At 33.2% G+C, this 144,179-nt stretch overlaps 6 protein-coding genes and 1 non-coding gene across 11 annotated transcripts; 3 read left to right on the forward strand and 4 right to left on the reverse strand.

Annotated features, from left to right (window-relative positions):
• Positions 1 to 3,476: 3,476 nt before the first annotated feature.
• On the reverse strand, positions 3,477 to 3,583 carry LOC114917079 (small nucleolar RNA R71). The gene has a single exon (XR_003805805.1). It is a non-coding gene; the product is annotated as a small nucleolar RNA R71 (small nucleolar RNA).
• A 27,768-nt stretch (positions 3,584 to 31,351) lies between these two features.
• On the forward strand, positions 31,352 to 43,807 carry LOC109816612 (uncharacterized). 2 transcript variants are annotated; one of them, XM_020381682.3, is made up of 7 exons: positions 31,353 to 31,578; positions 31,721 to 32,302; positions 33,703 to 33,909; positions 34,620 to 34,745; positions 41,318 to 41,371; positions 41,503 to 42,095; positions 42,921 to 43,807. In XM_020381682.3, exons 2-7 carry the CDS (start codon positions 31,744 to 31,746, stop codon positions 43,527 to 43,529), a joined length of 2,148 nt encoding a protein of 715 aa, XP_020237271.2. In that variant the 5' UTR covers positions 31,353 to 31,578; positions 31,721 to 31,743; the 3' UTR covers positions 43,530 to 43,807. The 2 variants fall into 2 exon arrangements, with proteins under 2 accessions (XP_029130896.1, XP_020237271.2); XM_029275063.2 differs by lacking the exon at positions 41,318 to 41,371 and having other exon boundaries at positions 31,352 to 31,578.
• An 8,705-nt stretch (positions 43,808 to 52,512) lies between these two features.
• On the forward strand, positions 52,513 to 59,331 carry LOC114917078 (uncharacterized). 2 transcript variants are annotated; one of them, XM_083072713.1, is made up of 7 exons: positions 52,513 to 52,670; positions 52,945 to 53,529; positions 54,145 to 54,370; positions 55,068 to 55,193; positions 56,496 to 56,549; positions 56,683 to 57,272; positions 58,646 to 59,331. In XM_083072713.1, the coding sequence occupies exons 6-7, from the start codon at positions 56,820 to 56,822 to the stop codon at positions 59,252 to 59,254; spliced, it is 1,062 nt and encodes a 353-aa protein (XP_082928839.1). In that variant the 5' UTR covers positions 52,513 to 52,670; positions 52,945 to 53,529; positions 54,145 to 54,370; positions 55,068 to 55,193; positions 56,496 to 56,549; positions 56,683 to 56,819; the 3' UTR covers positions 59,255 to 59,331. The 2 variants fall into 2 exon arrangements, with proteins under 2 accessions (XP_082928839.1, XP_082928840.1); XM_083072714.1 differs by lacking the exon at positions 55,068 to 55,193.
• A 5,193-nt stretch (positions 59,332 to 64,524) lies between these two features.
• LOC109816618 (suppressor of disruption of TFIIS) lies at positions 64,525 to 67,750 on the reverse strand. Of its 2 annotated transcripts, none has more exons than XM_020381691.3 (9): positions 67,593 to 67,750; positions 66,659 to 66,733; positions 66,498 to 66,563; positions 66,313 to 66,410; positions 66,166 to 66,203; positions 65,982 to 66,069; positions 65,555 to 65,881; positions 65,075 to 65,140; positions 64,525 to 64,817 (listed from the first exon to the last, which is right to left on the reverse strand). In XM_020381691.3, exons 2-9 carry the CDS (start codon positions 66,717 to 66,719, stop codon positions 64,665 to 64,667), a joined length of 897 nt encoding a protein of 298 aa, XP_020237280.1. In that variant the 5' UTR covers positions 66,720 to 66,733; positions 67,593 to 67,750; the 3' UTR covers positions 64,525 to 64,664. The 2 variants fall into 2 exon arrangements, with proteins under 2 accessions (XP_020237280.1, XP_020237281.1); XM_020381692.3 differs by lacking the exon at positions 67,593 to 67,750 and adding an exon at positions 66,828 to 67,528.
• Positions 67,751 to 80,321: 12,571 nt separating this feature from the next.
• Positions 80,322 to 82,926, reverse strand: LOC145957087 (isoleucine--tRNA ligase, cytoplasmic-like). The gene is made up of 4 exons (XM_083073306.1): positions 82,820 to 82,926; positions 82,606 to 82,673; positions 82,256 to 82,378; positions 80,322 to 80,477 (listed from the first exon to the last, which is right to left on the reverse strand). Exons 1-4 carry the CDS (start codon positions 82,902 to 82,904, stop codon positions 80,421 to 80,423), a joined length of 333 nt encoding a protein of 110 aa, XP_082929432.1. The 5' UTR covers positions 82,905 to 82,926; the 3' UTR covers positions 80,322 to 80,420.
• A 22,847-nt stretch (positions 82,927 to 105,773) lies between these two features.
• Positions 105,774 to 109,606, reverse strand: WRKY49 (WRKY DNA-binding protein 49). 2 transcript variants are annotated; one of them, XM_029275065.2, is made up of 3 exons: positions 109,065 to 109,606; positions 108,791 to 108,934; positions 105,774 to 106,456 (listed from the first exon to the last, which is right to left on the reverse strand). In XM_029275065.2, exons 1-3 carry the CDS (start codon positions 109,358 to 109,360, stop codon positions 105,931 to 105,933), a joined length of 966 nt encoding a protein of 321 aa, XP_029130898.1. In that variant the 5' UTR covers positions 109,361 to 109,606; the 3' UTR covers positions 105,774 to 105,930. The 2 variants fall into 2 exon arrangements, with proteins under 2 accessions (XP_029130898.1, XP_020237284.1); XM_020381695.3 differs by having other exon boundaries at positions 105,774 to 106,453; positions 109,065 to 109,587.
• A 15,945-nt stretch (positions 109,607 to 125,551) lies between these two features.
• On the forward strand, positions 125,552 to 128,386 carry LOC109813935 (uncharacterized). The gene has a single exon (XM_020378231.2). The coding sequence runs from the start codon at positions 125,552 to 125,554 to the stop codon at positions 128,384 to 128,386; it is 2,835 nt and encodes a 944-aa protein (XP_020233820.2).
• The last annotated feature ends 15,793 nt before the right edge of the window (positions 128,387 to 144,179 follow it).

Consider the following 144,179-nt stretch of genomic DNA (forward strand, 5'->3'; position numbering starts at 1 on the left):
ATAAAAAGATTTTCACAAAAAAAAAGTTTTCAAGGTGCAAGATAGGTAGGAAAAGGCCTAAGTGTACAAAGTGAACTATCAAAGGGAGGTGGACTACTAGGAATCACTTAATAACCAAGCCTTATCAAGTAATAATCACTAAGCCTTTTCCACTTTTCTCACAAAATAATTTGGCACAACAATAAAGTGTGTGTGTGTGCACGTTCACCCTAGTAGGCAATAGCAAGCCTTCTAAATGGAATTGGAGACAAAGATAAAACCCTAAACAATTATACTACCAAAAGCTTTAAAACATGCAAAAGGAAAGCACTTAAAACATATACTAGTCGAAGTCCTAGGTGAAGGTTTTCAAATCACCTTCAATTACATGAAACTAAACCAAAATGAAGAGGTTTAAAAATGGCCAATTACAAACCAAAATAAAGAAAGAAGGGCCAAATACAAGTGGCCCAAAAGAAATCAAGCAAAAATTGAAAAGACAAAATTTTTAGGTCTTCAACTCCTCCACTTGGGTTCCTTCACAATGAGCAAACTTTGTTAGTCCTCTCCAAGTGTTTAACACTCCTTTTGTGTGGTGTAAATCCCTCCAAAGACTAGGTTTGGATTTGGTTCACTCCTCCACTCAAATCCACCAAGGTTTGCTAGTTTGCTAGATAGGTTCTTCACCTACATTCAAAATGAAACCAACCCAAAGAGCAAGAGTCCAAGAAATAAAAACTGAAAATGCACAATTAGGAAAGGCTAAACTCAGAAAGAGTAGATTGAGACAAAACAAAAGAGGCCAAATAAAAGACAAACTAAAAATTAAGACACAATTAAAAAAGGAAGCACACAAAAGAGTATTCCTAGAATGACACTAGAATGGATTAGTGTTTAGTCCACTTGCTTAAGTCTTTTATATGATTCGGTCCAGCCACTCTTAAGGTCTCAAAATAGGTTCAAAAAGGTCTTAAGTCCAACTCCCAAAAGCATAGGCAAAGGTCCAAGTCCACAAGTCTAGCAATAAGTCCTTTTTTTTTTTGGTCAAAATTTTTTTTGTTCTTTCTTTTCTTCCTTTTCTTTTTACGTCAATTTGTTTTTTGATATTCCTTGGGTCCAATTTCGTTTCTTTAATGTTCAGCCCATTTGTTGCTTAGGTTTTGCACTTGTGGGTGGGATAAAAATTAGGTCAAATTTAGGAGTAAGAGAAAGAGACAAGTGGCGTGTTCTTAGAGGTTTTTAGGGAATCTTTTTAGTGGAATTGGTCTTGTACTATTTAGGACAAGTTGTTTTGTACTAAATTTCCAGCACACCCCTTAGATTCTTTTAGGGTTATTAATCATCAAATATAGACCATCACTAGTGGAAATGCAAGGGAAAAGTGGGCAGCAAGTTAGATGCATGTGCAAGGAAGCATTTTTACACATGGAAACTCAAAAAAAATACAAGGAACATGCTAGGACTAAATAACATGCATGAATGACTCCTAGAAAGGTTCTATATGTCACGCCCACTTATGTTATGCATCATGGTATTTTTTTGATTCATGCATTCATGCAAAGTGTTTGGCATACATACATGGAATTTTTTTTTTGACAAAATATAGGAAACAAGACTTGACAACACTTAAAAGATTCAAAAATCAAAAAGCATGTTTATCATGTTAATATGAGATTCAACCTAAAAATGGAAAACATGGATATCACCTAATCAAGGAAACCTAAAGATGTTCAAGGAAGGTTCACAAGATACAAAATATGAACCACAAAGCATTCAGCCACACACAAAGAAAGACAAAAACCGAATGGAAGACACAAAGCTAGAGGTTACCCTTGATGAACCTTGGCTCTAGATACCACTTGATGGAGACCTCCCTTCCATGGTTGATGATGGTGTGATGAAGAAAGTCACCTTGCCCATGATCTAGGTTCACCAAAGGGAAAAGATTGAGGGTGTTTAAGGTGGGGTTGTTTTGGACATGAAAATAGATGTGAGATGGTGAGGGTTGGCGGAAGTGTATGGTGCTCAAAGGTTGGCTCACTCCAAGTGAAGGTGGAGGCCACTCTAGGGTTTCACTCTCCAAGGGTGGAGAATGAAGGTGGTTAGCCGAAGTTAACTTAGGGACTAAGGATAGGATTTGAGGAAAAGAAATGCTCTCTCAAATTCATATAATCCAAAGTATTTACAAGGTGTGGTGCATTGGGTATTTATAGGAGTGGGAGGCATCTAGGGTTGCATTTGGAGCATGCATGGTTGAAATTCACAAGGCAAATGCACTCCAAATGAAATGCAAATTAACCCTAGATGCAACTTGGTGGCCAAGGATGGAATCTTTGGGTTTAGATTGGCTATATCTAGGTGCATGATAAGACCATGCAACCTTTGCCCTCCAATTGGGCCTAAGCCTTTCTAACACCAAAAATAGGTCCAAGAACACCAAAAAATGCGTCACCTCCTAATGTTAAACCCTAGCCCAAAATTAAAACCCTAATAATCTAGAGCACCCCATAATACAAGGGCAAAATGGGAAATACAAAAGAAAATAAATCCTATGACTAAGATACCCTAAAATCAAGGGTAAAATTGGAAATATAAGTAAAATAAATTCTATGACTAAAATACCCCAAAGTACAAGGGTAAAATTGGAATAAAGCAATAAAATTCTATACTACTCAAATTGGGCCTAGGAGATGGATCCATACATGGTATCTCTCCATTCTCCTAGCCATGAACCATGTGATGGGTCTCACATGAAGTACCAAGGATGGTCCTCCATCACTAGCATCCCAGATTGATTGTTTCTTTAATTTCTTTAGTTAAGTCAATTTGTATATATTTTATTTAGTATAGTAGTTTTTATATCCTTTGCTAACTCTTTGTTCTAGTCCTGTTCTTTGTTTATGCGAGGTAAAACTCCAGCTGAACAGTTACTCTTTGATCCTGAAGTAGAGAAAACAACTAGGAGAAACAATAGCAATACAAGAAGAAAGAAAGAACTAGAAAAGCAAAGAACGCAACAGGAAGATTGTATTGACTCAACTTCTTCCGTAGTTCAATCAAACTCTGATCTAAACATGGCCAATACAGGAGGAAATAATGGGAATCCAGGAAATCATGCCAATAATGGAAACCCAAGAAGAAATTTAGGGGACTATGCTCAACAACAAGGTCCTAAACATTTCTCTAGCATAGTAGCTCCAACTACTTCGAGAGCAATGGAAATGAAGCCTGCCTTCCTTAGCTTAGTTAGTGCACATCAATTTGCAGGGATGGACCATGAGGATCCATATGCACATCTATCAAACTTTTATAATCTGTGGGGTACCATGGGAATTCCTAAAGGTGATGAAGAAGCAGTTTATCTACATTTGTTTCCTTTCTCTTTGACAGGTAAGGCCAAGACTTGGATGCAGTCTCATCCTAATCAAAGTCTTATCAGTTGGAGTGATGTGGAGAACAAGTTTGTGAATAGATTTTATCCATCCTCAAAATATATTAGTGCTAAATCAGAAATTGCTACCTTTCGCCAAGGGTTGGATGAACCTTTCTATGAAGCTTGGGAGCATTTCAAATCTCTTCTAAGGAAATGTCCTAACCATGGTTTTGAGGATATTGCTCAACTAAACTTCTTTTGCAATGGAATCAAGCCAGAGGTTAAAATGCTCTTAGATGCAGCTGCAGGAGGTACAATGATGTCAGCTGACCCTGATGAAGCAACAAAAATCATAGAATCTTTGGCTTCTTCTGATCATAAAGCACAACATAGCAGGCATAGTCATCCCAAGAGAGGTGTTCTTGATCTTAATACAAATGATGCAATTTTAGCACAAAACAAATTGCTTTCTCAACAGATTGAAGCTCTCACTAAACAAATGGAAAAACTTCCTCAGCAGCTCCAATCTATTAGTTCAACTCCTCCACCTCATCAAGTTTTGAGTTGTGATTTCTGTGGTGGAGATCATGCTAATGGTTTTTGTGCAGGACCTAGTACTAGTCAAGAAGAGGAAGTAAATTACATGGGTCAACAACAACCAAGAGGAGGTAATTTCAATAATTTTTCTAACAATTATATGTAGGGATGGAGGAACAACAACAACAACAATCAGAAATATGGTTGGAAACAAGATGTAGGACCCTCCAATAGACAACCATCTCAAGAACAACACCAAGGTTACTTTTCTTCAATGCAGGAAAAGACAACCAAGTTGGAAGATACCTTGAACCAATTCATGCAAGCTTCTCTTGCTAATCAAAAGAATACAAATGCTTCCATCAAGAATTTGGAGATTCAGGTTGGTCAGATAGCAAACCAACTTGCCGATCAGCAAGGAGGATCATTTTCAGCCAACACCAAACCTAACCCAAAAGAGCATTGTAAGTCTATCACAACAAGGAGTGGAAAGGAGATTGGGAAGGGGATTGGAGATAATTTGAATGATATTGAGGGTATTGAGGAGAAAAAATTAAGTGAAAGAGAAAGTGATGAAGAGATCAAGGAGGAAGTTGAGAAAAATAAAGGTGAGGATGTAAATAGAGAAAATGTGAGAAATAAAGAAAAAGTTGAAAAAAAAGAAAAAAATGAAAGAAGTGATCAATCAAGAAAGAAAGAGAAAGGTGTAGCTATAATCCCACCAGTCAAGGATTTTCCATACCCACATGCACCTTCTAAGAAAGATAGGACGAGACAATTTGCCCGCTTTCTAGACATTTTTAAAGGCTGCAGATCAACATTCCATTTTCTGAAGCACTGGAACAGATGCCCACTTATGAAAAATTCATGAAGGAGCTTCTGACTAAGAAGAGAAGATTAACTGATGATGGAATAGTGGAGTTAGAGGTAAGATGCAGTGCAATCATTCAGAAATCCATACCTCAAAAATCCAGAGATCTTGGTAGCTTTACCATTCCAGACACCATTAGAAGATTACCTGTGGGAAAAGCATTGTTCGATTTAGGGGCAAGCATTAACTTAATGCCCTTATCTATGATGAGAAGGATTGGTGATCTAGAAGCTAGGCCTACTAGGATGACTCTTCAATTGGCAGACAGGTCAGTGAAATATCCTCATGGGATAGTGGAAGATGTGCTGGTGAAAGTAGATAAATTTTTCTTTCCAGTGGATTTTGTGGTGATGGATATGGAAGAAGATAGAGAAGTGCCATTGATTTTGGGTAGACCGTTCATGAAGACTGCAAAAGTAATAATTGATGTAGATGATGGTAATTTGAAGGTGCGAGTGCAGGATGATGAAGTCAATTTTAATGTTTTTGAGGCTATGAAGTATCCATCTGAGCAAGATGAGTGTGTGAGAGTGGATGTGATTGATGATTTAATTCATTCCACTAGGAAGCAGTTGCATATTTCTAGTCCTTTGGAGAAAGCACTCATGGATGCCTTGGAAGATTTGAATGAGAAGGAGGAAAAAGAAATTGAAGAGTGTTTGAGGGATCTTGATTCTGCAAAAGATATTCTTCCAGAAAAAGTGAAGATTGAAGAATTAGAGAAAAGTGCAAACATGGAAGTGCTAAAACTAGAATTGAAGATGTTGCCACCACAACTTAAATATGTATTTTTGGAAGATGGTGGAAATAAACCAGTTATCATTAGCAATTCTTTGACTCCCTCTAAAGAGGAACAATTAGTTAATGTGTTGAAGAAAAATCAAGAAGCTATAGGTTGGACTTTAGCAGACTTAAAGGGTATTAGTCCTTCCTACTGCATGCACAAAATTCATATGGAGCAGAACTATAAACCTGTGGCTCAACCTCAAAGGCGTTTAAATCCAACAATGATGGAAGTGGTGAAAAAAGAGGTTTTAAAGCTTTTAGAAGCATGAATAATCTATCTTATTTCAGATAGTACTTGGGTAAGTCATGTTCAGGTTGTACCAAAGAAAGGAGGGATGATAGTGATTCAGAATGAGAAGAATGAACTGATTCCGACAAGAACTGTCACTGGTTGGAGAATGTGTATAGATTATAGAAAACTCAATCAAGCAACCAGAAAATATCACTTTCCACTACCGTTCATGGATCAGATGCTGGAGAGGTTAGCTGGACAAGCATACTATTGTTTCTTGGATGGATACTCTGGTTACAATCAAATTGCAGTGGACCCAGAAGATCAAGAGAAGACAGCTTTCACATGTTCATTTGGTGTCTTTGCTTATAGAAAAATGCCTTTTGGTCTATGCAATGCACCAACTATATTCTAGAGATGCATGCTTGCCATCTTTTCTGACTTAGTTGAGAAATGTATAGAAGTTTTCATGGATGACTTTTCTGTGTTTGTTTCTTCTTTTTCTAATTGTTTGGAGAATCTTGACACTGTACTGAAGCGGTGTATTCAGACTAATCTTGTGCTTAATTGGGAGAAATGTCACTTTATGGTAACAGAGGGAATTGTGTTGGGCCATAAAATTTCTTCCAGAGGTATTGAAGTTGATAAGGCTAAAGTAGAGATCATTGAAAAGCTTCCTCCACCAACAAATGTCAAAGGAATCTGAAGTTTCCTTGGTCATGATGGATTTTATAGACTGTTCATCCAGGACTTTTCAAAGATTGCAAAGCCATTAAGAAACTTGCTCAATAAGGACACTCAATTTAATTTTGATGCATCTTGTTTGAATGCTTTTGAATTATTAAAAAAATTGATTTCAGCTCCTATCATTGTTGCCCCTGATTGGAATTTAAATTTTGAGTTGATGTGTGATGCTAGTGACTATGCAATTGGGGCAGTCCTAGGTCAAAGAAAATCAAAGATTTTCCATGCTATACATTATGCTAGTAAAGTTTTAAATGAAACTCAAGTTAATTATGCAACTACTGAAAAAGAATTACTAGCTATTGTATATGAATTGGAAAAGTTTAGATCATACTTGATTGGTTCAAAAGTGATAGTTTTTACAGATCATGCTGCAATAAAATATCTTCTGACAAAGTCTGATTCTAAACCTAGATTGATTAGATGGATTTTGTTATTGCAGGAGTTTGACTTAGAGATTAGAGATAAAAAAGGAAGTGAAAATCATGTAGCTAATCATTTGTCTAGATTGGTTAATAGTGAGGTGACTGCACTGGAACTAGAAGTGGTAGAGGAATTTCCTGATGAGAAGCTTCTAGCAATTCAAGCAAGGCCATGGTTTGCTGACATGGCTAACTTCAAGGCTGCTGGAGTTATTCCTAAGGATTTAAATTGGCATCAAAGAAAGAAGTTTTTCAGGGATGCTAAGTACTATGTGTGGGATGATCCTCATCTGTTTAAGATTGGAGCTGATAATCTTTTAAGGAGATGTGTGACCAAGGAAGAAGCTGGTAGCATTCTTTAGCACTGCCATAACTCACCATATGGAGGTCATTTCAATGGAGAGAGAACTGCTATAAAGGTTCTCCAATCTGGATTCTTTTGGCCAACTCTATTTAGAGATGGTCATGAACATGTACAAAGATGTGATAATTGTCAAAGGACAAGAAGTATCTCTAAAAGACATGAAATTCCCCTACAAAACATTCAAGAAGTTGAGGTGTTTGACTGTTGGGGGATTGACTTCATTAGCCCATTTCCTTTATCATTTTCCAATGAGTATATTTTGCTGGTTGTTGAGTATGTGTCTAGATGGGTGGAAGCAATCCCGACTCAAAAGGTAGATGCTAAAACTGTAGTGAAATTTCTCAAGAAGAACATTTTTACCCGGTTTGGCACTCCTAGAGTGTTGATAAGTGATGGAGGTTCTCATTTTTGTAATGTCCAACTTCAAAAAGTTTTGGAACACTATGGTGTAAGGCACAAGGTAGCAACAACTTACCACCCTCAAACAAATGGTCAGGCAGAGGTATCTAATAGAGAGATTAAGAAAATTCTTGAGAAGACTATTACTTCTTCAAGAAAGGATTGGTCAATCAAATTGGAAGATGCCTTGTGAGCTTATAGAACAACTTTTAAAACTCCTATAGGTCTATCACCATTTCAATTGATATATGGGAAAGCTTGTCACCTTCCTGTTGAGCTTGAACATAAGGCATTTTGGGCCTTAAAATTTTTGAATTTGGATGCTAAAACAGCTGGAGAACATAGGAAGTTACAACTTCTTAAACTTGAGGAAATGAGGTTGAATGCTTATGAGTCTTCTAAGCAATACAAGGAGAGAATCAAAGCATATCATGATAAGAATATTTTAAAAAGGAACTTCAAACCTAACCAATCAGTTTTATTGTTCAATTCTAGGATGAGATTATTTCTGGGAAAGCTTAAGTCTAAGTGGTCAGGGCCATTTTGCATCAAGGAAGTCAAGTCTTATGGTGCAATTGAAATAGAAGATCCTTCATAGAAACGAAGTTGGGTAGTGAATGGGCAAAGATTAAAAACTTACATAGGTGGTGATTTTGAAAGAGTCATTGCTGTGTTTACATTGGAAGATCATTGAAGATATTGGCTTTGTCAAGCTAGTGACGTTAAAAGAGCGCTTACTGGGAGGCAACCCAACAATTTCTCACTCTTTTCCTTTGATTTAAGTTTTATATATTGGTGTGTTTAATTCATGCTTTTATGTTTTGTTATCAGTGTGTGAAGTTGAGTTTAATACATTTTGATCTTGTTGTGTGTGGTTTTTAGCATGTGTTGTTGTGTTTTTTTATTTATTTAAGTTTTAGGATGTTTTCAAATATGAAAGTAAGGTGTTTTAGGCAGAGAGTAGAATTTGGTTGTTTGAGGATTAGAGTAGATATGTGAAATAAGAATCAATGCTTAAGTTTGTAATTGTCACTTTTGTTAAGTTGTTTGAAGATCATGTGATTTGATTCTTAGTGACAATCAATCAAGAGAGGATTAAGGACTTGAAGCTTAAGTGATGTGAAGAGTTTAGTTTTTGGCTGGAGAGTGATTGTTTCAATTGAGTTCAAAAGGGTAATAGAAACAGAGTAATTAATTGCAGTGTTAGAAACCAATTTTCTAAAATAATTGGCTTGAGCCATTTTTGCAGAATTTCCAAATCTGATAAATTCGCTCAAGCTAAATTAAATTTGCTTGAGCCTTTCCTTTCCAATGAAAATCATGATCTCTCTACCATTTTTTCGCTTAAGCCAATTTAAAATAGCTCAAGCCCTTTTTCCAGAATTTTCAAGAACTCTGCCAAAATTTCGCTTAAGCCAATTTCAAATAGCTCAAGCGCTTTTTCCCTGAATTTTCAAGAACTCTCTGCCAAAATTTCACTTAAGCCAATTTGAAATAGCTCAAGCGAATTTTTCCCTGGAACATCCATGCAGTATTTGGCTTAAGCTCTTTAAAAATTGCTTACGTGATTTGGTCCCAGTGCCTACACCCATCTTTGTGCATATTTCACTTAAGCTCTTTGGTTAAAAAAAAAAAAGAAAAAAAAAGAAAAAAAATATTTATACTAATTTCTCTCTTCCACTACTATTCCTCAATGCTTTTCATTACCCATCAGTCACCCCCAGAAACACTCAACCCTCCATATTTATTCTCCATTTTCCCCCAATTCAAAGTGAACCCTAAGTCTTGAAAGCAATCACGAGCGGTTCATCAACAAGTTCAACTCACGTTTTGTTTCCTGAAAAATGCTCGTTCTCCATTTCTTTTTACTCATTTCTTTCTAAAAGAAAAAAACTTGTTTCACTTTAACTACAAACCCAAGTAAGCACCTTCTTTCCTTTCTTCATCTTAAACTGGGTTTAACTCTTGTAAATGTTTGTTGTTTTTGTTCTTATCATGTTAATCGTATCTTTAGAATTTTACTCTCATATGTTTTAAATTTTTAGCTGAACTTCGAAGGATTCATATTTTACTTTAATTTCTTGGTTGCATGCGTGTTTTGGTTTCACTGTAGCTTGTTTTGGATAATGCCTCAAAAGTGTGATTTTGGGTAAAGAGGCTAAAACCGAGCCTTAAAAATCACGTGGTTTTGTTGAGAATATGGAGGAATAGATGAAAGGTGTTGCTGGATCTGAGAGTGGGGACCAACATTTTGAGGTTTAGTGGATTTGGTGATTTAGGTGGGCCACAGGTTATTTTGTTATATTAGTTGTATATTGGCACGCCCACTAGAATGCAATTTGAGAAAATTAGATATTTCTAGGAAATATTGTGGTGAAATTGATGTGAATGAATAGGAATTCATATTAGTATGAATTGCTAGTGTTTACTTATTAATTCAAATTTCTAGGAATATGAATTGGCATGTGGAAATTGTGGGCTAGGGGTTTATTGTGGATACTAACAAATTATTATTATTATTATTTTTATTATTATCTTTTTCTTATGTTTCGATAAATTGATGTCATTAATTGCTTTTCTTCATGCTTCCTTATCTATATATTGGTTTTGTGTTTTAGAATGCCACCAAGAAAGCCCACTCATCAAATTCCTACCAACCAAAAATGCAAAGGCATAGTTTAAGGAGAGGCCTCTCAACAACCCCAGCATAGAGGCCACGAGGAGGAGGTAGAGACCAATATTCCTCAAGAGATTTTGGAACCGTTGAACATAAATATATTTCTAAACCAAGCAAAGCAACAACGGTATGTGGAGTTGGAGAATAGAAAAGTCATAGCAGAAAGGCGAGTGGTCTTACAAGCAGGTGAATGTGATGAATTTTTAAGGGAACTTCAATAGAGGAATTGGATGAGATTGACTGATCTCCCAGAGAAATACAATGAAAAAATTGTAAAAGAATTTTATGCAAATGCATGGCCAATTAGAAGAGATTCTGAAGTTATAAAGAAGTCTTGGGTTCGAGGTCGTTGGGTACCATATGATCGGGATGCAATCAACAAATTGTTGGGTGAACCCATGGTGCTCCGTGAAGGTCAAAGCTGTTCTTATCAATTCATAAAAAGTAGCAGGCATGGGTTTAACAACCCTGAGGTGGCTAAATTATTGTCTTTACCAGGCCAATCTTATGAGTCAAATAAGGGTTTTGCACGCCGTATTATGAGGGGAAAGATGACAAAGATTGCTAGAGTTTGGATGACCTTTTTATTTGCTAATGTCACCCCTACTACCCATGTCCTAGACATCCGAATGTCACGGGCTCATCTTCTTTATTCTATCTTGCACTCACATGCATACAGAGTTGACATTGCTGCTATAATTTCAGATGAAATGTACCAGTTTGTTACCTCTTCCCCCTCCAAGAAAACTATTTCAGCAAAGTCTTTGGGTTTTCCTGCACTGATAACTGCATTGTGTAAGGCTCATGGAGTGGTAATTCCAGCCAAACCTCTTACTAAGATCCGAGGGCCTATTAATGCAACATTTATTGACAAATTTTGCAATAATCAGACAACAAAGGCTCCGACAGCTCTTGTTCCTCCACGTCATCCTCCTATGCGGCCAGTTATTAGTCCCATGGAGCAACGTTTATCTAAACAAATAAGGGAACATTTTGGTGCTATTCGTAGAGGTCTTGATAGACTCAATGAATCTTGATACAGGTTTACGTTACACCAATATCAACAGGATTCCAATCCTTTTTCCTGGCCTACTCCAGAGCAATTCATTTCCATTTGTTCTTGGCCTGAGGACAGACCAATTTATCAGGAGGAGTGTAGACCCCTAAAATTGTCCGGGTCGGAAATAAAGCTTGAAGACTCTCGAAGACTGAAGGATAATCAGCCAGAAGGACTCCTCGAAGGCCCTAGGAGGGTTCTCTGTAGGTCCAGAGGTCTTAGAATAGCTCAAAATAAAGAAGTGGAGGGAAAAAGCCCAATACGGCCGTACTGAACTCAATACGGCCGTATTGAAGCTTCAATACGGCCATACTGAAGTCAGTACGACCGTATTGACACTTCAATACGACCGCTGCGAACTCAATACGGGCGTATTGAAATTTCTGACTTTCAATACGACCGTATTGAACTCCAATACGACCGTATTGAAGTTCAAAAATTTCAATACGGCCGTATTGGCCCTGTAGGCCGTACTGCGCCTATTCCCTATAAATATGACGTCAATTGGACGTCATTCCACACTTTTGAAGATAGTTTCAACCCTCTCCTTGAGTATTCTGGGGTTTTTGAGCAGTGTTCTGCCCTAGAAATCACTCGGAGAGTTGATCCGACGAAGTTCTTGAGCCCCGAGCCATTTTGCTTGAGGATCGAACCTAGTCGAGGGGAAATCTTTTTGATTCCCTTAGTCAAAATTTTGTTCTAGGAGAGCGAGGAGTGGGCTTGTAGAGCGAGGGAACGCCAAAACGCTTCCCAGTTCTTTGCGATATATAAAAGCACGCTTCAAGAGGTTTCCCTTCAATCCTTCCTTTTACTGCTTTCTGTGTGCATACTTAAACTGTCATCATGTAGATAGTCAATTCATAATTGTTTAGAATAAATAGGGGTAATTTAGTAATTTTATACTGTTCTGTTAAAAATAATCTGTCATAGGGAACCCGAAAGGGGCGCTGTGGGGTGCTAACACCTTCCCCACGCGTAACCGACTCCCTTACCCAACTCTGGTTGTAGTGGCCAAAGTTGATTTTTAAATCAATTGCCTTATCCCTTTTTCCAATGTTTTGAGAAAAACATTGGTGGCGACTCCACGAACCCTCAATTTTATGAAAACCACTAATCCATGGAGGGTCCCGCTTGGGATTAATATGGATTAGTGAGCCTTTTAATAAAATTGCTCGTTTGACGAGGTCTCAGTTTGAGAATAAGTCATTCTAGCAATCCACTATTTTTAAACAAATAAACGAGTCCAACCATCCCTCGCGAATGCCGAAAGCCCGTTTCGGGCCGGTGGCGACAGATGGCGACTCCACTGGGGAAGCCTCGAGAGTCAGTCCCATTTAGTGACAGATTATTTTTAACAAATAATAGTTAAAATTACTTTATTACCCCTCACTTGTATGATAACATGTTTATCTATTTGGCTTTAATAACTGTTGTATTTTTAAATTTACGCAATTGTTTGAAATAAAAACTGCACACGAACCTTTGCACACAACAGTTCCCTCTATACCCGGGGGCATGAGTGATTAACCATAGGGAGTGGATGTTAGTACGGCCGGTTGTCGAATGGGTCTATAGGTGCCCGTAGACCGTTGTCGGAAAACATCACTCAGGGTGATAACCATGAACTTGAGTCCGACGGTGCGTTGGAACTTTCCATCGACCTACGACGAGAGGAATTGGGTCCCTATAATGGGGGCACCTTGGGGGCCTTGGACTGGTGAGAACAGTTAGAACCTACCTTGAATATGCACCATTTCTGCAGGAGACCCCTACCTCGTGATTCGCTCGTGACTGTTCGTGGATGAGTGAATTGTCTGTGCATTGACTATGTGACATTGTATGAGCATACATTTGCATTCTTTAAACATACAACATTCCTAGTAAAATAAAAATAAATAGAAATAAGGATCTTCTAGTGCATGGTGTTGACATCTACCCTCATCACATTCATGTAGGCAGTTTCCCTTTTCACCCAAAAAAAAAAAAAAAAAAAAAATACAAAATACAAAAAATAATATTTACCCAAACCAAGCAATATCATGCATCATGTTAGGAAAATCCCAAGAAACATGATAATGCCTAGTTAAATAAACACTATGCATGCATATTCATCTCCATCATCTCATATCATGCATTTTACTGTAGATCATGGAGGGATCTAGGGGAGTGCAAGGGCAATTGAAGAAAGTGGACTTCTTATTATACCGTGCCGAGAGGTTGGATCACCTCTGTACCTTGATGCCACGAGAGGCTCGTTTGGAGTTTGAAAAATCCTATGGACGAGTTCTCGACTTGATGAAGATTTGTGTAGATCCATCCTTTCTGAGAGCATTGGTCCACTTTTGGAGTCTCGATCTACATTGTTTCGAGTTCCCCCAGTTTGACTTAGTTCCTACTCTCGAGGAGTACGAACTCATGCTTCGATGGCCCAAATCAACAGGGGTCTATATTTTCCATGGAAATCATGTGGCCGTAGAGAGAGTTGCCACTCAAGTCAAACTACCGCCACGATTATCTGCTTTAGTGGGGAACGGCAGTATCAAGGGTTGGAAGCTTGCTATGATTGAAAACCACCTTTCTTCTTTGGCTGATGAGGGAGATTGGTTAGCTTTCAACAAGACTCTAGCGTTAGCCGTGTTTGGGATGATCCTATTCCCCTTTCACGCTAACACAGTAGACCATGCTGCTATGGACGCCTTCTTTGCTTGGGACGTACATATGAAGAGTCCCGTGCCTGCCATTCTTGCCGACACTTTGCTTTCTGTCAACTTATCTCAACAGAAGCAAGGGAAAACTATCCGATGCTGTACTTCCTTGTTGTACGTGTGGGGCATCACACACTTTTATGCCTCTAGTCATATGGGGACTTTGCCCGACCCTTTGAGAAGTTTTTCGAAGATCCCCGTACGCCGCCGGTATGCTTCCGAGTGGAAGGAAGAGATGGAACAGTGGAGTATTGAGCACTTCACGTGGGTTTGTCCTTGGTTCCGTCCAAGCAATGTATTAACAAGATGCGGCAATTATCCAAGCGTACCATTAATGGGCCTCAGAGGTTGCATAGCTTACTCACCTAGATTGGCTATGAGGCAACTCATGAGGACTCAAATTGTTCTTACCAAAGAGGAGCTTGGAGGGTTGTGTTTCTCCTTTGATTCCGAACATCAGAGGGACATGCATGCTGTCATTAGAGCATGGGAGAAACCAATCTATGAGGGAGATCGCGAGCTTGGAAAGCCTCGGGTATCCGCCTCCACCGACTACGAGATATGGAGGAACGAGAGAGGGGTGCCTCAACCATCCACCTCTTGCGCAACCACAACCACAAGGAGGTTAATGCAAGAACAAGTCGACGCCTTGACCAAAAAGCTGGAAAGTATGGAAGCTCAAATGAGGTTTCTTGAAGAAAAAAATGAAGAATCCAGTTTTACTATTGATGGTCTTCAAAGGCAATGCAAGAAGAAAGACCACGAGATAGAGCGGCTCAAGGACGAGTGTGCTAACCTCAACGAGGAGACTACTCGGGCATCCAAAATGCCAAAGGTTGAACCGAGTAGTCAACTCCAAGAAGTCAATGCAAAGATAGCACACCTGGAAGCCGAACATGCAAGGCAGGCTCAGTTGATCAAGAACATGCAAGAAGATCTGCTCTTGACTCGATCCGATGCACAACAATGGCGGGAAGTTGCTCAACGACAAGCCGCAAACCTTTCCGATTTCCGCAAAAAGGAGAGGGAGGGACTAGCACAAATGGCTAGACTCCGAGAGGAGAAGGATCGAGCCGAAGACGAGCTTAATGAGCTACAGGCCATGATCAACTACTATACTCAGAAAGCGAAGGAGGCTCAGAAAATCAGTGACGATATGAGCCAAGCGGTCCATACACAGATTAAAGCAATGGGTCGTCACATCGAGGAAGCCGAAGATGAGTGGCAAAGAAACATGAACCCGCCTGTGGGTTTTTATCGGCTTTTCTCTTATTGTAAAAAATTACTTCAAAGCATTGTATGAAAAGTTGTACACTTTCTTCAATGAATAAAATCGAATTCTTGAGATTTATCGCCTTTGCATCTCATAGTCATTCATTTGCATTTATCTCTCCCGGTAATTTAATAATAAATGTTAATAAAAAGAAAGAAATAATCAATGCGTATGTTCAGAATGGATCGCACGCCGTTGGTCATTAAATGCAAGCCAACAACTGCGCAAAGCGAACACACGACGACGCCGTTGTTGGTAATCAAGACAGACGAAAGGGAAGGTCCCACGCCGTTAAGGATTGTCGCTCCAAGACCTTTCCCCTACGAATCAAATAAGGCTGTGCCATGGATATACGACATCCATACTTCTGCCGACAGTGATATCTCTAACATCGCTGGACTTGGGGGCATGACTAGGAGTGGCAGGATCTACACTCCCGAAGATCTGCACGATAAAGCCCCCAAGAATAAAGAAAAAGAAGAAAAGAAAACCGAGGAAAAAGAATCTGAGGAGGAGACAGACGAGCTGTTAAAGTATATCCGACAAAGCGAGTACTCCATTGTGGATCAACTTCACAAGACACCAGCAAAGATCACTTTGTTGTCATTGATCCTAAGCTCCGAACCGCATCGGCAAGCTCTGTTGAAGGTCTTGAACGAGGCATATGTGTCGCATACCATCTCCCAAGACAAGTTTGAGGGAATTGTTAGCCACATCACGGCTAATGACCACCTCACTTTCACCGATGAAGAAATCCCCGCCGAGGGACCTAATCACAACAAACCCTTGCACATCTCTGTAAAGTGCAAGGAGTACCACATCGCAAAAGTCTTGGTGGATAACGGATCTTCCTTGAATGTGATGCCCAAAAGAACTCTTGATCAAGTGGCAATCAAGGGAGTCCAAATGCGCCCGAGCAACATGATCGTTCGAGCTTTCGACGGTTCTAAGAGAGAAGTGGTGGGAGAAGTCAATCTTCCGATCCAAATTGGACCTACCATCTTCAACGTCGAATTCCAAGTGATGGATATTACTCCTGCATACAGCTGTCTCCTAGGCCGACCTTGGATTCATGATGCGAAAGCTGTGCCCTCTACGCTCCACCAAAAAGTCAAATTCATTGTGGGTGACAAACTGGTGACTGTACAAGCTGAAGATGACATACTCATCAGCAAGCCATCCAACATACCTTATGTGGATGCAGCAGAGGAAGCTTTGGAAACCGCCTTCCAAGCATTGGAAATTGCCAATGTTGAAACGTTTCCCCGAGAAATGAGGAAGGTAGCCCATATGCTCACAAAGAACGGATACTTGCCAGGACAAGGATTGGGCAAGTACTCCCAAGGAATCCCGGAGCTACCTATTATCAAGGACAATCCGGGGAAACAAGGGTTAGGATACAACCCTGTTAAAGATCAAAGAACGAAGAGGAATCAAGATCCTTCTCAACGTTCTTTAAGCCAGATCTTTAAGAAGGCTGGTTCACAAACGTCAAGGCCAGCTGTCGTCATCAAGTGTCCTTTTCCTTCTAATAGGGATGTGTAAATTCAGTGACTATTAGAGATCACTCCTCGGGGACAGCCCGACCCCCGAGCCTCAATAGGGCACATGTTTCCATCATGATTATAATAAAATCATTCTTCATTAATTCTTTATTGCTTCTTTTCTTGCTTGCAATAAAATTCTAAACCACGTCATTTAACCCTGTTTGAATAAACATAAGTGAGGTTAAAATCGTCTTAATAATCAATAAACCCGCATCATTTTTATGTGGAAATGTGCATGATAGCTTGGAGCACCTTTTCTTGGCCTCAATAAGTGCCATCATGGATAAAGAAATCCTAAAAATAATAAGCTCGGCAGGAAACCCAAAAAGGGGACTGCGCAAAAATAAGAGCAAAAGACCCGCTAGGAATCCCACAAAAGGGTGACCTAGGCAAAAATTAGGGTTACAAAGTAATGAACAAAAACAAAAGCCCGCTAAGACATCACAAATGGGTGTTTTAGGCAAAAGTTAGGGCCGTCAAAAAAAAAAAAAAAAAAAAAAAAAAAAAGAACAAAATAAATCCATGATGGTATCATCAATTGAATTCAACAAGGAGCTCAAGAAAAGCTATCCAAGTTGTCAAAGCACAATCATTAATAACAAAGATGTGCTTAACTTCATAAGTGTTTAATCGAACAAGCCTAAACACTTAAGCCTACCATTGGCCCGCCATTCTTACAAAATCCATTTTTCAAAAATAAAACAATCCCCTCTAAAACACAAACTTTTGAAAAATATATCTTTTCCTTCTTTTCTCTCTTGTCCCAACGATTTTTGAATAATCTAGTGGAAACATGGAGATATAGTGGTCAATAGGAGGGTTGACACATCTTCTAAAGGAAGGGAAGGATTATTTGGTTGATGACGCCAAATCCCAAAATCAAATACGCATCATTCCTCGGTTACAGAAATCGGCAGAACACAGCTCGTCTAGAGGAATGGCAAAAATCCAAACAGAAGAACGCATCGATTAATTCTTTTGAAAAAATGAATCAAATAGAATTAGGTGCATCATATACTGCATACATGCATACAGATGATAGGTGTACTGGAAGATCACTTATTCTCTGTTTATAAAAAAAAAAAAAAAAAAAAAAAAAAAAAAAAAAAATGAAAATCAATGCGCCCGTATTGAGTTTAATACGGGCGTATCAAGGTAAACGTTGAAGCAACGTTTCGTATTCAATACGGCGTATTAAACACAATACGGGCGTATTGACGCTCAATACGGCCGTATTCCATTCAATACAGGCCGTATTGATTGCCACATTTGTGCAGTAACGGTAAAGCCAATACGGCCGTATTATATTCAATACGGCCGTACTGGCGAAAACTTTTCTATAAATAAGCCTTCCCCCCTCTCATTTTTGCATACCAATCTTCATTCCCTGCATATTTTGTTTGTGAGTGCACCCTAGATAGCTTCTCAGAAATGGCAGAGTCATCCCGAAAAAGACAGAGAGCCCCAGCTCGACGTGAGATGACAGACCGACACAGGCAACGGCTGGAGCTCATAGAGACGTTCAACTTCGAGCCGTCAAGGGTGCTTGACTTTGACCTTCTCCGAGCAGTGGGCTTGGAGGATGACGTCAAGGGTTACTTCGGCAGCATAGGATGGGGATTTCTCCTTGATCCCCCTTCTCAGCTGTACTTGACAGCCACGAAGGAGTTCCTGGCCTCCGTCGGTATTACTGAGTCGACGAACAGTTATGGGGAAGATGTCTGCTCGGTTGATTTCTGGATGAATCAGGGGTACCGCTCCTTGACTTTGGACGAATTCAATGTCCAGGCGGGATTTTTCAGCCGCACTGATCAGCTGGAATTTCGTGATGCCATATGCGAGTGGCCTGATCAGTGGACTCCGGTTGACATGTGGAGATTGCTCACTGGCCGAGAGGATTACCATTCAGGGGTAAAGGGCTCCCGGCTTCCAACCGCTCTTCGGATCTGCCACAAGATCCTTACTAGTACTATCCACGGCAGGTCCAAGAGCCCCGAGTCGATTACTCGTCCGGACCTGCTGGCATTATATTGCATGGCCACCGGACGGAAGGCCAACCCGGGATATTTCTTCCTCGAGCATGTGAAGAAGCTGGGGGCGCGAGAGGGAGGAGAATCTAGACAGGGGTATATCCTGGTCGCCCCACTCCTTTCACAGCTGGCGGAGACATGGGGATGCCCCGACGGTGAAGAGCCAAGGGCGCTGGCGCCAAAGCTGATCGGTGCTACCACTTTGATTAGTATGAGGATCATTACTAGATCAGCTGGAGGGTTTGTACGAGTAGATGGCCCCGATGCCTATGCTGACATCCTCAATGACCTCGACTTTGAGGGCGATGGCAGCCCACAACCAGAGACCGGCACTTCGCAGTCGGATAGGGCCTACTTTGATGCCCGCTTTGACGCTTTACAGCAAAGCATCGATACTCGATTCGATGCTTTTCAGCATAGCATCGGCACATGGCAGCAGAGTACAGATGCCCGACTAGATACCCTGGTGCAAGGGTTCGACAACCTCTCCGTCTGGATGCATCGCCGCTTCCCGGACTCGCCACAGGACCCGCCAGCAGAGGAGTGAAGACTGGCTTCTGTTTTAGTGCTTTTTCATGTACTAGTTTGGATGGGCTTAGCCCCATTTCTCAAATTTTTCTTGTACAAATTCACTTTTAGTAATGAAATTTGCCACTTTTGAATTCAAAATTCTCTAGCAATTTAAATTCTGTACAGCAAAAGCCAAAAACATAGAAAAGGCAAAATACAGAAAAAGCCGAAAATAAAAAAAGCAAGGATACAGAAAATCCAACAAACAGTTTGTACAGAATAACTAAGCCTGGAGAGGCTTACCAAAATACTCCTCATCCTCCATATCAAAGAATAACTGAGCCTGGAGAGGCTCGCAGAAATAATACTCCCCAGAGGGAACCTCAACTCATGCTCTTGGACTCAAAATCCCCAGCAAGAGCTATCAAAGCAAGATCGACGACATCCTCAATGGAAGTACGATCACCCAAGCAGAATATCCAAGTCAAAGGACTTAAACTTCCTCAGTGAAGATAGCTCTCCAACTCGAGTGTCGAGTGAGGCTAAGCCTGTAGAGGCTTCCTAAATAATACTCTGGGATACATAAGATCCCCAAATCCCCAGTCGCCTACTCAAGAGGCATCCCTGCAGAAGGAGAAGAAAATAAAAATCAATAATCATTCCCCAAGTGGAATCTGGCTCTTAGCCAATCATTGAACGTCAAGCTGATACGCCTAACAGAAGAGGCTAATCAAAATCAACGACAATATCCCCCAGTGGATAACAGCCTACACAGAGGCAGCAAAATCAGAAAACCAAAAGAGACACCCGAACAAGGATAACCGGGATACTCCACCAACGTCGAAAGGACGTCAGCCAATCATAAGGCACCGCTCACATCAGAAAGAGCATCTTTGTGTCTACACCCAAAGGAATCAGAAATTCCCCAGTGGGAACCAACTACGCAATGGAAAGTTGGGACACAAGAACCTATGAGTAACTGCACATCCCCTAGACGGATCCCTGCGTTATCCAGCCCTTAGTGGCACAAAGTCAAAAAACAACCGTCGAAGCAGCATCGTGGACTGTGGAGACAAAATCATCACGAATCCCTGGAAAGGAGATATTCACGCTACCCCGTCGTCACAAACACGGAGGTATGCAGCTTCCGGCTCGGACAATGAGCGAAGCTATCTCTGAAAAAGGGTACTCACCGCCTACCGTCGTCACAAAGGTGTTTAGCTTCCGGCTCGAACAAAGAGTGAAGTTAAGCCTGGAGAGACGGTACTTACAGCTTCCAGCTTGGGCAACAAGCAAAGCGAGGCCTGGAGAGGCAAAACTCATACTGCTCACCGTCGTCACAAAGGTGTTTAGCTTCCGGCTCGAACAAAGAGTGAAGTTAAGCCTGGAGAGACGGTACTCACAGCTTCCAGCTTGGGCAACAAGCAAAGCAAGGCCTGGAGAGGCAAAACTCACACTGCTCACCGTCGTCGTAAAGGTGCTTGGTTTCCGGCTCGAACAAAGAGTGAAGCTAAGCCTGGAAAGGCGGTACTCAACCATCAGCGTCATCAGAGGCGCGTTGATGTCCAACTTCCGGCTCGGGCGTCGAGTGAAGTTGGCCTTGGAGAAGGTAAACTCAGCTACCGAGGATGTCAGAAGCGCCGAGGTATGCACCCACCTGGAGAGGCTACTCAACATTTTCCCACCGGAAGACGCTACAAGTCAGAAGGTCGGCACAATACCCGGACAATTGGGTCAACTCCTTTACTTGCCAGACGGTATACCAAAAGGCCGTCCGACTAAGTAAAGGGGGGGCAGCTGTAGACCCCTAAAATTGTCCGGGTCGGAAATAAAGCTTGAAGACTCTCGAAGACTGAAGGATAATCAGCCAGAAGGACTCCTCGAAGGCCCTAGGAGGGTTCTCTGTAGGTCCAGAGGTCTTAGAATAGCTCAAAATAAAGAAGTGGAGGGAAAAAGCCCAATACGGCCGTACTGAACTCAATACGGCCGTATTGAAGCTTCAATACGGCCATACTGAAGTCAGTACGACCGTATTGACACTTCAATACGACCGCTGCGAACTCAATACGGGCGTATTGAAATTTCTGACTTTCAATACGACCGTATTGAACTCCAATACGACCGTATTGAAGTTCAAAAATTTCAATACGGCCGTATTGGCCCTGTAGGCCGTACTGCGCCTATTCCCTATAAATATGACGTCAATTGGACGTCATTCCACACTTTTGAAGATAGTTTCAACCCTCTCCTTGAGTATTCTGGGGTTTTTGAGCAGTGTTCTGCCCTAGAAATCACTCGGAGAGTTGATCCGACGAAGTTCTTGAGCCCCGAGCCATTTTGCTTGAGGATCGAACCTAGTCGAGGGGAAATCTTTTTGATTCCCTTAGTCAAAATTTTGTTCTAGGAGAGCGAGGAGTGGGCTTGTAGAGCGAGGGAACGCCAAAACGCTTCCCAGTTCTTTGCGATATATAAAAGCACGCTTCAAGAGGTTTCCCTTCAATCCTTCCTTTTACTGCTTTCTGTGTGCATACTTAAACTGTCATCATGTAGATAGTCAATTCATAATTGTTTAGAATAAATAGGGGTAATTTAGTAATTTTATACTGTTCTGTTAAAAATAATCTGTCATAGGGAACCCGAAAGGGGCGCTGTGGGGTGCTAACACCTTCCCCACGCGTAACCGACTCCCTTACCCAACTCTGGTTGTAGTGGCCAAAGTTGATTTTTAAATCAATTGCCTTATCCCTTTTTCCAATGTTTTGAGAAAAACATTGGTGGCGACTCCACGAACCCTCAATTTTATGAAAACCACTAATCCATGGAGGGTCCCGCTTGGGATTAATATGGATTAGTGAGCCTTTTAATAAAATTGCTCGTTTGACGAGGTCTCAGTTTGAGAATAAGTCATTCTAGCAATCCACTATTTTTAAACAAATAAACGAGTCCAACCATCCCTCGCGAATGCCGAAAGCCCGTTTCGGGCCGGTGGCGACAAGGAGGTAGAACCAGAAGCTGTGAATGATGAAGTTGGAGGTAATGATCAACAAGATGAAGAAAATGAAGCTGATTCAGAAGAGAGAGATGAAGATGAAGAAGGATATTGAGAAAGATGACACTAGTTTGCATTTTGATATTTGTTTACTATTTTTTTGCAATTTTAATTTCAGTTTTAGCACTTTAAATTTAGTACTTTGGGTTACTTCTTGTTTGAATTTCTCTATTTAACTTTGATGTTGATATTGTGTTGTTTTGGATTATTATCTTTGATACTTTGGTATGTTGCACACTAGGTTGTAGTAGGTATAAATTATCATGACCTGTTTTGGTGCTCTAAAGTAGTTTCAAATTTTGAGGGTAATGCATTACATATTCATGGCATGTGATGCATTTGTGATGATCATGAGTAGTACGAAGGTTTTTGAAATGAAATGTTTTTTTTTTTGGAACTATGTGCATAAATTTTTGACTATCAATGCTTAGTTAGGATCAAGTTTCATTGGATTAATATTTTGATAAAGTTGAACAGGGAATTAAAAAAAAAAAACTTGGAAACTGGTTGCACTCATATGGTCATTGCAGGGTCACATTTGGAATGCATTGATAAGGTTAGTGTTTTTGGCATGAAAGTCAAGTGATTGGTTGGTAAATAAGCCTAAGTCGGTGAGTATAGTGCATCCTGTAAACACCCTTCGAGAGTCATCACTACGTTTTTGTGGTTGATATTGTTTGATTCTCTGAGTGTCGCATGGCATGATGAAGCATGGATATACTTAAGGCATTCCTCTTTTCCAAAATTTAACTATGAGCCAAATAGCCAACCTTTGAATGCTTAATTTCACTTGAACCCTATTTGAGCCTTGAAAAAAAAATTCTTCTCTACCTTATTAGCCTCAAAGAGAAAAACCAAGATCCTTTTCCCTCACTTAGAGTTTAGGAGAGCATAAATGAGATTACTTTTGTTTAGACAAGCTAAGTTCTAGGTTTGGGGGAAAAGTTGTGAGGGTTAGAGTGAAAGAAATGATAGAGGATGATGAATTCAGAACATCTAGAAAATTTTGTCTTTTGTAGTTGTAAATATTTATCTTGTTTACATACAAAAAAAAAGTATTAAAGAAAAGAGAAAAAAATAAAAAAATAAAAAAATAAAAAAATAAAAAAATTCAAAAAACAATAAGAAGAAAAAAATGTATGTTGTACATATTTATTTTTTTTCATTTGAGAAATTCCTCTTTGATATATGATTAGGGTGGTTTTAAAAGAAGATACTTGGAAAATTGGCTTAGAAGAAAAAGTTGTATTGAGGAAAAAGTTGTAATAGCTTGAAGTGAAACATCATTTGTGCTCTCCATACCTCTAAGTGCTTTGATTGAATATCCAGAAAAACCAATATTCATTCATAAGCCAAGCCAAGTCACAACCCTATAAAAGACCTTAGTGATCCATGATTGATTCATGCTTATGTGACATGATTAGATGATAATCAATCTTGACTTCCATTGATGTAGTGTATGAATTGAGTGAAACATTCACCTAATTAAGAGAGATACACTTTTGGAAGGATTTTACTCAATGGGTTGCTTGACTGATTTGCCAATTTCACTAATTCTTGTTGTGTTGACCTTGTGTGACTTTAGTATTTTTGTATTGTGGGCACCAGATTAAGTGAAAGATTTGATTCCCTTGTTTTTCTTTCTATGAAATTTGAAACTTGCATCCTAATTATGTTGTTGATTTGCTTCAAGATTTATGTGATGAAAATGATGTTATACTGTAAGTGGTATCAAGTTTTTAAGTTAGTTGACTTTTGCTTGAGGGCAAGCAAAGTTTTAGGTTTGGGGGAGTTGTTAGTTGTCATTTTTACTTGAATTTCATGAATATTATTGTGTAAAAATTGGCATGCTTTCATTTTTCCCCTTTTAAATTGCCCAAGGATGTGAATATTATATATAAATATGTAAATTATGTTATAGAAATCCAATCCAATCAAATTATAGTAATTTTTTGGTTAATTATGATGGTTTTGCTTTATAGGTTAAGAGAAGAGAAATGAAGTTTAAAAAGACTCATGGAAGAAAATATGTTTATCTCTATCAACTCAACAAGGCTTAAGCTATATCAGAAGGGCTTAAGCCATTCCAGAGAAATTAAGATTACAATTTGCCAAAAAAAGGCTTAAGCTATTTCAGAAAGGCTTAAGCCATTTCAATTCCTTCATGGTGAAGTATTTAAAAAAGGGCTTGAGCCAATCAGAAATAGCTTAAGCCAATTTGTGGCAGTAAATGACCCCTTGTTATAAATCATAACTTATAAAAGGGGGAAAAACGGAAGAAGGAGGAGAGCTTTGGAAGAAACGACACACCTGAACCATCTCTTTCTCTCTAGCCTTGAAGATCATCCAAGTTGAAGATTTTGGCGGTGATTCCGACGTTTCGGGAACGGAACGACGACAATTTCTACTAGATTCTTCTTCTTCTTTTGTTGGTTGGCTCTCATGGAAATGAGTAGCTAATCTTTTCCTTATGGGATTGGATGTAACCTCTTACACCTTAATGTAACTCTTGATTTTCACATATATGTTATGATCTCTTCTACTTATTAGTGATTCATTTTCATTCTTAATGCCTTTACGTTTTGATCACTCGTATTTGGAGCTTTGATTTAGAACTCAATTGGAAATTTTTTTCTAGATCATGATTTAAAATGAATCACCTAATGGTTTAAGTTGCTAGGAATAGAGCTAAAATCATTAGTCTTTAAAGGTTTTTCTTAACGCAGGTTTTCCCTTATTTAAATATGCAAGGAATTGATATTTAAAGGGGAAAACTTAGAATCCCTTTACTAAGGAATTAGTATTGAGTGATTGTAATCCTAGATAATATTGTAGGAGAGGGATTAACATATGTATGCTTATTAAGATTACAAAGAGGTGTAGTAGGTGAAATCCAGTCCCAAGCATCTCATATATGAATTTCTCTAATACTTATTTGAATTTGCATATTTGTCACTTGTTTTAAGTTTTATTAATTTTAACTTTGAGTTTAATGAATTAGATGTTGAACAAGTGTGAATATATAATATGTATTTATTTTGTGCTTTTCTAAATTAATTGAGAATCAATCAATCTACCTAGTCCCTGAGGAGACGACCTTACTGATTACTGTTACAAGTTGACTTTGGTACAGTTGCCACGAGATCAACATAGAGTGATGGAGTAAGATGGCAAAACAAACAAACAGCTCCAATGATAATTCAATGTTGCACCGTTGGGCTCATGGAAGGTTCAATATACTCACTATTCTTCACTCAAGAAATGGTAAGAGGAGAGAACAGAGGTAGAGTTTTTTTCTTTCTCCCCCTCCCTTTATAAGAAGAAAATGTGTAGAAAACCAAAACCATGCTGCCAAAGAGTGATAACTAGCTTAGCTTGTAGTCCCAAAACCACTCTACACGCATGGTACAAAAGCCAAATTGCTTACACTAAAATAGAAACTATAAAAGAAAAAGAAAAAAAAGTCATATTGGCCACAATATAAAAAACGTGTCTGTTGATACAGAGGGAGATTTGACTTCCTTATTCTTTGTCTTTTATGATTCTTTCTTATATATATATATATATATATATATATATATATATATATTGTTAGAGTTTAAATCTGGTCTGTAAAATATTTTTATTCTTGAATCATTGATTTGTAAATTTTGAGAAAGAAATTAGTAGAAAAAAATTGGTGTTTACACAAATTATATGAATAGATCAAAGTGTGTAACGACCCACCTTGGTCGTCACACTACGGAGAAACAACTAAAAATCAACTGAAAATATATATACTAAATAGTATACTATTAATCAACATCAGTAAAACTACAACCATCCAACAATAGTGGCTTAATAGGCCATAAAATATGTAGAACTATCTACAAAATAAACTCTACCACTAGAGGTACTCAACAAAATATAACTCTCCAACTCTTGCCACCAATACTGACCTCCATCAACTAACACCAGTCTATCCCTACCCTGCTCTCATAAATTGTATGATCATCGCAGTCCTAACCACATGGAAACATATAGGGGTAAGCTAGTGAATAAACAACTCATATATATGAAATATAATAAACAGCTCATATATATGAAATATACAACACAAGTAATTTAGCATCACTATCATCATCTTCATCAACTTGTTCAACATTCAACACATAACACTTAAACAACTTATGAATATAAAAGCAACTTGCAACACAACATCACTATCAACAATAACAACTTATTCGTCATGCAACATACAACACATAGACAACACACAACTTTATAACAACTTCACAACATATCAACACATAAAACTCATCAACACATATGCGTCATCACGTATTTCAACTCAGAGATCTCCTACAACACAAGGTGAGCAGTCTAAGTGGCTAGGTCCTACTGAACCGATAACATATAACCTTTTTGGGCTTGCTAGGTAAACAACAAATTTGGATAAAAATCCACAACACGATAACAGTTTCTCAGACTTTGCCGCTTAAACAAGGAAGTATAGTACTATGTCAGGATAGGACAGATGGGTTTAGGCCTACCACAACATTAGCTAGCTCAACTAAGCTACATATGGGATTAGCCTACTGACTATCATCCAAATACTACAGCCCTCTGATACTCGGTTAGAAACTAAGTTCCTAACTTTGTACTTTACTTGAATTGGCCGCTTGTAATCAGTATAGCTCAACCTGGCCCCTATACCATGGTCACTTTATACACACGTATGCCTCGACCTTGCCTACACACATGACCAACTAAGTCTTAAAGGAGAACAACACATCATTCACTCCAAGGGACAACTTCCCAAGGAGAGTTTTTCAATAAACTGGGCTCTCATATCACGACAACAATCTCAATTCACATAATGGGATGAGCAACTTTGAAAACTTCTCCTCTAGTCCTAGTGATCAACAACTCATCATAGCACAATCAACACAGTTTTTAACTCATCATCTCAATCAACTTTCAACTTGAATAACATAGTCACAACTTTAACAACACAGTTTATCAACACAGTAACTCGTCAACATTGTTTAACAACACATTTTAACAATACAACAACTCATTCAACTCATATAACATCTCTACACAACTACACAACTAGGGTTCAACATGCAACTCTCAACTTACAACTATGTTTTCTCATTATACCACAACATTAATCATTATTCAACATTTTATCATATATATCAATACACAACATTTTAATCGCATATTACAACATATACTACATGTTTACAACTCATTTTTCAAGCCAACTTACACATATAAACAACATACATCAACCTAAGCACCCAAAACAACTTTCAACTTAACCAAATCACTTATTGTGAAATGGAAACCTTCATATAAAATAGCATAAACGAAGTTATAATACTCCTATCATTCTCATCCTTAGCTCAAATGAAATATAAGAAGATTTCCTACAACTCTTATGAAGACATAGAGTCCTAATTCTATCATCTACCTTGTAAAAAAAATGTAAAAACCGCAACAACTAGCCTAAATCCTGACAGCTTGACCTTTACTCACTAAAATGGTCATAACTGGAGTTCTAAACCTCCTTTTTGAGTTATTCCAGTGTCATTGAAAAGCTAACATCCAAGGCTACAACTTTCATCAAGACCCTAAGACCAAATTTGGTCATCTAGCCCCAGCGCTGCAGTGCTAAATTCAGCACTCTAGCTTAGACTTTCTACGAGCTTTATTTTTTTTTAGGGTTGCAGCGCCCAACTTGGAGCTGCAGCTCCAAGTCTCTGCCAAAACAATTTCTCCCAGGGCTGCAGCGCCCAACTTGGAGCTGCAGCTCCAAGTCTTGACCACCTTGTTTTCTCACACAGCTGCAGCGCCGGTTCAACGCTCTAGTGCAAAATGTAGAGCTTTCAGCCCTTCCATGGCTTCACACATTTTTTTCACCCAAAATGCATCAAAAACTTACAATCCAAGGAGACCCAACACATGCAATTGCAAGAAAATAGTCCTACCATCAACATGCAACTCAGAAAACATCACAAACCCCACATGCAACAAGAATCCGACCCAAACCATCACATTTTCGCCCTTCCACTCAACACCTCATTTTCAACTCAAATGCTACACAAGTTAATCCTCATTCAGCCAACCCATCAAACAACACCACTTTCATGCTACAAGCAACAATCAATGATAAATTTCTAGCTTCCTTTACCTCAGAGGGAGAAGAATTTCAGTTCCGAGCTCCCGGGGAAGAGAAGAAGAAGAAGATAAATGAAATTGCTTCAAGAAGAAAGACTAGCCATGTTTCTTTTCTTGATTCTCAACAACTCCACCTTCCAAATCAAATACAAACACCCATGTTTCATCCAAGAGAGGGAATGAGAATAGATTAATAGAAGGAAGGAAAGGAAAAACGGGAAAGAGAGGCTCACGGTTACAGGTCTTGCAAAATGAACCCTGTATATATTAATCAATAATTAAATCGATCATACAAATTAACCATGAAATTTAAAAGAAAGGATGAAAATTAGTTTAACTTATTCTATATATGCCTAGAAATTATTAACACAAGCTATACCTTTTAAATTTGATGTAAATTTTCAAAAAGCATAGTTGCCTCTAGAGAAAACCACTCCAACTTCTACAATCAAATGAATCAATTAGTGGAGGCAATAATTTAATGCATTTATTCATTGGTACCACTTTCTAAAGGCTTCACAAATAAATGTATATATATTTGAAGTACTTGCTTTAGAGAGAAAAACTTGAGGATGCAGCTGGCTATTTTAGGAAAGTGGTGGAATTTGGGCCGAGGCCCGTTTTCAATAGGTTGGTTAAGGTTGGGAAGATTGATGATGCCAAGTCTTTCTTTGACCTTATATATGGTGAAGAAACTTAATTAAGATGGATGTTGCTACCTATCATTCATGATGAAGGTGCTGACAATCAACTTTAACTATTTTTTAAAACAAGGTTCAAACATTGTTTTAAGAACACAATTAACTTGGTATATTTTATTTTTAAAAAAAATTAGAATGACAGTAACAAATTTGAATACAGTTATACAACAAACCGACTCTAGTGATTTCAGTTTGATCTATTTGATTCTTAAAACTCCTTTTTAATACTTATGCTCATATTTTTCAAAATATATCCTATTTAATTAGTTTGTAATACAAAAAATTAATTTATGCATAATTATAATAAATGAAAATAAGTATTGGAGTGTTACATATGTAACGATGTGTATATATGTTTTGCTAAAGAAATTCCCAAGGAAAAAGAGAAAAGAAAAAGGCAAAATAAAATTCTCTCTGTCTCTCTATCTCTTACGTGTTTAAAGCACAGAATAATTCAAAGCAAATATTTAGAATATATAAGGGGTACAAAGAGACTCTACGTTCATGTTCAAAGCAAAAAAAATTCTTGACTGGTCGATTTGAGTCAATTACTTCTAAATACTGCAAAGAATTGATACCTTTCGTTAAAAGAATAGTGGTTATATCCGTTAAAAATATTCAAACATGTTGGTAGTTGGTTCTCACCTTACATTAAATTGTAGATTAGTCTTATTCTAATCTGAAAAAAAAATACTGTTATGCTTCGCATTTTTGCAACTTTTTTATTTTCCGCTATCTATCATATATATATATATATATATATATATATGAGGAGGATTCAAACAACACCGGTGTAACTTTTATTAAGTGTTACACCGCTCAATAAATTTATATTAAATGTGAATTTTGTAAATTCAACTGTTAAATTGAAAATTCATATCACATTATATGTGTATATTAAATTTTAGTATATTTTAAAATAAATATATTATATCAATTTTATTTTTATAAGAATAGAGTATCAAATCATCTTGGATTAATCTTGGATTAACAAAATTTGATATACACATATAATGTGATATGAATTTTCAATTTAACAGTTGAATTTACAAAATTCACATTTAATATAAAATTATGAGCAGTATAACACTTAGCAAAAGTTATACCGGTATCGTTTTATTCCTAAAATTTCTTTGAGAATACGAAATAGAAATAACTTTCCATACATATATTTATTTATTTAAGGTAAATAATAAAATATATTAAAAATTAAATATCTTTAATTTCATTGTTTTAAATCTTAGCAAATTATTTTCCTACTGTACCAAAAAACAAATCTTTCAAATTTTAAAAGTACTATTTAGTGATTACATGATAACCATCTAATCATATTAACTCAGGAATTATTTTAAGAGAAAATAATGTATATATAAATAATGTAAAGTTCTTATACAATATTATCCTTTAACAAAATATGATTTGTGATAAAATTTTTAATTTTTACAACAGTTATTTTAAATTAAAATGTCATATATATCGCAACTATTCTGATTTTAATTGACAATAGATCATATATATATATATATTATTATAACAATATATAGAATTAAACTCTTATTATTTTGAAAATGGTTATATAGAAACCAAATTATTTTTTTTTTAGAATTTTTCAAAACTAACCAAAAAAACTGGAGAACAATATTTATATGCATTAAACATATTTGCAATGATAAAAATATGCTTTACCTATAGTAACTTATGCTTTGTAACACATAAAACTTGTAGAGCACGTCTATTCTTATGCTCGTTAGACAGAGAAAAAATTATTGAAGATTGAAAGCTACACATGCGCAAGTTGTGCTAAAAGATAGGAAAAGGCAGAAGCAGAGTATACAACAATAAGTGAATTTGTTCACTAGCTCTCAAAGTTGGCCCCACCACAATTCCAACTATATCTCACTCTCTATATATAGAAGATCATTCATTCAGTATTACCAAATATCATTGCATGTTTGTGTAAGTGTGCAAAGCTTCAAAGCAATGATATATAAGAACATCAATACATTAATTCACCACTCATCATAACATTTTATTAATATTCTTTTTGGGTTCTAGCTACCATAGATATCTCTCATCGCAACATATTTCACATATAATAGAGATTAAACACAAATTCTTTGTGACATAGATTGTTTCTACATCGTGTATTGTAAGGTAACTGATCACTACACCAATTTATCAAGTAAACACTTTTATTAATCTGTGTATACTTAATTTTTTTTATATATATTTCTCTTTCTATACCATCCTATTACTGTGTTTATACTTTTCGATTATTTTTTTTTTATCTCTTTAGGTATCAACACATGTACTGTTAATATGTCTGAGAAGGAAAAAAAGGACGAGAAGGAATATTTTAAATTCGACGATGAAATAGTGAAAGCACAGAAAGCAGCAGCTATGAAAAAGTGGGAACAATTCAAGGCCATCATCAACAACAAGGAGTTACTGAAAAAGCCTTTTGACATGTTTGGGAACACTGCAATTCATGTAGTAGCTCGCTCGGGACGCGAACAACAACAAGTCTTGATAGAATTACTCCACATGCTATCTCACACGGAGCAATTAGATGCGTTGAGGTGGCAGAATTGTGAAGGGAACACAGTTCTTCACGAGGTGATGTTGCTGGATGATCCAAAGATGGTGGACGTGATCATGGAAGTTGATAAGATGATGGAACATGATAAAAAGCCACTTCTGGAGATAGTAAACAACGCTAATGAAACCCCAGCTTATAGGGCTGCAAAGTATGGGATGCTACGTGTGCTCAAGCACTTGCATGCAAACTATGGCATTGAGTATAAGCATTTTCCAGACCAACTATTTAAGGGATTGAAGCGTCCAATTCTTCATTATTGTCTGCTCACTTTTAATTTTGGTAAGTTCCTTATTATCTTCGAGGTTTAACATATCATTTTTATTAGTTCTTTAAGTTTTTAAGAATTTTTAATTACGTCTTTAAATTATGAAAACAGTTATAATGAGATGCTTCATATTTTTTGTACTTTAGTCGTTGGAGTTAGAAATTTGTTTTTGTTTAAAATCTATAAAATTTCACAATTTTTATTTTTATTTTTATATTTCCATATCTGAACAATCACTTTTATGTATGTATTAGATTTTAATCATTATCTATAAAAGAAACTCTTACTAATCTAGAATTCTTATTATTAGATTAGGATTAGGAATTAAAGCATGAAACAATATAAATAATGATATGGAATAATCTAATGTGTTTGTTCATGTGCAATGATATAGGAAATATTTTGTAAAATTTTATAGATCGTAAATAAATTTTTAACTCTAGAATTAAATTATAAAAATATAAAAAGATTTATAAAGATCAAATTACAATTTTTTTTTTTAATTTAAAGACTTAATTGAAATTTCCCAAGAAATTTAATTAGGGACTAAATAATGTATTAAACATGTATGTGATGAATAAAACTTAATTATTGACTAGTTTTCTTAATATAATTTAGGTTTAATGGTAATATACCATGTAAAAAGCTTTCCACAATCAACCAAATATAAATCACAATTTTTAAGATGGTTAATAATTGAACCCATATAATTCTATGATAAGGTAAAATGGTGCATTATGGATCTTTTAAATTTTGGTCAAAGTTAGTTTAAGTGATTTAACTTTTAAGACTAGTTTAACCTTTAAAAATTATATTTATTATATTAATATTCTTTCACTACAAAAAATGTTACATATAATGACATAAAAAAAAATGTTATTATATGTATAATATACGTAAGTACATATCTATTTGACATATAATTATATACAATTTTAATGTTGATTTTGAATGAGATTTAATAACATATTTTATTTGTCACTATATATACACATTTTTTAATAATATATCAACATATATTATATTTATTATGAGAATAAAAGTAATTTTTAGTGATACATATTATATAACTATAAGATGTGTGTCATTATATAACATTTTTTTAGTGTTTTTGATCTTATTAATTGATTGAATAATAAGTTCTTTATAAATGAAAATATTATAAGTAAATGAAAATACTAATTAATTAATTAAAAGTCAAATTTATTTAAATAAAAAAACAATAAATTTGTTCGATAAATTATTATTTAATATATATTTTTTATTTTGAAATATTTAATTTAATCCCCTTATTCTCAAATGTTGAATTTGATTCTATAATATTAAAAACTAAATTGGGAGAGGGAGTTCAGAACAAATTGGTCGGGTATGTATCTGCTTAATGTCATAATGTGTAACCTTTTCTTTACCACAGGCACTGCTATTTGGTTGCTCGAAAACATAGGTAAACGTCTTGCTCGAAAAAAGGTTAAGAAACTTCCAAACAATACTGGGGAAGAGAATAGAGATGAAGAGGATAAGGATGGAATTGCCTGTTTAAAGGTGTTATCAAAAATGCCAATGGCTTTCGAGAGCACAGATACCCGAAAAATGGGACTTACAAAGACACTCATATATAAATGTACGTCACTGTCTTCACTTCATTCATTTCACTCTTATTTTTTTTACTTGTCAAATTATTCTTTTTGATTACGAGCAACAAGTGTTAAGTTTATTTATTTATTTATTTATTTTTCTTTTTAAAGGTAACAAGTGTTAAGTGTTGAACTTAACACTTCGTATATATACTATGCTCCATATCTCTATATAAAAAATAAATATATTTAATTCATTAAGATCAATAAAAAATAGTTAAATTAATTAATAAGATCATAATTTAAAATCTTATAACAAAAATATCTATATCACAGTAATTATATTTAATGGTACTATTCAAAAGTTAAAAAATATTTTTTTTTAACTATTGAGAATGATTTTTATAAAAAAAAAAAAAATAAGTAGATGTTTTATTAATAAATTAACGATAAATTAAAGGTATGCAAAAAAAAAAATTATTAACTACTATATTTAAAACCATCAACCTTATATTTTTTTTATATAATTAAATAGTACAACAATACATGTAACATTAAATATCTGTTAACAAGTGACATGGGACATAGTATCTGTTCCTTTTGATTATTAGTAACATTAAATATCTGTTAACAAGTAACACATGAATTAAATATCTGTTCCTTTTGATTATTAGTAATTTTCTTTTTGTCGAGATAGATGCAATAAATAATGCTAAGGTACTTATTTTCGTTAATTAATTGCAATTTGGGCGAAAAGTGCTTCCTGAGGATGGATATGAATCAGAATCGGAAGAAGATGATGCCAGAAACAGTTCAGTCAAAGTCACAAGAGATGAAGAAAGCAGCCAACCAAATGATGAAAACAAAACGACAACCAAATCAAGTATCTTATTTCTCTCTTTAATATGTTTTTCTTTTTTCAAGCCTGAATGCAAATAGAGGAGTCATGATAATAGACTTTTTTTTTTTAGTTTTTGTTTTTCCTTTCAATACTCTCTTTTATCTTTAAAATATATAATAAAGTCAACTACGTAGTGAAATTTAAAATAGTATATAAAAAATTTTAAATTTGAATTTCAATGTCATTGATTATAATTTTGATAGGTAAAATAATAAAATAAAGTTAACGTGAATTTTAATGAATTAGTATATTTTAGAAGATAATTAATACATAAATTTAAGTGTTAGAAGATATTATTTTAATAAAGAGAAAGTGTTAATTAAAATTAAAATGTATTATTGTTATTTATCATCCATACATAATCCTTTGTGTGCATGTGAATATTCTTAATGTCTTATTAAAAAAAGTTATTTATAGACAACTAATTTCTAATTAACAATTAAAAAATGTAATAAATATAACATATACAGTGAAATGATAAGTGAGAGTTACCACAATATTTTTATAAATTGGAGTGTTTTGGGTGTCTGTTTTTTAAATTAATAAAAATAATGTAAAGTATGAATTTTTTTTTCTTTTTTACTTTTACTTTCTCTCTCTTTATATTTAGTGATGTGTTCTTGGCAAAAAGATGATCTAAATAATTAATTTACTTTTTCTTGTCAAGTATTGGTTTAAGTGTTTTGAATCGTTTTGTAAAACTCAAAATAACTTTAAAAAAAATACAATAAGATTCTATTTGTTGAAGTAGAGAGAGATTTTGTGAATTTTTTATTCAACTCATTCTTCATAATTTGTACACAAGTGTTAAGAATCTCAGTTTCATCATGATTCATAATATATATATATATATATATATATATATATATATATATATATATATATATATAAATCCTTACTAAATTCAAACATTTTGTATATATATTAAATTTTTAAAAAAATATATATATTAAAATAAAAAAGATAAAATAATTCTAAAATCTAATATTCACGTATTTTAAAAAAAACAAAAATAGCTTCAAAACCTTTCAATATATAAGAGTACGGTAGAATTTCTCGTGATTAATGCTAATGAAATATTTAGTATACATACATAAGCGTGAATATCATTTGCATCCTTCATGAAGGTAAAATATAGTACAAATACCTATTGTTCTCACTTGGAATAGCCTTTGTACCGACTTCCCTGGGCAACATCCTTCTTTTTGTTTCTCTTGGTGATGTATCTCTTTTAATGGGGGAGTACCTGCAAAAGAGACTGAGATGCTTAAGTTAGTATCTGATGATGATGTCCCTTATTTATTATGCACGTACCTTTTTAGATATGGGGTTATCTTATCTACGGGTGTTACGATTTTTGTAGTATGGGCATCGTAACCATGCCTTATATCATTGACTAGGTTTTTGGGTGACATGGCCTTACATGGTCAATGTGGTGTGCCGATGTTGCTTAAGGTTGATGTCTTTTATCCTTGGCCGAGCTCATTGACTTGGTTGGGTTGGTACATTAACCTCCTGAGCTCTGAATGATGGAAGAGTGGAGGATCTCTTGAGGCGACTTGTGGGAATGTCGCGACTTATCTTGGGTCTTGTGCTATTGATTTTTGAAATGGCACGTTCTTTGATGAAATGTGGCACCTCTTAATGACGGGCTGCACATGTCATGATGGTGCTATTTAATGAGGGGTTATGTGTCTGAAGGTTTTGTCGAGTAGTGCCTTATAAGGCTTTCTTACATGGTCATGGTTCCCACTCTTCTCTTTCACTTTACTCTTCTTTTTGCGCTTTCTTTTCGTTGCCCTTTCGCTTGTCGCTCTTCATTTTCTCATCTTCTACCATCGTTGCTCCTAAGTTTGTTATACTATTCACTTTGAGGAGTCTGTCTTAGCATCTCAAGTATTGTTTTTTTTTTCCTTCTTTTTCTTTATCATGCATTTGCCTGAGTAGCATTTGGTATGGAAGGGGATAAGGAGTTAGGTTCTTCTCCTTCTTGCACCCATTCTAGCCCTCTATGCTGCCTTGTTTAAGGCACTCTACCAAGGGGAAAGGCAAAACTATGGTGGAAAAGGAAGTAGTGTCTGGGAAAGTCATCGTTGATGGTGTCGACAAGAAGAAGAGGAAGCATGCTGGTAACAATAAGAAAGATTCTCATCCTTTGATTTCCATTTCTGGGTTTGAGTGTGTGAAGGGTGATGTTGGTAAGTTCGAGAGTAAGTTTAAGTCTGTGTCCGAGATCAACTTGCTTCGAAGTAAGTTGGCGATCTGCTCATCCTTTCTTTTTAAACTCATTATGGTCGAGCCCTACTGACTTAACAAATGCATGTTTCTATCGAGTTCGTCTTCTCCCCCATTTTTCTACATGTACCAATGTCTTTTCAGGGACGTTGGTCTTTTTGTCCCTTTTATTGCTTTCAAGTGTGCGTTCGTTAGGCAGATTAACGTCGCCCCTAGTCAACTTCACTTGAATAGTTGGGGTTTTTTCCAAGCATTCCAAGTTTTATGGTTGTTCATTGGGATAGAGGTGTCTTTGGCCAAGTTTATGTATTTTTATCAATTGAAACTCGAAGATTTACCTCTTGGTTGGGTTTCTTTTAGTGGTAGTTTAAAGGGGGGCCTATTCCAACTTTTCTCCCAATCTTATAAGAATTTTAAGGAAGAATTTTTTAAGGTCCGACTTGTCTGTACCAACCTGTTGGCCAAGCACCTTTTCCACCTTAACAAGGAGCCAAGGTTCCCCTTTTATTGGCAACAGAATCTTGTAAATTTTTTTGGCTCCGATGGTTTTGTCTTGATTGCTTTGAATGAGGAGGATATAGACAAGTTGTAGTCATTGCCTCGACCTTTGGAGAGCAGGGGCATCCTTTCTCTTTCTAGCTCAAAGAATAAGGACAAGAGTTTAGAAAGAGAGTATTCACTTATGTGTTTGGCTGATTTCATTATGAGAGACTTATGCGTTTTTTAATAACACTTCTTGTGCAATGCTTTCTATTTGGAGATCTCATGGTTAAGAGTAAATGGCGCGAGTTAAAGGCCAAATTCAACATTGAAGAGTAAGAGATTCCCAATGTTTAGGAGGATCAGGGCAGTCTTCATCCTCAGCATAAGCGAAAGAAGAAGTCTTCTAAGGCTGAGAAGGATGTGGCAACTAATGTAGTTACATCTTTCGAGGTGGTGGGGGGTAGAATACTTTATCCATCAGTCTTTGCTAGGTGGCTCTCATGTTTTTTTGAGGCCGAGTAGCATGACTTCGTAGTAGAAATTAGATTGGTCGCTGATAAACGTTGTGTTTTCCTCGTTTGCCAGGTACATCATGATTTGGTTTTAGCTAGAGTAGGCATCGAGGGAATTAAGGATGGCGTGACCTGATGCTCCATCGACTAGCTTGTCAATGCTCGGTAGAATGATAGCGGGTATGTGTCTTTAGGTCAAGCCTTGTTGAGATCGGTATAGTCGACACACATACACTACTTGTCGAAGTTCTTCTTGACCATTACCACGTTTACCAACCACGTGGTGTATCTTACTTCTTAGATAAATCCTGCGTTTAGTATCTTTCGAGTTTCGATAGCCAAAACGTTTCATCATTTTTTGCCGATTTTCCTCTTCTTATAAGCCACTAATTTATCCTTTTTGTGGATTGCTAGCTTGTGGCAGACGAGGTTGAGGTCTATGTTGAGCATGTCGACGCTTAACCAAGCAAAGAGGTTAGCATTCTTGACAATCTCGGTCATGATTTGGTTTTGTAGAGCGAGGTCAAGGTGTTGACTAATCTTTGCGCACTGCTCTGGTAGCTGGCCAATTTGGAACTCCACTAGGTCGTTGATGGGGCTTGGTCGATAAACGTTGATGTCCGATCTTGGGTCCAGTTCGGTGATCTCGGTACTAGCAAAATAGACTATCGTAGAGGAAGTATGATCATCCCCTATGTTATCCTGGTGTGGGATCTTGACCGTGAATGATGACACTTTCAGGCTTTCTATGTAGCATTATCAGGCTATTATCTTATTTGCCTTGACGGAGATTATATGGCGATCATTCCTGGGGAATTTCATTGTTAGGTGTGGGGTTACAACAACTCCGAGATGTTTAGCGTTGGTCGACCAATAATAATGTTCTTGGACATGCTTGCCTTGACAAGTAGGTATTTGACCATTATTCTCCTTGAGTTAAGGGGTGATCTGAAGGTCGTCAGTAGCTCTATGTAGCCACGTTTATGGACTCTTTCACCAACGAAGCTAACCAAGGGATCTATGTATGATCGGATAAGAGTGTGTGGGATGTTGAGCTTTAGGAATGTTAGCTAGTATAGCACGTTAGCCAAACTTCCTTGGTTAATCAACATTTTATGGACCTCCTAGTAGGCTAATTCAACTATAATAAACATGGGGTCATCCTGGTTTGGGTTGATGTTAGTGTAGTCGTCATCCGTGAAAGTGATCGATCGAGTGTGCTAGGTAGGACCTATAGAGTTGATGTGGATGTTATTGACATTCTATAATTGTCTCTTGCGGGACGAGTTGCTTGTGCCACCCCGCACGAATCCTCCCGCGATCGTGTTGATTACTCCATGAAGGGGGGCATGTTCTCTATCCTTCTCTATTTCTTGTGGCTCGGTGTTGTTGGTGTTTTGTCAAGAACTTAAGGGTTGATCAGCTTCAAGTGGGAGCCTCGACCACGCCCGCGGCCTCAACTGTGGTTTGGTATCTACCTCGGTGAGATTGGGATCGTTAGATGTATTGATTGAGCTAACTAGCCAAAATGAGCTCTTTGATCTGATATTTGAGTGTCCGACACTCCTCCGTCGTATGGTCGAAGTTCCTGTGGTAGTAGTAATGTTTGGACTTATCAGCGTTGTTGGGATTGTGCCTTGGTGGTGGTAGGGTTATGCTGGCTTCTTCTAAGATGTGGACTCAGAGTGAGTTTAGTGAATGTAGAACTCATATGAAATTTTGGCCTTGATGAGTTTTTTTTAACTGAGTCTCGTTCGATGCCCTTAGTTTGTCCATGTAGCTTTGGTTGTGTTTGCTTTGTGATCTCCTACAGACTTTTTCTCGGCACTCAACGTGTTTCTCCATCTTAATGTACCCAATAACTCGGGCATGGAAATCGTCCATGTAAGTGAAGGGTTATCGGTAGAGTCTGTCAACGAATGATCGTGGCTTAAGAGCCATAAGCATGGAATGCAGGGCAACCTCAAGGTTGAGGTTGCGGATATTGATGGAAACATTGGCAAAGAATTCCATAAATTTCCTCAGGGACTCATTTTCCCTTGTCTTAGGTTGGCGAGGGTTGCCGAGGTGATATGATAGGGTCGGATAGTGGTGTATTGGGCTATGAAGCGCTACACGAAGGTTTCAAAGTTGTCGATGGACCCTGGTGGTAGTTCGATGTACTAGTTGAGCGTCGATCCTTTTAGCAAGGTGAAGAAGACTCGGCACATGATGGTGTCGTCATTGGTCTACAGGTTCATCTGTGTGACGTACGTATCGATGTGTTTGTTCGGGTCGGTGGCCCTGTCATACCGATCGATGTTTAAGGGTGTCCACCCCGCTGAGAGGGGTACTTCCATTATACCGTCCACAAATGGGTGTCGCCGAACTCGTGCTCGATGTGGGTGAGACAGGGTAAGTGCTTGGGTAACTTCATGGACTGAACAATGTGTGGGTGTAGTGCTATGATGCGTCGATTGCGGTGAGGGGACTAGTGCTCTTCTTTCAGGTGATTACTCAATGAAGGAGGTTGTTGAGGAGGTTACTAAGGGAGTTGGGCACTTATGCACTTGTTCTCAACACGTAATGCCTGGAGATCGATTTGGTGTTGGGCATAGATGGATTCCAAGGCCTTTGCATTCTGTTGTCGCATGAGCTCAATATGCTCGAGTAGTCGCCTAAGGGTTGCCTCGTCGTTCATCCTTAACATGTTTTGATCGATTGTTGTATTCTATTGCTCTCCTGTTGTGGCTTTGGGTTGAAACCATTAGCTTGGCCGAAGGGAAGTTTCTCTCCACCCCACAGTAGGCGCCAGATGTTCTTACGTGGAATAGCCTTTGTACTGACTTCCTTGGACGAGATCCTTCTTTCTATTCCACTTGGTGTTGTATCTCTTCCGATAAGGGGAGTACCTACAAAAGATACTCTAATGCTTAAGTTAGTATTTGATAATGGAGATATCATTTATTTATAATGCATGTACCTTTCTTAATACGAGATTATCTTATTTGCGGGTGTTACAATCTTCGTGGTATGGACATCATAACCATACCTTATATTTGTTGACTAGGTTTTTGGGTGACGTAGCCTTACTTAGTCGATGTGGTGTACCAATGTTGCCTAAGGTGCCGATATCTTCTATCCTTGACAGAGCTCATTAACTCAGTCAAGTTGGTACACCTATATTATTTTTTATTTATAGAAATTACAATGATAGAGTTTGAATATAAATTTCTTTGTATAGTATTACAAACTACTAGCTTTAGAAGTTGGTTACAAATATTCATACAAATAAATACATCAAATAAAAGAATTCCATGTACTAATTAACTGAGTTGATTGCAGAAATTGGGATCATTCTATCACGAGTCAACTATGCTTTCTGGAAACGTGCAAAAGGTATATAAACCTTGTGTTAATAATTCTAGCTATACAATTAGTTAAACTAATTTTCCACCTTCCCTTTTAAATTTCAAGGTTAATTCGTATGGCAATTGTTAATTTAATAAATGATTAACATATGCATGCAGGGTACATTTATATTGAAAATATTTGGAATAAAAAGAAGAGCCACAAGTTCGCAGAGCAATTACTTGAATTACTATTGGATAGTGATGACTCGTGGAAGCAGTGTGTCTTGGTACCCCCTAATGAGCCAATAGGGTTTTCAATGAGGTTTCCTTCTAACGTCACAAAAAGGAAAGAGGACATTGAGTTGAAAGATAGGGTTGAGATGGAGGAGAGAGTAAAAGAATCACTCAAAGAAAGTAGAGATAAGAGTTTAAATTTAGCTAAGAACACTTTAGCAATGTGGGAAACGCCACTTTTCTTGGGTGCAGCGTCAGGGATTGTAGAAGTGGTGAAGCGAATAGTTGAAAGGTATCCTGAAGCTATTTCTTATGTTAACGATGATGGCCTCAACGTACTGCATGTGGCAGTGAAGCACCGTCAGTTAAAAATATATGAATACATAGTGAAAATTCCAGCGTATGAGTCATTGATAACACGGATAAGTAAAGATAAACGTACTATCTTGCACCAAGCTGCAAGCATGGACTACTATAGAGAACAAAGCGTGGCTGGTGTGGCATACCAACTGCAACGTGAGCTACAATGGTATCATGTAAGTGTTAGAGATGTATAAATTATTCATGTTTTAATAATTATTGTTACAACCAAATGTTATATGATATCTTGAGAGAGCCATAATAAAAGTGAGAAAAATATATTTATGATACGTGATATGATGTTAACAAAAATATAGAAATAAAAAAGAAATAGGAGGCCTAAAAATCATTACCTTTGTTACTACAATAGAAGGTAAGTTCAAAATCAAATGACTCAATCAATGATCACATGATCAACTTCTCAGAGTTGTTTTAACTTAATTGAGTCTTGAGTTTGAGTTTTAACTATCTAAATATATGTAGTTGTTGTAAATAATTAGAAGGACTTTATTCGATAAGAATAATTGTAGTCTTAATTTTATTGATGAAAATAATCTCAAATGGCTCATACGTAGAAAATATCTTATTAGAATTTTAATATAAAGTCATTCATGAAGTTTTTTTTTTTTTTGAAGTTTAATAACTTAAACATTTGGGATTAATTGTTGATTAATAAAAAAATAAACACTTTACCTAGCATAGAGTAAACCTTTGTTTTGTATTTTTTTATCATGACATGATTATCTCTAACTCATTAGATTAAAGATTAGTTCCATTTGTTATATTGTGACTATCACTAATTTAAAGGATTTTGCAAACATCGACACATCAGAGATTGAATAAGAAATATTTTTGTTTAATAGATCATCTTTATCATAATATGTGAGTACAAGATATCTAACTAATATACCAACTCACCGTGTTCAACTTACGATAAACCTAATAATACTAATATTATGTAATTCATCGATTTTTATTTTTATCTTTTTTTGTTATTGCAGCGAGTTAGTGAAATTGTTCCGAGACAATACTTGATGCATACCGACAAAGATGGTTTAACACCAGGAGGTCTTTTGGACATAGATCATGCAGATATGCATAATGAGGCAAAGCAATGGATGAAGGAAACATCTCAATCATGTTCCACTGTAGCAGTGCTAATTGCTGGTGTTGTCTTTGCAGCTGCATATGCCATCCCAGGAGGGACTGAAGGAGGAAGACCTGTGTTAAGTAACTCTTCTGCATTCAGAATTTTCACCATCATGGATGTTGTGGCTCTTGCCACCTCATTGGGTTCGGTGGTCATGTTTCTTTCTATACTCACTTCTTCATTTGAATTGTGGGAATTTCACAAGTCCTTGCCTCGAAAGTTGAAGTTGGGATTTATGATGCTATTTTTCTCACTCATCACCACAATGCTAGCATTTGCTGCCACCATATTGCTCACCATTCGATTGGAGGGGAACAAGAAGTCAACAACTTTAGCATACAGTTTGGCCTTTGTCATCGTTTCTATATTTGGGTTGACACAATTCCCTTTATATGAAATGCTTGAAGATCAATTCGAGAATTGTTCCCAAATTTGGAAGTCATTGCGTAAAATAGTTTAAAGATCTATAACACACATGTTCAACTTGACCTATACTTTCATTATTCCCCATAATTCATTAGTTTCTGATCATTATAGTTTTCTATTGTGATTTTGGTAAGTTGTTATTATGTGTTTTGGTGAGTTGATATTTTGTTTCAATAGTCACATCGAGTCCCAAACAAGTTTGTTGAGTTACGGATAAGCTAGCTGGCTCATGTGCATGCAAGTATTTATATATGTATGAATGGCTTTAAGTTTAATGGAAATTTAAATAAATATCAATAGTTTTTTTTCCTATATCGATATGGGATTATTTTATTTATTGTTATATAATTGAAGAATTTTAATTGATTTGATTAAATATTTATTATAATTTTGGGTGATATGTTAGTATAAATGACAATCTCATATTAAATAGAGATAACTATATTGAATCAAATATACGTTAAAAGACTTGTTAATATGATGTCTTAACTTATAGTGTGTTTGGGAAAGGTAATTTAGTAGAAAAGGAGAGGAAAATGAGAGATTATCCAAGAATTAAAAAACATGTGTGTTTGAAAGAGATGATTAAATGAATATTTGAGAAAATTACGGTGGAGTCCATGTAAATTAAATCTCACTCTCCTATGAGTGAATTTGTGTGAAATTTTTCACAAAAAAAAAAAAAAATTTTGTCAAAACTAATCCTACATTATTGTCCAAATAACTAATTGGTAAAGGGTAAAAATGTAATTATTTAAACACTATATTTTTACATAAAATCTAATTATATATATAAAAAATTAAAAATATCAATTTTTCTCAATTTCTTACCTAATTCCATTCTACCAAACAATTATAAATTTCATATCATTTTCTACCTATTTCTTATCAAATTAATTTTCACCTATTCTCTTCCATTTCCTTCAACGAGTAGTGAGTAAGTCACACAAGTGAGCTTGACACCACAACATAACCTAAAACATTAAGGCATTAGGTAGGTGGGTCCTTTTAACTTATATGTTACTCAACATGCCTAACTCTAACCAATGTGGGACTTCACTTCACACTTGAACTCCAACACTCTCCTTCAAGTGTGAACCCCTTCCACATGGTCACACTCCTCCTTAAGCGGAAGCCTTTATTTCGTCCACGAGTATTCAATGGTGGTCTTACTTGCACTGCCGTTCCACTTCAACGACACACGTCCTCCACACCTCTAGGGAGACTTTTAGAACAAGGGATGATCCCACTCTTGGATCTCCTACCAATTCCATTCGGGATCCTTCTCTTGGATCCATCCATTACCAATTCTATTGATCGATACTCATCTAAGCCGATCACCAGTCACTTCGTCAAACCATTGACTCTAATACCACTATTGGGGAGTTTCTACAATAGGGAGCACTTCACACAATGGGTAGTGAGTAAGTCACACAAGTGTGCTTGACACCATAACATAACCTAAAACTTTAGACACACTACAAAAAAAACACTTATTATCGATGAACTTTTTCTCACGGATAAATATTCGTCTGAAAAATAATTGATTCTGACAGATATTACCCACAGATTTTTTTTGTCTGAAATTTCAGATGGATATTACCTACGGATTTTTTCCGTGGGAAATTTATGATGTTTCAGACAAATATTTTTCACAGATTATCTGTCTAAAATATTGTTCATCAAAAATGGAAAAAAAATTCGTCGGTAACTTTAAAAAATTTAATGATAAAAGATTAACAAATTAAATTCTTAAATACTTAACTAATTTTCTCATGCTAATTAATTTACCAAACCAACTATTATATATATAAAATTTATAATTAAATGATAGTATAAAATAATAATTTGCTATCAATATATTTTAATATTATATAGTTAATTTTATTTATATTGAGAAATACATAATTAGTGAAATGATATATTGATGCATGATAGTCTAAAATTAAAAGATAATTTCTTAACATTTATAATAATTTTACTAATTTTGAATTATATTGTTTTTAATAAAACAAGATTATTATTTAATATAATTTTAAAATGATTTTTTAAAAATATTATCAACAATACCCACGAAATTACCGACGTTATTACCGAAGATGTATCTGTGGGTAATTATTTTTTATTAATAATTTATTTTAAAAATAATAAAATTAATTCATAAGTAATTATAATAAATAAAAATTAAATTAGATAATTACTCACGAAATTATCCATGGATGTATCTAGGGATGGCAACGGGGCGGGTCGGATATGGATTTTATGATACCCGTCCTCGTTCCCGCGACACAAACTCATCTCCGTACCCGTACCCGTACCCGTCGGGTATGTGATTTTCATCCCCATCCTTGTCCCCGTCGGGTATCGGGTATACTCGTACCCATACCCGTACTCGAAAAAAATTATTTTTTTTACAAAAAAAATATATAATATTTTTAAATTATTTTTCTATTATATTATAATTATAATTAGATTATTTCTTTATCTCATATTTTAATCAAGAGATTTCTTAATAATTACACAACTATAAATATTTCACATTATAATAAATAATTACACATAATAAAATATTAATTTTTTTTAATATAATTAAATCGGGTACGGGTATGGGTACGGGTACGGGGAGGGTATGTATATACACATACCCGTACTCGTACCTGGTTTAATTTATCGAGTTTTACCCTACCCGTACCTGGTCTAACCGGGTATTCCCCGTCAAAGTCGGGCGGGTTCGAGTATTACCCACGGTTATGAGTTTATTTGTCATCCCTAGATGTATCCGTGGGTAATTACTTTTTATTAATAGTTTATTTTAAAAATAATAAAATTAATTTATAAGTAATTATGATAAATAAAAATTAAATTAGATAATTACCGACGGATAAATATGTGAGTAATTACTCACAGACAAATCTATGGGTAATTATTTTTTATTAATAACTTAATTTAAAAATAATAAAATTAATTTATAAGTAATTATGATAAATAAAAATTAAATTAGATAATTACCCAAGAAATTACTAACGGATAAATTTGTGAGTAATTATTTTTTTATTAATAATTTTTTTAAAAATGATAAAATTAATTTATAAGTAATTATGATAAATAAAAATTAAATTAGATAATTACCCCAGGAATTACCCACGGATGTATCCGTGAGTAATTATTTTTTATTAATAATTTATGTTAAAATAATAAAATTAATTTATAAGTAATTATGATAAATAAAAATTAAATTAGATAATTACCCACGAAATTATCCACGGATGTGTCCGTGGGTAATTGTTTTTTATTAATAATTTATGTTAAAAATAATAAAATTAATTTATAAGTAATAATGATAAATAAAAACTAAATTAGATAAACAAAATTTAAAAATATATAAAATTCTTATAGTTAAAGAAAAGTCTCTAAAAACGCTATGATACAATAAAGACATTTGTGTTATATATATAGAAGTTAATTATTCTTTGATTAGTTACTAATTTTTATTTAATATATATTTATACAAATTTTAAATATGATTTATTGATTTAACTATGATATTTATTACACAAACTAAAATATTAATATTTTTTAATTTAGATAAAAATTATAAAATTATATTATATTGTAATTTGTGAAATATACTGGAATGAGAGGGATCCAAAGATTGTACAAGTATGAGATTATATAGTTGAAGATGAGTTAAAGGAATTAATTTGTACTATTTATACCAATGAGATGCATCTACTCTTTGGTAGTTTATTCCTTAAGAACTTCACAGTTAAGCGTGCTTGACATGGGATAATTTAGGGATGGGTGACATTTTGGGAAGTTTTCCAGAAAAATGTGCAAGTGACAACAAGGCACGCTGAAAAGTCTTGTGTTAATTCGTGGGATTTGTGGGGTCAATCTTTGATCCTAAAAGCATACGAATATCTCAAAAAGGGTTACCCATGGAGAGCTCCGATTGGTGAAGGGTTCCTCCAACGAGGAGTTGCATGAAGTGTCATGGAGTAGAGCTGCTGAAAGGTCAGATATGAGAGATGGATGCACTAAATAAGGATGTTATTTAATATAATTTCAAAATAATTTTTTAAAAATATTATCAACAATACCCATGGATAAAATCCGTGGGTAAATTACCCATGGATAATTCGTGGGTAATTCTGTCGAAAAGTTACCCATAGATTATAATCCGTCAGTAAATGTTTCAGATGAGCAATTTTCCGACGGATTATTGTCCGTCTGTAATCCGTCGGAAATGAAGTGTTACCCACGTATTTTTTGGATTACCCACGGATTTTGGTCATCTGTAATTTCAAAATTTCTTGAAGTGACATTAGGTAAGTAGTTCTTTCTCACTTATATATTACTCAACATGTCCAACTCTAACCAATGTGGGACTTCACTTCACACTTGAACTCCAACAGTATAAGTTTATATAGAAAATTTTTCATGCTAATATAATTGATTACTTTAATCATATTATTGATTACTTTGATTTTATTGCTATCTAGAAACAAACTTTGACTGATTACAACTGATGTAATCAGATACATATTCATGTAATTGACTAAAACAAAACTTTTGTTCCAAAGTCTTACTCTTATTGAACATGTAATTGATGATGAACATATTGTAATTGGTTACATTAGTAACATGATCAAGTTTAAGAAAATATGATTCATCATTGTAAAAAACCTAATCGAGCACAACTTAATAACTCAACAATAGATCTTCATAACCTTTCATGTAATCGATTACCCCATAGCATGATTGTAATCAATTATGTCATTCTATTATTGGTTACTTGAGAATATTTTAAGCATGATGAAAAACCAAATGTTAATTGTAATCAGTTACGCTACTCTATAATCGATTATATTAGAGTAAAAAAAAATTCAACTATTTAGGCATTATTTACTCCATTTTGTTTACATCTTTGTGAATTTTAAATTTTTGTGAAAATTCTTAGTCAATTTTAGTTACCTTAGAGATTAGGAAAAATAACTTAGCTCATCCTAAACCTATCCTTAATGCCTAAATCAAGACTTACATAATAAATTTCAATACTATCACAACATGACACAACTTGATCTTTTAACTTCATTTCTTCAGCATGTGCAAAGCCCAAACAAAAACATCTTTTTCATGATCAATCTCTTCTTTTAATCACAATAATTGAGACCATCCTCCTTAACATAAGAAATAACTATAATCCTTGAGGCTACAACTAAGAAAAATGGAATTTCCCACATTGCTTTAGTTTTGTTAGTTAAGTACTCCTCTTCACCTTGATTATTTTTTCCCTTAACTTTATCTTTTGGCTCAATATATTTGTCAGCAAAATGTTCCTTTTTACTTTGTTTAAGTAGTTCTTTTTGTCTCTCCTCCTTCTTAACTTTATCTTTTAACTTAATATGCTTTTTTCTTTTTTGTGACATTAGAAGGAAACACCAAGGAGAACTCTATTGGCTTGTTCACTACAACAAAAAAGCTTTTGACAATATTTGAAATATGTTGTTTAATTATGTATAAATGTTGTTAATTTACTTTTGCGACACATTATTAAATATCGTATATAGTTTATGTTACTAAATACTTTTAATAATATTTTTATATAGACTAATGACAACATTTTAAAAATGTTACTAAGTGGTATTTTGTAACATTTTAATAATCTTAAGTTTTTTTTTAAATTTTATAAAATGATAATTAATTTTTAATATAGATGGTGTTGCCACTTATATTTTGACTCATTTAAAAGAATTTATAAACAACTTATTTGTAACTTATCTTATTTTATAAGTGTTGATGAATATGTTTGAGAAAACTTGTAAAATATCTTATTATGAGTAACCTATAAAATAATTGATTTATTATACTTTATTATTAAATTTATTTTTTATAAATTAAAATTAGGTGAATGGTGTCTAGAACTTTTTTATTTTTAATATTATTGTGATATATAAAGTCACTTAAAAAAATTATCTAGTTACTTTTTAAAATTTTATTTTATTTTCAGTCAAGATTTAATTTTTAATTTTTAAAATGAGACAATATCTTATAAGTTCTTGAATAATAATATATTTAAATAGTTTAAATGTATAGGTGTTTTTCAACCTATATATTCAAATGTAACAATTTATTGAATTTTACACGGTCCTTTTATGATTCCTTTAAAATTATACAAGTGTTTGTCAACCTGTATATTGATCCAAATTCAATAATTTATTGAGTTTTAATCAGGCCTTTCATGGTTTCTGCAAGTCCTAAAGGTATCCCAATTTATTTACTACTAAATCTAAATCAAATATCAAAATTTATTTATCTTAAGTTATACTCTATAGTTACATATCCTCTTTATTATATGTAATTTTTTACGATTTAGGGTTTAATTTTAGAAAATAACTAAAGATTGGAGAAATACATTATTTATGTGTCATTCTTTTGTTTAATGTGAGACTTTAATTTTGAGAAATAATTAAAAAAATATTAAGATAAAAAATATTACTCAATTTATAAAAAATATTTTATAAAAATAGTGCAATAACATATTAACTTAATATATATTCTATAGCAATATTTTAATAAATATAAACAAATAAATATTATTAAAGACTAATTGTTCTATAACAACTCTCAACTAATTGTTCTATAAACTTATCTCTTCTTTTGATCCCAAATTTTATGAATAGATTGAAGTGAACCGTGTTTATATTAATCAATAATTAAATCAACATGAATCACACAAATTAACCATGAATTTTAAAAGAAAAGGTCGAAAATTAGTTTAATTTATTCTGTACATGCCTAGAAATTATTAACACAAACTATACCTTTTAAATTTGATGTAAATTTCTAGAAAGCATAGTTGACTGTAGAGAAAACCACTCCAACTTCTACAATCAAATTAATTAATTAGTGGAGGCAATAATTTAATGCATTTATTCACATCATTGGTACCGCTTTCTAAAGGCTTCCTACATAAATGTATATATATTTGAAGTACTTGCTTTAGAGAGAAAAGCTTGAGAATGCAGCTGGCTATTTTAGGAAAGTGGTGGAATTTGGGCTGAGGCCCGTTTTCAATAGGTTGGTTAAGGTTGGGAAGATTGATGATGCCAAGTCTTTCTTTGACCTTATATATGGTGAAGAAACTTAATTAAGATGGATGTTGCTACCTATCATTCATGATGAAGGTGCTGACAATCAACTTTAACTATTTTTTAAAACAAGGTTCAAACATTGTTTTAAGAACACAATTAACTTGGTCTATTTTTATTTATTTTTTTAAATTAGAATGGCAATAACAAATTCGAATACAATTCTACAACAAACTGACTCTAGTGATTTCAGTTTAATCTATTTGATTATTAAAACTCCTTTTTAACACGTATGCTCATATTTTTCAAAATATATTCTATGTAATTAGTTTATAATTAAAAAATTAATTTGTGCATAATTATAATATATGAAAATAAGCATTGGAGTGTTACATGTAACGATGTGTATATATGCTTTGCTAAAGAAATTCCCAAGAAAAAAGAGAAAAGAAAAAGGCAAAATAAAATTCTCTCTGTCTCTCTATCTCTCTACGTTCATGTTCAAAACAAAAAACATCCTTGACTTGTCGATTTCAGTCATTTCTTATAAATATTGCAAAGAATTGATACTTGTTAAAAGAATAGTGGTTACATCCGTTAGAAATATTCATACATGTTGGTAGTTAGTTATCACCTTATATATATTAAATAGTATCTTATTCTAATCTGAAAAAAAAAATACTGTTATGCTCTACATTTTTGCAACTTTTTTTATTTTCGAACTATCTATCATTAATATATATATATATATATATATATATATTAGTTTTTTTTTTCTTTCCTTTCTCCTTCTATTCCACAAGTTTTTTTGAGAATAGGAAATAGAAATAACATTCTATACATATACTTATTTATTTATTTAAGGTAAATAATAAAATATATTAAAAACTAAATATCTTTCATTGTTTTAAATCTTAGCAAATTATTTTGCTACTGTACAAAAAAAAATCTTTCAAATTTTAAAAGTACTATTTAGTGATTACATGATAAACATCTAATCATATTAACTCAGCGATTATTTTAAGAGAAAATAATGCACATATAAATAATGTAAAGTTTTTATACAATATTATCCTTTAACAAATTATGATTTGTGATAAAAAATTTTAATTATTAGAATAGTTATTTTAAATTAAAATGTCATATATATCGAAATTTATGATTTTAATTGACAATGGATTTTTTAATATATTAATAACATAAAGAATTAAACTCTTATTATTTTAAAAATGGTTGAAGAAATCAAATTAATTTTATTTTAGAATTTTTCAAAACTAACAAAAAAATTCTATATTAAAATATTTGATCTATTTTTATAAAAATTCGAACCAATTCACTTTACAAAAATATTTGATTATCCAATTCATTCTTTTATTTATATATGGATTAATTCAATTTAAAAAAATCATATATAAATAAAAAAAAATAATAATCACATTACACTGATCTAATTTAAAAAAAAAATCATTAAACTGATTTATTTTATAAAAAATGGATCAATTTATTTTTATAAAATAAATGAATTCAATTGGGTTTGGATTTTTCAAATATCCAATACCCTTAGAAATATCAAACTAAGATAACGTGTATGGCGTGTATTCGTTTCATGCAATTTACTTTTAGATTTAGTAAAGAATTGGGTCCTGTCGCGAACACCCTAACACTAGCACTCCATCTTCCAAGTTTAATTTAGTTTTTTTTTATTTTTATGTAGACAAAGAAAAAATTTATTGAAGATTGAAAGCTACACACACATGCACAAGTTGTGCTAAAAGACGGGAAAAAGCAGAAACAGAGTATACAACAATAAGTGAATTAGTTCACTAACTCAAAGTTGGCCCCACCACAATTCCAACTATATCTCAGTCTCTATATATAGAAGATCATTCATTCAGTATTACCAAATATCATTGCTTGTTTGTGAGTGTGCATAACTTCAAAGCAATGATATATAAGAATATGAATACATTTCATCACTCATCATAACATTTTATTAATATTCCTTTTGGGTTCTAGCTACCACAGATATCTCTCATCGCACCATACTTCACTGAATTAGAGATTAACCTCGATCATAATACTGTGTAAGTGATACTTATTCAACAAATTTTCATACATAGTAGAAATTAAACACAAATTCTACGTTACATAGATTGTTTCTGCATGGTGTATTGTAAGGTATCTGATCAGTGCACCAATTTATCAAGTCAACACTTTCATTAATCTATGTATACTTAATATATATATATATATATATATATATATATATATATATATATATATATATATTATATTTCTCTTTCTATCCCATCCTATATTACTGTGTCTATACTTTTCGATTATTTTTTATCTCTTTAGGTATCAACACATATACTGTTAATATGTCTGAGAAGGAAGAAAAGGACGGGAAGAGATATTTAAAATTCAACGATGAAATAGTGAAAGCACAGAAAGCAGCGGCTACGAATAAGTGGGAACAATTCAGGGTCATCATCGACAACAAAAAGGAGTTACTGGGAGAGCGTTTCGACGTGTTTGGGAACACTGCAATTCATACAGTAGCTCGCTCAGGACACAAACAACAACAACTCTTGAAAGATTTACTCCACATGCTATCTCACACGGAGCAATTAGATGCGTTGAGGTGGAAAAATTATGAAGATAACACAGTTCTTCACGAGGTGATGTTGCTGGATGATCCAAAGATGGTGGACGTGATCATGGAAGTTGATAAGATGATGGAACATGATAAAGATTCACTTCTGGAGATAGTAAACGATGCTAATGAAACCCCAGCTTATAGGGCTGCAAAGTATGGGATGCTACGTGTGCTCAAGCACTTGCATGCAAACTATGGCATTGACGATAAACATTTTCCAGACCAACTATATAAGGGTTTCAAGCTTCCCATTCTTCACTATTGTCTGCTCACTTTTAATTTTGGTAAGTTCCGAGGTTTAATATATCATCAAAGTTTAATACTTCTTTAAGTTTGTAAGAATTTTCAATTACGTCTTTAAATTATAAAAACAGTTATAATGAGATCCTTCATATTTTTGGTATTTTAGTACTCTCTAGTTAGAAATTTGTTTTGTTTAAATATTTTTATATTTCCATATCTGAACAATCGCTTTTATGTATGTATTATATATTTTAATCATTATCTATAAAAGAAACTCTTACCAAACTCTTACTAATGTAGAATTCATTATCTATAAAAGAAACTAGTCTTAAAAGTTAAATCACTTAACCTTTGAAAAGTATATTTACATTAGTATCCTCTCTGATCTTGTTAGATGAAAATATTATAAGTAGGTAAATGAAAATATTAATTAATTAATTAAAAGTCAAATTTATTTAAATAAAAATAATAAATTTGTTAGATAAATTATTATTCATTATTTTTTTTATTTTGAAATTTTTAATTTAATCCCTTTATTTTCAAATGTTGAATTTTATTCTATAATTTTAAAAACTAAATTGGGAGATGGAGTTCAGAACAAATTGGCCGGGTATGTATCTGCTTAATGTCATAATGTGTAACCTTTTTTACCACAGGCACTGCTGTTTGGTTGCTCAAAAACATTGGTAAAGATCTTGCTCAAAGAAAGTCTATGAAAGTTCCAAAAAATATTGGGGAAGAGAATAGCAAGGTAGTGGAAGAGAACAGAGATAAAGAGGATAAGCAAGGAATTGTCTGCCTAAAGATGTTATCAAAAATGTCAATGGCTTTCGAGAGCACAGACGACCGGAAAATGGGACTCACAGAAACTCATATATGAATGTACGTCACTGTCTTCACTTCAATCATTTCACTGTTTTTTTTTACTTGTCAAATTATTCTTTTTAATTACGATCAACAAGTGTTAAGTTTTTTTTTCTTAGGTAACAAGTGTTAAGTGTTGAACTTAACACTTCCTATGCATACTACTTTAATTGTCATTGAATGAATCCTAATATATATTATTGCCACTTTATTATTATAAATAAGGATGTTGTATGAAAATTTATCGATTAAAAAAATATTTAATAAAATATACTATGTTCCATATCTCTATATAATAAATATATTTAATTCATTAAGATCAATAAAAAATATTTAAATTAATTAATAAGATCATAATTTAAAATCTTATATCAAAAATACCTTTATGGTAATTATATTTAATGATACTACGACCAAAAGTAAAAAAAAACAAATAGTTTTTTACCTAATGAGCATGATTTTCATTAAAAAATAGTAGATGATTTATTATTAAATTTGTGATAAATTAAAGGCATATAAAAAGAATTATCAACTACTATATTTAAAACCATCAACCTTATATTTTTTATAATTAAATACAACAATACATGTAACATTAAATATCTGTTAACAAGTGACATGGGACAGCGTGATGTCTATTCCTTTTGTCGAGATAGATGCAATAAATAATGCTAACGTACTTACTTTCGTTAATTAATTGCAATTTGGGCGATAGTGCTTCCTGAGAATGGATATGAATCAGAATTGGAAGAAGATGATGCCACAAACAGTTCTGTCAAAGTCACAAGAGATGAAGAAAGCAGCCAACCAAATGATGAAAACAAAAAGACAACCAAATCAAGTATCTTATTTCTCTCTTTAATATAATTTTCCCTTTTCAAGCCTGAATTAATGCAAATAGAGGAGTCATGATAATAGACTTTTTTGAAGTTTTTGTTTTCCCTTTCAATACTCTCTTTTATCTTAAAATATCTGATGAGGTCAACTTAGTAGTGAAATTTAAAATAGTATATAAAATATTTTAAGTTTGAATTTTAATGTTGACTATAATTTTGATAGATAAAAAATAATCTTTAAGTTAACGTGAATTTTAATAAATTAGTATTAGAAGATAATTAATACATAAATTTAAGTGTTAATTAGAAGATATTATTTTAATAAAGAGAAAGTGTTAATTAAAATTAAAATGCATTATCGTCATTTATCATCCATACATAATATTTTGTGTGCATGTGAATATTCTTAATGTCTTATGAAAGAAAAATTATTTATAGACACCTAATTTCTAATTAACATTTTTAAAAAAATAAATATAATTAATATATCATGTACTATGAAATGATAAGTGAGAGTTACTATGGTACCCTTATAAATTAAAGTGTTTACCCTTATAAATTAGGGTATTTTGGTACCATATTTTTAAATTAATAAAAATAATATAAAGTGTGGCTTTTTTTTTTCCCTTTTTTCTTTTACTTTTTTCTCTCTTTTTGTACTTAGTGGCGTGTTCTTGACAACTAGATTATCTAAATAATTAACTTACTTTTTTCTAACCAAGTATTAACTCAAGTGTTTCGAATTGTTCTGTAAAAATCAAAATAACTTTGAAAAAAAAATACAATAAGATTTTGTTTGTTGAAGTAGAGGAAGCTTTTATGAATTTTTTATTGAACTTATTTTTTTCGTAATTAATTTGCACATAAGTGTGAAGAATCTAAATTTATCATGACTCATAATAAATAAAAATATATTCTCACTAAATCTAAACATTTTGTATATATATTAAGAATTTTAGGAAAATATATATTGAAATGAAAAAGATAAATGTCTTAAAAATCAAATAATTCTAAAATCAAATGTTCACGTATTTAAAAAAAAAAACAAAAGTATCTCCAGAAACTCTTTAAATATATAAAAATACCATGGAATTTCTTATGATTAAGTACTAATGAAATATTCAATATACATGAGTTTGAATATCATTTGCAACCTTCATGAAGTTAGTATACAGTACAAGTTTGAATCTAAAACTCTTTGTATAGCATTACAAACTACTGACTTTAGAAGTTGGTTACAAATATTCATATAAATAAATACATCAAATCAAAGAATTTCATGTACTAATTAACTGAATTGATTGTAGAAATTGGGATCATTCTGTCGCGAGTCAACTATGCTTTCTGGAAACGTGTAAAAGGTATATAAACCTTGTGTTAATAATTCTAGCTATACAAAATTAGTTAAACTAATTTTCCACCTCCCCCTTTAAATTCAATGGTTAATTCGTGTGGCGATTGTTTATTTAATCAATGATTAACATACGCATGCAGGGTACCCTTATATTAAAAATATTTGGAATAAAAAGAAGAACCATAAGTCTGCAGAGCAATTACTTGAATTACTATTGGATAGTGATGACTCATGGAAGCAGTGTGCCTTTATACCCAACAAGAAAATAAGGATTTCGATGGAGTTTCCTTCTAACGTCACAAAAAAGAAAGAGGACATTAATTTAAAAGATAGGGTTGAGAAGGAGGAGAAAGTAAAAGAATCACTTATCAAAAGTAATGATAAGGGTTCAAAGTTAGCTAAGAACCCTCCAGCAATGTGGGATACTCCACTTTTCTTGGGTGCAGCATCAGGGATTATAGAAGTGGTGAAGCGAATAGTTGAAAGGTATCCTGAAGCTGTTTCTTGTATTAACGATGATGGCCTCAACGTACTGCATGTGGCAGTGAAGCACCGTCAGTTAAAAATCTATGACTACATAATGAATACTCCAGCGAAGGAGTCGTTGATAACACGAGTGAGTAAAGATAAACGTACTATCTTGCACCAAGCTGCAAGCATGGACTACTTCAGAGAAGAAAGCGTGGCTGGTGTGGCATACCAACTGCAACATGAGCTACAATGGTATCAAGTAAGTGTTAGAGATGTATAAATTATTAGGGATGGCAAATATACCCGTACCCGTGGGTAATACCCGAACCCGTCCCGACTTTGACGGGGAATATCCGGTTTGACCGGGTACGGGTACGGGTACGGGTAAAACCCGATATATTGAATCGGTACGGGTACGGGTACGGGTATGTACTTACCCGCCCCGTACCCGTACCCGTACCCGTCCCCGTTCTCATTTTTAATTTAATATTCACTTTTAATTTAATTATATTAAAAAATTTTAATATTTTTTTTATGTATGATTATTTATTATAATGTGAGATAAAAAATAACCTAATTATAATTATAATATAATAAAAAAAATAATTTAAAAATATTATTTTTAAAAAGAAAATAAAAAATAAAAAAATTGACGGGTACGGGTACGGGTACGGGTATACCCGATACCCGACGGGGATGGGGATGGGGATGAAAATCCATACCCGACGGGTATGGGGACGGGGATGGGGATGAGTTTTACTTGCGGGGACGGGGACGGGTATCATGAAACCCGTACCCGCCCCGCCCCGTTGCCATCCCTATAAATTATTCATGTTTTAATTACTGTTACAGCCAAATGCTATATAATACCTTGAGAGAGCTATAAAAGTGCGAAAAATATATTTATGATAGGTAATATGATGTTAACATAAATACAGAAATAAAAAAGAAATAGGAGGCCTAAAAATCATTACCTTTGTTACTACAATAGAAGGTAAATTCAAATTCAAATTACTTAATTAATGATCACATGATCAACTTCTCAAAGTTGTTTTAATTTAATTGAGTCTTGAATTTGAATTTTAACTATATCTAAATATATATATATATATATATATATATATATATCTAAATATATGTAGTTGTTGTAAATAATTAGAAGAAAGACTTTATTTGATAAGAATAATTGTAGTCTTAATTTTATTGATGAAATAATCTCATACGTAGAAAATATCTTATTAGAATTTTAATATATAAAGTCATTCATGAAGTTTTTATTTTTTATTTTTTATTTTATGAAGTTTAATAACTTAAACATTTTGGATTAATTGTTGGTTAATAAAAAAATAAACACTTTACCTAGCATAGAGTAAACTTTTTTTTTTAATCATGACATGATTATCTCTAACTCATTGTGACTATCACTGATTTAAAGGATTTTACACACATAGATGCATTAGAGGAATAAAAAATATTTTTGTTTAATAGATCATCCTTATCATAATATGTGAGTACAAGATATCTAACTAATATACCAACTCATCGTGTTCAACCTACAATAAACCTAATAATACTAATATTATGTAATTCATTGATTTCTTTTTTTTTTATTATTTTGTTTTGTTATTGTAGCGAGTCAGTGAAATTGTTCCGAGACAATACTTGATGCATGCCGACAAAGATGGTTTAACACCAGGAGATCTTCTGGACATAGATCATGCAGATATGCATAATGAGGCAAAACAATGGATGAAGGACACATCTCAGTCATGTTCCACTGTTGCAGTGCTAATTGCTGGTGTTGTCTTTGCAGCTGCATATGCCATCCCAGGAGGAAATGAAGGGGGAAGAGCTGTGTTAAGTAACTCTTCTACATTCAGAATTTTCACCATCATGGATGTTGTGGCTCTGGCCACCTCATTGGGTTCAGTGGTCATGTTTCTTTCAATACTCACTTCTTCATTTGAATTGTGGGAATTTCACAAGTCATTGCCTCGAAAGTTGAAGTTGGGATTTATGATGCTATTTTTCTCACTCATCACCACAATGCTAGCATTTGCTGCCACCATATTGCTCACCATTCGATTGGAGGGGAACAAGAAGTCAACGACTTTAGCATATAGCTTGGCCTTTATCATCGTTTCTATATTTGGGTTGACACAATTTCCTTTATATAAAATGCTCGAAGATCAGTTCGAGAATTGTTCCAAAATTTGGAAGTCATTGCATAAAATAGTTTAAAGATCTATAACACGCATGTTCAACTTGACCTATACTTTCATTATTCCCTATAATTCATTAGTTTCCTATTGTGATTTTGGTGAGTTGTTATTGTGTGTGTTTTGGTGAGTTGGTATTTTGTTTCAATAGTCACATCAGTCCCAAACAAGTTTGCTGAGTTATGGATATACTAGCTAGCTCATGTGCTTGCAAGTATTTATATATGTATGAGTGGTTTTAAGTTTAATGGAGATTTAAATAAAGATAAATAGTTTTTGTTGTCTATATCGATATGGGATTATTTTATTTATTGTTATATAAGTGAAGAATTTTAATTGATTCAATTAAATATGTTATTGTAATTTTGGGTGACATGTTAGTATAAATGAGTGTCTCACATTAAATAGAAATAAGTATATTGAATAAAATAAATGACTTGTAAATATGATGTCATAACTTATAATGTGTTTGGGAGGCGGTGATTTAGTACAAAGTGGTGAAGAAAAGGAGAGATTATCAAGGAACTAAAAAAATGTGTATTTGAAAGAGATGATTTAAATGGATTTGTGAGAAAATTATGGTGGAGTTGATGTAAATTTAATTTCACTCTTTTATGAGTAAATTTGAGTTACATTTTTCACAAAAGAAAGTTTCGTCAAAACTAACCCTACACTATTGTCTAAATAACTAGTTAGTAAAGGGTAAAAATGTAATTGTTTAAATAATAAATTTTTACATAAAAATCTAATTATATTAAAAAAATAATTTTAAAATATCAATTTCTCTCTATTTCTCACCTAATTCCACTCTACTAATTAACTATAAGTTTCATATCATTTTCTATCTATTTTCTATCAAATTAATTATCACTTATTCTCTTCAATTTCTTTCGATTCTTACGCCTTCTCCAAACAAAACATTAAAGTTTTTCAATTAAGATGTGATGTCAAGTTCACTTGTATAATTTCTTCATGACTCAATGATATAGTTCTCATTTGAACTCCTTATTCTCATAATAAAGTGTAATAATAATAATTGTTGATTAATCAACTATATTAAAAACTTGATAAATCAAATACATGTATATAAAATCTAAAATTAATTATAATATTCACCATTGATTTTTTAATCAACGGTTATTATCACATTTTATTCTTCAATGTGAAATCTCACTTTAGAGGACACAAATTCTAACAATATATAAAGAGGAGGCCTCCTTTAGTCTCCACTTTTTTTTAGACATCTATACTCTTTTCTTATATTTTAATTTTTTCCCACCAATATATCTCTTAAGGTAAAATAAAAAAAAATGTATATAAATTCTTTTTCTCTATTCTATCAATAATAATTACTTACTTATTTTGTAACCACTCTTGGTCTTTATTTTTGTTTAAAACTATTTTACTTTTAACTAATTATACATGTCTCACTTGATTTACGTACTGTAATCTTTTATTATTTCTATATTTTATTTTATATTATTTTTAAACAAAATTCATATAAACACGAAATTTCTCTTTTTCATGACAATGTTTTATAAAGTAAAAAACAAATGATACTCATTATTTGTTTTAAGATGATAACTTAGTGTTTTATTTAATATTTTTGGACATTCCATTATCTGTCGTTATTTTTCTTCCTTAATAAAATAAACAGATTTATGTTCCTTAGGAATCAATGATATCTTTAAGGACAAAGATTACTTTTTAAAAGAAAAAAAAATACAAAATATGTTTATCGAAAAGAGTGTGTTTAATCAATACAAAGTTATTTTGGACTAGCAAACGAAATGTTCCTTTTCTTTAACATAAAAAGCTGATTAGTAAACTCTTAAATAAAATAAAAAGTGATAATTTACTAAAATGCATTCAATTAAAATACTAATGACACTAACGCATGACGAAATAAGTATACATGCAAACACACTTTGAAATATTTACATCGATCATCTTTAGAAACTACCTACAAATATCAGACTTCATCATCAGATAAGCAAATTATTCAATCTAAAATTTTTGCAAGCTTTTCTTTTGTAACATTCTCTCCTTAAAAGGTTATATTTTACTAAACAGTAATATCAAAAGGCTTTATTTGAAAAAAGTACTTAAGTTTTGAAAAATACTTCATGTGAAACAATAGTTGTTGGATAAATATTGCTGAAAGAATATTCTTCTAACTTGTTATAATTAGTAGAATTTGATTAGTTGACTAAGACTGAATGTTGTCTTAGTAGTAGAGATAAACCTGTATGAAATTTTTCTTCTCTTTGCTTACTTCTTCTTCCTTAACTTGTAGTTTTACATGCACTACTTACACAAAATTGTTAAAATTTTTAATATACACACTTTAAGCTTTTCCTTTTTGACTTTTTTTTTTAATCTGTTTTAACTCCACATTAATACAACCAAAGTTGATGCTGACTCATGCGTAGCCCATCCACGTGGGTATTCTCTCAAGGCAAATGATATACACACCTCCATTTCTTTATAAATACACTCTCTTTTTTATAAAATATATATATATATATATATATATGAAATTTTTAAATTACCTTCAATATTTTTTAACTTATAATTTTTCAGATTCACGCCTCCCTTGTCACCGTTCTTCTTTCTTCTTTGTACATTTCGTTTCTTTTTCTTTTACTTTTTTCTTCGCACCTCCTTACCTCCCTTTCTTCCCTTTTCAATTTCTGCATTATCCTCTTCCCTTTTTGGTTTTGTTATAAGCTGTAAGCGGGTTTACTGTCGAAGGAAAAGGTGTCAAACCATATGCATTTTTTCCTCCAAGTAATTCTTCTCACTATTTGTTCCGAAAAGTGCTTTCTAGAATAATAAAGCTTTTGTTCCGGAAAGTACATTTAAAATAGTAAATTTTTTATTTTGGAAAGTGTTTGCCGAAAGTGTGTTTGTTACATAATTCCAGAAAATAATTTCCGGAATACTAAATTTAATGTTCCGGAAAGAACTTTCCAGAATTATGTAAGAAACACACTTCCGAAAAATGTTTTCCGGAACAATAATTTTACTATTCCGAAAAATACTTTCCGGAATGCTAAAATTAACGTTTTAATCAATGTAATCATATTTAGCTAGAAAGATATTTTAAAAATTTTATTTAAAAAAAAAAAAAGATTGGAGGTGTATATATTATCGCCCTTCTCTCAATTCCATTGGGCCTCGTTACCATGGGTTCCTCAGGTCCAGTCCATATATCTTGTTCAGTGTTACTGTTTGGGCTGTTGAGTCCATCTAACAAAGTCCAATGACTCAAATCTGACCATAACTTGGACCACGAATTCAAACATGTTAATGGGTTCTTATGGATTCCAAGGTAATTTAATTTGATCTCTTTAATTCAGGAATCAAATCTAATCTGATTTTTAATCGTAGCCATCCTATATAAAAAATGAAGAAAAAAAAACAAAAACCTTATCATCTCTATCTAAATGTTGGCACTTTAACTACCTATTTGTTAGACTCTAGTAGACAGTAGGGCATAGATTTGATCAACTAATTATAAATAATAATAATTAATGCATATGATGGAGATTTAGTTTAAGAGTTTAGTTTATTTAAGCAACTTGCGTATCATCCATCTCTTTAATTGAAATATATATATATATATATATATATATATATATATATATATATATATATATATATGTCAGGCATTTAAAACACGTTAACCTACCTAGTGATTTGTTTTATATACACAGCGTGGCAATAATGTCTAATAAGTTGACCATTTCATCATCCTCTACCTATGATATGATTGCTGAATAATTGATGATAAAAAAATAATTGTGAGACATTCATGATATATGATTAGCTCTTAATTAATCCTCGAGTTGGATTTTTGAGTCAGTCAAAAACTTATGATGAAAAATAGTTGAAAGGAGTGCAACATATTTATATCAAGGGAAAGTTTTTCTCAGGTTATGCAACAATGCAAAAGTTAATGCTATATATATATAACTCTTTTCACATTCACTTTTAACTAGAATTATATACTAAAAAATTTATAATTAAATATCTTTTATCTATTACTCTAAGTTGATTAACTTAAGAATTTTACTAAACACACTTGTTGTTAACTAGGATATATAAAATGTAAAAATAATAATAATAATAATAATTTTTTAATATAAGAAATACGTAGTATTTTATTTTATTTATTATTTTTTTATGGAAGATGTAATAAATATTGCAAGAGTTATATCATGTGAGGGACGGATTTATTAACATAAGAGTCGGGGCAGCTGACCACTAATTTTTCTTTTACCATTTTAAAAATATAATAATATCTATAATTATAAATCATTTTTATAATTTAAAATATGATAAAGTAGATATAAAATAAATAATGCTCCTATTAATTTATTTAAGTTTGACTATGTTCAATTTTTCAATTAGACGTTTTTAATATTATTTCCATTCTTTTCTTTTAATATGAATTTTACTCATTATTTTTTGTAATTAACCAAAAATATTCTCTCCCAATTTTGTCAAATTATATTCCTTGTCTTTACGTGTATAAATAAAAGTAATTGTCTAACCTTTCATACTACTGTATTTTATCTCTATTCATTAATTGAATTTTGATAATTTTTTTAAAAAATATCATAAATTATTTTTTTATTAAAACTTAAATTATTGATTGTAAATTCAAAATTTTAATTTAAATATATTTTTATTAATAATTTTAATTATAATAAAATTTAAATATTTAAAATACTTTAAAATTTTAATTATATAAAAAATAATTATCATCTATAATATATAACTGAAATACTAATTTATATATATATATATATTATCTCTAACCTAAATTTTTTTTGCATCCGTCATGGTGTACCACAAAAATTCATCTAGTGTTATTTGATTTATATACAAATGAAGTATCCCAGCTGTCCATTTTTTCTTTTTCTTTTTCTATGTGCCTGGTAAAGTTTTTGTGCATTGAATTTCTGACTAAGCAACAAACCTTTTTAATCAATAACGCAAACATATTGTGACAAAGTTCTTGGCTCGAATTCCATTGTTCTTCTTTTCTTATTGTTTTGAGAAGATTAGTTGTTTTATGTTATAGTTAGTTACTTAATTATAAGCTGACAATTGAGTTTCTATTCACTTTATATTTTCTTTTTCCTTACACTTTAATGTAAAACGAATCTTCCTCACCTGATGGAGACGATTTAAATTATATTTGCTTCCTTATATCGCCTGGCCCGAAGGAAGAGTTTAATATTTTAATTAATAATTTTTTATAATCATATCAAGGCATCTACATCAACTAAATATATTAATTTATTATACCATGATTAAAGCATCTACATCAACTACAGTTACTACATCCCATCTTGGGGAAATTCACAAAGGGCATCTCTTTTTTTTTCTTTTTTTCTTTTTTTTTTAAAAAAATTAATGATTTAAGCAGTCACAGAAGTCTCCACAGCAATCTTGCCAGGATAAGCAACTTCTGATTTTATGACATCTTCCCATAATTCAGGCACTGCCTCCCTAAGGTTGTGGATGCTTTCCAATGCATAATCTGCTCCTTTAATTCTCTGAGATGTTCCAACCTGCAAGTGGTAATCAATAATTAGAGGCTCATATTAGTTTGGTGCACAATTAGGATTGCATTGTGGGGGCAACTATCCCCCACTACATAGACTTTTGTTTTTGTTCATAATATTACATGTATTATGTGAATAATATTGTGTGTTACCCCTACGTAAGTATTAGTGTGTGATGTCCCACAGCTTAAATTTTTGGATTCTTCATTATATTAGTTTGGCAATATATGTTCCTACTACTGAACAAAATACGAATGGCTTACCAGCACAGTGTGAAGACCCACACGTTTTCCAGCTTGTATGTTGCGGACACTATCTTCAAAGAACAACTGAAAGTGGCACATAGAAACAAACACAATATGAGAAAATAATGGCAACAAAATAGAAAGAGAAATATTAACTGCACTGTTAACACATTCTCTTAAACACCAACCACTAAGGTCAGCTCAATAATAACAGTTGTGTTGGTGTGAACATGGTCCTAAATTTGAACACTGTTATTATCATTGTAAGTTCAACTGATAAAAAAAAATCTCTTAAACAGTCCTTATCACCAGTTGAAATTTATTGGATTTGGAAAATTTGTAGGTGACGTTTCTTATTTAATATGTTCCACTCATATTTTCATCGTCTCCAACGAATTTTGACCAATAATAAAATGTGTAATGGAAGAAATATGTCTGAGATTGTGTTGTTAACTCTATGAGATAAGAATGCAAGTAAAATAGGGTTGTTTTTCTTACAGTTCTTTGTGGGTTAAGGTTGGCAATCTTGAGAGCCAACTCAATAGCATTTTCTGATGGTTTGCAAATAATTGGTGTCTTTGGCAAAACTGTGTTGGGATTGGGTTGAGCAAAATGGGTAATGATGTCAAAGATTTGAAAGGTACTAGCTTCTTTTTTTGTGGTTGGATTGGTTCCCACAAACTCAATGTCATCTTCATCATCAGAGACAGTGCTTTTGTGGATGGGATTAAGGGTCTCAAAGCATATGATTCCTTCAAAGCAGTCTTCCAATCCAAGCCTGCTAAGTGCCTTCACTGCATGTACCTTGTCTGAGTTTGTGAAGATCTATAAAGAAAACACAAAAAAGAGGTCTCATCAGATTATTTTTTCAATTTTTCTGGTTAGAATCTAGTGCAATTATTCTATTTGGTTATAAACCACTTACCAGTTTCTTATATGGAAGACTCATCAAGAGGTTCCTCAGAACCGGGTCTGGTTTCAAATTCTCATAAGGTAATCTCCCATGAACAAAACTGTAACAACCAAAGTTCAAAAATCAATTTCACCACTTCAAGACACAAACATATGAATAACAAAATAAATACATGACTCCACCAATTTATAAGTACCTGTGGTATTCATCATAGTCAAAGTCGTATCCAATTGCCTGAATTGACAATGAAACAAAACAAACACAAATTATCAGTTATTTCTGAATTCAACAATGAATTCCCACTTTGAGTAAGGAAATGAAAAGACAAAAAACTGAATCGTACCCTTAATCCAGCCATGGTCGTTCCATAGTTCTTGTAGAGGAGGTTGGACAAGTCATTAATTTTGCTTCTCTCTATGCCAAGCTTTTCCACCATATAGTCTAGATCAATGGTACCACTCATGTTAACAACAAACAAGCATAGTGTAAACACATTACTAATAACATTATTGGCAAAGACACACTCACCTTTAATATTTTGGCCACATGCTTTTGCAATACCAGAGCTTAGTGGATACAAAGTATCATCTAAATCTGAAGCACAATATAAGAGTTCATTATCATAATCACACCCAAATTAAGTTTGATTTTGCAATTGATCAATGACCATGTCTCACTAAAAGACTCACCAAAAAGAAGGCAATCATATTTTGATCTCTGGTTCTGTCTGAAGCGGCCCTCGTACTCCATTTCAGGCAGAAAACCTTAAAAAGAGAACAAATTATGGAAGTGAGCACTATGTTGCATGACAACATGAAACAACCAAAATTTATATGGAAAATCATTGTGATTTTCAACCTACAAATGTTGACGGCTTTTCTAATTTTATAATATGCTCTTGTTAACTCGGATTAGCACTAAAAGAAGCTAAAGCATCAGAAAGGAAGACAATCATAGAGGTGATCCAATCCATTGGAGATAAAGCTTTGCTAAGATTCTTAGTGGACAATCCACAACCAAGGAAATAGATTAAATTATAAATTTAAAAAAAATGGTGCAACAGTAACCCTTTGGGGAGCACAGAATTTAAAGAAATATGAGATATAATTATAAACCAAGAAAAGAAAATGGACCCCAAGAAATGAGAGCAATCATGGAATGGCTCAAAGCCAAGAACACATTATTATAATCGTTTCAACAGAGTTTATGAGACAGAAAATTTCCTTTCAAAACTTTAGGAGTCACACAATCACTCATTTAACGAACTTTCTGGATTCAACGGAATATACAAGCCAAATCACAACAATTTTTTAAGCCTCCGAATAAAAGGAAAAATAAGAAAGTCTACACGTGTCTATATATTATTATACCAAATTAATTGGGGTATGTTGTCAAAAACAGAGGTACAGTTCTCAATTCTAAACATTTGATCAGTGCTTAATGATTTTTGGGAATTCCATAAGCATAACTCTAGTCATGAATTCATTGTAAAGATGGGTTCTTTTTAGAATCATTAAGAAGCCTTGGTTTAGAAGGATTATGGGCATTGAGTGAAGAATGATACAGAGAAGTTTAATGTTTTTGGAAAATATGTATAAGAAGAATTTGAAGTAATAGGCTTACCAGACGCAGAACAATGAAAGGGTGTGGGACAGGGTATGAATTAAAAAGAAGCAAAGGCTAGAGAGCAATATTGTAGTATAATGGTATTGAAAGATGAAAGGAGGAGGGGGAGGAAAAAGCAAAGGCAAAGAGGAGTATTTATAGATCGACAGTTCGTGTATGGGATCATTGGCTATAATATATTATTTATTATTCAATTAGGAAAAACACCAAGAATATTTATAAGGGTATGCTTGGAAAATCTTATTTATAAAGACTTATAATTTTTTTTTATATAATTTAAAATTAGTTTACGATTATTCAATTTCTCTCATATTAATTTAATATTTTTAATTATGTATAAACTAAAGGTTAATTTTAATTTATGGAATATGGATTTTACCTAACTCATTTTTACAAAATCTTTTTAAAATGAAGGGTGTCTCTCCACTTGTATATTTTATTTTGGTTTTTTAATAGAAATTTAGATATTTTTTCAATACACCCTTTCAAGCTCAATATTAAAGTTTAGTGCATAAACAATATGGTAAATGACTTGTTAATAGATTTATGATAGACTTTGATATTATATATATTTTTTTGACAACATCAAAATCACATTCTTTTCATTAAAATAATATTCTGGATATAACTAGGAATTACATCAAAGATATTATCTTCTTAAAAAGAAAGATAGAATTTCTAGTTAATGAATGGGTCACCAAATTAACATTTTTTTTCCATATTAAATGGTGAGAAAAGGATCAAGTCTCAAATAATCACTAATTTGATTCAAAATAATACCACATGTATTTAGAAATATCTATCTATTTTTTTATTAATTTAATCCACAATTATTTCGTAATCTGATTCAATAATCATATCACCAAAAATTATGATTATTAAATCAATATATTGATGGTAAAATAGTAAATATTATTTTGACGAGATTGTAAGGGGATAATTCTCTTCCCTTTATATACAATATTTTGACCTTATATTTAGTTCATTTGACACTAAAGATGAAATTAGGTAGTCAAAATAATATTGATATTATTAAATCAATATTATTTTGACCTTATATACAATATGAAATTAAAGATGTTATAAGTGTAGTGAATTGGCAAGTCACCACATTTACTATTAAAAATTGACATTAAAGCAAAAACTAAACATGCATAAAGTAAAATGTATGAAATATACATAACATGTATATAAATCTAGTACATAAACTATATACATCATCCTCTAGACAGTTGGTCGAGGACTCTAAACATGACTCCACCAGAAGAGTCACACAAAACAAGTCACCTCTAGTATAACTCGCTACCATCACTTCAATTGACTACCTAATCATGCCTTACTTGCTTACCAAGTATAATTATCGCAGTCCCAACCATAAGAAGAAAAAGGATAAGCTTATAAACGAAATAACATACAACAAAGGCAACAAAAGCATCCATCGATAATAACATAACTCATAACTTAACAACTTGCTTAACATTTATCAACTTTATTATAATCACATCTTAGTAACAAATGTTAACAATTAATGTGTCGTCATGCATGTTAACTAAGGAAATCTCCTACAATAGAGGTGAGTAATTTAAGTGACTTGACCCTACCGAACTACAATATTAGACTTACCTCAACCAAGTCAAGTATAAGACAATGTTAGGCCTTAAAGAGAGTCAGGTATGGATAACTTAGTTTGAGTTTTTAAGTTTTTCCACTTAAATAACGAAGTATGGTACTACATCAAGGTAGAATAATCCGGTTATAGGCCTACCATAATATTAACTTGCAATACTAAGTCACTTATGGGATTTTCCCACCCTACCCTCCAAATACCACAACCTTCCAATACTAAGTTAGAAACCAAGTTTTCGACTTCGTACTTTACTCAGTTAGTCATTCAACTAAGATATGGTTTGGCTATTTCTATTTCAAATCACATAGGCTTTAGCAAGAAGATCAACTTTAAAACAACATATTTCACCTCTAGAATCCATATATCTCATCTGAGACATGTATCTCAATCACATGTCTATGATATCACAACTTTAGCAACTATACAACATATAACTTACAACTTAACATCATCAATTCATCTATTGTCTTACAACATAGATATTCATCATCATATATCATCATACACACCTCATAGTCAACAATATTCATCAATAATTCATCATAAAACAACAAGAATACAACAAGGATGTTGCACTCGATGCTACTCAAACGACACCCAACGCTGTCAAGATAAAGAGCCCTTTATCTCATCCATGCCCAATATCACATCACTCGCACCGGACGAGATTGAGGCAGAGAGTGCCCCTCTCTTTCTCTCTTTGGCCTAGTGTGGCAAGACCTACACCCAACTCCAATCAGGTAGAGGGTCTCTAACTGACTCACGCCCGACTCCACATCCACTAGTGTTTGGCGCAAGCCTAGTTATAGATGATTCTTTTTCCTCACGTCTGACACCATCCAACCCACATCTAACATGATTCCAACCCGGGATGAATCTTTCTCCTCTTGTCCAACGCCACTAATCTTGTGCCTAACGTGAGTGAGATAGAGACTTCTCTTTAGAGTCACACCCGACACCTTGAAGGCGTGCACAACATGGTATCAATTCCCACACAATGCAAAACTTGATTTCCTTCCAAAACCCCTAAAAAAACAATCCACCAAAGTGCATTGCATCATACAACATTCATACAACATATACATCAAATTTCCATTACCAAAATCAACATGCAATAAGAGATCAAGGGTTGACTACGTTCAAAATGCCACCATTTTCAAAGCCCTCAAAAACATATCTTAACAACCCATGAATCCAACAACTCAACCCGAAAACTAGAAAATTTTGAAAATGCAACCATCAACATGCATGCAAGGAATTAGAGCAAACTTCATGTACTTCTTAAGAGAACTAAAATTTTCCAAGAGGAGAAAAGGGAAAAAGAAACTCCACACAGTTCCGAGCCTATTGCGCAACACAACTTTGAGGGAAATTCTCACAACTACTAACTAGCTACACAAGAAGGTAGGGAAAGAAGAGGACTTTAGGAATAATGAGAAGAAAAGAGTTCACTCCTCTTATTCTAATTCTCACTAACTAACGTTATACGACTCCTTCTTCCTAAGTTTGAGTCTTACAAAAAAGAATTGAAAAAAGAGAGATATACAAATATGAGTTAGGAATAGGACAGAAGAGAAAGTGAATATATGTGAAATATCTTTTTTATTTATAACTACAAGTCAACTAATTAAAAATATAAGCTAAGAAAATATTTTAAGTAATATCATTTTTTAAGTAATTTATATTTTGTATATTTTAATTTATATTTTGATTCACATAAAATAATATTGATTTAATTTTTTTTTTATTTTCTAAAAAAATTAAACTAGACATGTTCTATTACTAATTAAAAATATGTATAAATTACATCATGATAAAAAAAATTATTTTACTCCGATAGCCTTCTCTTTCTATCACCTCAATCAAATGTGAAAACCTTAAAATAAACTCTTTTCACTACTACTAGTCTACTAGTAAGTTAAAGCATTATAATTATAATAAAATTACTTTTATATTTAACTTTCAACATTTGAAAAACTGTTTTGAATTTCGAATAATTAAAATTAAGATGTCTATTTTTTTCTATACTTAAAATTTAAGCTGGCGACCTTATTTTAAAATATTTATCCAATAACTTCTTTGATTAAGATGAATTTCACGATGAGAGCAAAAGAAGGAAAAAAAATGTACCCTGCATTGGGTCACTTTTCAATATTCTTTTAAATTATATAAACTTAAATATGAAAGGTCGTTATGTATACACGCTTCAAAAGTGATTCTATCGTCACCCTCTTTGTTTCTTTTCTCTTGTATACTGTCACTGTTGTTTTCTAAATGACACATTTGTACGAATTGTTGTGAAAATTGTCGTTCTATAAGCAAAATATTTTTCAAAAACTAATTACATTTTAGCTTTAATTTAATTTTTTTAAACAAATTAGTTTAGTTTTTTTCAAAATAATTTTATCCTTGTACCAAAATATATAATTTTATCCAATTTTAAAACCAAAAAAATACGCCATTTTAATTGTGATAAAAGATTTGACATTTTCTTTTTTTGATTGTGATAAAGATTTTTAAAATGTGTTAATCTCTTTTAATTAATTGTTACATTTTTAAATAAATGTTGCTAGAAAACCAACAACAAAAAAATAGAGGAGAATTTTTTCAAAAAAAAAAATAAAATATCTTATTTCAATTTTTAATTTTATATTTTACTGTAACAATTTTTCTTTGATTATTTGACTTTTTGTCTTCTAGAGTTAATGTGTACATACCTGTGTACACACTCTAGTCTTCTATTATTTTACTTTCTTTCTTAATTAATGTGTACATACCTCTATATACGCACGTGGGCATATAAAGAAACCAACCTGTTCTATCTTCTATGATTGTTATTGTTAATAGAGCTTTAATTTATTATTTTTTTTGTATAACCTTTAATTATTAAAATAATTTAAAATGGCCGGTGAGATAGATCTGTAAAATATATCTCTATAAATAATTTTTTATTTTCATTTTAAATTTATTTAAATAATTTACTGTTTTAAAAATTAAACAATATTAATTATTTCAACCTTGTCACTATGCTTTTTAATATTTCTTAATGAAGAAAATTTATAATAAGTTTTTTTTTAAAAAAAAAAAACCTAGAGTTTTCTTAATAAAAAATTGTTTCCTACATTTTCGGTTCATCAAGTTACTATAAGTGCAATAAAAACAAAATATCATATGCAAAACCCGGTTCCTTTTAATGCTTTCACCTTTTGTTTGGCTGATATGAAGCATGTACACGCAATAAAGGATGGAAAAGATGTTTATTAATTATATCTTGCATCATCTTCAACTTTTGTCCACAAATTTGTTTTTAGCTTTAGTGCCACCATAACACATGGTCAATATCAAACCTGTTCAATTTTTCATAATTGGGGCACTGCTCGCTTACTTGGAGGTAACTTCTTGGCCAAAAGCAATTCTTTCACAAGCTAGAATAACAATCTTTCCTTAAATTATTTTCTCATTTACAATCATATTTTTCTTTCCCATTATAGTCTATTAAAGTTTCATCTCTTAAACTAATTTAATTTGATTGAAATGTAAGTAAAAAATAAATCACAATTTTCATAATTGATCAAATACAATCATGTAATAACAAAAAATGCATTGCCCCTTTTGCATATTGGACTCCTTTTTACCTAATCATCTAATGGGGCTAAAGGGTAAAAAGTGATGGCATTAGGAGAGAGCCAAAGTTGTATACAGCTCAATGTTGACATCGATGCAATGTACCCTGTTTAAGGGCGATGAATTTGAATTTTTTTTTTATGCATGAGTAATAAAGCAGCATCTCAATTGGTCATGAGATTTTTAATCTTTTTTAGGATTATGTTAGTACCCAATTAATCATGTTGAGTTATCCCTTCTTGATAATTCTTTTTCTTGTATCCCTTATAATATTTTTTTTCTTGTACACTTCAGTTACTGAATTTAAACTGTCGATCACATATTTAAGAGGACTCTAATTTGATTTTATTTGCATCAATTACTTCTTAGTAGGTGCTTAATTTTTTGTTTACACCAAGAACATCCTCAATCTTATAGTTGGAAACTAATTCTTTTTTTAAGGTAGACATCATTGAAGTGGGTGTTGTTTCACTTTATTAAGTCTTCTTTATATGCTCACTAGAGAATCCAATTCAACATCCAAGTATAAGGATAATAAAACTCAAATTTTAAGCCTACCAATTAAAAAGTTATTTGCTCTTACTTTCTATAAAACAAAACTGTCATAATATATTGATAAAAAAGACTCTACGTATAATTTATCATTTGAAGTAAAAATATTGATAATATATATTTATTTTACATCTCACTCATTATTAGATTTATCGTGAAAGAACTCTATCTTAGTTTTTTTAAATAAAATATTTATTATGAATGATAAAATTGAATGAACTATGTTAAAAGAGAATTAAAATTCAAATATCAAAAAAAAAAATTTTCTTAACACAGCAAGATATTTTGTGGCATTTTGGTGAAAAGAGAAAGATTGTGCTTTGGTACATGACCATTCATCTGGATTCTTCTGGATTCTTGGTGCACGTAAGTGACTTGTAAATACTAACAATTAGCTTACAGCTAATAAAAACACTAGTTTTAGTGTCCTTTATACTAAGGACAAAAGTTACGACTTGAGTTCTGATTAATGGAGAAGATTATCAGTATTTTCTCTCATGCACATGATGATGTACTAGAAGGAACCAAATAATTCACCACTTTTGTGTAATTTATTTTTATATCGTAGTCTTTGTGACCACATGAGGATTTAAATATGTCTACGGTCGGTAAATGTTCTAATTTATTAGCCCCCAAATGCACAGTCATGAATGATGATCATGATTCATGTGTCACAATGTGTTATTTAAGCACTATATCTTTCTTTGAAACACCGCCACAGATTGAGACTCTCCTTATGTAGTATTAAAAGAGTTTTTTTTTTTTAATTAATAAAATTTCTTTTATAGTTATTTTATATTATAATGATAACAAATATTACCCGTGTGTGGACCAAAAATATTTTGTGATCATAGAATAATATATATTGCTTCTAAATGAAAAATGCATTGTATAAACCAAAAATATTATAATATTAATGAATATGATGATGTAGTAAAATATTACATTTTTATTGATTAGATGTTTGTGTCAAGTTATTTTATATCGAAAATATAAATTAAGAAATTAAATTATGTAATTATTGTTGGATCAGCAAGATATGTCCTTGAAGATCTTACTCTCTTAGGCTTATATATGTTTAGATATGTGTAGATCTACACTATCCGAATCTAAGGGGAAATGAGGCACCTTTCAATATTTTCTTGGGAAAAAAAAGCCTAATAAAATGAGAAGTCATTCAAAGAATTATAACATAATAGATTAAAAATTATTTAGTTAGTTAGTTAATAGTAGTAATTAAAAAATTAATTTTCTAATTTTTTTTAAATAATTGAGAATGCAATAATAAAAATAAATTTGGAGACAAAAAGTGACTTAATAAGCCGCTATCTGTCCATTTTGTTTCTTAATGAATGGAAGAGAAGTATGGTGGTCCACCAACCTATACCTTAAGAAAATGATCTTAATTACTATGATAGCTAGAAAGAAATGCTATTTTATGTTTTATGTTTCATATAAATTATCAATGAGTTGTTTTAATTCTCTTAGTAATTTTTTAACTCAAGAAAAATTATTTAAGGAGTTGTTATTTTCTAATTGATCATGATAGTATATATATTACTCATGTTTATCTCATGTTCGTTGCATGAAGAATAATATCTTGATGATTCATTGCATATAAGTCAGTAACTTCAACATCGTATTCCCCATATATCTCTTGAATCACCCCATGCCCTCTCTCTCTCTCTCCCACTTCAGTTCTTGCATCACTATCACATAACAAAGTCAATCAAGGACCTTACCTTGTAGATGAAAATGAAAATATCCAAAATCAGTGGAAGGGAAGTTCAATCATTATTGAGAATTCAAGACAGCTGTTTCTCATTTTAGCTTCTAATTAAAACTTTTTCATTGTCCGATCCAAATATATAGAATATAGTTTATATTTCTTATGAAAATTGGAGTCTTTTAAAATAGAAAGGTAGGCATTGTAGAAAACATAAATATAGAGACACATTTTAATTAAAAAAAAAATAAATGTATAATTTTTCCCAATGATAACAGAGTGAGATTTATTATATATTGCTTATAGAAATCCATGGATGAAGATTTCATTGATTTCTCTCTTTGGAAGATTAGGATATATAAATATATAGTCCCATTTCTTTCATTTTCTCTTTTTCGTGTGGGGGCTAATGGAGTTGGAGTAGCACAAATTATGAATTGTCATTCTCTATCTTGTTAGTGATATATATTAAAAAAAAAAATACGCCAAGATCCAATGATTTTACGTAATCTAATTTGTATATAATAAAATGATTAGAATCTCACCATCCATGATCTATGCAGCAAGCCCCACAATATTGTGCACAAATACGCAAACATCTACAAAGGCCATAATAATAGTAATAATAATTTAAAAAAAAATAGTAATTATCCAATATGAACGCATTAATCAATTTGATGAATATTTTAGTATGATTGCATGATAATCCAGAAAATTTTAGTTTGATCCATATATAATTGAGGGGGTTGAAGTGTATTAATTTTCAATATCAGAAATGTTCCTTGGCCAGGCACACCGTGCAATAGGAACTTTACAGTGGAGAAATATCTAATCTATATATGAGAAAATGATTATATCCGTGGAGATATTTTATTGCTTCAAAATTTGAGTTTTATAAATAAAAAAAATATGATTATGAAGAAAGACTACCCTAAAAAATAAAAATTGAAGTCTTTAATATTTTGCATTAATAACATGATTATTAAAAAAATAAAAGAATTTTTATTTATTTGATAACTACACAATTACTTTAGTTTGATCTTCTGATCCAGTGTATTTGAAGTAACTTTGCTCAGCTATCTAGACTCTATGCCCAATTTCAAAGCAAAATGATATTATTTTGCTTCCGTCTTTAAAATAGACATGATGCAACAAAAGACCCTTAGATTCTTTTCTTAATTTAAGTTTGGGTGGTTGAATGTTTGAACCATTTGACAGATATGTGCATGTGTTGTTTATTTTATTTGTCTCTAACATACACAGAAACTGTACTATCAATAATTAAGTGAAAAGATCACCCTAATGCAAAACATGCCACGTTTGTTTCTTTTATTTTTAAATTCAATATGGGAGCCAATAATTGGAACCTAAGATTACATCCCAGGGAAAAAACCACAACTTGGGTTTATGAAAAGATAGGAAAAGAATATAAATAAATATACTCAATTTTTTTTTCAAAATTAATATGAACTTATATGTTTGTTAATTTTTAGTTGGATGAATGATTTCATTACTTTGTCTCTTTCAATCATCACTATATATTAAATTTAATTAAACTATGTCAAAATATGAATTTTCTTTTTCTTGCCTATGTATGCAACATTGTTAGAAGGAAAAAAGCGGGGAAAAATAGATCAGCCTCACTCTTTGGGTCAGTAAATATTACTTCAAATTAATATATAGAAGATGGCTAAGTTTTTACTAAAGAATAATTTTAAATTCCTCAATAACATTTTTGATTTCGATCCTAATTTTAAATTTCTAATTTTAATTTCTCAAATTTTGTTTATTTATCAAATGTCAATATGTTGACCTTTAAAATTCAAATAAATTAATATTGATCATAATTTAATATTAAATAAATAACATGACAATTAATATATAATGATATTTAAATTAAATTATACTTTTATTTTTATTTTTATCTCATATAAAAGGGATAAAATAAGATAAAGATCAAAATCAAAAGTGTAATTAATCCAAAATTATAAAATATTAATTATCATATTATATACTTAAAATATTTTGTTTAGATCAATGTTACAATTTTGATTATCAAGAGATGAACATTTAATGGTTGAATCAAAATTATGAATTTGATAAAATAAGATACTAAATTACATAATTAAAATTTGAAAGATTGTATTATAAGGGACAAAAATATTTATTTTATATTTTCAAAATATTAAATAAATTTATTTTTTTATTCAATACTTTCTGTATAAAGTAAGTAATAAGGATATTTATAAAAACAAATATAACATTACTATTTATGAAAATGTTGCCACTTGTGGATTGTGGACTGCATGCGCTTCAATACTGTGTCTCTTTGAAAGCTTAATTTCGACCTTTCTTTCGCTCAATAATTCCAACAACCTGGGTTGGCTGTGATCGCGACCTTTATTGCTTTTATTGTTTAATAAAATTACTATTAATTAATCTAAAGGTCGTTTATCTATACTAATGATAAATGAGATTACTTTTTATTGTTCACTTTTTTTTCTTCTCATTTTATCCTCAATATCTAAAAATAACTTTTAATAACTCTACAAACTATTAACAATTATTTGTTATTTTCTGATCTCACATGCATATCACATAATATAATATAATATAAAAACTGAATAACTTCAATGTAATAATGAACTCAAGGTATAGTACAAGTAGAGAGATATCACATTTTAATATAAACTAAACTCAGCAAAATAACAAATCACAAGGAAAATAAAATCAATTACTCAATATAACTAACACAAACCAAATTCTAACTAGTCCTAATCTAAACCCTGATATTACATGTTTTATCATAGCACTCTCAAAACAAGAATTATGTCTCATCATTGATGTCATCAAGATCCTGATGAACATTACTTACAACAACATATATAGACAAGACATGGAGCACGGGAGTGAGAAAACTTCACACTCTATCTTATTGCATGGAATAAGAAATAGATAGCCAAACACACTCCATATATTATTTATACAATAGTATGATAATAACAAATAACTATCACCATCATTCATTTATCACTACCAAGTACCAACACAATCACTTGTTAACAACGCATCCATCATAAGTAATTCAAGCACATGCAAATATGGAATGCAATGCACATGGACTCTCGATTTGCATGCACGTGGTACCAATATCAAAATATGTGCAATGCATATTAATATTAAACGATTTTCTGATTTGTTGATTTGGATGCATATAATACATGTCACATAGACTCTTTCATATTATAAATTTAATCTATACATATGTTCAACGATTTGTCATCCAACAATTTACTACATATATGATTTGTCATGCTCACAATTGTTATTAATCATACATACACGTTACCACATACACAAATTGCTAACAGGAATCAAGTATCTCACTCAAGCAATTTACCAAGCATACATGTTCCTTTCACACTCATCAACATTCAAATTACTCCTCACATGTCTTAGTTTTCATAAAGGAAACAACTTTTATATACAATCAGTACTCGGCGGAAATCCATCTGCACCCAGCTCAACTCATCCAGAGAGCACTCATAGCTCTCGAGACATGCCCAATGTGATCTGTATCACACCAAATGAAATAACAACAGTGACTCCCCCTGAAGCCCCTTCACCCGATGAGCATCACTCCATGCCCAACGTGAGTATCATACAGACTCACAGTCTTAATAGCGCCCGACGAGGCATGCCCCATGCCTGACGTAGACAACAAGGAGTGAACGCTGCTCTTGGGCATCCTAGTATTGATATATCATCTTAATAGATATTTCTACTTATAAAGAAATTTGATTATACTACAAAGTTTAATTTTGATATACTATTGATATTTTTATATTATATGTAAGTGTAGAAATATTTACCTTATTAATTAAAAATTCTCAATAATGTGTTTAGACAGACTAAAATATTCTCTATAATGTGTTTGGGTAGAAAATTTAGAAAGAAATTAAGATTTTAGTAATTTATGAAAATATTTTGTAAAGAATTTGAATATTTTCATATTTTTTTCTTATGTAAATCTATATCTCATTTTTCTTCTTTCTTCCCTCTCTCTTTCTCTCTCTCTCTCAATTAAAAAATCTTAATTTAAAATTTTAAACTGATTTAACCAAATAAAAAAAATTAAAAAAAAAAATTAAATGAAAATATTTTAAATATAAACTAATTTAAAATTTTCTATCCAAACACAACCTGAGAGACTATTTTTAAAACAATTATTAGAAAATTGTTACTTTTAATTATTTGATAATTAATGTTACAGTAAAAATATTTTCAATGTTAATTTATTTTATTATATTCTTGTATATATTAAATATTGGTATGTGTGTCGTACTATAATTATTTTTGATTCATACTGCCTATGTTAACAAATAACACTTCAAATTTTGTTTGATAAAAGTTCTATAAAAACGACAATTCTAATGTCCAGAATTTTTTAATAAATTTTAATTTTTATTATTATAAATTTAAATACTCTCTTAGGATTATTCGATTGTACTTTTTATTTCAATAAAAAGTATTTTTTAACCGGAAATTACAGTATATGATTGACAATGATATGGATCTCCCTAGCTTATTGTTGGAGATTTTTTAGCGTCTAAATAATTCCATAATGGACTTGACTTAAATAGGTTAGTTGACATAGAAAACTAGAGAGAAGAATACATAAAGTGTGATGTGGAAATCAATTAAATATAGTTAAAAAATGTCATGACAGAACAATATTTTTCTTTACTTTGACTTTGTGGATCTCGAAGTACTTAGATTCAAACTTTACACATCATTTAATAGATTTTTTTTTTCTTTTACTTTTTTTTAAACATATATAATTAAATTAGCTTTTAATTTATTTTTGACTTTTTACTCAATTTTTAAAATTAAAATGGATACTTTATTTTTTGAATTTTAGTAAAAATCGTCAACTTTGTGTTTTTTTAATAAATATGTTAAAATCATTTTCAGGGTACATAATTAAATGAATATCTATTTATTAATGAGACAAACAATAAGATAATTGTATTAAATTTATATTTTAAATATATATAATTAATATTAAAAGGTTATAAACAAAATTATTATTATTTCACTATTATAGTTGTCTCTATTATAATGGATATTATTATCACCACCATTATCGCTTCTACTATCTTCATCCCCATTGTCATTAAGTTGTTGTCACCATCATCCTTCAACGATAGTGGCAATAACAACTATGTTGACAACATGACAGCAACGATTATGATGACGACGATGGTGGAAGTAGCAATTGTGGCAAAGATGGTGGTTAGGGATGGCAACAAAGTGAAATGGGTGCAAATTTCAATATGTGACACCCTCCGACCTACATACCATAAATACTCAAATAAATAAAATTGAATAAAAAAGTTTTTCATAAATAAAATTCAATGTGTTCAATATAAAAGGTATCATATTTTAACAAAACAAATCCAACAGAAATCTATTACAAGAAACTAATAGTTGTTTGAGAACATGACAAAAGAAGACCATTCCTAATTAAGTTTTGATGTCACATCTTATCAAAGCATAACTCATTTATGATGACTAAGCCTCGTCACCAACATCCTCAACATCATGTTGAAGACCACCTTAACAACATACAAGAAGAACAACACAAAACAAGAAAAGTGAGAAACATTTCACTTTGGCTCACGATATAGAATGCAGTTGGATAGTTAAATACAAACAAGGCATACATAGATGCATAGCATGGGCAGATTGGTAATAGTAACACACTTCACTTATTCATGACATAATAATTAAATAACATATAACATTAAGATGCATATGCAATGGACACATATTACATATTATCATGCATGTGGTGCCAATAAAACATCACATGATGTATTGGTGCTAGCAACACACAGAGTAACCTAGAAGTACATGTCAGGTCATAGTCTCAACGCATTCTCACTAGGAGAACATACTACTTAGATCTAGTCGAGATAGCTAAGTAGCGCAAGATAAATCTCATGCACGCAAAGGGCGAGACTATGACTTTCAAACCAACCTATAACTACGGATTGATCCCCAAGTTTTTACACAAGGGGATTTTCCTTGCTGGTGTTTTCCATATTGTACCTTTCAAAAATCATTTATGCATATGATACATGTCAGACAAGACTTTACGCATTTTCACATCACAATAATTCACACCCACAATTGTACATCAATTATCTTTTCAATTCATAATCACATCACACTAGTGGAAAAAAAGGCTTTTAAAATCGGTTATTTTGGACTTTTAAAATCGGTTATGGAACCGATCTTAAAAGAGCCGATTTTGAAAAGGTAGACTTTTAAGATCGGTTATCAACCGATCTTAAAAGTCTACTTTTAAAATCGGTTGTTATATAACCGATCTTAAAAGTCTTGACTTTTAAGATCGGTTATGATTTTAACTGATCTTAAAAGTCAAGACTTTTAAAATCGGTTATGTAACAACCGATTTTAAAAGTCTATTGAAATAATAAAAAAAACAATTTAATATGAATCTTATAATAGTTAAATGAGTAACATAGTTGGAAAAAATTGTTGCAGTTATAATATCTTATAAACAGCGTTCAGCCACAACATAAACACCACCAAAATTCAGGTTTTTTTACTTTCTTTATAATTTGTTATTTTTGTTTTTATTAACATTCTACATGCTATACACAAATATAAAATACAAGTTATATATATATGAGTTACTTAAAAAACAAACACCAAGACAAACTTAAAATAGATAAATAACCCAGGACCACTGCTCTACTACCCCACTATTTGAATAATTTGAATTTAGAACAAAATGAAGTTACAAGAACAACAAGACACACGCAAAAGCTGGAACTGAAATCTATGATCAAATCAAGATCTCAGGGCATATTACCAAAGTACAAGTAAAGACATAAAGGCAAATGCCTGTTACTTGTAAAATTAATTAATATAAACTAATAAAGAAATAAAATATTTAAATACCCCAAATATATCATTTTGATAGAATATGAAATTAAGAATAGAAATTTGTAAAAACAAAGCGGGCTGTCCAGCAATGCTTTACAAAAAAAACACAAGCATAGTATTTCAATGCCATTTATTGATCTCTTAATTCTCTACCTGTGAATGCAAAACTCTCTGAGAGATTGATTTTTCATCATCTAATGATTCAAAGTAAACCTCCACCATGTCAGTTGGTTCAAGAGCAACTTTCTTCCGTAACTTCTGAATCCTGTTCACAATCTGTACATCGAAACCCAAAATAAATCAATTGATTTAACTTAATTTCAAGCCTTAAAAAGTGTAACGAATATTTAAATTGAAGCAAAGCCATGATAAAACAAAACATAGAGATTTTTGTAAGAAATAGCATAAATAAATTGGATTTGGATGTTTGTTCCATTGCATCGGTACACTTCATTGAGACTAAAGAATTTGCTAAAATGTTTCTTCGATGGGAATTATTTTACCTCTCGAGCAGCACCAGCCTCAAACAATGACTCATCAGGGCGCAAGTCCAATATAACTAGAACATCACCTAAAACAAAAAGACAGATGCTCATCATGAAAATTGTCATAAATCATAACTGAATTACTACACCATAGCAATCAGCTTATTTCAAACATTAATCGTTTTCATAACTGCAGAAAGGGAAGCTATCATTAGCTATTAAAGATTCTCACCATCTCCAGCAGCATCAACCTCATTCTCAGTCAAACCATCAGGTCGTTTAAAATCACGGAGAACCTGAATAAAAACATAGAGCATAAGCCACTAGTTTACTAGTCCACAGTCTACACTTTAAGGGAAAACCCCATGAAACTGCATCTAGAAATCACCCTTTCACGTGCCTATAAAATCAAAACTGCATCTGATTGTCACTTTATATAGGTAGACAAATATTAAAGTAAATTATCGGTTTTGGAACAATTTTGACAAGGATATCTATTTTGGAACAGAGTGCTATTGGAAGGTGTTTTAAAGAAAACAAAAAAATGTTACTGAAGGTACTCATGAGAGCATTCGGTAAAATTTTAGAATAGGAAAATACCTTTATGATAACTATGATTTTGTTTGGATAAACTTCTCCATAAGCAATAATAAAATAAAAAGAAAAGATAAAATGAATTAAACTTCTCTTATAGGTTAAAATCAACTTATGCACTTCAGCTTTCATAAAAACTCTCATCTAACTTCTCCAAACAGGACCTAAACCAATTTCATTGACTCCCCCGACCTGAGAATATTATAACTTCAACAAGTTGAATAAGATTTCCCTCCTCTCCAAGCTAACCATAAGGAACAGATAATATTTAGTATTTTAGTATTCAACAAGTTCAATAAGATTTCCCTCCTCTCCATAATGAACCCTCTATCCAAGAGGCTGAGTTCAAAACGATGGGGGGAAAAAGAAGAGAAAAGATACTTGCATTCACATAACCCCCGTTTTGTCAAGTTATCAATTTTTTTATAGTCGAGGGAGGTTCAAATATCAAATGTTAGAGATCCTTAACTAATTTCAGAGCCCTTGTACTTATAAATAACCCAAATTAAATCGATCAACATGTAACATCACGTGCTCGTGTTGACGAAAATCAACAAATTAGGTAGGAAATTTGACAAATTATTTCACTATTATGTCACGTGTTCAAGCAAAGAGACTTCAATGGATGCAACAAAAAACGGTTTACTATCATTCTCTCATAATTAGTACGCCAAATAACGCAAAAACAAATCATAGTAAGAAAAAGAGTGAGAGGAGGCAACAACTGAAACTAGTAAGCCAAATGGTGGATCCAGGACGGCGATTAACGCAACAATAAGAAAATCCCCAAAAGAAACCCTAGTTTTCGGTAGTCCAAGTAGCATAGCAAAGAAATGGTAAAAGTAAAAGCAAATAAACTCAATAATCGTCATGATTCAAACATGGATTTAGACAAAAAGAAAGAGAAAGAGAGAGAGAAGTGGGTGGTTCCTAGCAGAAGAAGAAAAGGCAAGGTTGATATACGAAACGAAAGGGATGGATTGATTAACGGACTCATCTGTTCAATCGCGATTCTTGAAGCGTTCGAGGCGCTGGTTCAACTGCTCGATCCTGACGACGAGGTTGGTGACGGAGTAAAAGAGCCAGTAGAAGAGGAGGGCGGAGGCGATGAGGAGCGCGTTGCGCTGGCTCTTCATGATGGATTTCTGGTGGTGGAGGTGTTCGGAGGGGGTGCAGGACTCACCGTCGCAGGTGGATTTCTGTTCCATCAGAAGGAAGAGACAAAAGGGCACCACCGAGAGGAAAGGACAACGACAAGCCTGAACCCTAAGCATGAACAAACGAACCTGAACGAACGAAGCAGAGAGTGGAGGCCGAAATTGTAGAAACGGAAAAGGATATTTAAGATCGGTTATCTAAGAACCGATTTTGTATGTCACATACGAAATCGGTTCTTAACCGATCTTAAAAGTAGTTAAAAAGACATGATTTAAAATCAGTTAAATTGTGACCGATTTTAAAAATAAATTTTAAAATCGGTTATATTTGAACTGATCTTAAAAATTGTGCTAGACATACCTTTTAAGATCGGTCATAAAATAACCGATTTTAAAAGTACTTTTAAAATCGGTTAAATTTTAACCGATTTTAAAAATGTTCATATTATTTACAAAATTGCCACCGCATCACTTTTAAGATCGGTTACCTTGTAACCGATCTTAAAACTCCGATTTTAAATCCAATTTTTGCACTAGTGTCATGGCTAAGCCTCACTTAGACTTCTCATCATATGACCCTCACAGGATCCATACATATCAATTGTATCAATACTAGACACACCAATCAATTTATACATAGCTCATAATCGTGTCAATAGCGTACTCTCATACCACTAGTTTTCAACACTAATTAGTATAATGATTACACATGTTTGTTGTTCAAACACAACAATTACACAACATCATCTGATACACCTCAAGATAGAATCATTATGATTTCATCTAATCATATGTTAACACCTCAACTATAGTCACTAACAGATCAACGTCAATAAGAATTTAAATCAATAACTTAACTAGTCTAGCAACTTTATCAATATCATATAATAAATCCTTAGACATCATTATCAACAAACACCTCAAGTTGTTAACAATTAATATTTACATCATAACATTCCAAATTGTCCTTTCTTGTGATTTCTTTTTCCTAAACACTAATATAGGTACCTTGAAAATCATCGACAAGATTAAACACCTAAATGGTAAAACCATTCAATACTAATATTATGAATCATTTTCCCAAGCCACGCTACTAAAACACCTCAATTATAATCACTATGAGAACATTCGTCGCCACTATATCTTTTGAACATTAACTTGCTTATCATTACTAGATCATATCCTCAATTTAATCATCCGTAAGTTATTTGAAACTCGTAAGTATAACTTATCTTAAGCAATAGAGGCGATCAAAGGGGAAAAAGATAAGAAAATAATGAGAAATAGGAGTAATAGCATGAGTCATAACTGTGACTCATAAATCATAGTCGTGACTCTGGTCACACCTGTTGTGAAACCTTTTACCTGCATGTCATGATACAATATAAAATTGAATAATCTCGATATAATAAAGAAACTCAAAATCATACAGGTAGAGAGAATCACATTTTAATATAAACTAGACTTAGCGAAAATATTAAATTACAAAGGAATTAAAATTAAACTACTCAAATTAAATAACATAAATCAAATCCTAACTAGTCCTAACTAATTTCCTGATGTCACATGTCCTATCAGAGCATAACCCTTCTATGAGGACTAAGTCTCATCACCAACATCCTTAATATCATGTTGAAGATCACAAGTAACAACATACAAAAAAAAGAAAAAAAAATAAGAGGAGTGAGAAACATCTCACTCTGACTCATGGTATAAGATGTAACCGGGCAACAAAACACAAAAAAGACATATATCAACATAACATAAACATATCAATCATATAACATATTCCATTCATTCATAATATAACAACTAAATACCACATAACATTAAGATGCATTATGCAATGGACACGAACTACATGTTATCATGCATGTGGCATTAGTAAAAACATCACATATCACACTTGTGCATTATCGTTAGCAATAAATGTAGAGTAGTTTAGAAGTACATGTTGGATCACATCCTTTTGCGCACTCTCACTAGAAGGACATACTATCAGGATTTGGTCAGGATAGTTAAGCCGCATAAGATACATCTCATGTTCAAGAGGGTAGAACTAATTAAGGCTTCCAAATTGAGCTATCCCCAACATTGGATCACAAGGTTTTACACAAGAGACCTTCCCTAGTGGTGTATTCCATATCATACCCTTTAAAAACATTTTATGCATATGATGCATGTCAAATAGACTTTATGCTTTACATTCACATGGTCTTATACCATAACACATCACACATCTTATCATATCATATCATGGCTAAGCCTCGCTTAGACTTCTCATCCTATGATCCTCACAGGATCCATGCACATTAAATGAATCAATGTCAAAACACATACATAGCTCATAATATGTCATATCAATGGCATACCCACACACTATAAACAATTATTAAGTAATACAATGATTATACAATATCATCCAATACACCTCAAGTAAAAATTAAATCATTATGAGATCGTTTAATCATATGTTAGGACCTCCACCATAGTCACTGAGATCAATGTCATTAAAAATTTAAATCAATAGTTTAACTAGTTTAACTAGTCTAGCAAATTTATAACTATCACACATGAAGTCCTTAGACATCGTTATCATTAAAACACCTCAAGTCATTAACAATCAACTTACCTCATAACCTATTAAAAATTGTTTTCTACCATAATTCACCCTTCCTAAACATTGATATAAGTACTTCAAACCATTCATAAGATCAAACACTTAAAGGGTAAAGTTATTCATCATATTCATTCACAAACTACATTTCTACAACTTAACCTTCTAAGGCATTGTGTGATCCAAACATTCTATCTAGAGCTATATATATGATATCAAGTTGATCTTAATTTTGTTAAAGATAAGACAATTATATCCAATTTCTATGTTGACCCCAAGAGTTAATTATGTCATCTACTATTTAAAAAAAATACAAAATCGTAATGTTTTAGCCTAAACCTGATAACTTGATCTTCACTCACTAATTTAATCATAACTTGAGTTCTAGACCTCCTAATTAAGTGATTCCAATGGAATTTGAAAGCTAACATCCAAGACTAAAACTTTTATGAAGATTAAAAAACATAATTATGTCATTTAAGGTTCATCTTTTAACTCACATAACTTGGTCATTTATTAACATTTTGATGTGATTCTTGAGTCTAAATTATAGCTTTAAATGTATACTTTCTAACCTAATGATTGTAACTCAATTTCATTAATCACACATAAAGAAATTAGATAAATACCAAGGTATGTTCATACAAGAAATTTCAAATTTTGACACAACTCATATTCAAACTCTCTTCTCTCGGTAAAAGTTAGGATTTAAGCTTAATACTACTCTATTATATCATCAATTATTCAAATCCAATATCAATTTCACATTCTAATTACATACTTCTATTAACTATTTACACAATAATCATTTAGGGTTTCTATAGGAACCTATAGGCAATTTAAACTTCACAATTACAGGTCTAATCACAAAATTGGAGACATATACAACTACTCAGCATCAAATAAAACAAAAAAAAGCATATAAAAGAAAAAGAAAAAATAATGCAATAAATTAGGAAAACCTCCTTCATACAATACAAGCAATAAAGAAGGGAATGATGGTCAATCCCATTACCCAACATACATCCCATGTATAGAGCGAGACTACTCACTCCCCCTTACCTCGATGAACGCTTGATGAAGGATGTAGATCTCCAGGTGTTCTCCTACAAGCTTTGGTTCTCCTTCTCATTCTTAAAAGTGATGAAAAATAAGAAGCGTAAAAAATAAAGAATTGTTGTAACTCTTTTTAAAAACCTAACCCACACTTAACCCTTTAATAAAAATACGTTAACTACAATTATCTTTTTCTTTCCCTCAAATATTAAAACTTATAAATAAATAATATATCAAATAAGCATATTTCTTCCAACATAAATAATTATAACAAAATACAATAATTAATAATTAACAAATACATAATATATAAAATAAATTTATTTCTTCCAACACAATTATAATTAAAATAAAATATATAAACAATTACAATAAAAACACATATTTTCTCCAAATAATTATTATAACAAAATATCATAAAATAAATATTTCTATAATAAATATTATACAAAATAAATTTTATAAATATTCATTATTTAATTAAAATACTCATAATTATTAAAAGTCTCTAAAAAATTTATAAAATATTTTTAATTAATTAAAAAATTATAAGAAAATAACCCCACTAAATATAAAAATAAATAATAATTAAATAATTATATTAGTAGAAAATTTGAGATGTTACAATTCTCTCCCTTTTAAAAAATTTCGTCCTCTAAATATTTGCTCGTAATGAAAAGATAGATTAAGGAAGACACATATATATTTTTGAGTAGACTGACATGGAGTAATAACAAGAATGTTTTTGAGTAGACTAACAAGTTTGATTATCACAGTCCAATACATGAAAAAGTAAAGGTAAACTTGTGTAAAAATATTCAATGTATAATACAAGAAGCAATATGCATAAACATCATCAACATCAATAACTCAACAATACTCATAGCTCAACTTAAGACCACACAAATAATTAACAACTTTACAACCCAACATATAAAATATATACAAAACAACAAACTTTCAACATAACAACTTGACAACACAACAACTTTATGTGTCGTCACGCATTTTCAACTAAGAGATTCTTTACAACATAATTGAACAATTTAAGTGGTTTAACCCTACCAAACAACAACACTAAAGACCATTCTTCTCTAGGTTAATATTTCATCCCTAAGCGATTAAGAGCTTGTTAAGTGAGCATATCATTTTGTGGGGGCTCTCGTTGGGCAACCATAACTTACTAAGCAAGCAAAATCCCTTATGGGTTCTCTCATTGGGTGCACTATGCCTCGCCAATCGAGCTCTTATTGGAGCTACCATAGATTCGTAATCTCGTTAGGTGACAATCACGTTATTGAGCGAGAATGGGATTATGGGCACATGTTCTTCACTCATGAATCAGTGTTAGATGCCACATAATCTCACTGGCAAGAACATGGTTTTCCACCATGAAAACTCATTTTCTCTCTTCAAGATCAACCATCATATAACAAGATTTAAAGATACAACTTATGATTCATCATCTATTTCACTTCATACAACACAAAAAATCAATATGCATCCATCATATAACTCAATTCAAAGGAAATCTCCATACTTCTCAACAAAACCCTAACAACCACATCATCTTTCATCAAATTAGCTCAAGTTTCCACCAATGGGCTAGACAACATAGTAATCAACATAAGATTACTCAATTAATGATAAAAATACAAACTTTTCCTACCTCAATTTCTTCATGAATCAAAGAGAAGGAAAGAAATTGAGAAACCCTGAATCCTCTAAATATGACTTCTCTGTATGATTCTCAGCTCCTCAGGTTGAGTATCTACTCTAGCAATGCAAACTCTACTCCATGGAAGGATCTAGATGCTCATGTGAAGTCAAAAAAGAGAATGTTTTCATTAGCTTCAGAGTTTATCTCTCTAAGAATTATCTCTAAAACTCAAGAAAATGAACTTATGAAATTCAAGTTTTCTAAAAGCCATATACACCTTCTTCGTTCTTGGTCAACTTTGATCTCAACACAAAATAACTCTAAAAAATTAAGTTCCTAAGAATTCCTTAAATTCACACACACGCACACCATGCAATATACATAAATCACTCAACATAGTGTTACATTCGCAACAATGCCACCAATGTCATCATTGTTGCCACCACAATAGTAGTGATGACGATGTTGGTGGCATTGTCACTAACACCACCATTATCATCACCACAGTTGTTGTTGCCACCACCACCACTACCATTTGGAGTCTTCTGAGTCAAATTAACATACTTAGCCATTTATATGGAGAGATTTAGAAGCCACATTCATCGTAAATTTTCTTAGATTTGGGTTATTAAGGCTCCGTCGAAGGCCTTAATTTTCATATGGCAGATGTTTCTTAATGGTCTCCCAATAACATGCGATAATTTGTTAAAAAGGAATGTATTGTTGGCACAACAAGATACTAATTGTCCCTTCTGTAAATTTGTGGTCGAATCAATAACACATATTTTTTCCACCTGTAGTCTTATTGATAAAGTATGGAAGCAATGACTCTCTTGGTTAAGTTGCCCCTCAGTCTTCCCTCAGTTTCTTAACCAACAACTTTTTTTTTTTTAGTTTTGCCTTTCCTAAATCTAAGAATAGGAATTGAAAAATGGAGAGTCATTTGGAGTGCAACAACATGGTACATTTGAAGAATCAGAAATGATTGTATTTTTAGGGGAATTCAATTTGACAAGAACCATCTTATGAAATATATATTTCTTACACCTTGGTCTTAGTTGTATCAACTACAAAATCAATATGAATATTCCTTTGTTCAATGGTGATACAACTCGGGTCTTTGTCTAACTAATAGTTACACATAACTAGTTGAAAATTATGCTGGAAGAGTCTATTATTCATTTTTGGGAGAAGGTCACTCCCTATCTATTTTTTTTTTACAGTGTTGGTCAACTTTTGGTGGAAAGGATAGAATATTAGTAACTTATTGTAATCATAGATTTGTAAGGGTGGATACCCCTTATACCCTTTATTCTCTTTCATTAGTGAATTTTTTTGCTCACAAAAAAAAAGTCAAATAGTTTAAATTGATGAGTAAGTGATATTTTCTCGTTTGACTTTAAAATCTAGGCTTAAATATGTTTTTAGTCCCCTAAATTTAGGACAAATTTATTTTTGATTCCTCAAATTTAAAAACTTTTAATTTTAGTCCCTATAATTTTCAAAAATCTTATTTTAATCCCTCAGATCACTTGTAACATATCTAAAAGTGACAAAATGAAACAATTATACAACATCAACTGGATTTAATGATATTTTTACTGACACGATATCATTAAGTAGTATTTGACATATTTCTGACCAAAATTTAAGTATAAAGACTAAAATAATATTTTTTAAAATTACAAATACTAAAAATATCACCTTTAAATTTGAGGGTTTAAAAATAAATTTATTTTAAATTTGAGGAGAAAAAAAAATATTTAAACCTAAAATTTAATATAAAAATGTAAGGGTTGAAATATGGAAATTTAAAGGTTGAAATTGGAAAAAATTAAGATTTTAAATTAATTTAAATAGTTACAAATTTCAAAATTAAAACCTCTCAAGTCTCAATGATAGCGAAAAGAAGCATTTAATTTCATTGCCAAAATCGAGGACCATAACTTTGATTTTATAATTTCTTGTGCAGGTTTTCAGCCAATTAGTAAATTAACTCTGACCAGTAGTTTTGGTTAGTGCCCAATTTAAGGAAAGATTTGAAACTTTGATGGGAAATTTTAAAGTTTTCAATGTGAAAAGTGAAACGTGTCTAAATCCAACCGGTGTAATGTGAAGATAGTGGCTCTGCAAAAACCAATAATGGAGAACACAACCCAAAAAGTAAAACGAATTGCTAATCTAAGAACTTGTATATATGCTTTGTCTTTACCCTAGCTGCCATTGTAAATGTAGTTTTAAATTCTAACAACAATATGAACACAAGTGTCTGACGTAGAATGCACTTTCAACCGTGCTCATTGCTTCCTAAGCTATCCCAAATGTAACATATTTTATGCAAATAGAATAATAAATGCATACAGCAGCCGGGTGATTATTTCTAGTGTGTTCTAAAAAACTATTTTCCATTTTTTTTAAAAGATCAAAGTTTTCATGTCGTTGAGGATGTGAACTCAAAAATACTTTTTTAAGTTAGTTTTTCTTTAATAACTATTATCATTATAAATATTTACCAATTTTATTGATAATTAATTTTTGATAAAAAATTTAGTTGATTATCTTTAATAGAATTTCTCTTCTTAATTATATATCCAGCAAACCGTCCGACAAATCAGATGCGTGGAATATGAGTTAAATTGTAAATGAATTAATCAAGAATAAGTTGATTTTTTTACAGCATCAAGATTAACTTGTTCAATGCTTGAATAAATTTAATTATTTATTACATAAATAAATAAACAAACCTAAGTTTTGTTTTAAACTTTGATTATACATACAAGCTTTGAAATATTGCATAGATCATGTTAATGAGCAAAAAAAAATATTTGTACATGTAAGGTAATTTTTATAAGTTTATAGTAATGAAATTAATCTTGCACCCACCATTAATGATAATTATACTCGACTCTAATAAAATTATCTAGAGGATATATGAGTATATACCTAATATCTCTTCTCACATGAAATATTTTACTTCATACTGAAATAATAAACTTAAAAATACTTTTAAATAAAGTTTAATAAAACATAATAAAATCATAAATGAATTACACTTAAATTTCACTCTTTTATACAAGTTAAGTTGATGTTTTAAATTCGGCTCATTTACCAAATACAAACTTTATCTACTTTAAATTAAACCTAAATTTTATGAGCCTCTAGTTTACATGTCTATCCATCAACTGCAACTTCAGGAGATTGTGCACTTACAAGTTACAATTGACTCCAAATCTCAAGCAATATAATGATACAAAGCCAAAAGTTTACTTTCTTCAGCCAAATTATTAGGAAAATGATTGGTGATCAACCATATGCAAGCCCTCTATGAATGCCATATATATCCCTAGTCAATTATCTCTACCATTTTATGAACTCATCACTATAGAAAAAATTTGGGGTTGAGGGGACACCCCAACTCCACAACTATCTACGTGCTTAATTTGTGTACAAGATCGAGAGTACTGATTACAACTTCAATATTCATTAATGGCTCTGTCCTACACCACTTATTAATTTGATTCAGTTCAATTCAACCCTCAAATCAAACCAATTAGTGATGCAAAGTGATTGTGAAAGCCGTGTGGTTTTATTCACCAAGTTTTGGAGCTCTACGATGCACACATCACCATCAATGGTTAGTAACATGTGAACCCAAGCATACCTTGGTCCTTCAACGCAACGCCCAACCATTATTATTTAATAGCCAATCCTCAGAAAATTAATATTGGAAAATGACGATAGGGATATGTGGTGATGACGATATATGATACTACGATCACCAATATTATTTTTGTTATTAAATAAAAAAATATCCAAGGCTGAAGGATTTACAACAATGGGGTCTTTAATTTAAGAGTGTGATGGATCAACATATTCATTCTATAAAACCCCGAAAATTGTTTAAGTAGGTTTAGTTAGATATTCACATATTAAATTTCAAGCATATTACACCACTTAATCGTCATCACCATGCTTGTTATTTGACCTGTTAACAATTTGATATAGTTTACGAAATAGAAAAAAGAGAAGTGACATTTATAGCATCATATCAATAATTTATTAAGATCTTTAATTTAAAGTTCGGATTGTGTACATATCTGTGTGAGTTTTATAATTGGCATCAAAATTATTTATCATCACAATTATGCTGAACCAGACATTAATTGAGAAGAGAGAAAAAAAAATATGTAGTATCTACAGATGGTATATTCGAAAATACTAAAGTGATGAGAAATTAAGAAATCAAAATTTAATTTGGAAAATATAAATAAGGAGCTAGCCACGATTCCAAGAATATGACTTATAGAAGGACCAGAAACTCCCTGACAGTGGCAGCATGCATTTGACAAAGAATTCACTTAGCTATATATGCCTTTCTGATGCTGACAGCCAAAATTGGAAGATAAAAAGAGCATATACAGAGCAAAATTCAAGGTTTTTTTTTTCTCGCATTTTTTGTGATCACTAATTCTTGGAACACTCTTATGATATCCAAAATTATGTTTATTTTTGTATAATCAAAAATCGTAATAATTAAATTACTATTTTAAATATACAAATTACATTATAATTAAAATTTATAATAAATAAATAAAAATTTAAAATATATATTAATTTGGATTTCTTTAAAATAAATAATATTTAAATTGTGATATAAAGTTATATTAAATTATCAAATTTTTCTTTTAAAAACATTAAAACTTAATTTTGAAATAGAGCTGAAGAAAGATAGACCGAATGAGATAAATTGTTATGAAAATCAAATATACATACAATAAATAAATAAATAAATAAAACGAGGGTAGTTTAAGATGGTTAAGTAAAGAAGTACTTTTTTTTTATTAATTACGGGAATAGTTAGTGAAATTTATATTTAAAAAGAGAACATAACTTTTATAGATTGTAGGGTATTCCAACACGAGGCATAAAATTTTAAGTTTAAATTATAGTGACTTTATTTGTAATTTCGATTGAAAAAAAAAATATATATATATATATATATAAAGATAATTTAAAAAATTTAATATTATAATCTTAAGGAAAAGATATTACTGTTGTAATAATATGATAATATTTTTTTTATCATTTAATAATATGATAATCTAAAATAATGAGATAACTAGAGGTGTTTGTGGACTAAATTTAATTTAATTTTTATCTTAAAAGGTATTTGAATTAAAAAAAATTAAGTATGATTTGATTTTGAATGAATTATAAATTTTAAATCAAATCAAATTATTAAATGATAAAAAAAATATGATATCCTAAATAATGAGATAATCTAAAAAGTACTTTTAAGATTATCATTTAATAATATGATAATCTAAAATAATGAGATAATCTAAAAAGTACTTTTAAGATCAGTTAAAATTTAACCAATCTTAAAAGTACTGTAACTATTTAAAAAACGCAACGCTCTCTCTTAGTCATTCTTTCTCGCATGCGCCTCCCTTACTTGCCCTGTGAACACAGGCGTGCCCTTGCGTCTCCATCTCCCGCATTAGTCATTCTCCCTCACGCACGCTTCCTTCACTTCACAAAGGTAGTCCCTTATGCCTCCGTAGCTTTGATGTTCCTTGCAACGATCCGTCACGGTCTCTACACTTAGTGGAATCGCAATACAACTAGTTAACTAAGAGAATATTAAACTGGATAACACATACATACAGGCATAAATATAAAGATCAAAATAATTAAGTTTCTGTATATACAATATAGCACCATATATGTACAGTCATCCCAAAATATTCCTTAGTGCCGGTCAAGCACTAACAAAAAAAAATTGTTACCCAGAATGGTAACTCAAAACACGAGACTCAGCTCCTCGTCTCGCAACGATCACCTCTACTCCAAGCTATTCCTGACCTGCTCCCATACCAAGTATGATCATCGCAGTTCCACCACATGGAAACAAAAGGGTAAGCTAGAATTCAAAAAAATCAAGATTACAAGTACAGAATAAAAATCTATACTACACATACATCCCAAATCCTGTCCCTAAGGAACCTTTCATCTCGATCAATCATTCATTCATCAAACATGAAGTCAAACACCACACTTCATCATATTACTAATCATGCAATAAATGCATCTCAATCATCTAATGCGTCGTCACGCATACACCTAGGAGATCTCCATAACAACAGAGCTGTATAAGTGACATTCCATCCTACCGAAACCATCCCAACCGTTTTCACGCCCGATGCGCCCGCTCGGTCACAGCTAAACAGGATATAATCCTCACTCGAGTTTACTCGGATGATGTCACTTATACACTTGGAAGTCCAGATCCACCGTTAGGTATAGCACAGCTGGGTACGGGCTTACCACGACCTTGGCATGCATTAACCAAGTCAATTGTGGAGTTCGCCCACCGACTATCTGCAAGGATCCACGCACCTTCCCGAGTACTTGGTTAAGGGAATAACCCTCGACCTCATACCCCGCTCCAACACTAGCTAAGGACTTAGAGGAGACTCACCCAACCCAGTGGCCTATCTGAGCACCACTCTCCCAAACCCAATGGCCTCCCAGAGCACCACTCTCATATATCAGTGGCCTATCCAAGCACCACTCTCAAGAGACTCTATGTGAGCTCTTCCAGTTCGAAAATATTTTTCCTCTCCTCAAGTCCTAGGCTAGACTCATGCCATAAGCATCACATGCAATCATGCATCCTACATCATAATGGTCTGCCCACCATCATGATCAACAATCATACACATGTGATAAGACATCACATGTAATAATGCATCATACATCATAAATGGTCTACCTACCATTATGATCAATAAACATACTCATATTCAAACATTCATACGTATCATCATAAGCATACATACGAATCACACCTCACCATACATCATATATCATACATATATGATCTACTATTTCAACGTTAAACATGCATAAGCATCAATTTAAAACAATTATTTATAAATATAATTACGCTTGGCGCAGTCAGCTCGCGCCTAGCCTAACACCTACTCAAGAGCTCTAAGCTCTTCCACACCTGGCATACTCAACCTGTGCCCGGCTTAATCCCATTGAGTTTGTAAACTCACATACATCCTAAATAACAACATTCTAGCTTCCCTTACCTGAAGATTGGCTCAGATAGCCAAAGACTAAACAAAAGTAGAATTTTCCCTCGAGGCTTAACTCGAAACTTCAGTCCTCCCAAAACAAGCTTTCTAATCTGAATTTCAAGAAAAGACAGAAGGAGTTATTGATCTAGAGGAGAAAAGGAGTTAAACAGAGAAATTTGGGAGAGAAAAGAGCTCACTGACCCAAAGACCTTCTCTCTAAAACTTCTCTCTAGAATCAGAACTCCTCACGGCCCCCACCCCTATTTATAGGCAATCCGGAGTGGCCAGAACGGCCTGTTCCGATACCGGAACGGCCCGTTCTGAACCCCCAAAATAAGCCAAAAATACACGCCCAGAACGGCCTATTCTGAAATCAGAACGGCCCGTTCCGGGTAGGGATGGCAAATATACCCGTACCCGCGGGTAATACCCGAACCCGTCCCGATTTTGACGGGGAATACCCGGTTTGACCGGGTACGGGTACGGGTACGGGTAAAACCCGATATATTAAATCGGGTACGGGTACGGGTACGGGTACGAGTATGTACTTACTCGCCCCGTACCCGTACCCATACCCGTCCTCGTTCTCATTTTTAATTAAATACTCACTTTTAATTTAATTATATTAAAGAATTTTAGTATTTTTTATGTGTAATTATTTATTATAATATGAGATAGAGAAATAATCTAATTATAATTATAATATAATTAAAAAAATAATTTAAAAATATTATATTTTAAAAAAATAATAATAAAATAAAAAATTTGACGGGTACGGGTACGGGTACGGGTACGAGTATACCCGATACCCGACGGGGACGGGGATGGAAAATCACATACCCGACGGGTACGGGTACGGGGACGGGTATGAGTTTGGCTCGCGGGGACGGGGACGGGTATCATGAAACCCGTACCCGCCCCGCCCCGTTGCCATCCCTAGTTCCGGGACTCATCCGGAACGACCCGTTCTCCCTCTAGAACGGCCCGTTCTCCTTCCCAGAACGGCCCGTTCTTAACTATAATATATAGTACAATTCAGTAGTTTGGAACGACCCGTTCCAGTTTGGGAACGGCCCGTTCTAGACTACTGAATCAACCCTTTTTTTTTATTTTTAAAACAATGTTACATTCCTCGTTTTAATCATTCTCCCTTATGTCTCCTTTACTCGGTAAATGTAACCCTTGTGCCTTTACCACTCCCCCTTGTTCGTTCTCCCTTGCACATGCCTCCCTCTCTCGTCTTCCTCACTCCATGAATCTTACCTGAATGCATGATTTTCATCTCTGACAATGTTTCGCTCAAAGCTATCCTCCACTGGCCACTGTCATTCTTTTTAAAAACTGATACTTTTAAGATTGGTTATTTCGCAACCGATCCTAAAAATTGGACTTTTAAGACCGATTAAATAACCGATCTTAAAAGTCCAACTTTAAAAATTGTCTCTTTTAAGATCAATTCTTTAACCGATCTTAAAAGTAAAAAATAACTAATCTTAAAAGTCTTTTCTCCACTAGTGTAAATAAAATAATAAAAAATAAGAGTATTTAGTTTAATTTGGGTAATTTCATATTTCAATTTAAAAATTGATTCAAATCGCGTGATTTAAAAACATTTAAAATTGGACTAAATCACTAATTTACGGTTTTCAAATGGTTTTGATTTTTTTTTTATCGATTTGCATTATTTTCTTCGGATTGGTTTGGTTTTGAACACTCTTATTGATAATGAATAAGTTTTTATCTCAATGAAATATTTGTATAAGTTTAAGATATTTTTATATAATAAATAATAAATATCATTTTTATTGTTCTAATAATTTATCATGTTTAAAAGAAAAGAAAAAAAATCCTTATTTTAATACAAAATTAGTATTTTAGCAAGTAAATTTTACCGGTTGAATATTTATTTTATATAATTAAGTTTTATAATATATCATCTATACAAATTATTTTAAAAATCTATTTGACATATAATTATACATATTATAATGTTAATTTTGGATGAGATTTAATAACACATCTTATGTATCACTATAGTTTATACTTATACTTTTTAACAATATATCAACATATATTATTTATATACTATATGTAAAAATAATTTTTATCAATTATTGTATCACTATAAAGTGTGTATCACTATATGACAATTTTTTATATATTATTATATATAACATTTTTTATAGTATTACTATTTAAAAATCAAATAATTATTATAAGTTAATAATAAAAAAATAGTTATTATAAAAATAACAGTTTTACAATATTACTTCTATTAATATTGACATAAAAATAAGTTATATTTATATAATATAAATTATCAGTAATAGCACAAATATAGATTATAAATATAATAAGAAATTATGCAAATATTTTTCTTGAATTAAAAATAGTGTATAGATTATTAAAAATTAAATAGTTTTTATAATATTACAAAAATTAAAATATCTTCCTCGTGCAATGCATGATACGAGGTTTATATTTTATTAATAGGGGATTCTGCCCTCTTTACCATGCATCCTTTCCTTGTTTTAAATTGAGGACAGTACCTTCTTGGACTTTAAGGGGGGGCAAAGTCATTCAATGCAGTTGTTTCATGCTATGTCGGTTATTGTCAGTTGTTTCTTGCTATGTCGGTTATTCTTTCTCACCATTATTGTGAAAAATGTGTGCAAGAAAAACGCGAAACCATGACTGTTGATGATTTTCACATTTTTCCCAATTGGTTTTTTTTTTTTTTCTTTTTTGCTTTGGACACTTCTTTACTCTACTCAAACTTTTATGTGTAACACAATAATGTTGGGTCAGCTTCCCTTTTCTAGCTGGATTTTATGTTATGAGAGTGGCTGGTGGTAAGTAGATGTTATAGTGACCGAAATATTTCTTAATTCCCAAAGAATCTTAAAACTTGGTTGTTAGGGTGGAGACTTGATTCTGCTTCAAACTTCAGGAGTTCAAAATCAGTGAGCTGGTGATCCAAACAATTGAGGTTGTGTATTGGGGTGAGCATGGTCTTGTCGATGTCTTTGGAAAGCTTCTTCTTTTTTCTTTTTTTCGTTCTTAGTAGACTTGGAATTGAGGTAAGGGAAACTAGAAGTATTTTTGGCGATTTTGGCTAAATTGTATGTTAATCTATATTATCAAAGTTGCCCTTTTGAATGAATTTCTGTTGAATTTTGTGTTGGATGGGTTTTGGTGCAAGAATGGATAAATGATGAAATTGATGATTTATAAGATCAAAAAGGAAGTCTATAGAATCAAAAGACGATCTTAAATCCCTCAAGTAGTTATGAATTTTTATGATAACAAACAAATTCACTCAAGAGACTATTTCAAATGAAACAAATGTCATATTTCGTTTGTAAGATGAAGTATATTAGACGAAGTGTATCATCCAGATTAATGCCATATTTATTTCTAGTTAGAATAACAAAATAGTCTTTAAGAAGTATTAACTCTTTATTCCTTAACAGGTCAAATGAAAAAACTTCATCGAAGATAACAAAAGCTTTTCAAAAGAAAATGTCAAATCATTGTGTCAAAAAAGAAAGAGAAAATCTCATATTTCATGGAAAAGACACTGCAAAGATTGCTATGCGTCACCCTTAACTGCTCAACGCTGACATTACTCTGCTACGTTCAAAATATAAGGAAATGATTATAAGTAGCTACTTGGATCAAATAACAAATACATGCTTCACTGATAAGCATTTAATACGTCAATGGTAATCTCTAGCTAGGATTAGTAAAGAAGATAGATGAAGCAACTTGTGAAGAAATTTGAATGTTTTAAATCCAACGTTGTTGTAATGATCATCTTCTCTAAAGCTACTATATAAGGGTCAAGCCTTCAAACAACAAAAAGAAGAAGAGGAATTACAAATAAAAGAGAGAAGGGCTATACATAGAAAAATCATCATTGAGAAGCATACTAAAATTGCAGAGCTAAAGCACTACGAAGAAACTTTTTATTAAAATTCTTGTAAATAGTTCTTTGTAATCTATTTGTGCTTAAATTTAATAACATCACGTCTAGAAGAGATAAAGCTATCATTGTAACTCTTGTCAAATGTATTTGTAAGGGTTGAGCTTGAAGAGGCTTATGCAAGAGAATACTTATTATTGAGCCTAGAGAGGCTTGTGAAAAAGAATACTTAGTTATTGAGTCTGGAGAGGCTTGTTAAAAAAATACTTGGTGTTGAGCCAAAAATGACTTGTGAAAAGAATACACATATCTTGTACAAGATATTGGAACTCAATCTGGCTGGATTAAGAACTAGACATAGTCTCTGTGTTTGAGATGAACCAGTATAAAATACTTGTGCCACTTCATTTGTTGATTTCCAGTACTTTGTCTATCCAACTTTTACTACTTCATTGCAAAAGCACGAGTTTTTGACATACACTATTCAACCCCCTTCTAGTATGTATTTTTTCTCTAATAATTGGTATTAGAGCTCAACCTTTGATGGGGTTAAGCATCTAACAGTGCTAAAGGAAAAAGATCCAAAATGGGAAGCAATGAAGGATAGTATTTGCTAGAAGGAACTTCTCTCACAAGGCCAGTGAGCTAACTCCATATGTTATTTAGTGATATATGTCAAGATCGTGGTACACCTATACCCAACTATACTAGTCCTAATGGTGGAATTGAACTTTCCTAGTGTTAGTGGCGACACCCGAAAAATTAGAGGAATGATTGGTATCCCATTTCAATTGTTGATCCAATGGGCACATTGTGTGTGAAAGGGATCTGGTTAGTTCAGTAAGGTCAATCCACTTAGACTATTTTAGTGTATTAGGAGATCTTCGTAGATGAATGTGTGATGACACTTTAGTTGTTGAGTATGCATATGATGTGATGTGAGTTTTTATTGTTGTTCATATGCATTGGATGAACATATTGTTGTGCTATGTGATTGTGGTGAATGTTTGAATTGCTTGGGTGCTTAGTTTTTAAACATGTCGACTGTTATATGTTGTAAACCATGTGGTAGTTTTTGGTTGGTTTTCATGTTGGAGAGTAGTATAAATGTTCCTTTCAATACTTATGTTTTTCAAATCTAGCTTATCCTTGCATTTTTTCCATACGAATGGACTACAATAATCATACTTTGTATAAGAGTAGAGCAAGGATAGGTTGGCAGAGGCAAGCAGTGGAGGCTATCAGGTGGATGATGACATTTTTGGATCTTTTAGGTCATCCCATGTGGTAGTCGTATATAGTTGTGCTTGGCCAACAATTATGATTTTATACTGCTTTTATATTGAATGACTATACATATGTAGAGTTCTTTTAGTTGTTTATATTTATATACATGTTATAGTGTGCATATCTAGTTATTTCGAGTATAAATCCTTCAGTATGAGATAGTTTTACTACTAATAGATGGTGATTCCACTAAGTGTAATATCTATAGTGAATCGCTACATTATGTTTATAATTAAGGGTGTTAATTTGAATTGGTTTGATGACTTAATTATTATGAATAAAAGGATATAACTCATTTCCATTAGGTCGACTTTTATTGAGATACATTCAGTTACAAGTCTTTGTCCAAATTAGGGGTTGACTTCTGATTCTTAGTTAAAGAATACATGTGTCAAACCACTTGAATTAACAACTTTTGATCTTTGACGACTTTTGATCTTTGACGACTTTCATAATATAGTTAAATTAGTTTTTTGTTCATATTATTTTCTTTTATCTAAATACCATTAAGTATTTCACACACACACACACACACACACACACACACACACACACACACACACACATATATATATATATATATATATATATATATATATAAGGAGAGACTCCAAAAGTAAATCTTGATAAATTTATTCCACTTAATAACTCATGTTTTAATCAAATTTGAATTATCCAATCATTAAATTAAAATTTTTGAAACATAGATGAGGTCTATGAATTTTTCAAAAAAAATAAAAATTATTTAATACTTAATTTCATTAATTTAAATTGATAGTTAATAAAAAAAATGTAAGCTTATGTTTGTTTTAGGTGAAACAATAGAGACGAAAATAAAGAAGGAGAATGGATTCAGGGGAGGAGATAAACTAGTTTAATTAGGATGGTAGTCCTTAATATTGTGGTATCAAAATCTAAGATTCATTATTAGGTCACCTATATGAGCACTTTTAGTCTTTTAATTTGTAGTGTCATGCACTTTCTTATGATAGATGTGTGTGAGTGAATATAATCTTTTTTAGTTCACACACATAATCTATGGAATATTCTAAAGCTAACAATTAAGAATTAATCTGCGTTTATAAGATGTGACTTTCATTGATTAAATATTTTTGTAACACAAATAAAAATTAAACATGTGTAAATATAATCTCATATTGATTATGTAACGACCTGCCTAGTCGCTCCACAACAAAACAACACCACGCAGAATAGAGCATACATATATAAAATAGAATGTATACACATATGTCTAGCCTGGGGCTTAAAATCAATATACAAAATACAACCAAATTGCTACACTAAGTAGCCAAAACATCAAAACAGCAAAATATCATCTTCATTTGTCAGATGTAGATCTGCCTCAACACACCAACCTATCCCTACTTTGCTCCCATACACAGTATGATCATTGCAGTCCCAACCACATGGAAACAATAAGGTAAGCTAGTGAAAAGAATCAGTATATATATATATATATATATATATATAATTACAGAAATTATAAATAGCTATTCAACACATCATTGAGTTCAACATGAATCAGTACTCAACATATCACAGCATACATCTCACATCATTCAACAAAACAACATTAAACAAACAATGCATCGTCACGCATATCAGCTCGGAGATCTCCTACAACAGCTCAGTCTTACGGCGTACAACAGCTCTGCCTTATGGCCTACAACAGCTCAGCCTTACGGCCTATAACAGCTAAGCCTTACGGCCTATAACAGCTCAGCCTTACGGCCTATAACAGCTCAGCCTTACGGCCTATAACAGCTCAGCCTTATGGTCTACAACAGCTCAGCCTTATGGCCTACAATAGCTTATATCAGCATGCAACACAACACAACATAGCAGCATTAACAACATACAACATATGGCACAACTCAACTTTTACAACAATACAGCTTAAACATCATAATTCAGCATGAACATCTCACAACACAACACAATCATCACTCAGCTCAACAACATTCATCATTAACAGCTTAAATCAGCATATATCAACATATATCAGCATGTATCAGCATATATCAGCATATAAAGAAAGTACTTATCCGCGCCCGGCGCACTCATGGTTGTGCCTGGCGTGGCCCAACCAGAGAGCTCCAAGGCTCAAACGCGCCCGACGAGACATAGTCACGCCCGGCACCACACCAAAACCCCAAATGCTAAGTCACTGACTGGTATCGCGCCCAGCGCGGTCCAACCACGCCCGACATGAGCCATCCAGGGGCTTCCATACTCAAGCTCGCTCGGCGCACACAAGCTTGCGCCCGGCGGGCTTGCCCAATAGAGCCCTCTGATGGTCACGCGCCCGACGCCAAGAACTGCGCCCGGCGCCCTCCCAAGCAGCAACTCTCCAAGTTGGAAAATTTTCATCAAAACCTGCACAAACAACCAGCTAATCCACATGCAAACCACCCAAAATGCCACATTTTCATCAACCAACACAAAAACCACAACTTTTCCCACATGCAACCAACAAAACATGAAAATCCCAACTTTTCACCAAAACCCCGAAAACCCGAAAACACATTTTTCATCAATCAAACCATCAATCTTTCAAAGGTAACCAGAACATGAGTTTGTAAACTCATTTACTATCAATCCAGCAAAAATCTAACTTCTCTTGCCTCGGAGAAGAAGATTCCGAACTTCCAGGAAGTGAAGAAATGGAGAAAGACGAACGGAGAAGAGAGACGAAGAAGGAGAAGTCTCAGCAAGTTCAAAACACCTACTCAGCACCTGAGATCACCAAAGAAAGACCGAAGGAATGAGAGTGAACAGCAAAGTGAGTGGAAAGAAATAGAGAGTGAGAATGAGAGTTAAGAAAGTGAGGGAGAGGAAGGAGAAGCGGAAATGGGGTCTCACAGATTAAAGATAAGACATAAATAATAATTATTAACTTAGGTAATTCTTAATTTTCAAATTAATTTTGTAATATTAGATTATACCTTACACATAAATTAATTAATTTGCACATTTTCTTACTTGTGATAAAAAAGAAAGGATTAAAATTTGTGGGCCGATAATTTTTTTTTCTTATATCACTTCATTTATTTACCCAGATGAAAAATAGATAAAATGAGACGGAAAATAGTTATTGGAAGAAAAAAAACTAAATGTGTTTGATTGGGAGAAAATAAATAAATAAAAAGTGATTGCCCATTAGTTATAATTTCTACAGTTAAATCTTTATCTATATTATAAACAAAGGAAGTACAAAACGACACATTTTGCCATGCGTCGCACGCACAACCAACCTATCAAAAGCAACTTTAAAAAAATTATCTACTTCGGGATAATCAAATTATAATACTATTATTTGAGCTTTTTTTTTAAAAAAAAATAAAAAACAAATAAATTGGACGGTACTGAAAAACCAAATCCCACTTCTTTAAGGCCCATTTGAAAAGTATAATTCCAAAAGCTATCTTCACAAATGACAATTCCAAAAGCCACAAGTGGATTGATTGTATCACTGCATCACATTAACTTATACAACAAAAGTGAAAAATCCCATGAAAGAAAACAATCTTAGACTAGTAACTTATTAAAAATTTCATGTTCTTTTGGTAATTTATTTTGTTCTATAACCACTTTTTTTCTCTCTAAAATGTACTGCCTATTAATAACAAAATAAGTAAGTTAAAAAGAACTTGAATAATCAATTTTATAAAATAAATATATATTTTTATTAAAATAGTTTCTAAAAAACATGTCCCCATATTTTACTAAAATAAATTTATAATGGAACAATTAAGATTTTCATGAAAATTTTACACTATAATAGGAGAATCTTTTTCTTTACTTCAATCATGTGACATACAAAACTATTACATTATATATTATTATTATTACATTCACATAAGGCCATAAGCAAAACAATTATAACAAACCTCTAAACTTATTGTTCTTATAAATCTTTAGATGTACATAATTATAAATCAAATGCTAGAATTTAAGCCAACGGCATAACAGGAGGTGGAGTAATTAGAAGTCCAAAGAGGTGATGTTGGAGGAGAACGGTATGAAGAACAAGAAAATTTTGTGAGAGAACTATTGACATTGTTTGATGGGTTTCTAACCATGAAGGGCACCATATCTTCAAGCAGCCCTTGTGAGCCAAAATTGTCTTGGGCCAGGCCTTGTTGGGAGTCCAATGAAGTGGATGACATCACACCCAAAGTATCATTCTCTTGGGCTTCCCGGGCTTCATGGGTATGTTGGGCTTCATTAACACAATGTGCCCTATTATGGGCTTGGGATTGGGCTTGCAAAGAGGTGGGCTTGGGCTTCTTGATTGGTGGGTGGGAATGAGATTGGTGTTGTTGGCCCATGAGGAAATATGGGTAAGCAAAGTGCAAGTGGAGCCCTTCGTAGGTTATGATGAGAGTGTCTGGGTCCTCATTTGATCTCTCAACCTGCTTCTTAGCATTGCATCTTGGGTTGGTGCACCTATAGTAGCTCCTGCTGGTTCCATGGCATCAAAATTAGTAACAAATAATTCAATTTTGGACTATGTAATTAACATTATCAGATTAATTGTCCTGTAATCAAAGAGACATATTGTTAATAGATACTAATTTAAGGGGTTCACAAATTGAGCCCAAACCCAAGTAGCTTTTAGACAAATTTGACAATGTATTAAAATTGGTAGATCAAGAAAATGAAAGAAAACATTATAGGGTTTTCTTTAAAAATTCGCACACCAATTGGCTGTTTTTCTTCATATACCTCCAAAATTATTGAGTAAAGAGTAAATTAGATAAACCCTCCTCAAGATTTTGTAAAATTGCATATACATCCATTACTTTTTTTTTTTCATTCCTACACTAACTCTCTTTAATTATTTGAGAAACATTACACTTCAAGAGTTTTAGTTCAATTTACTCTAAAGTATATATACCATTAACTACCTACATCAATTAAAAAAAAAGATTATTTTGCTTTAATTAGTAATATAGAATTTAAGTAGTTTTAAATTTTATTCATGTACGAACTTTTGTTATTATTAGTGGTCTTACTTAATTCGAGTTTGAATGAGGTGAGTCAAATCTAAATATAAAATATATTTTAAAAAATAAAATAGTTCATTTAAAATGTTTGTTCCTGTAAATTTTCATTGGAACTAGTTTTGAAAATGGATTCTAATATTAAAATTTGAATTTGGTTCTTACTTCTTTAAAGTATATGAAATGAGAAATTGTTAAATATATATATATATATATATATATATATATATATATATATATATATATATATATATATATATATAAAAGTAAAGTGGTAGTTCATACATGACCTTTTGCAGTTAAATTAATATATATTTATCTCTGACTCTCTTCATAAATTTCATAAATATTTATAAAGTCTTTCATATTTAATATATAAAAGTTATATATTGATACAAATTTTTTAAGATAAGTCTGATACAATCTTAAAATAATAAATTTGAGTCTAACTAAATCTTACAAAACCAATTTATAAATTGAGGATTGTTTTTTACTTATATATTATTTAATTATCTAATATCTAATCAATGTAAAACTCAGATTTTTTTTTCCTACATTCTCATAATCTTACTTTCTAGAGTTTTTATGAAAACAGGGATGATTATTTAGACTAATATCTAGAAGTCTAGAACTGCTTATATGCATATTATTTTTTGCCTCAATTAAAGTATTTTTTTTTTTGCATTTGTCGGGTAATATATGGATGAATGAATAGATCTCTTACACATTATAACCCAAGATGGCTAGGTTTTAATGAAAAGTTGAATGTTTTAGGTACATAGGCTATGCCTACGTGATTAATAATTTGCGATGCAACTGTCAACCCAATTTGCCATATTAACTGCTATGACATGAATACGGTAAGAAACATACTGACGCAGTGGAGTGTAAATATTCCTCACCCTCTTACTTTTTTGTATCATCTCTATTACACATCATAGACTTATCAGATACACAGATGTTGGATATAACGACAAAGACAAAGAGCCCCACTAATCTGATCGTCAAAATCCCATTAGTAATTAGTTGCTAACTAGCAATTACTAACCATCTTAATATACTAATTACTAAATCTATGAATTTATGTTCAGGTTTAAGTGTAACCATTTGCAGTGGTGGGACAGGATGGCCAAATATGTTGTGAACTGTGTGAGATTCAAAGAGTGTTGAAATAATGGGTCAGTTTTTCTTTTCTTTTCTTTTTTTTTTATAATCATATTATTAATATAGAGTGTTTATTCAGTTTACCAATGATTAATTTCTATTAAAAAATGTAACAGATCATTTTTAGTATATTAATACCGCATTTAATTACGAGATGTAAGAAAATCACTTACCATTTGCTAGGTGAAATCGAGCTTGTGAGAAAGGATGCAATAAGGAATAAACTTCTTTATAAGTATATATTTGAGAAAAAGATTAAAAAATAAATAAGTTTTATACTATAAGTTAAAATTGATTGATTGACATCAATTTTTAGACAAGTTAGACGGGAGAACTTCTATAAAAATTAAGTATACAAATTAATTTTAATTTATATTCATTTTATTTTCCTATTTTCTTCCCCAATATAAATACCAGAGAAATTTATATAAACAGAATCCCTTGACACTATGTACATGTCCCTTTTGTTTTCGGTAAAAGATTTTTGAAGTAATGAAAAGTACTGTACAACTGATTTGAGGAAATCTCTGCAGATTTTCTACAAGCAAATATGTAACCAAAAGAAAAAAGTGAAATCCAAAAGTGAATGTCGAGTTCATATATGAGCTATATAGAAGAAAAAATTTACCTAGGATTTGGGCTATTCTTGATGGATTTCTGACCATACTTTCTCCACTTATATCCATCATCACTCATCCCATTGCCAAAGCATTTGATTTTCAGGGTATACTTATTCTCAATCTTACTCAAACCCTTTTCCAATATGGAAACTCTGAAAAATTTAACAAAATTAAATCATCAAAATGCACCAAATGGGTGATCAGTTCTGGAAACTCAAGCCACACATAGTTACAAAACCACAAAAAAAGTAATTTATGGAAGTGTGGAAGGTTTCTTTATACCTTGCTGATGAGAGTTGTGGGAAGTGTTCTCTTTGGTTGGTAACTGACAAAGCATTTTCAATATCTGATATGGTAGGTCCTGAGTAAATGTTGGACATGAATCTATTAAAGGCTTGGTCACTTGAAGAGGCTTTTTTTGTGTTGTTGGGGGGTTGAGTTATTGCATCCTCTGGAACCACAAGAAGGGGAGACACATCATCCAAAAGCTCTCTCACAAGGTCATCATCCTCTGGCCCCTCTGACCAAGTGGCCATTACTTCCTCCATCATTGCCTTTGACATGGCTGACTCAACCATATTTATTAGCAACAAGATCCTTGTAGCAGTTGAAAGAGGAAGGTGAAGGAGATAGATAATAGGCTAATGAGAAGGGAAATAAAGAGTGGAGCAGATGAAGAGGTTGTTGTGACGTGTGCGTGGTTCCCCCCTCCTTCCTTGACTTTAATAAGTAAACCAAGCTGTGCCAATGTTTTTGTATCTATTCTAGTTTGACTTTCTTGGAGATTTCTGTTCCAAACAGTAGTGTTGCTATTGTAATAGTAACATCCTTGGCCAACTGCATAATGTGTCACCACTCACCACCTCGAAATTTGATGAGGCCTTTCTACTGTGCTTTTGTGGCATGGTAACTTGCCAAATGGGGTCGATCTATGGTTTCAATAGCATTTCTTTATTTTTGGCTGCAAGCAAGTGGAGCAAGTTTAACTTCTACTTTTGCTTGTAATGTACCAACATGGTGTATTATAGTTATTGGAGATATAATGTAGATTTAAGATTGGTGATATAATCATAATAGTGTATAATAGTGTATGTAAATAGAAAATAATTCTTATATTATAGATTGATTTTGTAAAATTAAATTAAATTTATAATTTATTTATTTTTAAGATGATATTAATTTATTTTAGTAATTATTAATTACATTGTGTATAATAATTGATAAATAATCATATTTTTTAAACATATTGACAAATATTCGACTCTCATAACTATATGATAATCTCAATATTTTAATAGAATAGTCTCTGACTTTAGGTTATATATATATATAGAGGAGAGTTCAAACGACATCAATGTTATTTTTATTAAGTATTACACCTCTCAATAACTTTATATTCATTGTGAATTTTGTAAATCCAACCGTTAGATTGAAAGTTCATATAATTTTATATGTATATATCAAATTTTGTTAAAATTGAATAACAACTTGAAGGTAATCAAAGTGTTCATATTTTAATATATTTTGAAATGTATATATTATGTCAATTTTGTTTTATTAGAATGAAGTATCAAATCATCTTGGATTAATATAAAATTTTATATATATGATCTAAGAGAAAATTTTTTAATCTAACGGTTGAATTTATAAAATTCATATTTAATATAAAATTATTGAGCGATGTAATACTTAGTAAAAGTTATACCGGTGTCGTTTGAACCTTCCTCGTATATATACATATATTCAGCCAATAAAACAAAATTGTTCCTTGTGATGTCTCATTTTCACTCTTTTTACAAGAACTTGGTCGATTTGATGTAGGGCTATGCTTTTGGATTAGTTTTGGGAATTGAAAGGTTGGAGTCCATATAAACATGATATGATGCAGAGCCATTACGGATGGGGGCTTTGACATTTTAAAAATTTATTGTATTGATTTGTGTGGGCTATGGTTTTGTTTAAATGTTTATTTTGTCTTGTTACATGATGGGATAGATGCATCACATTGCACAGAAGTTACTTGGTGACCCCATTTCAACCAAAGCAAGAGTCAACCTTAAAGAAATAATATTTATCATATATATTGAAAATATATTTAGGATATTCTTTGACCCGTGTAACTCTTTTTCAATTACTTCTTTATTTTTAGCATATATATTTTATTGGGGTAGGTGAGCCTGCACTGCATAATTATTTATTTGCTACTATAGATGAAACGGTAGGTTACTCACTAAAGTACGATTCTCCTTGTGAAAAGTAACGTTAGGAAAGTTATTGGAGCTTAGCCCAATAATTTAATCGAGAATCATAGAGCTTTGATTTCGTTTTTGATTCATTGGAAGCATAACATTCAAAGCAGAGGACATCCTCCAATCAACTCGAATTTCATCAAATTGTAGAAGAACGAGGAAATAAAGAGGGATTTAGAAACAAAGTAATATTCAAAAAAGAGGAAGGATTGAGAATGATTAAGGACTTTGGAGAAAGTATTCGATAATGCATCGAGAAAATCAAGAAATGCAGTTGTGAGAAGTTAATAGCAATTGAGAGAGGTTACTCACGTCACGTAGTGTAGAGCAATTATATATTCCATGTCGAACTAATATAAAATAACTATTTTTCCCTACTTTCTATAAATAAATGAGGTAGACTCATTCAAAAGGATCAGAAACTCAATACTTTCGCGCTAGTTTGCACTTATCACCCTCATCCATGGCTTCCGTACACAAGACCATTGAGTATGGTTTCTAGGCCATTTTTCTTTCTTTTAGTTTAGTTTTTCTTTCCCTTTAGCGTAGTTAGGACAACTTGTTTAGTCTAGTTTATCATTTTTGTTTTAGCTTTGAATCCTTGTGCTTTGTAACTTATAAACTATTTGAATTAAAGGATATGATTTCTGTAATGAGTCTATGTGTTGTTCATTCAGTTTACTTGAATTTCTATATGCACGAGGCTTGTTTCATGGTGGTCATCGAAGAACATATCGAAATCTTTGCATGCTAAATTAGAAATCAAACCTTGACTAGTTTAACTTATTAATCCCCTGTATTTGAGTTTCATTCTGAAAAAATTGTTGCATGCCAAGATTGTACGTAATTAACGTATGTTGTAAACTCCACATGTTTAACATACCTAAATTGAAAAAACTTGGCTAATTCAAATAAAAAGGATCCACGAACAAAAATTCCCATAAACAAATTGGCATGCTTGGTGGGACCCATTTGTGCTAATTCAAACGTAATTGAACTATTTTTAAGTATGTTTTATGAGACTTAAGAGTGGAAGAACAATGTTTATATCTAGCCAAGCAAATGTGAATAATGAAGAACATGGAAATGTAGAAAATAGGAACCCTAATCAAGAGAATGTAATGGTAAATGTAACCACGAGGGCAATTTCTCCACTTCCTATAAATAATGCTAACACCACTGGATTAGCGAATGTGTCACAAGAAGTTGTGAACGTAACTCAAGAATACCCATGGGGTATGCCTCCAAACTGGAGCGCTACTTGGCCTATGAGTAGGGGTGGGTATATGGATCCGGGTCTGCGGATCGATCCGTAAGCCCGTGGATTTCGCGGATAACAAACCCATTTTTTTCAAATTCGTATGATTATGTTTGATTTTTGAGCCCGACCCGTAAAGTCTGAAGACTTGGCAAATTTAATCCGCGAGCTCGTGGGCTAGTCCGCGCGCGGACTTCACTATTTAACATTTTTAGATATTAAGACTTTAATATTAAGTTGTGTATTTGATCTTTTAAATTAATTATTATAACATTAAAACTATGCTTAGTTAGTATATATTTGTCATTTGAATTATTTTTATGACATTTTGATACTTTTATTATTGAAAGTTTAGTACTATTATATAAGTATTTGTAATTATTTTTATTTTAATATTTTAATATTTAATATTTTTAACCATTTTAACTGTTGATAAATTTTAGTGTAATGAAATTTAGCTTATAAATAAAAAAAAATATTTTTTTCTTCTAATTTTATGTTTTTTATTTTTTAAAAATTTATTTTTTGAAGCATTATTTAGATCCGCGGACTGGTCCGTTATTCGCGAATTTGGGCAGGTCGGATATGGACTTAAAAAAAAGTCCATTATTTTACGGATCGGACTTATCCGGTCCGTATAAAATGCGGGTTTTACGGACCGGGCCTTAAACGGGCTAGACAAGTTCGTATACCCACCCCTACCTATGAGTGTAGAAATGCTAGTACCTTACCCTGTGCCAAATCCTCAAGTGCATGTCTCATCTTATGGGTATAATGCGACCTCTCACAGGATGGGCTTTATCATGCAAGACCCATACCAACATGTGAGTATCAACCTGGAAGGGTCTTTAGATCGACAAGGTAGTTATATGCCTACAAGTATAAGTAATCAGACCATTCACTACAAGAAAATGACGATTTTGCGACGGTTATATGGCCTACATTGCGACGGTTAGAACTGCCGCAAAGACAACATTGCGACGGTTTGGGAACCGTCACCAGGCAATTTTGCGACGGTTATGAGAACCGTTGCACAAACCGTCGCAAAATTGGAATTGCGACCGTTTCATCAACTGTCGCACCAAATGCCTCTATATTAACATTGCGACCCTTTCATCAACTGTCGCACCAACTGCCTCTAAATTAATATTACAACACTTTTTTTACCCGTCGGAAATTATAATTTTTTTTATAATAAATTTATTAATGTAACAATCCTCATATTTTGCCTTTCAATGATTTTATTTCACGATATTTCACTATTTAACAAGTTTTATCCTTACTTGTGCAATTTCTGGGAAACTTCCCAGAAGGTCACTCATCCTTGTACTACTCCAGGTCAAGCACGCTTAACTATGAAGTTCTGATGAGTAAGCTACCGAAATGTATATGTATGTTGTCAGTATAACTTGTACAAATTAATTCATTTAAGTCATCATCAAATATACAATCTCATATTTATACTATAATAATAATATATAATAATTTTATATTACAAATAATAATAATAATAATAATAATAATAATAATATATTTAGTTATTCTTTATTTATATGTACTTACTTTTATAATTAACATCTACTTATTTTGATTTAAAATTATAATTTAAATTATTTAAAATTTTTAATTTATAATGACAATATAATTTATAAAATTATAAATATTTATTTATTACATACTTATAAATTAAATTTTAATATTTTAAATAAATTATTAATTAATTTAATATATTTATTTACCTTAAATCAAACATATAAAATTAAAAAAATGTATTTATCCTTGTTTTATTTTCTAATTATCAACTATTAATAAAATACTAACTTAAAATCTTATCTAATTATATATAATATTCTCATATCAAATTTAAAACCAGATATTAGTTATACAAAAATATTAAGATCATATAGTAAATTGTCAATAAGATTTTAGTTAAATAATTTAAAATAATTAATGTTTCAATTATATTGTTAATTAGAAAATAATTTATTCCAAAACTAATTAATTTTTTTATATTAATTATTAGTAAAATTTAATAATTTTTAAATTAACAATTAATTGGATCGATGAAATTCAACACACACGATGAGTTATTGAGCGGAATAACTTTACCAAGAGTTATTTTGTAAGTTATCTTAAATCAAACATATAAAATTCAAAAAATGTATTTATCCTTGTTTTATTTTTTAATTATCAACCATTAATAAAATACTAACTTAAAATCTTATCTAATTATATCATAATATTTTCATATCAAATTTAAAACCAGTTCTTACATTTTCGACAAATATAAATTTTTCTGAAATATTCCATCAATAATATAGCTTTTCCTACAAAAATTTTCTCATCGAAAATATAAATTTTTCGACAGATTTAATTTTGTTTTTATAAGAAATCATCTTCGATTAATATAACATTTTGTATATATGATGTAACATTAAAAGATTTTCAATTTAACGGTTAAATTTACAAAATTCACATTTAATATAAAGTTATTGAGTGGTGTAACACTTAGTAAAATTTACATTGATGTAATTATAAACCCCCTCATATATATATATATATATATATATATATATATATATATATATTAAATGTGACTTTTACTAAGTATTACACCGCTCAATAACTTTATATTAAATGTGAATTTGGTAAATCCAACTGTTAGATTGAAAGTTCATATCTCTCATAGATTATATATACAAAACTTTATATTAACCCAAGATGATTTGATACTTCATTTTTATAAAACAAAATTGATGTAATATATTCATTTCAAAATACACTAAAATATAAACAATTTGATTACCTTCTAGTTGTTGTTCAATTTTAACAAAATTTGATATACACTTATAAAGTGATATGAACTTTCAATTTAACGGTTGGATTTACAAAATACACATTTAATATAAAGTTATTGAGCAGCATAATACTTAATAAAAGTTACATTGGTATAATTATAACCCCCTATATTATATATATATATATATATATATATATATATATATATATATATATATATAGGGACGGATGTACGTTTGGAATAGTGGGCACTTGCCCCACTACTATTTGACATATACATAATTTTTTATCTAAAAAAATAATATATTTTAAAAAATAAAAATTATATTCTAATAAAATAAAAATATAGATTCAGAAAAAAATGTTTATTTATTTTATATTTGTCAAATTTTTGAAAGAAATTAATTCTCATGTAATAAAAAAAATTTCTTAATAATGAATTAATTTTTTAAAAAAGTTTAATTATAATATATATATGTATATATATATATATGTCTTAATATTCACATATATAATGTAATATATTAAAATAAAAAGTTTTTTGATAAAATAAAATTTTTACCATGCATGTTTATCTTTTGTGTTTTTTATTTATTATATACGTTGATTGAAAAAATCAAAATAGTAAAATTGTATATATTGATTAAAAAAATCAAAATAAGAAAAATCAGAAGATTTATGTTCCATTTAGAATTGTTATTATAAGATATATTTTAAAATAAATTATCATCTAAAAATATATATTAGATATTAAAAACATATTTATATCATAAATAAATTAAACTGGATTTTTTAAAAAATTTAACATATTTATTTTTATATTTTTAATAGTGTTAAAAAGATGGACATTTAAAATAAAATTTACAAAATTTAACATTGTAAATTATTCAATAATATGTGATGTGATAACTCAAAAATTAAGTTATAAAATGATAATTATACTTATTTATATACTCTAACACATCTTACATACAAGATAAATTCATAAGTTTGTTGAAAGATAAATTTATATTCTAGTCACGATTTTGAAATTATATAAAGAAAAAAAAATCGTGTACCTCATATTAAAGAAAATATATATAAAATTGTTAATAAAATATAAGTTCATTAAGATAATATACATAATACTTCAAAAAAAAAAAACTTTTAAATTCTAATAAAAAAAATGCTGAAAATTTTGCGACGGTTTATGACTAACTGTCGCAATGTTAAATTTGCGACGGTTTATGATTAACTGTCGCAATGTTAAACTTGCGACGGTTTATCATAAACCGTCGCAATGTTAAACAAATTTTGCGACAGTTTATGATAAACCGTCGCAATGTTAAACAAATTTTGCGACGGTTTACAATAAACCGTCGCAATGTTGAACAATTTTGCGACGGTTTTGAAAAACTGTTGTATGAAGGGTCGCAATATCAAAGCGACGACGATTTCTAGATAACCGTCGCAATTTGTCCGTCGCAATTTATCATTTTTCTTGTAGTGATTATGGCTCTTCGATAGAAAATGAACCATAGTAATCATGACGGTGAATTTATTATCATTGTACAAAGGAAAATGGGATATTCTACCTTGGATCGAATTGAAGCTTTCTCATAAGCAGGTTCCCTCTTCCTCGGTTTAAGAGAAGCATTGTCTTCTTCTTCTGCCTCATCCCCACTCGCCCAATGCTTGGAGTCATTGAGGTGTTGAAGAACCTTTTGAGGAATAATAGCTACATAGACAACAAACTCAAGTTAGTATAGCTATCAAAAAAGAAAATAGCTTGAAACTTGAAAGAAAAGTGATTACTAGGATAAATAATAGTATCGTCGACCCAACATAAAGTCCATCTCTTATCCTTGGGAAAATCATACACAAAATATCTCGCACTAGTAACTCGATTATTTACTGGGATGCTTTTACACTCCTCATATAAGGGATCGAGAGTCTTCACTCAAGGAGGATAATTTAAATACTTCACAAGTCTAGAAAGAGCATTTGGAAGAGGAGGAATATGTTTAGGACAAAATTTTTCAAAATCAGTTTTTCCTTGAGGGTTAATGACTTTTTTTAGAATGAATGCTCCTTTGCACCATTTTAGACAGGGGTACAATACAAAGGCATAAAAAATCATTTGAAACAAGTCATTGGGTTGATAATATACTTTGAAAAATTGCTCAAACTGATAAATGATATTTCGATTCTTGTAAATACTTGAAGTTTTTAGACCCTGCATAGAAAAAGGAGAGTCGGTTAGTCTTTGTAGAAAGTGCTCGAATGTGAATACTTTATTAGTATAATATTCACACCACCGTTAAAGGAAACACTTCAATACGAGGAAAAAAAAAGAGAAAATGAATGGAGTAAGAGAGAGTTGCTTCTCAAGATGCAAGATCAGCCCTAAAACAACTTCATAATCACCCTCCTCGACACATAAATCATAATCGATCTTTTCCTTTCAATGGAGAGGGAGTGGTTTCATCTGACAAAGCCTGAATTGTCTGGCAAAGAGTTACAGTTGGTAAGGATAAATTCTTACATCTTTTTGCTTCATGCTAGAAAAAATGACATACCAAGACAAGAATCCAAGCCATATTTCAATCATATCTCAAGAAAATTTCCCAACTTGATTATTATTCTTCAACCAAAATGGACCCACCAAATTAAGATGAATAAAAGGGGCTAGGTCACTAGAAAATTATCCAAAGCTGAGAATATCCTTATATATTGAGCAAAATTTTTTATAGACCTCTTCTTAGGAGTCAATGTAGCCAATCTCACCCCCTCAAGAGAATACGTTATAGAAGTTTGAAGAGGAACAAGTCCAAGTTTCCTCTCAAAAATAGTATTGAGCCATAGTTGCAACAACCAAAGGGGTCCAAAAAGGTTTCAAGGGCCATTCTCTCAAAATAGACTTTCTGAAGCTTCATTAAGGTAGGTGTATATATAGAGAAGCTAACAACAACTTACTCAAACAGACATTCTTCTTAAGATGCAGAGATTGAACCAAAACATAATAATACTTTTGGCACTTAAAGAGAATAAGTGCAATACCAATATAAAAGGAAATTTATATGTTTAGACTTGGTGACAGAGTAATCTTCCTTACCATGATGAGAAATAAATAAAACCTGATATGTTTTTTTATCCCATATGATTGAAGTATCTTTAAGTGGAATTTCCTCTTCAAAAGTATCAGGATGATACCTATCCCTATTGGCTTCAGACCTGTTATAGCAACAATATCCAACAAAGTTGGGCATACAAACCCATAGGGAAATTCGAAAACATGCAAATCATACTTAGCCAATTGAACAAAATCAAAAATACATGCATCACGCCATATGGACTTCATAGAATTCTCAATTCGCTCAAGCCACTAAATATGTATATCCTTAACAAGGGTAAAGGCTCTAAATATTTTTGTGGTATCTGAAAAAAGAGATAAATCTATCTTAGGGGAATACACGAAGAGCAAGGCAGAATCATCTTCAGAAAGCAAATCATTGGCGTATTTCTTTCTATTCTGGCCCGAGAAAGGACCAAGGAAATCATGAAAGGAACCATCTTGGGTAAAGAAGGGAATGAGTACCTAAGAATGATAAATCCTAAGACTGGCCTCTTCTATGCCAGGGATAGGAGCGTAAGGATCACTCTCTCCCTCTAAAGTGGAGATAGCAACATTCTTCAACAAAGGTGGAAGACTCAGTGGGGAAGAAGTAGAAACAGGGGTTGGAGATAGCATGAAAACAATGGTCGAGGTGGAAGCTGCTGAAGTAGCCATGAACGCAAAAACAGAGAACATAGAGGTTGAAGATGAACAAGGTTGAGACAAAGGGGGGCAAATTTTACTGAGGCAGTAAAAGGTAAAGTTTCAAAATAGTAAAAATGCCAAAATAAAGACATAAATGAGCCTCAATTAAGAACTGGACCCACTGTTGAAACCCAAAGATTTTTTATTATTTTAAATTTTTATCCAAACGTATATGAGCAAAACATGATTGTCTATCCTAAAAAAGCTCAATCGACGCCACCAAATTACTAAAAAGATAAAAGAATCATAGATTTGATTTATCTTGTGTCAGATCATTTAATGAATATAAGTGGGGAAACCTCTAGGGTTTCATCGAAATAGTCCAAATAAATTAATACATGTAAAAAAATGTTTGCTCTCATGCACTTCGAGACAAACATTTTTTAGGTGGCATCTATTTGGGGCTAAATTCTAATCTACTAGAATTTCATCAAATTGAAGAAGAGCGAGAAAATAGAGAGGGGCTAAAAATAAATTAATATTCAAAACAGAGAAAGGATCAAGAATGATTAAGGACCTTGAAGAAAGTATTCAATAATGCATCGAGAAAACCAAGAAATGCAGTTGTGAGAGGTTAATAGCAGTTGGGAGTGATTACCCACGTCGCATAGTGTAGAGTGGCTATATATTCCACGTCGAACTAATACAAAATAACCACCTTTCCCTACTTTTTATAAATAAACGAGGTAGACCCATTCAAAAGGGTCAAAAACTCAATATTTCGCCCTCATTTTCACTTATCGCCCTCATCCATGGCTTTAGTGCACAATACCACTGAGTATGGTTTCTAGGCCATTTTTCTTTCTTTTAGCATAGTTTTTCTTTCCCTTTAGCGTAGTTGGGACAACTTGTTTAGTTTAGTTTATCATTTATGTTTCAGCTTTGAATCCTTGTACTTTGTAACTTATAAACTATTTGAATTAAAGGATATGATTTCTATAATGAGTGTATGTGTTGTTCATTCGGTTTACTTGAATTTCTATATGCATGAGACTTGTTTCATGGTGGCTATCGAAGAACATCTTGAAAGCTTTGCATGCTAAATCATAAATTAAACCTCGAGTAATTTAACTTGTAAATCCCCTTGTATTTGAGTTCCATTCTGGAAAAAACTGTTGTATGCCAAGATTGTACGTAATTAATGTATGTTGTAAGCTCCGAATGTTTAACATACCTAATTAAATTAAAAAAATTTGGCTAGTTCGAATAAAAAGAATGCACAAATAATTACATGTATGCATAGGTAGATGTAGGGGAAAACAAATGCTTATAGATTTTTCATTGCTTCCCGCCTGTTAAAGTAATTATAGCAAATAAAAGAATTGGAAGAATGTAAATAGCAAAACCTTATGTAATTATAAATGAGTGCTGGATGAATGATTAAAACTTGTAGCAATTCCTCAACAATTTGAAATATGGCTAACACAAAAGGCAGAAATATTGATGAAAAAAAGAGCAGAGAATATAGTTCCCTATTAATTGTTAATGTTTTCTGTCATGAGTAAATATTTAACAAAACCATAATCACAGAAAAAGCATCCTAGGAAGGCTTATTGGCTACTGCACATGCTCAGGAATGCATGGCTTAGAATTTTATCTGTATTCTTTCATCAGAAATAAGAAGAATTTAACCCAAAATGTTAAAAAAAAAAAAAAAAGCAAGTACACTTTGTTTGTTTTCGTTGAAATAGTCGTAAAATAGTGGGGAGAAATCAGCTGAAATATTTCTATTCCTTTTCAAACAAGAATTTACAAATATAAATCTTACGTCTGTAAATTTATTCATAAAATCAAATAAAATTAAATACAAAAAAGAGAGGTTAACTTAATTTTTTTTAGTCGAATATATAATTTATTTTATTCGAATGGACTACTTCATTCTTCAATTGTAATGGAATGCATGAATTATTTTATTCGAATACGAAATTTGGAGTACTTCATTCGAATAGCACGAGATGTGTTACTTCATTTTGTTTGAATATAGCACCATTTATTTAAATAGAGAACTTGGGAGCTATTCGAATATGTATTCCTGCTACTTACTAACTAAATAAATATTTATTCGAATACACATTTATCAGTACATGTATTCCTGATCATTTGGATGGTTCATATTTAATGGTTGTTGATACTGTCATCCTTGTATTAGATTATATATTTATTTGGGTGGTTTAATCAATATTAGATTATATATTCAAATGAACAATAAATATAAAAAAAAAAAAAAAAATTGGTATATAACATAGAAGAGTAAAACTTAAATTTTATTTGTTAAATGGGATCAATCTATGATTTCAATTGCATTTCTTTGTTTTTGGCTGCAAGCATGGGAGCAAGTTTAACTTCTATCTTTCCTTGTAATGTCTCAACATGTGTATTATAGCCATCGAAGATATCATGCATATTCATGATATAATCATAATAATATATATAAATAAAAGTAATAATTCTTATATTATAAGTTGATTTTGTAAAATTGAATTAAGTTTATAATTTATTTTCTTAAGATGATATCAACTTATTTTAACAATTACTTATTACATTGTGTATTGTAATTGGTAGATAATCATGTTTTTTAAACATATCGATAAACATTTGACTCTTGTGATTATATGATAATCTCAACATTCTAATAGATTAGTCTTTGACTCTATTTCGATTATATATATATATATATATATATATATATATATATATATATATATATATATTTAGCGAATAAAACAAAATTGTTCCATGTGATGTCTCATTTTCACTCTTTTTACAAGAACTTGGTCGATTTGATATAGGGCTATGCTTTTGGATTAGTTTTGGGAATTGAAAGGTTGGGGTCCATACAAACATGATATGATGCAGAGCCATCACGGATGGGGGCTTTGACATTTTGAAAATTTATAGTACTGATTTGTGTGGGCTATGGTTTTGTTTAAATGTTTATTTTGTCTTGTTACATGATGGGATAGATGCATCACATTACACGGAAGTTACTTGGTGACCCCACTTCAACCAAAGCAAAAGTCAACCTTAAAGAAATAATATTTATCATATATATTCAAAATATATTTAGGAAATTCTTTGACTCCTGTAACACTTTTTCAATTACTTCTTTATTTTTAGCATAAATATTTTATTGGGGTAGGTGACCCTGCACTGCATAATTATTTATTTGCTACTATAGATGAAACGGTAGGTTACTCACTAAAGTACGATTCTCCTCATGAAAAGTAATGTTAGGAAAGTTATCGGAGCTTAGTCCAGTAATTTAATAAAAAATCATAGAGTTTTGATTTCGTTTTTGATTCATTGGAAGCATAACATTCAACGCAGAGAACATGCTCCTACTTACTACATGTATGCATAGGTAGATTTTTCATTGCTTCCCGTCTGTTAAAGTAATTATAGCAAATAAAAGAATTTGAAGAATGTAAATAGCAAAACCTTATGTATATATAAATGAGTGCGGAATGAATGATTAAAACTTGTAGCAATTCCTCAACAAATTGAAATATGGCTAACACAAAAGGCAGAAATATTGATGAAAAAAAAGCAGAGAATAGTTCCTATTAATTGTTAATGTTTTCTGTCATAAGTAAATATTTAACAAAACCATAATAAAATATATAATGCATGGATTAGAATTTTATCTGTATTCTTTCATCAGAAACAAGAAGAATTCGACCCAAATTGAATATATATATATATATATATATATATATATATATATATATATATGTGTGTGTGTATATATGTGTGATTTACACCAACAACATAGCCAATTAGATAGAAGGATTAATAAGATAAAATTTCAAACATTCTTAAGAGTAATTTGAAGAAAAAAAATTTATACAAATTATATTTAACTACACTAACTAAATTAACTAAAAAATACCACTAAACACATGTACAATTATTTGAGATCATTGGTCTTGAATTAAAATTTTGTATGTAACAATGTTAAATAGTTACAATGAAATTTTTTTTTTTATCTATAATAATTCTATGTGACTCAAATAAGAGTGTCATATGTGAGAATATATAACTTAATTTGTACCAAGAAAAAAATGAATAAAAAGATAAAATTTAGATTCAGAATTTTGAAGTGTTTTTAAGGGTGAAAATTAACACTAAATACAATAAAGAATTCTATTCCATTTTTCTTAACTAAATTATTCTTGTGAAGTAGGTCAAATGGTCCCGGATTGGAATACCTTAATATGTGCCAAAATAATACAAACTAACATACATTAAAAAAAAAAAAAAAAAAAACTAATGATTCGAAGGCCAATGCTGCTGATTCCCATACCCAGAAATGGACAGTGTAAATCTACACCTCTTAATTAGTGCTATCTTCTGTGCAAATAAATCAACCATGTCCATAACATGGCTATTCCTGCAACAATTTGATCTAGAGGCACACAAGATTCATAATACCACCTCATCTCAATCACATGTTGGATTGCTTCAAAGTTAGGGAATTATTTGTCTCATATGCCTTTGACTTATCGAATCCAAACAAAACCACAACACGTCTCAATCAAAAGAAATTAATTGTTAATGTTTTTTCTGTCATAAGTAAATATTTAGCAAAACCATAATCATAGACAGAAAAAGCATCCCAAGAATGCATGGATTAGAATTTTATCTGTATTCTTTTATCAGAAACTAGAAGAATTTAACCCAAAATGTAAAAAAAAAAAAAAAAAAAAAAAAGAAGCAAGTACTCTTAGTTTGTTTTCGTTGAAATAGTCGTGAAATAGTGGGGAGAAATCAGCTGAAATATTTCTAAAAACGAGAAATTTACAAATATAAATCTTACGTCTGTAAATTTATTCGTAAAATCAAATAAAAATACAAAAAAGAGATGTTAACTTAATTTTTTTTAATCGAATATAATTTATTTTATTCGAATGGACTAATTCATTCTTCAATTGTGTAATGGAATGCATGAATTATTTTATTCAAATACGAAATTTGGAGTACTTCATTCGAATAGCACGAGATGTGTTACTTCATTTTATTTGAATATAGCACCATTATATTTATTCAAATAGAGAACTTGGGAGCTATTCGAATATGTATTCCTGCTACTTACTAACTAAATAAATATTTATTCGAATGTATTCCTGATCATTTGGATGGTTCATATTTAATGGTTGTTGATACTGTCATCCTTGTATTAGATTATATATTTATTTGGGTGGTTTAATCAATATTAGATTATATATTCAAATAAATAATAAATATAAATAAAAAAATTAAAAAAAATTCGCATAAAACATAAATGAGTATAACTTAATTTTTATTTAATTATAATTTCTTTCTTATTCATCCATTCAAATCAAACAACTTTATAATATTATTTATTTTGTATTTTTTACTTATTTCTCTCAAACCAAACAATCTTATTTCTACCATATTTCTTATCTATTTTTACTCACTTATCTCTCTTCTATTTTTTTTCATCCTATTTCTCACTATTTCTCTCTTCACAACCAAACACATTTGTAGAAGAAAACATTTCTGCATCAGACTTCCGAAGCTGTGCTTACATGTAACCTATTATATTCTTAATTTTTTAACAGTCTAGTAATTAAGTTTATCATCAGGAAAGTTCATATATAAACATAATATACTCAAGTTGGATGCACTAAACTAAGCAATAATTTATATATTATTAATTATTGGTTAACTAAAGCAAGCAGTTAATTTAACATCCTCAAAAGGAGGGAGATTAAGTTATTAAGTGAATGTTTGTCAATATTAGAGATAACAAAATATGACATTTTTTTTATATATAGAAAATACTAATTTTCTAGAAACTGTTCCTAAACATGCACTATCGTAATTAATAACTTTATTGGTCTATTACACCATACTTAATTGTAGCATATCTATAAATAACTTTACTCATCACTTTGGTGAATACCAGGGATTTGAGGGAGAATCTCTATGTGCAAATATCGCTATTCATGATTGTACCGGAGAGATCGTATCGGCCACGTGGGCCAACACGTGCCATTTCGTCAGACACTCATGCATAGTAAGCCACGTACAAGCATTACCATCAACGTCGGCTCGGCATGAGGCCGAGAGCCGACATCAGTCTGGTTAATGCCAATATGGACCATCATCACTCATCGAGTCGGCTCGGTTAAGTACCGTTCCGACATAGGTCAAATCGGAAGTATACAAGCTGCCGTATACAGACTAGACGGCTCGGTCATTTTCCGTTCCGACTAGTATTGAATAGTCGGCTCGGCCTCTTGCTGAAGGGTTAAACAAGTTATAACAATAATCATAATTAAGAAAGATAAGTACATGATTAAAGCCTAACAACCAATTAGTACCGTATTACCTAATTTGGTAAATATCTGAGAGGGCCCATCACGCTCAGGCCCATGTCAGATACTATAAATAGGTCACACATAACAAGGTATGTCACTGTTCATTAATTATCCTAGAATATCGTGCTTGTCCTGACTTGAGCGTCGGAGTGCCTTTTGCAGGTACCTCCCCCCTCTGAAGAATCCGTTTGAAGTATCCGTTCGGCCCTTCTTACCAAGAAGACTACGAGTGTATCCTTAAGCAGGTACATTTTGGCGCCCACCGTGGGGCCGAACCGATAGCATTGCAGAAGCACTGAAAGTTTACGAGTAAAAGAATCATGGTAAAGACAAGGAATACTAATTTTGAAGGGCAACAGTCCGAAGATGAGCATCAGTCCGGGGCCGAGACGATTGAGGAGACAAACTTGACCGATATGGTGCGCCAGATGAAGGAAGAAATGATCGCTATGAAACAACAGCGAGAGAGAGATGCTGCCGAGATGGCTGCATTGAGAGAAGAGAATGCTGCGCTGAAAAATCAATACCGGGATTTCACGTGGAAACCATCTGAGACAACTCACACGCAAGGGTCGTTCCACTCGCAGGGTCCTCACACTTCTCTTCCCCACACCTCTGTTGCCGCTCCAGCTGCGCATGCTTCGGTCGGCCGACCGGTCCAGCCTTTGCCGGCCGGAGCACATCGGCATCCTTTTACCCCGGGCATCATGCAGACGGCACTCCTTGACCATTGGAAGTCTTTGCCCTTAGACAAGTATGATGGCACCACCGATCCAGACGAACACGTGGATGTGTTCTTGACTCAAGTTACTCTAAGCACAAACGATGATGCTGCTCTATGCCGAATCTTCCCAACATCCTTAAAGGGACGAGCACTGAGTTGGTTTACTCGGCTTCCGGCTAACTCGATTGATTCGTTCAGTACGTTAGCTTCCCAATTCACAATTCAATTTGCTACCAATCGGCCTCACCAATTGACCTCGTTGGCACTAATCAGCATTCGTCAGGAGAAGAAGGAATCTCTTCGGACATTCATGAGCCGATTCAACAAAGCGGCGCTCGAAATTCGAGACTTAAACCCTGCTGTAGCTCTACACCACCTTACTACTGCCTTGAAGCCAGGGCCTTTTGCCAACAGCATTTGTAAGAAACCCCCTACAGACATGGATGATTTGCGTAGGCGAGCCGACAAGTACATGCAGATGGAGGAATTGGCCGAGTTCCAGAACCAAGCCCGAGTAGAAGTGTCGGCAAAACCTGACAAGCTGGCCGAGCCGAGTTTTCGGAGTCGACCGAAAGAGTTGGTTCCCCGCGAGAAGCCTCCTCGGGGACCAAGGTACTCACAATACACGCCCCTCAATACTAGCCGGTCAGCAGTATTAGAACAAGCACTGGCCTCGGATATACTGGTCATCCCAAAACGAGCATCAACCCCTCCTCGGGCCGATACGACCAAGTCATGCAGGTATCATCGCAACCGTGGGCATTCAACTGACGATTGTTTGGCCTTGAAGGATAAGATTGAAGATTTAGTCAAGCAGGGACAGCTGCAAGGTTTCGTTGAGCGTCCAAACCGATCGAGATACGAAGACCGGTCACGGAGACGCGACCAACTCGAACAAAGGACAAAAACACGTCCTCGTAGAGAACGTAGTCGGTCTAGAGATAGAAGAGAGGATGAGCCTTCGACACAGCCTCGGCGAGTCATCAATACCATTGCCGGGGGATTCGCTGGAGGTGGCTCGTCTTCATCCGCACAAAGAAGACACCTGCGAGCTGTCCGGCATGTACATGCCATTGAATCCGCTCGTCGCCGCCTACCCACCATAACTTTCACAGAGGCTGATTTTAAAGGCGTCGATCCGGACCAGGACGATCCAATGGTGATTAGTGTTGAAATCCACAACTGCATTGTGCGCAAAACGTTGGTCGATCAGGGAAGTTCAGCTGACATCTTGTATTGGAGCACGTTTAAGCAACTGGGTATCCCGGAATCTGAATTGGTCCCATATGATGAACCATTGGTCGGATTCTCTGGCGAACGCGTCAGGACAAAGGGGTATATCAAGTTGACGACTCGGTTCGGAATTGAAGGAACAGAATACTGTGACATCCTGGTAAAATATGTGGTGGTCAACGCCAACACGTCCTACAACATCATGCTCGGCCGACCATCGTTGAACAGACTCGGCGCGATCGTATCAACCCCCCATCTGGCCATGAAATTCCCATCCGGTTCGGGGCGGGTGATCACCGTCCATGCCGACCAAAAAACTGCACGCGAGTGTTACTTCGCCAGTCTGCGATTACCAAAACCTTGTGCAGAAACTACTGAGGAACCCAAACGTATCCACTCGGTGTCATCACAAGGAACGCTCGACCTTGACCCCCGAATGGATCAGGATGAAAGAGTTGAACCTATTGAAGAAAAGCAACCTATCCAGGTCAGAATCTTAGATGCTCAACTCACTTACTTAGGAACCGTTCTCTCAGAGCAAGAAAAAATGGCTATTGGACAAGTAATACTTGACAATCGAGATTTGTTTGCATGGCATCCCTCCGACATGCCCGGCATCGACCCAGATTTTCTTTGCCATAAGCTCTCAATCAGTAGGGAGGCAAGGCCGATTGCCCAGCGGCGTCGAAAAACCGGGGAGGAGAGGAAGGCGGCAATCGAGACGGAGGTCGCCAAGTTGTTGGAAGCACAGTTTATCCGGGAAGTACATTATACAACATGGCTAGCCAATGTGGTCATGGTCCGAAAGCCGAGCGGAAAGTGGCGCATGTGTACCGATTACACCAACTTGAACAAGGCCTGCCCGAAGGATGCTTACCCGTTGCCCAATATCGATCGTCTCGTCGATGGGGCATCCGGCCACCGATTCCTATCTTTCCTTGACGCATACTCGGGCTACAACCAAATCCGCATGCACCCTCAAGATGAAGAAAAAACGGCATTCATCACTGAAACAGCCAATTATTGCTACCGGGTGATGCCGTTCGGCCTGAAGAATGCTGGGGCCACATATCAGCGATTGATGAATAAGATCTTCCAAGATCAGATCGGTCGATGCTTGGAAGTCTATGTTGATGACATGGTCGTAAAATCTGAAGATGTTTCTGCCCATATGCGTGACCTGGCCGAAGTGTTCTGAGCGCTCCGACAACATCGGATGCGGTTGAACCCCGAAAAATGCGTCTTCGGCGTCTCAGGCAGGAAGTTCTTAGGATTCATGTTGTCCAGCAGGGGCATTGAGGCAAACCTGGACAAATGCCAGGCCATTCTAGAAATGAAGAGTCCCAGCACTCTTAAAGAAGTACAAAAATTGACAGGACGACTGACCTCTCTATCCCGTTTCCTCCCTCGGCTGGCCGAGATATCCCAGCCGATCCTTGCCCTGTTAAAGAAAGCAAAGCAGTTTAGATGGACCAAGGAATGTGAAGAATCATTTCAACAATTCAAGCAACGCCTTAGCTCACCCCCCGTACTATCAAAACCATTTGCCAACTCTAATATGATAGCCTACCTCGCCGTATCGAGTCACTCGGTAAGCGCCGTCTTGATACAAGAAAACCAGGGGGGCCAGCAACCGGTATATTTCACCAGTCAGACATTGCAAGACGCCGAGCGACGCTACCAGTTGATAGAAAAGGTAGCTTTAGCGCTCGTTTACACCGCCCGTAGCCTCAGGCAATATTTCCAAAGTCATAGGGTGGTCGTTTGAACTGATTGCCCAATCGAGAAAGTGCTTAGGAAGCCAGAACTTGCTGGCAGAATGATGGCCTGGTCGGTCGAACTCTCAGAATTCGACATATCCTTTGAGCCGAGGGGACCTATCAAGTCACAACATCTAGCCGATTTCGTCAACGAGCTTACCCCCTCATTTTGAAGATGAGTCGTGGACCATGCATGTCGATGGATCCTCTAACGCTCAAGGAAGCGGGGCTAGGATAATTCTCGCAAGTCCCACAGGCATCACGGTGGAACAATCACTCCGCTTCGGTTTTCGAGCATCTAATAATCAAGTAGAGTACGAAGCATTACTGGCTGGAATGAGATTAGCAGCTGAAATGGGTGTGAGAAGAGTCATATGCTGGACTGACTCAAAGATTGTAGCCGAGCAGGTCAATAATAATTTTCAAGTTAAGGACGCCAATTTGTTGCAGTATTACCACCTGTTTCAAAAGCTCAAAGATGATTTTGCCGAAGTTCAAATCCGGCATGTTCTAAGAGGCCAAAATGAACGAGCCGACCAGCTGGCTCGGCTTGCTAGCAGCAGGAAACCGGGACAATTGAGAACAACCATTCACCTAGAAATTCCTTCGCCAAGTGTTGCCGCAGAGTGTATGATGACCGATACCGAAGCACCAAACTGGATGACTCCCATCCGGAACTTCATCCTCCAAGGAGAATCGCCCACCGATCCGACGGAAGCAAGAAAATTGCGTACCCAGGCAGCACGGTACTCCATGATAGCTAATGAGCTTTACAGGCGAGGATTTTCTACCCCGTTGCTCAAATGCATTGATAATCTACAAGCTGACTATGTAATGCGCGAGATCCATGAAGGTATCTGTGGATCTCATTCCGGAGGTCGAACCCTAGCAGCAAAGGTGTTGCGGGCTGGCTACTATTGGCCGACTCTGAAAGGAGACTGTGTTGAGTTCGTCAAAAAGTGCATACAGTGTCAACGACACGGAAACCTCATTCACGCATCGGCCACCGAATTGCACAGCATTAGCTCCCCGTGGCCGTTTGCATTATGGGGTATCGACGTACTTGGACCTTTTCCCGTGGCAAAAAGGCAAGTAAAATTTCTTCTAGTTGCGGTAGACTATTTTACCAAGTGGATAGAAGCCGAGCCGCTCGCGTGCATCTCGGCAGCTAATGTTCAGAAGTTCGTATGGAAGAACTTAGTTACCCGCTTCGGAATTCCATATGCCATCATTTCAGACAACAGCCTCCAGTTTACAGACAAGAAGTTTAACACTTTCCTTGAAAACCTCGGCGTTCGGCACCAGTTCACATCGGTTGAGCATCCACAATCGAACGGTCAGGCCGAAGCGGCCAACAAGGTCATCCTCACGGAGCTAAAGAAGCGACTCGGTTCGGCAAAGGGAGCATGGACTGAAGAATTGCCGGAAGTTCTGTGGGCGTATCGGTGCACACCTCAGTCTACTACCAGAGAAACTCCTTTCCGCCTAACATATGGTGCCGATGCGATGATACCGGTTGAAGTTGGGGAGCCATCATTTAGACGACGGCATTTCCAGGAGGAATCCAATGACAATTCACTTCGGGCCGAACTAGACGTTCTTGATGAAGTAAGAGAAAACTCACAAGTAGTAGCCGAAGCATGCAAGCAACGCATGAGTCAGCGCTTCAATTCTAACCTCAAACCAAGAACATTCCGCGAAGGAGATCTTGTATGGAGAGCAACCGGTTCGGCAAGGCGCAACTCGTCTGAAGGAAAACTGGCAGCCAACTGGGATGGTCCGTTTCAGATACGACACGCTCTTCACAACGGAGCATATAAGTTAGAGGAATTATCGGGAAAAGTCATCCCACGAACGTGGAATTCTACGCACTTGAAGACTTATTACAGTTAGGATTTCACTTCACAAATGCCAATGTTGTAAGATGCACTCTTTTCCTTGAACCGGTCTTTTTCCTCTTAAAAAATTGTGAAAAGAGGTTTTGGCCGGCAAGGTTTTTAACGAGGCATCCATTCATTAATGACAACAAGATTCAATTATTCATGATTTACTTTACAATTATGCAATTCCAATTTTACAAGTCTTCCCTCCCGAGATGTCTCTCGGCCAAGGAGGCGACTTCCAATTTTACAAGTCTTCCCTCCCGAGATGTCTCTCGGCTAAGGATGCGACTTCCAATTCTACAAGTCTTCCCTCCCGAGATGTCTCTCGGCTAAGGATGCGACTTCCAATCCTACAAGTCTTCCCTCCCGAGATGTCTCTCGGCCAAGGAGGCGACTTCCAATTATTTTACAAGTCTTCCCTCCCGAGATGTCTCTCGGCTAAGGATGCGACTTCCAATTTTACAAGTCTTCCCTCCCGAGATGTCTCTCGGCTAAGGATGCGACTTCCAATTCTACAAGTCTTCCCTCCCGAGATGTCTCTCGGCTAAGGATGCGACTTCCAATCCTACAAGTATTCCCTCCCGAGATGTCTCTCGGCCAAGGAGGCGACTTCCAATTATTTTACAAGTCTTCCCTCCCGAGATGTCTCTCGGCTAAGGATGCGACTTCCAATTTTACAAGTCTTCCCTCCCGAGATGTCTCTCGGCCAAGGATGTGACTTCCAATTCTACAAGTCTTCCCTCCCAAGATGTCTCTCGGCTAAGGATGTGACTTCCAATCCTACAAGTCTTCCCTCCAGAGATGTCTCTCGGCTAAGGATGTGACTTCCAATTTTACAAGTCTTCCCTCCCGAGATGTCTCTCGGCCAAGGATGCGACTTCCAATTATTTACAAGTCTTCCCTCCCGAGATGTCTCTCGGCCAAGGATACGGCTTTAGTTTTAGATCTTCTAACCCGAGATGTCTCTCGGCCAATGAGAAGTACATTGCGAAAAGAATTCAAAGCAGTATAAGAAGAGAAAAATCGAATTCATTAAAAGGCACTACCGGCCTAGCAACACAAAAAAAAATGGGCACTATTGGCCCGGAATTACAATGCAAAAACCTAAGAAACTACCTCTGCCTCGCCAGGAATCGGACCAGCCTCAGGCGCTTCTTCCTCCTGAATCATAACATCTTCATTTGGCTCGTTCGCCCGAGCCGGAGCTTCCTCGTCGGCTTGTTGATCAGGAGGAATAGAAGTGAGGTCCACCAGCTTCCCTTGAAAGAAATCTTTCGTCATGTCAAGATGGAAGTCTGGAGGAAAGTCGCCAAAATAATAGGCTTGCCGAGCCGCTTGAGCAAAGTCGGCCTGATGCTGGCTAAGGACCTTGGCACGCGCTTTCTCCTTATAGGCCTCGAAAGCGGTCTTCTCAGCATCCAACCCCTTCCCTAGAGCAGTAACCTTGTCGGTCTCGGTCTTCAAAGCAAGTTCGAGACGCTGAACCTTCAAGGCCAAGTCATCGGCAACTCGCCCTCTGCGATCCATTTCAGCCTGGTACTTGCTATTGGCTGTTTGGGCGTCTGTTAAAGCCGCCAGCGTCTCTTGGAGAGACTTCTCCTGCTCAGCAAGCTGCCGGCGCAGCCCATCAGCCTCGCCGTTCAGCTGCATAACTATGCTTTGGGCCATTGCCACGGCCCGCACTTGGAACTCGCAGAAGAAGCTCCATTTTTGAGCCGAGCTCATGCGACTCAGCATCCCTTGGCCGGCTTCAGAAGTTAAGTCTTGACTCAGGAAATCCTGAGCGTTGACGTTCCCGGCCAGAAAACTTGGCGAAGATAGACCTTCTGGAACAGGGGGGCTGGCCACTCGGCGTTGTTTGGCCCGACGACTTTCTTCCTCGGCCCTTGCATCCGGCCTTCTTTTTTCGGGTTGGGGCCGAGTGGGTTTCTTTTTCCGAGCCGACGACCCTACCCCACCAGCTTGGACGGTAGCTTGATTCCCACACATGGGGGCTGGAGTCTTGTTTCCAGTAGTCGCCGCCAATTGATTCCGGATCAGGTTACGGATGTCTAGATCGTCATCTCCGTGGGCAGCCATTATACCTGCACATTATTAGTCAAAATCAATGATAACACACAAATTTAAGTAAATAAGAAAGGTACTATACTAATTAGTTCCTCGACTACATCGGCCAATTCAAACAACCGGATCAGAGGACGACATGGTAGAGGCCGAGGTAGTTTGTCTAAAAAACTTAGACTCAATCTCTCCTCCGGGGACATGCGTGATTTGGAAACCGTGTCGTATTTGCGCGGCTTCCGAGTCCAATACAAGGGAAATAGTGGGTTCCCTTCGGCATCAAAGAAATACTTTTTTCCTGGTTCTGGCCGAATCATCACCTTCATAAATCCCACTTTAAATTTTTTGTACGAGGTGGTAAAAGGTTGTAGCAAGCAATCATTGTGACGAATCAATGACAGCCACTTAGCCTTCTTCGTCGGCCGAGACGTATAGAAGTGCAGGAATAGATGTGGAGTAGGTTGGAGACCGAGAGCTAGACATAAATTCCTAAACCCTTGCATAGCGGCCCAGGTGTTCGGGTGAAGTTGACTCGGCGCCACATTAAGAAGCCGAAGTATACTCATGAAATAATTGTCAAAAGGGAGGGATATCTTCAGATCCCGGAACATATAATCATACACGTAAAAGAATGGGTATTTGGACGATCCTTGATTCAAATAAACAAAGTCTGGATTTGAAGCCCCGTCACCTCGGCACGGTTGGAAAAAGACGGCAGAGGGTTCTTCATCTTCGGGAAATTTTAAAACTTTATGGCTGATACGAAGTCTACAAGAGACTTCTTACTCGTATACCGAGAGTATACACTACCAACTTCACCATGCACCCATGAATACCCGGGGGTCGATATGGGAGGAAAAATTCTTGACGATTCCCCACCCCGACTCGGCTGATCTTCAGAACCCACAGCCGATGCCGAATCATTCCCACTTTGCGACCGATCGGACCCCGAAGCCGACTCTGCGGAATCGCCCCCATTTGAAGCTGAAGCCGACGCTACCTCCTGGTTCAGCGTCGTCCTTAACCTAGATTCCTCTTCATCCCTAGAGGAGTCAACATGAACAATGTCCAGGTTAGCCATTACGTACCTGATGGTTGAACTTGACCAATCGCTGTTGAGTACTCAAAACGCTCTCAAATAACTTCGGCTCGGAGCAGCTAGTAAGTTTGCATGTGGAAACCCTTCCCCCTACACATCTATTTATAGGCGTCCTTAATAAGCAACTGAAGAGACACCCCCTCGTGCCTACCGTTGGATCATTTAGATCCAACGGTCTAGGGCGCGCAACTCTTCGCATGCGTCATTAATTCCCAACGGTTATATCCCTTCGCCTCCCACCATAACATTCTCGCGTACGCCATCAAATGCCCAACGGTTACAACCCTTCGTATCCCACCATCAGTTGTAACCCTTAGCTTCCTCTTCAAGACACCAACTGAAAAACCCTGTTTTACTTTCACTAACCTTTCGCGTCGCTTCACTCCTCAAAGGCTGGGGGCCTTGTGTACCGGAGAGACCGTATCGGTCACGTGGGCCAACACGTGCCATTTCGTCAGACACTCATGCATAGTAAGCCACGTACAAGCATTACCATCAACGTCGGCTCGGCATGAGGCCGAGAGCCGACATCAGTCTGGTTAATGCCAATATGGACCATCATCACTCATCGAGTCGGCTCGGTCAAGTACCGTTCCGACATAGGTCAAACCGGAAGTATACAAGCTGCCGTATACAGACTAGACGGCTCGGTCATTTGCCGTTCCGACTAGTATTGAATAGTCGGCTCAGCCTCTTGCTGAAGGGTTAAACAAGTTATAACAATAATCACAATTAAGAAAGGTAAGTACATGATTAAAGCCTCACAACCAATTAGTACCGTATTACCTAATTTGGTAAATATCTGAGAGGGCCCATCACGTTCAGGCCCATGTCAGATACTATAAATAGGTCACACATAACAAGGTATGTCACTGTTCATTAATTATCCTAGAATATCGTGCTTGTCCTGACTTGAGCGTCGGAGTGCCTTTTGCAGGTACCTCCCCCCTCTGAAGAATCCATTTGAAGTATCCGTTCGGCCCTTCTTACCAAGAAGACTACGAGTGTATCCTTAAGCAGGTACAATGATAAAAATAGTACCTTTGATTCTTTTCATATGAAACTTTTTTTTAAAGCACTTTCCATATGAACTTTTTGAAAAGTTTGTCTTGGCACTTTATTTTTTTTATAAAACGTTCTTCAAATTGTTTTATTCTTTTTAACATAACACTATTATAGTTGAATTAATTAGTTAATTAGGTGACTTTTCTGTCCATAATGAGTTGATAAGATTGTGTATGATAAGAGATACATGTAACTTATACTAACAACATAGCCAATTAGATAGAAGGATTAATAAAATAAAATTTTAAATAGTTTTAAGAGTAATTTGAAAAAGAATATATATACAAATTATTGTCAAGCACTAACTAAATTAACTAAAAAATACCATTGAACACATACATCAATGACACAATTATTTGAGATCATTGGTCTTGAATTCAAATTTTATATGTAACTATATTAAATAGTTATAACAAAAAAAATTCATTTATAATGACTCAAACAAGAATGTAGAATATATAATTAACTTAATTTGTACCAAGAAAAAAAAAATTAATAAAAAGATAAACCTTAGATTCACAATTTTGAAGTGTTTTTAAGGGTGAAAATTGACACAAAATCAATAAAAAAAAAAAAATCTATTTCATTTTTGATAACTAAATTATTCTTGTGAAGTAGGTCAAATGGTCCTGGATTGTTAATATGTGGGTCGTTTAGCTATGAATGGGGGGTGGGTGTGTGGGACCCACTTAGGAGAGACCAACATGGGTTGCTTCTTTTGTTGGATGTTTCCTTTACTTAAACTCTATCAAAAGTCAACCTCTGATTTGTGGGACCCACAGCGTGGCATGTGGGAACTTGACGCGTGTGGAGGAGGGTCCCACACGGATTAGAGATTACGTGCGGGGCGTGGGAAGTGTGTGGAGCCAATGAATGTGGAAGTGACTGTGCAACTGCGGTAGAAGCCCTGTGTGTCATCCATGCACTTGCATGCCCACAGTCTTTCAAATCGAAGATAAATTTATTTTTGTCTCTTAAATTTAAAATTATTATTTCTAGTTTTTATAATTTTTAAAAATTTTGTTTTAATTCTTTAAGTCACAAGTAATATATTTAAAAGTGACTAATTAAAATAATTATGTAATATCAATCAAATTTAATGTAATATTTTCACTAATAAAAATATCAGTAGGTAAATTTTATGCAATAATGTTTGATAAATTTTTTAACAAAATTTGAATATAAAGACTAAAATAAATTTTTTTAAAATTACAGGAACTAAAAATAATAATTTTAAATTTGAGAGACTAAAAATAGATTTATCCTAAATTTGAGATATTAAAAATATATTTAAGTCAATTTTTTATTATATTTAAATTATTAACTGATATATTGTTTCGGAATATATTTCGGATAATTTTTCGGAGAATGAATCAGTTTTCATTTTATCATGTCATGTTTGGTATGCGAGAGATAGCAAACAAATCCAGTAAATGGGTAAAAAATGGGTGAAAAATAAAAGGTGAGAGTGGTTTGATTGAAGAGATGTGTTAAAGAAATAAAAAGTAGGGACCTAGATCTCTTCATTTTCACACGAGATGTGCAGAAATGGATAGAGGAAGTTGTTGTTAATGCATTTTCTCACAGGTATTTTATGGATAATTTAAAATTATCATAAAATAATAAAAAAGAGTAAGTCTCTTAGTCCTTACAGAGACATTTAAATAATAATAAAATGTCTCCGACTTATGCAATAATACTTAAATAATAAAAATAAATCTGACAAACTCTACATTGACATTTAAGTAAAAAAAAAAAAAATTAAGTCTCCTAAAAGGAGTAGTAACACTATGCACACAAAAAAAGGTTATCCTCCTGTGAGGAATAGCAACATTACAAGAGAAAAATATGACACCATTTTTGAGCTATGTTTGAGTGATTATTAAAAAAAATGACGTGGTAAGAGGTAATGTTACTAACGGCATCCTCATTGACTACCCTATTTTCAAAAATAGTTTGAAAGCAATTCCATTTAAGTAATAAGTTTCCATAATAAATCCTTTTGGGTCAAAAAGCTGCTAATAAAATAAAAAGTGTGAACCTACACCTTTTCATTTTCATGCCAAGATGCTCAAAAATTGATAAAGAAACGGATGTCAATACATTTTGTCACAAACATTTTATTGACAATTTAAAATCGTCATAAAATATACATTAATTGAATGTTAGGAACCACCACAATTAATTTCTTTGATTTTTAAAACACATATCAACTGTTTAGAAATTGTCAAGAAAGTGTTAATCGATTACAAAAAAAAATTACAATCGATTGAAACATATTTGTACAGTAACAAGTTTTGCTATAATAAAAACCTTGGACAACTTTTTATTTTATTTCTTTCTTTATTTCTTCCCTATTTCTCTTAAAGAAAACAACCAAATTTTCATTTTTTTTCTTACATATTTTTACTCACCTTTTTTTTTCCTTCTCTTTTCTCTATTTTTCTTCACTCTATTTTTTTACCATTTTTTTTCCTTTCTCCCAAACAAAACCTATATCATTTATCTGATTATATATATATATTTTAGTAAAGTACCACTTTAAATCCCAACTTTATGAGACACTATCTAAGTAGTTCCTAAAACTTTTATTCTCATCACTCAAGTTGGTCCCTGTCACCAATGGAACGTTAACTTTGTCAGTTAACTCATTAGTTGGCACATTATGTGCCAGATAAGGAGTCATTTGGATTGCCACTTAGATGGACAAACATGATCAACTCAGGAAGAACTTAAATGACAATATTTTTTTTTCCAAATTTTTGGGATAAAATAATAGTAAAAAAAATATGAATAAAACAATAGAGATGTAAATAACAATTAATGAGAATTGTAACAATTACACCATCATGTTCTTCACTTCGCACAGTTGATGTTCCATTTTTCAAAACTGATTCATCAACGCTTGCAAATCTTTGTAATATTCTTTGTTAAGAACCTCTTTTAAAATCTTGGCTCCAAAAAAATCAACACCCCACCTCTTCTTTTATGACTTTCAGACTCAAATCTAAAGCAAAATAAAATGTGAAGTAAACATTTGTCTCCATCAAAATGGATGTTCATACATAGTGTCTTCCCCCTACCATTGCCACTTAATTATTATTTTTTTTTTTGCATCCAACCAAGAAAAATAAAAGTATTATCAATTCCCCCTTTTGTCTATGGCACCTAATGATATAAGTTGTAAGTGGAAAGGATTGTTAATGGAGATATCTAATATTGAAGGGAAAAAAAGATATTTCAATTCCTTTTAATTATCATTTACATCCTTTTGTTTTTATCCATTTTCACTATTACTTTATCTAAAATTTCAAAAGAAAAATCTTTTACTTAAGTTCTTGTTGAGTTGGCCATATATGTACATCTAAGTGGTAAGTGAAATCACTCATTGTGTGGCATATAACGTGCCAATTAATGAATTAACTGACGGAGTTAACGTTCTGTTGATAGTAGGGACCAACTTGAGTGACAAAAATAAAAGTTAAGGATTAGTGTTTCATTTTTCATAACTAAAGGACTACTTTGATAGCGCTTCACAAAGTTAGGGAGCAAAGTAGTACTTTACTCTATTTTTTTATAGGGTGCATTTGATACACATTAGGTTATAAAACAAAGAAAATAACATAGAACAAATATTGCTTGATTTATTGGACAACTTTTTGTCTTATACACCATTTGGTGAATAATAAACAAATAAAAAGTATTAAATTTATCATAATATTTTTTAATATTAGTTATCCTAATGAATTATTATTATTATCATCTTAATGGGGTAATGGTGGCGAGAATTATGATAACTAAAATAACAATGGTAGTGGTGGTTATAGTCGTGATGACAATAACAATGACAATGATAAGGACAAGGTGGTGGTGATCTGTGATGATAATGGTGCTAAGTGGTGATGATGGTGGTGTTAGCTAGTGATAGCGTTCCAACCTGAGGTCTTTGTCTCGTTCACACCAAGCACAAGATTGGTGGCGTCAAGCTTGAAGAGAGAGACTCGTCTCAAGTTAGGATGGGGCCAGGTGTGGTATGAATAGCATCAGGCATGAGAGCCTTGGAATGCCTCTAACTTGGTGACACTAAACTCCAAATTGGATGGCGCCAAGCGTGATCAAGGCAAAGGCTCTTTGTCTAAACGACGTTGAGTGCCAATGAGGTGATGTTAGGCATGAATTAGGTAAAGACTTTTTACTTAATATGAGGTCGAACATGGATTTTGCCATGCTAGATGTGAGGTCCCAAGGTTTCTCTAGCTCAGTCACATCAAGCGCGGGTTGAATGGTGTCGAATGTGGATGAGAGAGATAGCTCCCTTCCTCAGTGGTGTTGGGCACGAGGTAAGTTGCATTGGGAATGGGTTATGTTGTTAATACATGTTGTTTGATGAATGTTTTGGTGAACATGAATAAAGTATGTGAGTCTAATGCATGTTGTATTATTGTATACGGGTGACGAGCATTGATATACTTTGTATGATTGATATGCTATAAATTGCATGGTTGGAGAGTTAAATAGGCATTGGTATGCTATTATTAAATAAGTCATTGAACGTTGGTATGCTAGTATTGGATGAGATGCATAGCATTGGTATGCTAATTATATGATTAGTGCGATTTGATCTCTATATGCACTAACATAGGGTAATGTATATAGATGATGTATGTTAAGGCGTTGATGTTGAAAATGTTGTAAGCATTAAAACATGTTGATTGGCTTAAGAATAGAGGAAAGGGTTTTGTTTGAAAGCTGAAGATCCCATATAGGAATCTTATTTTGGCGCTTTGGGAAACTAATTGTTGAAAATCCTCATTGAGTAGGTATGAAACTCTTGGAGTGGATTTTGTTGAATCTCTTTTAGGCCCATAATCAATGTGGAGTTAAGTATGAAATCAAGGGCTACAACCCTTAACTGATTACTGGAAAGGTTGCATGATTCCTTGCAGATAGTTAGTAGGTTAACTCCATATGTGACTTTGTAATGCATGCCAAGGTCATGGTACGTCTATACCCAACTATAGTAGTCCTAATGGTGGAATTGGACTTTTTAGTGTAATTTGCAACACTCGAGAAATTAGGAGTGATTGGTATCCCATTTTAATTGTTGATCCAGTGAGCGCATTGCGTGTGAAAGCGATCATGTTAATTCAATTTGGTTAAGCCATTTAGATTGTTCTAGTGTATTAGGAGATCTATTCGTAGGTAAATGTTTGATGACACATTAGTTATTGAGTGTGCATATGTAGTGTGAGTTGTTATTGTTGTTCATATGCATTGGATGAGAATATTGTTGTTCTATGTGATTGTGGTGAATGTTTGAATTGCTTGGGTGCTTAGTTAGCAAACATGTCGACTGTTGTATATTGTAAACCATGTGGTAATTTTTGGTTGGTTTTCATGTTGGAGAGTAGTATAAATATTCTTCTTTATACTTGTATGTTTTTGAAATCTAGCTTACCTTATAAATTATCTCGTGTTTGGTATGTCAGAGATAGCAAAGAAATGTAGTAGAAGGGTAAAAAAATGGGTGGAAAATAAAAAGTGAAGTAGTTTGGTTGAATGGAGATGTGTTAAAGAAATATAAAAAAATGTGTGAATTTGCACCTTTTCATTTTCAGCTTGACATGTAGGGCTGTTCAAAAAAACCAAAAGAACCGCATTGAATTTAAAACCAAACCAAACTATTTAAAAAAAACCAGAACCAATTATAATAAATTGAACCGGTTTTAATTTTTAAAATGAAACTAAAAAACTGGACTTATTTTTTTAAAAAGCTTTGGTTCACTAAAACCGTAAAACGGAACAGCCCTCTCACTCACTCTATCTCGCATACGCACAACAAATAAACCACATTTCATTGCTCAGCCACGCTTTTGATAGATGGCCAGTGGAGGTAGTGGGTTTGATGTGGATTCCGGTGGGTAACACATTTCATTGTGCATGCCAAGAGGATGAAAGGAGAAGGGAACATGGCTTAGGGAAATGCAGTCGCACACTCTCTCTTTCTCAGACTCTCGAATCTCGATCTCTCACAACAACAAAGTCTCGCAATCTCGCACTGCACTCATTCTCAATCGTTGGCAATGACAGTACCCAAAGCCCCAAATTGTCAAGTGAAATTTCAGAGGAAGAACCCTAACGTGTAGTTTCACAGGTTCAAAGAGGTTAGCTTTCGTTTCCTTTTCTGTCGGAACTCTATTTTTTGCTGTACATAGCTTATGGGTTTTAATTAGCTTCTATTGTGAATTTGATTTAGTCTTGTTTCTCGTTGCTTATTTTTGTTGCTTATTTTTATTCGCATGAGTATATATTTGTTTTCTTAGCTTGGATAATTATTGTTGGTCATTACTTTGTGGCCTTGTTTTCATTTTAAAGCTTACTTTTTGTTGTGTTTCTAGTCTTTCTAATTGCGTTGGCATCTCTCTCTCATGATGTGAATTTGATTGTGTATATGAAACATCCTGTTGAGGCTCATATATGCATGTTCTACCATTCAAATGACGGGGTGTGCAATTTTATTTTGTAAAGAAAACAATTTATCAGTACACCTTTTGTTTTAATTTGCCAAATGTAGTTTTCCTGATGTATTCGATTATGGTTCATTGCTGGTTACATTTTTAGTTTTTTTTTAATTAGCTTCTATTGTGAATATGATGTATTCTTGTTTTCGATTGTTAATTTGATTATGATTTTTGTTGTACATAGCTTATGGGTTTTAATTAGCTTCTATTAATTTGATTTAGCCTATCGTTTTGTAGTTATAAGTTTACTTTGTTTATCGGGTTAGTCATGAATGATTTTATTAATTGAGCATTTGAATAGTAATGCTGGAAATTGTCTTTTTGCTTGAAAATTTTGTGCATAGGAAGGGATTTTAGGTCTATGAAGGAGTTTTTTTAATGTGTTATTGTGATTAAATTTATTACTGTTCAATATATAGATCTTCAAGACAACTACATCAATCAATGGCTGATCAAGATGACATTTTACCCTTTGAGACAACAAATCATTTAGTTTCTCCTCCACCTACTGCTGTCTCTAACACAAGTAGAATGCCACCTCCTCGTAGTTTTGATTCACGCAAAAATCGATCTAAAGTATGAGATCATTTCACTAAGGAATCCAATGAAGATAAGATAGCTAAATGCAACTATTGTGATAGGTTGATTAAATTTGAAAGTGGAACAAGTGCAATGCGAGCTCATCTATGTAGATGCCAAAATAACCCAGATAAAGAAGCAAGAAAGAAGCAAAAGTCAAATTCATCCACAAATGTTGTTTCTCCTCCTTCCTTGGCTAGGCCTAAAATTGACAAGGAAACATGTTGGAATGCATTGGTCAAAATGTTCATAGCAATGGAACTCCCCTTTCGAAATATTGAGCATGAAGCTTTGCGAGAATTTTTAAGCATTATAGCACCCTCTCTTACTGTCTACTCATGCACTACCCTAGCACGTCATACTTTGAAACTTTGGGATAGTGAAAAAGCAAAGCTAAAAAAGTTTCTTTCTCGAAACTGTCATAGGGTTTGCCTCACCACTGACATGTGGACTTCACGTCAAAATCTAGGTTACATGTGTTTGACAGCTCATTTCATCGACAATAACTGGAAGTTGCAAAAGAAGATATTAAATTTTTGTCAAGTCACAAGTCACTCAGGAAAGACTATGGCTAAGACAGTTGAGCATTGCTTGAGTAGTTGGGGTTTGAATCAGGTCCTTAGTTTAACAGTTGATAATGCCTCATCGAATGATGTTGGAATCCAATATCTCAAGAAGAGGCTAATGTCATGGAACAGTTTGGTTATGAAGGGAGATTATGTTCACATGCGTTGTTGTGCACATATTCTTAATTTAATTGTGAAAGATGGATTCAAATAAAATATTGATGCTGTTGTGAGAATTCGTGCCGCTATCAAATATGTAAGATCTTCCCCTTCTAGGCTATCTAAATTCAAGGCATGTGTTGAGCAACAAAACATTGAATTTAAAGGGCTTGTTTGCCTAGATGTTGAAACCACGTGGAATTCTACATACTTAATGTTGGAAGCTGCATTAAAACATCAAAAGGCATTTGAAGAGCTTGAGATGCAAGATAAAAAATACATTGAAGAGTTGGAAAAAGGGAAGGGTGTTCCTACATTTGGTGATTGGGAGTTTGTGCGTGGTATCTTACCATTTTTAAAGTTGTTTTATGATGCTACTATGCGTATCTCTAGTTCATCTTATGTGACTAGCAATATGTACATGTTTGAGGCCTTCGGGATTGGAATAAAGATTAAGCAAATGTGTGCTTCCAAGGATGTGATTATAAGTATGATGGCTGAAAACATGAAAAAGAAATATGATAAATATTGGGGAAATCCTGATCGACTGAACATGTTATTATTGATTGCTCTTGTGTTGCATCCAAGATATAAATTAAAATTCATGCATTGGTTGATTAATCAAAGTTTTGATGGTGTTGTGGCATCTAATTTGAAAGAGAAAGTGGAATCAAGTATAAGATTACTTTTTGAAGAGTATAATGGTGGGAGAATTTAGTTTGAAGCTAACTCACAGGAAGCTCAACTCAATGAAGAAGCAAGTGACGATCCTTATGGCTACAACCAGTTTTTCAAATCAACTGGATCTCATAAATCTGAATTAAGTAAATACTTAGAGGAAGCCTTAGAAGAGAGTCAAGGAGATTTGGATGTTTTAAATTGGTGGAAGCTAAATTCGGGTCGATTTCCAATTCTTTCAAACATGGCAAGAGATTTGCTTGCTATACCTGTTTCTACTGTGGCCTCTGAATCTGCCTTTAGTACCGGAGGAAGAGTTCTTGATGCATATCGTAGTTCTCTTACACCACAAATGGTGGAAGCACTTATTTGCACGCAATATTGGCTCAAAGGGACACTTCCACCATTGTCCTTGAATGAAATAGAGGATTTTGTGGAGCTTGAGAAATTTGAACAAGGTAATAATTTTTTTAATTTTCTTATACTATTATTTTATTATCTACTTAATATAACATGACTAGCTACTAATTGAATATTTTTCTTTATGTTGCAGATATTGTCCCCTCACAAGATGGTGCTTATTCAGTCTCCTCCGTTACACTTGATGATGATTAGAGAAA

The sequence above is a fragment of the Cajanus cajan genome, chromosome 4 (genome assembly GCF_000230855.2).
Source record: "Cajanus cajan strain Asha chromosome 4, NIPB_CcT2T_4, whole genome shotgun sequence".
NCBI classification, from domain to species: domain Eukaryota; kingdom Viridiplantae; phylum Streptophyta; class Magnoliopsida; order Fabales; family Fabaceae; genus Cajanus; species Cajanus cajan.

Excerpts from the sequence above, each read along its gene's own strand:
- LOC145957087 (XM_083073306.1), bottom strand. The coding sequence starts at position 82,904 with ATGCTCTATGTTTTTATTCAGGTTCTCCGTGATTTTAAACGACCTGAT. Across the intron at positions 82,674-82,819 it reads GGTTGATGCTGCTGGAGATG|GTGATGTTCTAGTTATATTG; the intron begins GTGAGAATCTTT and ends TTTTTGTTTTAG. Across the intron at positions 82,379-82,605 it reads AGGCTGGTGCTGCTCGAGAG|ATTGTGAACAGGATTCAGAA; the intron begins GTAAAATAATTC and ends TTCGATGTACAG.
- LOC109816612 (XM_020381682.3), top strand. The coding sequence starts at position 31,744 with ATGTCTGAGAAGGAAAAAAAGGACGAGAAGGAATATTTTAAATTCGAC. Across the intron at positions 34,746-41,317 it reads CAAAACGACAACCAAATCAA|AAATTGGGATCATTCTATCA; the intron begins GTATCTTATTTC and ends AGTTGATTGCAG. Across the intron at positions 41,372-41,502 it reads TTTCTGGAAACGTGCAAAAG|GGTACATTTATATTGAAAAT; the intron begins GTATATAAACCT and ends ATATGCATGCAG.
- LOC109816618 (XM_020381691.3), bottom strand. The coding sequence starts at position 66,719 with ATGGAGTACGAGGGCCGCTTCAGACAGAACCAGAGATCAAAATATGAT. Across the intron at positions 66,070-66,165 it reads GACTATGATGAATACCACAG|TTTTGTTCATGGGAGATTAC; the intron begins GTACTTATAAAT and ends TGGTTGTTACAG. Across the intron at positions 65,882-65,981 it reads GTCTTCCATATAAGAAACTG|ATCTTCACAAACTCAGACAA; the intron begins GTAAGTGGTTTA and ends TTTTCTTTATAG.
- LOC109813935 (XM_020378231.2), top strand. The coding sequence starts at position 125,552 with ATGGTAAAGACAAGGAATACTAATTTTGAAGGGCAACAGTCCGAAGAT.
- WRKY49 (XM_029275065.2), bottom strand. The coding sequence starts at position 109,360 with ATGGTTGAGTCAGCCATGTCAAAGGCAATGATGGAGGAAGTAATGGCC. Across the intron at positions 108,935-109,064 it reads CCACAACTCTCATCAGCAAG|AGTTTCCATATTGGAAAAGG; the intron begins GTATAAAGAAAC and ends TAAATTTTTCAG. Across the intron at positions 106,457-108,790 it reads AAGAATAGCCCAAATCCTAG|CAGGAGCTACTATAGGTGCA; the intron begins GTAAATTTTTTC and ends CCATGGAACCAG.
- LOC114917078 (XM_083072713.1), top strand. The coding sequence starts at position 56,820 with ATGGAGTTTCCTTCTAACGTCACAAAAAAGAAAGAGGACATTAATTTA. Across the intron at positions 57,273-58,645 it reads ATGAGCTACAATGGTATCAA|CGAGTCAGTGAAATTGTTCC; the intron begins GTAAGTGTTAGA and ends TTGTTATTGTAG.